Here is a 144,179-nt window from a genome sequence, read left to right as displayed (position 1 = left end):
CGTCCTGCGTTGGGTCGGGCTAACTACAAAGACAAAGATCCCCCGTATAGCTTTGACAGACCATTGGGGCAAGTGCTGTTAACGAGTACCCACGAAGACCGGCACTCCGGCACACGAGGGAGGGGTGTGTGGCCAACACCCCGCCCGGCCGCCTTTGTCTTTTCTGGCAATAAAACAGTTTGTGTTCAGCTGTTAAAACATCAAACTGAAACCTTTTGCAAGGAATCGTGTCTGCATTAGCCACACGTAGTACTTGTGGTGAGCATGCAAACACAAACATGCTCTGGTAGTATATGCATTAAATATTGATTTGAAGCTTTTGTGACTGCAGGAATCTAAACTCTTTGGTTCTTTCGGTAAAGCCACGTAGGTATCAAATAAAATAGATCACGACGTTTCGGGCGCAACACAAGCGTCCGTCATCAGGTGTGAAAGCACCTGATGATGGACGCTTGTGTTTACCGAAAGAACCAAAGAGTAATATATGATGCATTGTCTTTGAAACTGACTGGTCCACACCAGAGACAGGGTAAAACCTATTATATTTTGATACTTGCAAGGGAGGTCCCATGATGAAAAATCACATGTTGCTGTAAGTTCAAACCGAAAGGCCCCAGAATGCCAAGCGGTCAGCAACAAATAGCACTGTTGGAGATGTAATAAATTCAATCGGGCACCGGGGTGGAGAGATGTTTTCTCCCTCGCCTGGTACTCAGGAGGTCCGTGGGTTCAATCCCGGACCCCGACGACTGCTCTAGATCTTCTTGCTTCTTTCGGTAAAGTCATGTAGAAGGGAAATAAAATAATAAAAATAAAACATATTTTATTATTTCCCTTCTACGTGACTTTACCGAAAGAACCAAAAAGATGAATCCATGCAGTCACGAAAGCTTTAAATCTAAAAATTTGACTGCTCTATATATGAAGTTCGCATGGTCTCACTCTCTACGTGGTGGTCACGTGGATTGTTTTATCCCGGTTCCTACACATTTTATAATAGTTTTAATTTATAATGCGCATTCCATCCTAGAATTCCCATTGAGCAACATTTACAATCAACACCCGTTTAGATGACTACTACTGTACTCTAAATTCCCACGCGTGATGATGATAATGACAGCAGTCACTTCCACGAGCTATCACATGTGGCCAGGGTCGCCTCCGACAAAGGGCCAAGAGCTCAGTGGGTTTTACCTGGTCAATAATAATTATCATTACAAATTAGGTACGTTTCTTAAATTGATCACCGTTATAAGTAAAGCAGCACGAGGGAAGACGCAGAAAGAGAAGTGTCTTGATTTGCAGTGTGGGGAGCTGAACACAGCGTAGTAGACCAAGGATTCGCTTCAACATGGGCGAAGGAATCAAGGAGTTGCTGGGATGTTGCCGACCTCGCCTGGTGTGCAGGAGTTCGTGGGTTCAATCCCGACCCGGGCGCCTGCTGCTGTATATTTGGAGTTTGCATTTCTCTCTCCCCGTGGTCGCGTGGATTTTTTTTCGGGCCCTCCGGGTTTTTCCCCTCCACATTTAGAATCAACGTCACGCGTTTAGAATATTTGGCTGCTGTAAATGTCCACTTGGTTGAGCTATCATTTGTGGCCGGGACGCTTCTGAAAAAAAAGCTATAAAACTCAGTGGGGGCCTTAACTGGTAAAAATAAATCAATAAATTCTATTTTAGTTTAGAATAAATGCCACTTATTTGAATAAAAAAAGGTGAAGTGAAAACTTCTGGGTCATATTGTGTGGTTGTTGGAATGAAGTTTGCACATTAATGGAGGTGGCGCAGTTTAGATTTAGAAGAAGCGGACTTGAGGTGGCCTCTGAATTTTGACATTTGCAATATCCTCGAACGCCCAAACATGCCTGCAGACGTTGTGAAGGCAACGTTGTTATGGTAGCTGTGCAATACTGTATCGTAGAATCATAAGAGGAAGCATTGTAACTCAAACGTACATTTATATATTTAACATAACACATTACGCCGCAAAGTGGCAACGGACTGTATATGAATACTGTACAGTTTACGCAAATGTTGCTTCACATGTAAGAATCTAACCAAATAATTTGACTATGAGTGCTGCTGTACCTCGGGTGTTTTGTCAAAAAAATGGCATTGAATGGCATGGTTCCACAGCCCTGGAATTCAGCACTTCGGATATAGCAGTGCAGCGATGGATTCTGGCACCTATCTCTGTGGAACTATGTGAGGTGTTATATTGTTTTCACTTCTTGAACCTGTGGTTTTTAAAAATATATATATTTTTGGTACATTACACCGGTGTCCTCATGCAAGTCAAAACTCTCATCAACGGAAATTGACACAATTTCCCAATGCAAATCTTGAGAGACTTCAGTGGATAAAGGCGTTAATGTATTGTTGTTAATAAATGCACCTGTGACCAAACCACCCACGATGTGAGTGATCTCATCAATTCTTGGAAGCTAAGCTGGGTTGAGTCTGGACAGAGCCTGGCTGGGTTGACCACCGCACGCCACAGCAGTAGGGTTGCCACCTCTGATTTTTTCTTCTTCTTCTTCTAAAAATATCCTATTACAGTATTAAAATCTCCCCGCAATTCTTTCAATAGTCACCGTGCATTCGTTGTCCATCCCCCGCACCTCCGATGAGCACGGTTGGCCGCGTACGGTGCGAAAAAAGTTCAACGTACGTACGTACGCGCATACGGGAGATCGATGCCAATTTCGTTCGAGACTCCCAGACAATCCGGGAGGGATGGCGAACCCTGCACAGCCCACGTTGTTATTCGCCGCTATTGTGGCGTGCTGCGTGCTCTAGGTTTTGTGTTTCTCGCCTTTGAAACATTACCGTACTTGCAACTCACCAGTGTGGTGAAGTAAGGTCAAACGACTCCCACGAGCCCGCGTGGCGTGCGAAGGGCCCCCTCATCCGGCAGCGGGTGCTGTTTACACACTGCCATGCTGCACCTTCAGCACAGGCCACAAGGAAAACATTTGCATGCGTCTATACGGGCTTCAGAATTAGCGGACGAAGTTCTAGCAGTCTTTGCCCTCTGAGTGTCAACAGGTCAGCGTGTGTGTGCGTGGGGAGCCGGTGGTGTAGTGGTTAGCGCGCTGCGCTACGGACCCGGCCACCCCAGTTCGATTCCCGTGCACGGTCAACACCCAGTGACGATTATTTGAACCGGTCCTGGCCCTCCCCTAAGTCGACTCAGCGTCGAATGAGTACCTGGTGTGGTGTGTCAAGAACACCACCACTGAGGAGACAAAGGCTGCCGGGCGTGGTGCTGGTCACCCACCCCCTCGTGTATCGTTCCTGCCTTCATAGGTGCTCGCTAACAGCACTTTCCCCTACAGTCTGTTAAGGCGAAACGGGGGATCTTCGTCTTGTGCGTGGTTGTTTGGAGTGCTATCCGCCTACTTGGCACTATCACGGCATTCGTGTGACACTCCGTGAGACCACACTGTTGACACCGATAATATAATGTATTCCCTGTGAGAATTATATTGTCGTATTTTATTTTATTATTTTATTCTCATTCTACGTGACTTTACCGAAAGAACCAAAGAAGATGTATTCCCTGTGTTACGCACCTGTCACTTAACTAGCTTTCAACTGCAAAAAAACCGACGGTGTTTTACAAGTGAATACACACCAACGGATATTAGAATGAGCACCTTTATTCAGACTGGAGGAATCCGATGAGCTGTGAAGCTCTTTGTCACAGATGTCCAGTAGATATGAGGCCTTCATACACCAGTTAATAGACCATGGCTGCTGCTGCTGTAACCTGAATCTACCTCCGGAGTTGTCTTCTTGTTGATGCTATTGGGACCCGCGCCCACTGTGCCTGGCCCTGATCGTCCTCGAGGGCACAGTGGGGGTGGTCAACAATAATGAACAAATCTTGACCTAAAGCTTTCGTGACTGCAGGATTTCATATTATTTGGGTCTTTCGGTAAAATGACGCAAATAGGTTTCAAAGAAAATAATATATATATATTTTTTTGTATTTTCTTTGAACCTATCTACGTGACTTTACCGAAAGACCCAAAGAATAATAATTAACAAAATGTAAAAAAACGATAGTTCTCCAGGGTGACCTTGTAGCTCTCCACGCACGGACACAAGGGATCACGGAGGAGACTTCCGTTCACACGCGGTGGGTTTAATGATGCAGCCTCTCCAGCAACACGATGTGTGTCGGACCATCTGAAACGACCCCAAAATTGTGCCGTGAACTTCACGCCCCAAGGCCTCACCCCCCCGCCCCCCATCGCAATTCCTGCGGCCGCGCCGAGCCGATGCTAAAATCGATGACGAAACAACGCCAAGTCGATCACGTCGCTTCGAATCGATCGGTGAGTGTGTTCACGTGAAGTCTCTCCGTCACGCTGGTCGTCACCTCGGTTCTCCTTGTGGGGCCGTCCATAAATGACGTCACGCACCTGGGGGGGGTGGGGGGTCAGACATTTGTGACGATGTGTAACGAGGGGGGTGGGGTTTGAGAAATGTGACGTCACATCAAAATGCGCAACTTTAAATAAATATAGACAACACGTTCTACTTAATTAAATAGACTTTTAAGAAATGTTTTCTCCTACAATATCAGAGTGCAGCGCCACATTAAATACGCACTACAATGACAATAGTTTAAAGCGATTTGAAGCATGTTCTATTTGTTTGGGGGGGGGCAGAGCTTTGTGACGTCATATTTGAGGGGGGGCCTGACTTTTTGTGACGTCGTGTGACGGAGGGGGGGCGGGGGTCAAAAATCTCGTGACGTCATTTATGGACGGCCCCTGTAATACTTGACGCGCGAAACAATGCAGCATTTAACAAGTACGTAACCACACAGGTGACATTATACTGAATCGAAGACGTAAATAAGTGGTTCAGCGTGCGAACGTTGCATCAATCAGTTAAAATTAACAATTGTTTAATCATTCGCCATGGGTTTATGACAGTAAAGACCTAGGAACGGTTTGGACATTCCTCGCATCCGATGTTAGCCATGGCTGGGAAATTGGTATCAGGTGGCCGGGTTCATAAAAGCAATGCGCTCACCATTGCATCACCGTCCCACACCGCCAGTTCTACGTATACAGCGTGAGAATAATGAATCGTAACAATCATGAGTGAAGCTTACTGCTGGTCTGCGGACGTTTTACAGTAGGGGGCGATACGCCTACGTGACTTTAACCAAATTAGGTAATTTGCAAGCAATTTAATTTGCAAGCAACTTCCGAAACGGGGGACATGATACGACATACCAATCTGCCGAATAGCATCGTGTTATTCTTTAACGCCCAGTGTAAAGAATACCGCGGGGTATTTGCAGATTTACTACAACCATGGCGACGTCCCACATGGCCAATAAAACACGTGATCGCGCCGCGCTGGTGCCAACGAATGACGCGCAACCATCACGAGTTGGGTGACTTGGGGGGGGGGGGGCGTCCATAAATGACGTCACGCGATTTTGGACGATTTTTGACCCCCTCCCCTCGTCACGCGGCGTCACAAAAAGTCAGACCCCCCCCCCCTCCTTAAATATGACGTCACAAAGCTCTGCCCCCCCCACCCCCCAAATAAAACATGCTTCAAATCGCTTTAACCGATTGTCATTGTAGTTGCGTATTTAATGTGGCGCTGCACCCTGATGTTGTAGGATAAAACATTTATTAAAAAGTTTATTTAATTAAGTAGAACGTGTCGTCTGTATTTATTTAAAGTTGCGCATTTGATGTGACGTCACATTTCTCAACCTCCCCGCCCCCTCGTCACCCATCGTCACAAATGTCTGACCCCCCCCCCCCCTAGGTGCGTGACGTCATTTATGGACGGCCCCAAGGGGGGGGAAAGGCTTTCGGTTAATGTGTACGAAGCCCGCCGGCGTACGAAGGATTCAACCACTCCGTGGACAGTGCCGGACTAAGCTAGTGCGGGGCCTGTAGCATTTGTTATAAAGGGGCCCTAAATATATAAAAACACGTAAATGCTAAAACACACGATTTTTTTTACTTGCATAGTAAAGTCATTGCATTTTTTCATTTGATATATAGCCAGATAATACGACAAATCGCTAACCTTAAACACCCAGCCGTTCAAAAAAAGTTGAAGGCGGTATAGTACTACGGTAATAGAGCAAGTGCAGAATCACTAAAACCGGAATTTGATAGCTTGAAAGCGTTTAGCCCGCGGCCCGTAAAATTTCGGCGCCCGTAGCATTATGCTACCTTTGCTACAAGGATAATCCGGCACTGCGTGTGGGTTGTTGCGGCTTTTTTGACCATACTTCACCAACTTGGATAATTGCGGTGTTGGTGAAACAAACGTGGATACAACTGTACCGTCACAGAATGGTCCAGATGTCTTGTGACCCCTCCCCAAATAATTAATTAGCCCCGAGAATTTTGTTTTACCTTTGCATGTTCATTTCTGTTTTAAATGAAGCCTTACTTAAACATATAAAGTTTTACAGAACTGGGGATCACAGGTAAACCTGGTCGACCCCTGTATGTGCTGCCCGCAATGTAGCCGGACAGCAGCCTATAACACTTTTTATGCATGGCCGTGACCCAAACTCAAAAAAACCTGCTTCGCATTCCGAGACACGACGAGATTTGGCAATATTCAGTGCCATGTGGTCATCGCCAATTAAATACGTACGGTCACCATTAATTAATTGCACACACCGCTGCCCATTACATACGCGTGCGTGCGCGTGTTTGTGAAGATCGGCGTTAATTGACGTGCCATTTGTTGTTTCGAGGCGAACCCGATTTCCTCAGCCCACTTGGGTGGGGGTGGTGGCGTGTGGTGGCATTACCGGCGTGGATACAGTGCAGGCTACAGCAGCAGCAGCAGCAAGCACTGCGGTTTAACAACACGCGCGTTTGGGGCTTTACAACATTCACCGGCGTGCCCCCCCCTCTCTCTCACTGCTCTCTCTCTCAACCGGGCTCCTTCAGGAAGCGGGAAGTGCGTGGGCAGACGTGGGCAGCCCCTCGCTGCCCACGCACTGTTGTGTTTCGCCAGCCACAGCGGCAGCCGATAACAGCCCCATGGTTTTGACGACGCGCCTGTGTGACTAATCGCCCGGAAGTCGCAGTGGCACCAACGCGAATGTGGTTGTGTTGGTGGGGAGCGGTGGCGTAGCGGTTCGCGCTGCGCTACGAATCCCGGCGACCCAGGTTCGATTCCTGCTCACGGACAACTACCGGTGGACAATGATCTGAATCGGTACTGGGCCTCCCCCTAGGTCGACTCGGCCTCAAATAAATACCTGGTGCGGTGCGTAAAAACATCGCTACTAGGGAGACAAAGTCGGCTGGGCGTGGTGCTGGCCACCCACCCCCTCGTGTTCCGTTCTGGCCTTCATAGGTGCTCGCTAACAGCACTTGCCCCTACATTCTGTTAAGGCTATACGGGGGATCTTTGGTAGGGATGCTGGGGGGGGGGGGTGTTTGTCCAGGGCTTCATTTCCCATTGAGTGAGAAGATATTTTCCGGATCTCTGACCTGGCTGACGTTAAGCTTGGCTATGAACTGCGGTGGACGCGTACACCCTTGTACTGGTTACGTATGGATGAGAGAATGTATGCAAGTTAATGACATCATACTAATCTGTGAAGAAAAGTGAGACGATAGCTCGCGATCGAGACGAGTGACCCGATGGCAGATAACGGAGGGAACAAAACAACCCAGCGATGGCCAATCCCTTCGTGCTCGATGCACGTTAGAACTTCTTCTAGACGTCGAGAAATGTCTTGGCCACCGTGACAGATGAGGCCCGAATACAGCAGTGGATAGATGATGGCTGGCGCTGTGGTGTCCGAATTGTCGCAGGGCTGTTGGACCACTCGGTGATTGTCAAACTCAACCAATCATTGGAAAGATGTTCTAAATCAAACCAAACATTAAACTAATTTTCAATGGTACAGTATATTTATTCACGTAGTGGTATCCCAAACTTTCACAGCAGCTTATTTCCCTTCACACTAACATTATGTAAACTCCCCCCCCCACCGTGCCGGTCCAGTACATCATTTTATGCTAATTCCTTTGTCAAGGCGTTTTTTTTTGTTTCCTCCCACACAGCTTAAAGGACACGACCTGGGCTTGCTGTCTTCACTCCAACGCTGTCCTCTGGACTGTCCGGTCCCTTCACCTGATGAAGACCACTTGTGTTGTGGCCGAAACGTCGTGATTTTTGTTATTTTATTTTTACCTACGTGACTTTACCGAATAGAACCAAAGAGTATCAACCAAATCTGCCGCGTTGCATAGTAACCAGAAGGTGGCAGTACGACAAGGATGGCTTTTTGATCAATGTGTGCCGGAGTGTGTTAACCCCTTCCAGGAATGGGGTTTTCTCTGGGTGCTCCGATTTCTTGCCACCTTGCATGCAGACCCTCACTGTATGTGAAGGATTTGGCTAAATATCCCAGTGTACGAACCCTACTAAAAGAGTTTTGAGATTTTATCCAGGCTGTATTGGATAAATAAATTACGTAATACAGTACTGCACATCAATATTACTAAGGGCAGCGTATGATGAAGCGGGAGTTTATGACTTAAAGATGTAAAAATGTCACACGGGCCTAAAATTTCCCTGATTTTTGTTACGATGCTGGTGCAGTGGTTTTAGCGGTGACCTCGGTTTGATTCCTTGCCATGGTTAAAATTTAAACAGGTAAATCAAACTGAGCTATTCGCTCATTTTCACAGGCGAAATACCCACACATGCTAGCTCATCGAAATGGCTTATCATCATCAGCACACGTGGGAATTTATAGTGGCAGCCAAGTAATAGAAACAACACCTGTTTCTAATTGTTCAGGGCAAAACTCTCCGCCACGGGGAGAGAGAACTCCAAATACAGTCAGGGTGGAAAACGAACGAACGTTCAACTTCTTTCGCACCGTACGTAACCCACCGTGCTAATTTGAGATGCGGGAGAAGGACAACAAGCTAAACGCAAAACGCAATTTCATAGAAATGAGTTTTAAATCTAGATTTAAAACGTACGATCTCCTGCATACCAGGCGAGGGAGATAACATCAGGCCAACGCAGCACCCATCAGTGGTCACTTACACGTGAATTTCCCCCCCCCCCCCGCCCTCTTCAGCATCCCACAACGACCAGTGTGGTGAAGTATAGCCAAACGACAATGTGGCCTGGGGATCCCTTGATCTCTGGCAGGGGAATTAACAAGGGCTGTACGCATTTTGACTTTTATTTTACTCTTGAAAGAGTGCAATGCCTCTGCGTGTTGTATAGTATTACATTCCGCTATAGGTAATCTACGACTGAAGGCCTCACATCAAACCGTGACAATTGTGACGGTTGTTTGACTATACTTCATCATGCTGATAAGCATGCTGGTTAAGCATGGTGAAGATCGGCCTCAATGGAGGAGGCTCGTGAAGAACGCTACTGGGCAGTTGGAGTACAGTCGCCCTCCAGCAACAACGGAGGGCAGAGCGACGCTCACAACAACGCGCGGAGCGTCGGGCAGATAAAATACAGCAAGTTGGCACAGTAGGGGGTATACAGCTTGTGGTCCATCTACCGGTCATCTAAGCCAACCCATGTCACCTGCTGGGTCTGTCCCGAGACCCCCTGTCAGCGAGCCTTCAAAACTTCACGTGGCTTCAAAGTGCACCTAGCCTGGCACAGGCGCCGTGGTGACGCCACCGTCACTTCATGTCGAATGGTGGGTATTGGTATGATGGTAAGTGCGGGTTGGTAAAGGGGAACGTTAATTATAGGGGGGGGGGGAAGTATGTCACGTGCATGCATGCTATGAATCACATTAAACCCTTAGCTGCCTCTTGAATATGTAATCATAACGAATGTATTTCTTGTGCAAAAATCACTGATGCACGACTAAAGTAGTGTATTTAGCAAACTCAAGTTAAACATTGGTCATCTGCTTGAGGGATGTGTGAGTGGTTGGCCCAGTTTGACTTTAAGTGGCTGCGCATAACATGTGCCCTAAGGTGCCACCACAAATGAATGCAAGTAGCGTGGCAACGGCGTGTGTAACGTTTTGGAGCGTGCTTATGCATGCACGTTGATCTTCTTTCGCACCGTACGTAGCCAACCGTGCTAATCGGAGGTGCGGGCGAAGGACAACACACTAATCACAAAAAAGCAGTTCTAAGGGAATGAGTTTTCCATTTACATTTAAAAGTGCATAGCTACAGTGGCTTCCCAATATCGGAAGGACGAGCGTTTCAGATTGACACAGAAGCGCATCTGAAAGCGCTCGATCCTGTGACCGTCTTTGTTCCGTGGTCAGCCAAAAGCCATTAGCGAGGCTCACCACCGGAGTTCACGTGATGGTGGTTTCTGCTCCTTGACGAGATCAGCAAGGTATTGTGGTTGAATTTGTGGCAAGCACTTCGTGTGTAATGAGTGTTAACTTATAATAGTTGAATTTTGATTTAAAGCTTTCGTGACTGCAGGGATTCGTATTATTGGTTCTTTCGGTAAAGTCACGTCAATCTGAAAGAACCAAGAATATAATTATAATACTTGCTTAATTTTCAGTGTGCTGTCTGTGCATGTGAGCGCCCATTTTTAAAACAACAAGTCCTGTACTCTTTAATGTTAACATGTAGGCTTTCTCAAGCAATATTTAGCCATTGGCAATGAGATGATATCAGGAATTGAATGTGGTGCCAAGTTATGGTGTTTGACAGTCAGATATCTATTCAAGCGTTGCCGAGTCACTTAAAATTGTAATAAATACGCTGATAATGGCATTTCTTTGTTACGTTTAAACAATTGTGCTGGCACGTTCACTGCCTTTTTAAAGTGAGAGAGCATGATTATGAATATGGTAATTGCTCCCAGCAGGTAATGATGTTCCCCACGGAATTATTTATTTGAAATGGATTCCATTTATCACATGAAGTGCAATGCATTTGTGACGTGTTATCGTTTTTATTTTTTTTACAAATATAAATAATCTGCGAAGTCTATGCAGGAAATGTTCAGAATTTTTTTAAATATATATAATCTGTTAATTCCTCAAAGAAAATAGAACAAAGCTACAGAAAAAAGCACTAAGCCTCTGAACTCTTTGATGGAAAGTTGTGTCGAGGAAAAAACGATATTAACACAAAGGACATTATAATGACTGTTGAAGTTAACTCATTTGGAATGCAGCTGTCTAAATGTCTCATACCTTTAACAGTGTTGGGAAGAAATTCATGCATTCTTTTATGAATCACATATCACGGCTTTGAAATGTTTTTTTTGTCAATTAGGGGTGTTTTACATTCAAAACATGCCATCTCCTTAGCACACGTGAACGCTGCAGACAGTTACAAAGTGATTCATCATCAAGGTTTTTTTTTTAAGTTAGATCGCGTTATTATGAATGTATCGCAATCCTCCACCACCCGACACGGCCAATTAGTAAAAAAATGTGTCACGTGAACAAAACGCCAATTAGTTACTTCTTCAGCCCACCGATGTGTTTAAAGAGTGAATTCACAACATTTATAATTTTAGTACCACGTTTCGCTGGTAATTTACATCCAGCATCTTCGGGCGATTTGCCAGAATATTGAAGCCATCCACCTGCTTCCGGTCTTAAATGGTGCAGGATGACGTCGTCATTGTTGAACTCCATCAGGTTTCAAGATCAGAGGCCGAGGTGGGGGGGGTGGGTATTGTAATTATGTTATAGATTAGTAATCAAATTTTTATTTAAAGCTTTCGTGACTGCAGTAATTCATATTCTTAGCTCTTTCGGTAAAGTCACGTTGAAGGGAAACAATAAAATAATAATATATATAAAACAGGTGCGATGATGACCGTTTGTGTTATGGTCGAAACGTCGTGAGAATTTTTATTGTTTTATATATATTTTATTATTTTATTGTTTCCCTTCAACGTGACTTTACCGAAAGAGCTAAGAATATAGATTAGTAATCAGTTATTTAGTATGTGATTCCTCTTGAAGGAATTGTAATATGTATTGTGTATTACTTAATAATACGCTTCCAGGCTGTGCTGCAATAGCGGTATCTGTATATCTGACTGCCAAACATCCATAAGTAGCACCACATTCAATCCCGGATACTTACTTGCTACCAACGACTAAAATAATGCATCTCGGAAGCTAAGCTGAGTTTTGTTTTTTTACCGGACATCTGTGGAAAAGAGTTTTACAGCTCATCGGATTCCTCCAGTATAAATATTCTGGTGATTCTGACAGGCACCATGAAGTGTGATCAACTAAGACACACGGGCCGCACATTTGGAGGCCTCTCCATTGACAAGGGATTCTTACACGTACATCTACCTACCCATTGCGTTAATATTTACTGTAACTAGTTTTCATTTTACCAGGTAAGGCCCACTGAACTCGATAGTTTTCCTTTCCAGAAGCGACCTGGCTATCGCAAATGGTAGCTCAACGAAGTGGCCTTATTCACGTGGAAATGTATAGCAGCCAAATACTCTTAAACGCATCTTGATTCTAAATGTGGAGGGGAAAAAAAACCAGAGGACCCGGAGAAAAATCCACGCGACCACGGGGAGAGAGAGACACGCAAACTCCAAATATGCAGGCGTCAGGGTCGGGATCGGGATCTGGATCGAACCCACGACCATCCTGTATGCCAGGCGAGGAAGTTAACATCTCGCCATCGTGGCACCCTGTAATAATATTGATTCAATGCAATGTCCAACCTCTCAGTGCAGCTCCTGCCAAGTTAGAAAGAAGAAGGGAATAAGAAAAGGAAGTAGAAAATCCCAATTTGAATTCATAGGAATGTTATTTGGGCAGCATTTGAAATGCAACGCGGCTCGCAATCGCGACATACTCGACGGCATTGCCAGCATTGTTTTGAGTGTTCATCTGTGTGCACTTATTCTAAGCCCCAAAATTCCCATTATTATTGCGTGGGTTCAATTTCTTGGAATTGTCTGCACCTACCGTGTGTTTCTCTTCAGTCACCTTCCTCCCAAGTCACTGCCATGCCCCCTCATATCCCCGTTCCAACCGCATCCTTCCATCTCGCCCTGTCTCCCCCGTCTACTGGCCTGTACCATTTATATTTTTGTCGTTGCTTTACCTCCACCAGACAGCGTTCCTACAGCCCGCTCGTACGTGATTGAGGATAGCCTTGCTCGCAATCGATGATGCGGCTCTTCTCTGCGAAAGGCATTTTACCAGCGGTTTCATAGCCGTTGCAGTTGTTCGGTGGGGGTGTTTCCCCCTCCCCCCCCCCACTCAATGCTCCTAGGTCATACGAAAACTATTTGGCAAGCGACGACTGTGGCAATCGACTCGCGTGGAAAGCGGCCAACGTCTTGTAAGTGTTGTGGCCAACGGCACAGCGTGTGCGATGGGAGAATGCGTAGTTTAATTGGCCACAGCGATGTACTTCGTGCTTATGTAAGATTCCAGTGTGGGGGGGGGGGGGTTCTTTATTTCTGTGACCGGAAAGTTCACCCCTTTTAGTAGCCACAATTGTTGCCCAATGACTTCGTTTCCATCGTTATCAGCAGTGGAGTCGAACAAAAAAAACGAGTGCATTACTCAATATGTCGAGCACTATGTATTCACAATCAGAATCTTTATTAATACTGCAGGAGGAGAAATCCGATTAGCTATAAAGCTATTTTTTCTCACAGATGATGAGTAGGGGCACGGGGTCAGAAACATGGGCGGGGTTTGAGGGGGGGGGTGCACGGGGGGGGGGCAACGTCCCTCCCAAACTGGACACCTTTATTAATTTATTTTCAGTAGTTTACAATTAAGATTACAAATAAATTAATGTGTTATATGCACCCGAGATTCCTAATATGAGCGACAAATCAAACCCCTGCCTGCTCCCCAAATTGTGGAAGTCTTGCGGGGACAAAAAATACCGCAGTTTTTATTGTTGTTGTTGATGTTGTTGTTGTTTTAACCAGTGTTGTTTCTTCGTCGCTTTCCGTCTGGTTCCACCAACAAAATTAGTTTTCTTCCACAAGAATCTTAGAATGCATAACACGCAGCTAGGGTTATGTACAATATAATAGTTTATCACTCACTTACCGAAGCACTTCACGAACGGTACTCTGAGCTAGAGAGTGGTGCGGGGAGGAGGTTACAATAGGAGGAGGTGAGGACACGCAATCTTGATTTGAAGCTTTCGTGACTGCAGGAATCCATACTCTTTGGTTCTTTCGGTAAAGTCACGTCGGTAGAAAAATAAAATAAAATGAAAAATAATATATCACGACGTTTCGATCGCAACACAAGCGGTCGTCCCCAGGCGGAAAAAAAATATCCAGCAGTTCTGAACTGATATATTACTATTTATTTTATTTTAATTTTTCTACCTACGTGACTTTACCGAAAGAATCAACGGGTATGAGTACACGCACTCATCGCTGAGCAACATGTACGAGAAAAAAAAACTCCCGCCTTTGGTCAGAAAGTCCAAAAATGCGATTGAGAATCTTAAGTAGCTGCAAATCGGTAACCCGGGTGAACATTTACTGTGGCAGTGGAATAAATGTGAAGTTATTTTTCCGAAGCATAAATTCGTTCTAAATTCATTTACTGTGAGAAAATAAGGACGCCTTCATATCACGGGGTATACCAGTCACCTAGAAGTAGAATCAACGACTCATTCACGTTCATGTTTATTGCTGAGTTTACAATTAGAACAAGTAGAAAAATGGTGCCACTTATACCTGGATGGACAGATAATAATCAGAATCGGAATCTTTATTTCGACTGGAAGAATCCGACGAGCCATGAAGCTCTTTCACAGGGACGGGTCAAAAAGTTACAACAACAAACAATGCCAAAAAAGACGATAGGAGTGTAAAGTACAGGGAAGGTGAGCAAATCACGTGCAAAAAAATAACATCACGTGTGTGGGATAGAGAAGTGTGCACCGCGCTCTGTGAGTTCTCATTCCTGGCCCAGTTTACATCAATCAATAGCAAGTAATATCCGTACCGGCACGAGGCATCTCACTACTTGCTTTCACCAAGATCGTACCGATCCGGAGCGGGTGAAGTATGGTTAAACACCCCCCCCCCCCACCCCCCCACTGTGAGCGACGTGGGGTGGAGAGGCACTCGGCAAACGGTGGACTAACAAAGGGCCGTGAATTTTATACCCTACGGGTGTAAGTGTACACCCTACACTCTCTACAGGTGTAATTGTATACCCTACAAGTGTGGTAATGTCACGCATTTAGCGTGCAGTTTAATTCATAGATTTACATCACTACCGGGAATACAAATTGTGGAAATCCTGCGGGAGAGGGGGGGGATGCCGTAGTTTTTGTTGTTGTTGTTCTTGTTAACGACTGTTGTTACTTGCTTGTCTTCTGTCTGTTTCCACCAACAATAAAGAAATTCCACAAGAATCTTAAAATGCATAACACGTGCCTAGGGTATATACAATGCAATAGTTAAATTTCGATTTAAAGCTTTCGTGACTGCAATGATTCATCTTCTTTGGTTCTTTCGGTAAAGTCACGTAGAATGAGAATAAAATAATAAATTGATAAAATAAAATAACACAATAATATTCTCACGACGTTTCGGCCACAACACAAGCGGCCTTCATCAGGTGAAGGGAGCGAGACTGTCTGGTAGGACAGCGCTGGAGTGAGAGAGCCACGTTCAGATCACGGCTTTTAAGAACCAAAGAAGATGAATCATTGCAGTCACGAAAGCTTTAAATCGAAATTTAACCGCCTCTACGGGGAGGGATTCCACACATCCTTAAGATCATTCAACAGACTTCGGGATAAGAAGGCTCAACTAATCGAGTCTCTCACCTTTCTGAAGAGATGCCGCGACTCTAAGGCTCTTTGTTCCTCTCACACAGCTTAAAAGCCGTGATCTGAACGTGGCTCTCTCACTCCAGCGCTGTCCTACCAGACAGTCTCGCTCCCTTCACCTGATGAAGGCCGCTTGTGTTGTGGCCGAAACGTCGTGAGAATATTATTGTGTTATTTTATTTTATCAATTTATTATTTTATTCTCATTCTACGTGACTTTACCGAAAGAACCAAAGAAAATGCAATAGTTACTTATTGACTTACCGAAGCACTTCACTGACGGTACTCTGAGCTAGAGAGGGGGGCGGGGAGGGGGTTACGATAGGAGTAGGAGTACACGCACTCGTCGCTTAGCGAAATGTACAAGAAAAAAAATCTGCCAACTGCATACCATTTGCATAGGGTGCTCTGCATTGCCTGCAAGTTATTCAGTAGGCTGGCTTATACTGGTAGGAACCTCCTGGTTACACCACCAGCCCACAGGGGATTATTGTGTCCGTCCATCATGCATCCAAAAATGGGAGGGGTGGGGCTGGGTGGAGAGGGTGGGGAGGTGCTGGGTGGGGAGGGTGGGGAGGGGCTGGGTGGGGAGGGTGGGAGGGGCTGGGTGGGGAGGGTGGGGCTGGGTGGGGGGTGGGAGGGGTGGGGCTGGGTGGGGAGGGGCTGGTCACCCCGTGGTGCCCTTATAAAATGCAATGTTTAACCTACTCACGCCGGCTTGTGCCCACCCTCACAGTCGGACATATTTGCGGAATACACCACGCCGCCGTTGACCCTGGCCATTGACCGGACAACCCAACGTTCCTACCAGCTCCCTCCGCAGGAATGTGTTTACATAAGCCTTTTTTTTTCACTATATACCAGAGTGGAGTATAAATGTGCCGAGACCCTCCACCACCCGACACAGTCAATTAGTAAGGGATTTGTCACGTGAACAAAACGCCAAATAGTGACTATTTCACCCCACCCGTGTGTTGGAGAGTAAATCCACACGGTTTACAATTCGAGTAGTCCGACGTTTCGCTGGTAATTACATCAACCAGCATCATCGGGCGATTTGCCAGAATCGTGAAGCAATCCACCCGCTTCCCGTCTTAACTAGAGCGGCAGGACGATGCCGTCACCTGAACCAGTATTCGGGTTATCGCTCGCCGCTGACGTTTGCCATGGCTGAGAATCGAATTCAGGCCAGCGGCTTCATAAATTCAACGCTTGTATAGGGTGGTGGTCCAGATGTCTCGTGACTCCCCCAATCGGTTGACCCCTTTGAATATTCATTTCTGCTTTAAAGAAACCTTCACTCAAAAATTATTACGTTTTAGAGCTTTATAGCTCATCGGATTCCTCCAGTTTAAATATATATTTTGATTCTGAATACCGCACTAAACACATATACTTTTGAAGACGCTATAACCGGACTGTATGTCCATAGTCTATTACCGGGGCATTCCCTCATCAAATTATTTTCTAGTTTACGTGTGAAAACTATAAATCTAACCCACATACGGTGCGTTACCAGAATTTTAAACTTCTCGTAATGTACACGTAATGAATCGAACGAAAACATTGCATGATGCATTTATTTTTTTGTACCCACAGCTGAGTAAACAAGCTGTTGGGCATAGATTAGCATTATCGTATGTACGTTGATGTCCCCTGTGATTAAGGTGGCACATTTCTAATGTAGAATTAATTTGAGAGGTGGAGCGGTGGGTACAGCGGTTAGCACGGCCCCACTATGACCCGAGTTTGAATTACGATAACAAAAAAAACTCCTCTCATTCGAGACCCAAACACCATAACCTCCTCCCTTTGACATTGCTCGAAGACACTGGACTGGGGCACCACCTACAGCATCAGAACATCGACAGGCTGATGCGCACATATACCTCTTGAGCGGGACTTCAAAGGCACAGGCCACAGTACAATTGCAACCCCAACTTTGGGCCGTAATAGTGAACCACTAGAGTCTGCCACACCAACTCGAGGCCTCTCGTGGCTAGCAGACCTCGAGATTGGAATTTAACCCCTGAACATATTACAATGCGCAAAAATATCATTCTTAGCCGTGGCTGACATCAGTTTAAAGTTATATCAGAACCGACCCTGACCACCATCCCCACTCACTTCCCCAACCTACACCCGCTAGCATGGTGAAGTATGGTTAAATAAATAAAAACATCTGGGCCTGGGAAGGCCTCCATCCATCGGTAGTTTGAGAATAGCTGTAAGTTATGTTTTTGTTGTTGTTTCAATAAAGGCGTTTGTGTTGCGTTCATATGTTTTCGATTTAAAGCTTTCGTGACTGCAAGGATTCATCTTCTTTGGTTCTTTCGGTAAAGTCACGTAGAATGAGAATAAAATAATAAAATAACACAATAAAATTCTCACGACGTTTCGGCCACAACGCAAGCGGCCGTCTTCAGGTGTCGTCCCGACAGGTCTGTACCTTTCACCTGAAGACGGCCGCTTGCGTTGTGGCCGAAACGTCGTGAGAATTTTATTGTGTTATTTTGTTATTTTATTCTCATTCTACGTGACTTTACCGAAAGAACCAAAGAAGATTCATATGTTTTAACCTTGGGGCGATGCGAACAGCGTGCTGCTATTTCCAATGTTTGTCCCTAGTGCCACCGCGTGTTAATCTCTTTCGGAAATGCATTTCGTAGGAATGCACATACCACAACTGTAATCCTTACACTGCTTAGTCAGTCGGGATTTCCGTCTCTGCTGGGCGAGAGAGAGAGAAAAGGCATCGGACACACGGTGGGGGGCGGGCGAGCCGGGGGGGGGGCGGTCGGCAGACAATTCCAATTATCCGCGATAACGCGGTGGAAGGGAGTGGCGCTCAAGTGTGGTGGACTCGTACATTCCACAACGACGTATTGGAGGGGAGGTAAATACGGGCAACGCTACGAAGGAGTTTGGCTTTACTCTTTGGTTCTATTCGGTAAAGTCACGTAGGTAAAAATAAAATAAAAAAATCACGACGTTTTGGCCACAACACAAGTGGCCTTCATCAGGTGAAGGGACCGGACTGTCCAGAGGACAGCGTTGGAGTGAAGACAGCCAAGCCCAGGTCGCGTCCTTTAAGCTTGTTGTCACGGCATCTTTTGAGGAAGGTTAGCGTCTCGATGAGCTTTGACTTCTTGTTCTGTTGTCTGTTGAAAGCTCTAACAGATAGGTGAAAGCCCTCCCCGTAGAGGTTATCAATTCTAGATTTGAAGCTTTCGTGACTGCAAGGATCCATACTCTTTGTATGGATCCATATAAAGAGTATGGATCCTTGCAGTCACGAAAGCTTCAAATCTAGATTTGAGTTTGGCTTTGCGGTATTCTGTTGCAGTGCAAGTGTCGTTTATCCGACCGTCACATATCCGCCCCGAATGATGAACCTGCGTGGCTCACCCAGTGTAATATTTCTCGATGTACAGACAGCAGATTGTCGATTAATTATTATTCTGTTATTTAAAATAGCTTATTTTTGCACATTACTGCATTACATTATGTTTTGGGGTGTTGTGCATATGTTTTTGTTAATGTGTTTAATGTTCACTATATGAAATTGACATACAAAAGCATACATAATGGACAAAAATAAATATTCACATATAAAAAGTGACTATTGTCTGTACCTTACCACTGCAATCTCGAAGACCCCGCATGGAGTGATGTATATACGTGCAGTGTTTTCATTGTTTAAGTTGTATGCAGTGTATAATGTACTAAATATAATATTTAACACTGAAATCAGGCGTAGCTACTATTTTTCTGTAACACACGTGTTGCCGATCGCCGGACTGGTTACAGCCATCGGAGCGGTTTTGGTTTGCCGGAATCGCCGGATCGGCTTGGGACCGCCGGATAATGTCAGCCTGACAATTATCAATCGCGTGCTGCCGGATAATCGATTATCAGCTATATTACCAAACGCGTCTGACTTTGCTTCCAAGATTGGGGAGATCCGAGCGCAATTTCGGTTGATTTTTTTTCTTGTAACTTATTTACTGGCCAAGTTAAAATAAAACGTGAAAACCGCTGAAACATTTTCTCTATCATTAATGGACATTAGTATACTTCAGTTGGCGCACTGCCAAAAAAATTGGAACTAATACATTTTGAATTCACAACGATATCTATATCGTCAGCCATGGCCGGTCCACTGCTGGCTACAACTCCGTGCCTCTGTCCCAGGCCAACAACCCTTCTAGCTGCGTGTCCTGCTCAGACCCACATCACAGTCTATAGATATCCAGGGTGCTACAAAAAATGTTAAAACTTCCGAGAATTTGCAACATGTGCCTCCGGGCTCTGGAGATCACCTGGAGAAGATTCCAGGCACGTGCTGACAACGATGGCGAACAAATGGGAGACTCTTTGACTTTTTGACGCTATTAACATTGCATTTGTTATCATGTTACAGTGTATTATCCTTTCTTTTTACATTAAAAACGATAGTCCCGTATAAGTGCTGAAAACATTTTGAAGCACCCCCTGTATTTCACTTGTGTATGTTCTCTAACCCTTGTGTAACGCTCTCTTTGTGCATGGTGCCACGGTTACATTTCTTTGCTTTTGGCTAACTTTCTGGTTGAAATGTCATAGCAGAGGAAGGCCTGACGGAAAATGGCTTGGCGACGACGACGTGAGAGAGATCGGTGCCAGAACGATGCGGCCACTACTTCAGCATATTGGCACGAAACAGAGGAAAGTGGAAACAAATGATGAAATGTGCATCGGACATATACGGGCTCTCTGCCCCATGGATCGTGATCACGAAGATCTCATAGCAGGTTTCAGTTCTGTTTTCCTAAAGCTCTGCAACTTTTATCCATATAGATACCATCCCACCTTCAATACACACTGATGTATATATTTTAAGTGCGTGTTCTGTATTGATCTTTAGCACGACTATTCATCGTCCTCTGTCGAGTTCTCCAGTCCCCTGTAACATTTACATCGGATGTCATCAGGATTGTTGTCAGCAAAAATATAGATAGGTTAGAGAGTACCTTCTCAATTTTCCGCTTATGCGTTGATTTCGCCAATTCGCTTTTCAGCAAATGCATACTGGGCAGTGTGATTATCAGCCTTCGTGATAACCTACCACCTTGCCTGACTCGACTTGTGTCTCTACATGCAACCCCATGTGTGTACGTATGTACGTCGAACTTCTTTCGCACCGCACGTGGCCAAACCGTGCCTAATCGGAGGCGCGGTAGTCCAACCACGCATGCCGTCTCATCATACAATAACCTCCCACCGGCCTCGAGTGGCCTCTGTCTCAAGCCTGGTGTCTCTCGAGCCAGACGCACGTTGCTTCTCTGTCTCGCAGCTCTGAATTCACCCCCTAGTCCTCTCCAGCTCCGTCTCATCCAATAGGCGCAGTAGGCACCGGTGCCTAGGGGCATACGAAAACGAAATGGCCCATGCAAAAAAAATGTGACCATGTTTTTTGTTGTTTGCCGGATAACGAATACTGTATATACATGTATTTGTAAATATAAATGAAATATATTTATAATCCCATATGATAAATCATCGTAATGATTGGCATTTTTTGCTGATGCCATGTTACGGCTCGCCTTAAATTAAATCTGCGACGCACAGCGCTCCCATCGAATGAGGGTACAGACTGAATAGTGAACGTGTCAGCAGGAACGACATCTGTCCTGCTGTCCAGCGTCTGGACGAAGAACCGCGTGAAACAAACGGAGTGACAGCAGCGGTAGTAACATAAAGTTATCACTGACTACCCTACGAAACCGAAGTGCCTAGGGCCTACAAGAACCTTAAACTGGCCCTGGTCCTCTTACTGCACAACATCGGTGTCATCCTTTTGTCAGGGTCTGAATATTTCCCCCCCTCTCTTTCAGTAAATGAAGCAATTGGTGGGACCCCGGGGTCCCACCACTGCCCCGGGGTGGGAAAAACCGCGTAGCGACACGAGTCTTGCCTTACCGATAACAAAACTAGTGGTCAATCGATTGGCCTCGTCGAGAGCTACTCGAGGCACTAAGTTTCGTAAAAAGTTGAAAAATTATATAAACACGTTAAATTCACTGCCTGGGGGGGGGGACGGGGCTCGCCTTGGCAAAGAAGCTGAGGATCGACGGCTGACCGGAGGGCGACTGCGGCGGACGCCCCCCGGGGCTCGCGTTTGTCCGGTGGGGTGGCGCCCATCGTGTTGATCGCCGCCTGCTGCTGCTGCTGGCGCTTGTTGGTACGAGTCTGAGCGGGCGGCGCGTTGCTGTCGGGATCACGTAGTGGGCGGACTGAAAAATAATAATTATTGACCTGATTTTTGCGGGACCCCGGGGTCCCGCCAAATGATTCAGTTATCTCCCGAACCTTTGAATGTCCCTTTTAAGTTCAAATTATGCGCGTTGCAAATGTTATTCATGAATTAATGCGTGGATCCACGTGTTCCATTTTCACCGTTTTTTTATTCAGGCATTGATTTATGGCAGCCTGGATTATTGCATCAGTTTACACTGAATTAAATTATTTTCCACATAGTAAAATACAAATAGGCCAGCCATAATGGTATCTCTTATTGGTTTTGTTTAGAATCGGATGTAAATATTGTCTGCGTTCAATGGGGGTTTGAACACTGTACGTATTCACTTACTCGGTGATATTCTTGAACAATTTACAGGTGTGATATCAGGGCAATGAGTCTGTAACACTCTAATTCACGTATGCCTCTCACTTTGTGAACAGATGAGTGGTTGATGCATCATCATGCAATTGAGATGCAGTACAGTGTTTAATTTCAGTGAAATATCTAGAGCATAGATCCACTTAGTTTGAAATAACAGCTGCCTCTGTATTCTTAGATGTGACCAAGAGCAGTGTTTACTGCTTCAGGTGTGAAATTAGCAAACTCCTCCGAATCGAAACATTAATTGCATCCTGGAGTATGCTGATTGCTTTGCTCTGGAGAACATTACAATTCCTCTGCCAAATTTTATGTGTTGAACTTTTTTCGCACCTTACGTCGCCAATCGCGCCAATTGCAGGTGTGATTAGTCAATTTTGCTCTCTATGCACCACCATTTGTGATTCATCATCAACTTTTTATTGATTTCATGTTCCCATAGCTTGATATGACTGACGCCTTCAATCATATCCTGTCACGTGCCGTGATTACTTTTCTCGTTCGTTTTCCAACGGTTTTACAGAGTTCTATGTGTTACATATTTTCTTTGCCATTTCCAAACCCGTTCGTATACGCCCTTCAATTTACTAATTGTAGTGTTCATAGAACGTGTTCTTTTATTAATTTTTTTCCTTCGGCCTTCCCACTTTCATTGCACCGTTCATAAGAATGTTAGTTATTCCTTGTTTAAATGAGTTTAAATACAAATCAGATTGTTGTTTTCTACTCTAGACATTTGAATTCGTGTCTTGGAATAAACAGGTTTTATATGTATAAAAAAACGATTTACAACCTACAGTGAGGGAAAAACGTATTTGATCCCCTGCTGATTTTGTACGTTTGCCCACTGACAAATAAATGATCAGTCTATAATTTTAATGGTAGGTTTATTTGACCAGTGAGAGACAGAATAACAACACAAAATCCAGAAAAACGCATGTTAAAAATGTTATAAATTGATTTGCATTTTAATGAGGGAAATAAGTATTTGACCCCCTCTCAATCAAAAAGATTTCTGGCTCCCAGGTGTCTTTTATACAGGTAACGAGCTGAGATTAGGAGCACACTCTTAAAGGGAGTGCTCCAAATCTCAGCTTGTTACCTGTATAAAAGGCACCTGTCCACAGAAGCAATCAATCAATCAGATTCCAAACTCTCCACCATGGCCAAGACCAAAGAGCTCTCCGAGGATGTCAGGGACAAGATTGTAGACTTACACAAGGCTGGAATGGGCTACAAGACCATTGCCAAGCAGCTTGGTGAGAAGGTGACAACAGTTGGTGTGATTATTCGCAAATGGAAGAAACACAAAAGAACTGTCAATCTCCCTCAGCCTGGGGCTCCATGCAAGATCTCACCTCGTGGAGTTGCAATGATCATGAGAACGGTGAGGAATCAGCCCAGAACTACATGGGAGGATCCTGTCAATGATCTCAAGGCAGCTGGGACCATAGTCACAAAGAGAACAATTGGTAACACACTACGCCGTGAAGGACTGAAATCCTTGCAGCGCCCGCAAGGTCCCCCTGCTCAAGAAAGCACATATAAATGCCCGTCTGAAGTTTGCCAATGAACATCTGAATGATTCAGAGGACAACTGGGTGAAAGTGTTGTGGTCAGATGAGACCAAAATGTAACTCTTTGGCATCAACTCAACTCGCCGTGTTTGGAGGAGGAGGAATGCTGCCTATGACCCCAAGAACACCATCCCCACCGTCAAACATGGAGGTGGAAACATTATGCTTTGGGGGTGTTTTTCTGCTAAGTGGACAAGACAACTTCACCGCATCAAAGGGACGATGGACGGGGCCATGTACCGTCAAATCTTGGGTGAGAACCTCCTTCCCTCAGCCAGGACATTGAAAATAGGTCGTGGATGGGTATTCCAGCATGACAATGACCCAAAACACACGGCCAAGGCAACAAAGGAGTGGCTCAAGAAGAAGCACATTAAGGTCCTGGAGTGGCCTAGCCAGTCTCCAGACCTTAATCCCATAGAAAATCTATGGAGGGAGCTGAAGGTTCGAGTTGCCAAACGTCAGCCTCGAAACCTTAATGACTTGGAGAAGATCTGCAAAGAGGAGTGGGACAAAATCCCTCCTGAGATGTGTGCAAACCTGGTGACCAAGTACTAAGTCATGTTTTGCAGAGGGGTCAAATACTTATTTCCCTCATTAAAATGCAAATCAATTTATAACATTTTTTGACATGCGTTTTTCTGAATTTTGTGTTGTTTTTCTGTCTCTCACTGTTCAAATAAACCTACCATTAAAATTATAGACCTACAATTTCTTTGTCAGTGGGCAAACGTACAAAATCAGCAGGGGATCAAATACTTTTTTCCCTCACTGTATGTCAACTCAATGATAGGTGAACACCTTCCCCGCTATGCATAGTGCAATTGTCGTATCGACGTTTAATCCATTGTGCGTTTAGAAAAAATAACAGCAATTAACAACAAGCCAGATGGTATGTGGCAGATACTTTTTCATACGACAAAAGACAAGAAATGGTATGCCTCTGTGCTTTTGACGCTAAATAAAATTCACGTGCATGGTAATGCCATGCACTCTTTGGGCACCTTACGTTGTAATGAGGCCTTCTAGATGGCACACCTCGTGGACGGTCGACACCGCACACCTTTATTGGACGAAAAGTACATTGGTTGTAAGCACATTTAATCGTTCAAAACCCAGACCTTTCATGAGATTCAGGGTAAAGTTGATTGATACGCGTTGTGTACACCCGTTTGAAGGGATTGATTATTCCAGTAAATAACTCGATATCAATAACATTTTTTCAATCATATAGCTTGATTATTATGCAGTACATGCATGTTGCTATGACTGTTAATTTAATTCAAGTTCTGAGCAAGACCAGCTTGGGCTTATTGTCCTTAATTGCTGCAGTTGAAGCAATTTCCTTGGTCAACTAAACACACATCATTAAAGGCTTAATTATATGGGCAGTGTTGAACTTTCTCCATGTAATTAAGAAAAGGGCCCGGATTGCATTGTTTATTGGATGCACCGGCGGTAGCGAGATGTTAACTACCTCGCTTGGTATGCAGGAGGTCGTGAGTTCGGTTGGAGTTTGCGGTGTCTCTCTCCCCGTGGTCGCATAGAGTTTTCTCCGGGTCCTCCGGTTTTTCCCTCCGCATTTAGAATCAACGTCACGCGTTTAGAGTATTTGGCTGCTATCAATTTCCACATCATAAGCCACTTCATTTAGCTATCATTTGTGGCCAGGTCGCTTCTGAAAAAGAGCTACGTAGCCCAGTGAACCTTACCTGGTAAAAAAACAATACACTGTAGTTTAGTTTATAGTTTTAGTTTACTGGTGTTTGACAGGTAAACTGTGCACTCATTGTGTTTACATCTTATCCTAAGATTTCTTGCCTCTTTTTAAATTTCGGAACACTAGCGGGGGGGGGCGCACAGCTGGTGCATCTTCCAGTCATCTCAGTCAGCCAACTCATGGCACCTGGGCCTGTCCCGTGACCTCCTGTCAGCGAGCCTTCGACACTTCACGTGGCCTCAAAGTGCACCCGGCCTGGCATCAGGCACCGTTGGCGAATGGCGACTGTTGTTGTTGTTGATCTCATTGCTCCATCTCCATGGTGGTCACCCTCTTGGATACGTTCTGTCCTTTGTCTCACCTTTTTGTCACCGGTCTCGTCAATCTGCTTTCATCCCTTCGAGCGACACGTAACAGTGTCCTGACTGAGTCCAGGAACCAGAGAGAGCCCAGAGAAAACCTGAGCATGCCACGATGTTTCCGCGGAGGGGAAACGGCCGTGAACACGTGGCTACTGCAAGACGAATTCGTTGCAACTCCAGCACTTCAGCATTCACATTTCCGCCAGCGTGTATTTGTACGCAAAGTGGCAAATGTCCACCGGCAGACTCCACCGTCCTCTTCCGCCTCGTGGAACCTTCGAGCAGGATCCCGGAGTTTCTCGGCTAACCCCACATTTGAACTTTGCCCCAGATGCACCTCCTTCTGTGATTGGTTGTTACTTAACCGTTGATATTGGTCGTGAAAGCCTACGTGTTAAACATCCTACGCTGTGCACCCGGGTCAAGAGTTGACCATGACTGGTGAGCGCGATCTTAACCGGCCCTGTGGCCTCTCTTCACTAACCCGCACCGACCAAGACACACTGACGTATGGTGAAGCAAAACCCCTATAACCGACATCCCATGGCAAAGCCTCGATCCAGCATTGTATTGAAAAGTGGGGGCTGTAAATTATTACGGCATTATTGTCACTGGTCATGTAATGTCAATTGCGACTATTATTATTACTACATCGCCAGTGCTGGCAATATGGCGTGCATGTATATATGAACGTCAGCATTGCGTATGCATGCTTTGTAGTCAATGCAGGCAAATTCGAGTCCCGCAGTGCAGTGCGAGGGAGCGCTTCGTCTCCACGTGCCGATTGCGAGTTTGGCTCCTGGCTCAACGATAATTGTCAACAGGGCTGGCTCGCAAACGTGTCTCGCGTCGAAAATCTCAAAAAGCTTTTGTAACCCCCCCCCCCCCCCCCTGTTCAACGGGGAGGATGCAGAGACGGGGTTTTTTGTGTGTGGAGTGACACCCTTGTTTTTGTCTTCCTCCACAGACGCCTGCTGCGGTCTATTTTGAACATTTTGCGGATTAATCAAAATGCATCGTGGATAAAAGCTTCCCTAAGCTCCTAAGCCACCGCTGGATGGAGGAGGCAACTTCCCAATTCACCAGTCAGCTCGCGTGCAGCTCGCTTGGGGCGGGCTGCTGTTGCATTGCGGGGCCGTGAGGGAATTGACGACCGCTCTGTGGAGGGAGGCCCTGATGCCAGCGGTGGCTGATCACGGCCGAGATGAGGAACAAAAAAGAAACACAACTCGCCAAATGAGGTTAGCCATGGTCAAGGTATCAAGCTCACGCAAAACTCCGGTCATCCTCGCAGCAGCGGCTTTTGGCTCACCATCGCGCGCTTTCAGATGCGCTTCTGTGGCCGTCTGGAACGCTCTTCCTTCCGGTATAAGGAAGCGACTGGAGCGATGTACGTTTAAATCTAGATTGACAAACTCATTCCCTTAGAACTGTTTTTTTGTGGTGCGTTTGTACGGTGCGAAAGAAGTTCAACATACATAAAAACTCGGGTCACCGGCTGCATAGAGCACCGCGCCAATCACTGCTCTCAATACTAGCTGTGCTTACAGCATGTTTAATCAGCGTTCCACTATATAGTGCTTACGTATTATCATCGTAGCCGGCAACAAACATATCAAATGTTGTTTCTATCAGCGTTGTGTCATGAGATGGAGAATCCATTTGAAATGTACGCAATGTAGTACATCTCCCCCCCCCCCACCATGCTCATCTTGAAAGAATGGCTCGCGCAAGAAGATATCACAGAGCTACTACTGGGATTCACTCAAGTGACCTCTGGCGCACACAGCTGAGGACACCACTTGCCCGCTCACCCTGTCTTCTTTATTAAGGCATTATTGCAGCTCTAAACTTGGGTTTTAACCTTGTTTTTTAACGGTGGTATTGCAACTATTATTTGAGGCAAGTCCCCGCTCTTTAAATCCATCTCTTTGAACATGTGTTCAGGCTCCCACGTGTCAATGACACGTGCCCTATTACTGCCAGAAAATCCACAGTAAAAGTGGACACCAAACATTATCGGGATAAAAATAACTGGGAATTCCCCAATCTCTACGAAATCTGCATATAAAAAAAACATTCACAGTAGTAAGAGTAATAATCGGTTCCAGTTAAAAAAAAACCCGGCGTTCCAAAACATCCCAATAAAAAACAAAACGGAATGTGCTAAACGGAGCCAAAGCTTTGTCAAACACGTGCAGTTCTATATTCATCATCACGTGTTTAGCCACAGGGAAACAAATGATATGTTTTTGCCTCTATAAAACACCTCCCAACACAAAGACAAACATCCCCCAACAGACTGTTGGGGCAAGTGCTGTTAGCGAGCACCTATGAAGGCCGGCACGGCACACGAACGGGCTGCGTGGCCAGCACCACGCCCGGCCGCCTTCGTCTCCCCAGTGGCGACGTTAACACACCTCACCAGGTACTCATTAATGGCTGAGTCGAACTTGGGGACGCCCAAGACTGGTTCAGATAATCGTCACTGGTGTTGGCTGGGAACTCGGGTCGCCAGGTTTGTAGCGCAGCGTGCCAACTGCTAAACTACCGCTCCCCATTACCGCTAAACCCCCCAACACACACACACACACAAATCACTGCATCCGATTGGACAAAAACATAAAATAACACTTGAAAAAAATAAACGTCAAAGTTTCCACGTTGTTAAGATAACACATTGCTGACATAGAAGTGATCTTTATCATCAAACCGCCTCTGAAACTTGTTTGGTTAACTGCAGACTGCCCTTATCAAACTAGCAAACCCAACCCACCCCAATTCCACCAGGCAGACATTGCCCGTCCGGTTGACTGAATATCTCCAGCCAGCGTCATCCTCTTCACTGAGAGTTCATGCCCGAGGCAGATTCTTTCCGTCGTCTTTCGTCACCTTCAGCGTCTTTCGCGGAAAAGTCCTGCCCAACTAACAACGTCCCACCAAACTGATCCATTTTCGTCATCCAATCCCTTCTCCCCTTACATTTTCAATGGCTACTGCTCCATGAGTCGCTATATCTGGAGGCTAAGTGGCATGCTTGTGGAAATATCCACATGGCCACGACACGGACAAAGATCCCCCGCGTAGCCTTCACATACTGTTGGGGATGTACTGTTAGCGAGCACCTATAAAGGCCGGCACGGCACACGAGGCGGTGGGTGGCTAACACCCCTCCTGGCCGCCTTTGTCTCCCCAGTGGCGATGTTTACACACCGCACTGGGTATTAATTTGAGGCTGAGTCAACCTAGGGGAGGCCCACAACCAGTGGCGTTGGCCACAAGCGGGAATTGAACTCGGGTGGCCGGGTTCGAAGCGCAGCGTAGCGTTAACCACTACACTACCGCTCCCAACATACCTACACATAGACATACATACATACACATTCTTCACACGAGTCAGTGCGCGTTGGTGAAGCAAGGGAGAATAGTTACAGGATTTCCCTCGCTATTCGTGAGGAATACGTTCCGGGGATTCTCGTGAAGAGCAAATTTCGCGGGAAATGATATTGGCCAACGAGAACCTACCTTATTTTAGTGCATGTGTAGTGACATAGAACGAGTCACTGGAGCGCGTAGCGCTGGGGACTGGTAGAGAATGGGAGTGGGAGTAGCAGCCCGTTCTACCAGTGGGACGCGTGGGCGAAGCCCGGAGCCTTCTGGGGGATCCAGAAGGGGGCGTGGCCGAGGGCGGAGCCTGACCACGCTTGGCAGGATAAAAGGCGAGCTCCGACTCACAGTCGTGACTGCTGCCATCAGGAGTGGGACTCGTCGTGCTGCTGCTGCTGCTGTCGTCGTGGTGGTCTTCGCCTCTTCGAAGCTGTGGGTCTGGAAGCATGTTGGCTGTCCTGACCCGGTATGGAGTTATCCCCGATGGCTGTAAAGACCGGAATTAAAGAGAGTGCCTCCTATTAGTGTCTCTGAATTAGTACACTACGCATGGATGTTGAAGTTCTTTCGTACCGTACATAGCCAACCGTGCTAAACGGAGGTGCGGGGAAAGGACAATATATTTAATTACCTTAAATTTACCTTAAATACAAAAATACGCTATTCATTACATTAACTTTATAACACAAACAAAGAAAACATGGTTGTAAGAAACAAAAAGTCAACAAAAACAAAAAATTAAGTATTCAATCGTGCAGAGTTCCAGATGCGATTCACGGATGGCCAAAATCGCTGTTAGCAAGTTCGCGAATAATGAGGGAATAGTGTACTGTATCTGATAATGCAGCGTTCTTCATTGCAAGGCCACGGGCCACTGGCGGCCCCCTGATGGCCTTTAGTGTGGCCCCTGACGTGCGGTCCCCCGACACAAAACACAAATGGTGACAACACCCCCCGTCATCACCATCATCGTCATCGTGCTGCTGTCAAACCCAACAATGGTTTCAAAATGTTTGGCGGCCCTCACTGCTGATGCGTGAAGGCCGCCACACATAAGACATCAGTGGTGTTTGGGGCACTGCCCTCTGCTGACAACGTGAACCAGCAGTGCGGCTACAGCATCCGCGAATGCAGGCTCAAGCCGACTTAGCTTCCGAAAGCTGGTGAGGTCAGGGCGGAATTGTGTGATTTTTATTCAAGAGGCAGTACGTACACAGCATTATACAAACTGAACAATACATACTTGAGTGGTAAAAGTGAAATGTGAATTGGCAGGTGTGGATTTTGTCAACGGGTGAATTGCTGCGCGAATTGCTGCTTGGCACGCACGTGACTTAACACGCACGTGACTTGACAAGCACGTGACTTGACACGCAGGCGACTTGACACGCAGGTGACTTGACACGCACGTGACTTGGCACGCACGTGACTTGACACGCAGGCGACTTGACACGCAGGTGACTTGGCACGCAGGTGACTTGGCACGCACGTGACTTGACACGCATGCGACTTGACACACAGGTGACTTGGCACACACGTGACTTGGCACACGCGCGCGCACGTGAAATGAGCCAACAGGCTGGCTAATTGACGCCTGATGAACAGGATGGGGCACACGATGCCTCGACGATTCTGATTGGGCGCATTGAGACGCCACAAACCGCGTTGCTGTCACCCTTGCGCCACAATTGTTTGCCAATTTGCCACAAAAACGCACGCACGCACGCGCGCGGGCTGACCTTCAAGAATGCAAGCCAAGTGAATAATATTACCCAGAAGCAGAAGGATGAGAGTGCATTGCTCCTCTTACAAAAAAAAGATAATATAAGACTTACATAATAGTGGCTTTTGGGTTAGATCGCGTATATTATTATTATATTGATAAACCCTCGATTATGGAAAATATTGGTCACGAAAAGTCTACTACGTGTTAAACTCACATGATAAGACTTGGTCTCTTTTAACGCGCATGCTTTCGCGACCAATATTATCCATAACAGAGGTTTTTGCTGGGTTAGATCGCGTGAACATAAATATATACTTTTATTTATAAAACATTTATAAACACACTTTCAAATAATATATAATATACACATGTATATTATGTGTATATTATATATACATATTTATATAAATATATTTACATCTAACTTTCAAATTTATAAATATATAACCCCAAAAAACAAACCAGGATATATATTTATAATAATATTAATATAGTTAGAAATATAACACAAAAACCTCTGTAGTATTATGACTATCAGCTCTTGAAACACAAAATATGTTAACCCCACCCCCACCGCACGCCCCCCTCCTCTTTACGATCGTAGCCCCGCCCCACGTACGACCACGCCCACTCCACCTCATTGGGGTGAACGCCGCGCAGGCCACGCCCTTCGATCCGGCCTCTCTCCGTCCAATGGGGGCGCGCGTGGGCGTCGACACACAGAGAGTGAAAGAGAAAACGCGCACACGCTGCGAGCGTAAAAGGGGGCGGAGCAAACTTTCGCGGGAGATGGGCGGAGCGCGGGAAAAGAGGGCGGAACAAAAAAAAACCGCGCGCTCGCTCGCTCTCGCGCACTCGCGCTCGCCTCACACTTTTGGTTGTGGTTCCGCAGTCGGTGGCAGCAAGCGCCCGTGCGTTCGTCTCCTCGCTGTCCCGTACATATATAGACACACACATACACACGAACGTACGTACGCACGCACGCGCGCCGCCGCCGCACGTTACCGTATATGTGCGAGTGTAAATGGCCATGGCGGGCGCTGCGGGACAGGGCGACGCGGCCGAGGTGATGTACAGCAAAGTGGTGCCGAAGAGCCGGCGGGCGACGCGGCAGACGATCAAGAATGCCTCTTCGCTCGACATTCTGCTGTCCATGGGGTTTCCCAGGGCCCGCGCGTGAGTGCTGGACCGTCGTAGCCGCCGCCGCCGCTGCTGCTGCTCCTTTTTGTGTTGTTGCTGCTGTTGTTGTTGTTGCTGCTGCTGCTGCTTTGATGGCTGTTATTTATTAATTTGTTTAACTGCTGTGTCTTTACGCTCTCGTCTCTCTGACACACTATTCGTGACCTCTCCCCCCTTCCGCACCTTCTCCAGTAGCACACTTCGTTAATACTCACTCATCTTTCTTGGTCCAGCACTATCTCTTTAAATGTTTGACTTTCCATCTGTTGTTGGTGCGGTGTGCAATCTACAATGTCCCCTATCGCCGCGTGCCATCACCTCCCCTCTTGTCTATCTGTCGCCCCCCATCTCTCTGGCATTACGTGCCAAAGTGGAATTTAAACGTGCGTGCAAATGCTGCTGCTGCTGCGGCCGTGCTTGCAGACTGTGTGTGAGCAAACCACCCGAAATAAGCATTACAGAAACCTATTTTAACCTTACGGTCGCGTATGGTGAACTTCTTTCGCACCGTACGCGAGACCAAAACCGTGCTAAATCATCGGCCGGTAGATTCCGTGCGAAATTGTTTCAATTTCTTTTTGGCCGCCGCTGTTTACAAATTGCATCTTCATCCCCGCGCTCGTTCCAAGTCACAACGCCGACGGCTATTTAAATACATTTGCATACTAGAATGGGATACCGGTTCATTCATTAAAAATGTTCCGTCTCCCATTGCGTTCATTCAAGCAGCTTTTATAGCGTGGCAATTGCCCTCTGTGCAAGTGCAGGGGCTTTATCCTTGTTTTTTAACAGCGCACACGCACTTCTTTAAATCGTAGATCACAGGCGAATAAGGCAAATGGCCTGTTAGAAGATGCCATCAGAAAGCCCATATAGGGACAGTTTTTTGTTGGAAAGCACGCACATAACCAAGATTTGCTTAATACACTTTTAAAAAAATGTAACAGCACTTTATACATACCATACATACGTTTTGTTGACTCGCGCAAACCTTGCTCGGTAATTGTATTTTGCCAAGCAAACATGCTTCTGCTTGGTCTGTGTGTGTGCGTGTGCCGGCATGCATTAAGTCAATGAGTATGTACGGTACATATTCGATATGTTGGAACTGTACTGCGTGTGTAATTGTGGGGGCCGTGGTGGCAGTGAGTGGAACACCGAGTCATTAGTGTGCTGTGCGACGTACCCGGTATAATATCAGAGTTTGATTTACCGGCCACGGCTAACATCCGTGTCAAAGTGATATGAGAGAAGAGATCCCTACCACGCTTAGCCTCTGCACCAACTGGCGACTAACTAGATTGTTGAAGTATGTCTGAATTGTCAAAAACGCACGTGACCGACATGGCATGGGGAAGGCCTTCATGGCATGGGGAATGCATGCCTTGGTGGATTGAGAATGGCTGCAGTAAAATTTGTTTAACGTAAATTCATCTCTCTCCTCCAGTCTTCCAGGGGCGGATGTCATTCCCATCAGCAAGCTTGAGCTTAATCCAGTTGGTGGTCTCTCAGTGGCACTTTAAATTAAGTTCCAAAGTGATATCAGTAATATCAGTCTGTATTTAATCTTCTTCCCGTAATGTTTCCCAATTCATGTGGCATGGGCCAATCTCCACGTCCACACTCTCAACAGTCCTTCACATTAATTATCCGCTTGTCTCTTTCCTCCTTGAATTTGTTTCCACTGGTGTAGGATTTTGGGCTTCGTTGGTACACTTTCTCTGGTCATTCCTGCCCTGGGCCACATCCACTTCACACAAGTCTTCATAATCTGGATCATCACCACGAAACCGCCTCTTTCTAGGTCTAACTCTTGATCTCTCTACCCTGGTGCCTCCATGTGCATCACTTGTCTTCTGATCGTTGTGTATTTAATGCACACAACAACAGCAACACCTGCCATTGTCCACTAAGTGGCGGTGACGTAATTACGTCGCCTGTGCCAGGCCAGGTGCACTTTGAGGCCATGTTATAGTGTCGGAAGCTCGCTGACAGGAGGTCACGGGACAGACTTCGGTGCCATGAGTTGACTGACTGAGATGACTGGCAGATGCACCAGCTGTGCCCCCACTGTGCCAACTTTTTTCATTTTAGCTGCCCGGCGCGCTGTTCCTTGTGAGCGTCGCTTCTCTGCCCTCCGTTGTTGCTGGAGGGCGACTGCCTCCAACTGACCAGTAGCGTCCTTCACGAGCCTCCTCCATTTAGGCCGATCTTGACACCACTGGTACCAGTCTTCGGCAATTCCACTCACCTCCCCATCCTCCCGTAGTGTGTCAGTCCATTTCTTCTCTAGACCGTGTCGTGCCCGTTTAGCCCCCTCTATCCGACCAAACAGAAACTGCTTGGGCATGCAATGGCTGGGCATGTGGGCTACATGACCCAGCCAATGCACACACCCAAACCAATATACCACCATCGTGGAAAAAATGCCACATAAATGTGCAAAGACATCTCTTTACATTTCATAACAATATTTCCTTTCTGTCTATTATCTGCTGAAATCGTTGATGAAAATTCCATTAAAAAACATGCAATTTGTCGAATTTTGGCAATCCCCACTGCTGGATGAAGGCTTCCTCATACTGTGTTGGTTGTGATGCTTATTTGACCGTACTTTACTATGCTCGTTGGTGCTGGGTGATGAAGGGTGGAGGGGGGGATGAGGAGTCCCAGGATCGGTTTAGACAGATATCACTTGCCACCGATGTTACGAAATTGTAAGTCTCCGACGACGTATTTTAATGCAGAGTGAAATTCCACTCAGCCACCTCTCTGCTGTCGGACAAAATTGGTGTTAACGTTGAGGCAATTACATAATGGCCTGCTCGGTAAATTAAGCAGGGACATCTCAGTGGCACTGCACGCGAGTGTGCGTGTGTGTACACGCGCGCAGGGATTTTTCCTGTGCAGGTTTTGCAAATGTTTGCTCAAAGTCCTCCTAAACGTCCGCTTTTGGCAACAGGCGAAAGTGGTGTTGACAGGCAGGATTATAGTGCCGGGTGGTCTGCGCTTCTTCCAGATCTCAGAAGCTCTGCATGGTGGGGGATGGTTCGTACTTGGATGGGAGACTTGCTTGGGAATACCAGGTGTTGTAGGCTTGCTTGAGGTTACCAAGTGGCTGGCAGTACAGTGAATAGGTTTGTTAACTCATCCTTGTGAACTTTGTTGTCTCCTCACGTGTCGGTGTTTTCCAGCTACTTAAGTTTCCTCCCAAATGATTGCAATTGGCCAAAACATCCCCAATGCGGGACTTTCTTGAAATGGAGTCGTGATACTTCAGTGAGGCTTCCTTGGGTAAATGGAAGGCACGGTTACAGGAACCGCCTTTTAGGAATGGGGAAGAAAAAAAACCTGACCAAACGTTAAACGTTTAATGGTTGCGATCGCGACGCGAGTATCACAGCCGTAACTGAATGTTCGTATGAAACGGTAAGCCCATGTTTCCCAGGATTTTTCACCCTCGCCGAAATTTCATCAAAGGACCCTCTTGAATGAGGGTGGGAAGGCTGTAATCCGAATTTGGTTTATTTACTGGCTCGTAATAAATGAAGGACCCGTCTGATTGATTTATTGTGTCCGCACGTTTAACAGGCCCCACAATTCGCGACTTGACAAGCGTGGGCGACATTCGCATTAACAGAAATATAGCCTGCTGCCGGATAAATTACGGTAATTTACATCACAGCGATATCCGCCGGGGCCCTCGTGCGTGGATTTTTTTTTTCAGGCAATGCGTAGCCCGCGATGACATGCCTTCTTGTTGGTTTCAACAGGCAGAGAGAGAGTCTCTTGGAGTCGAAGGCCGCGATGCAGGCCAGTTGCACGGGTATACTGTACACGGGTGGTCCAGATGTCATGTGACCGCCATTTAAGTCTTTAAAACTATGTATTTTTTAAGTAAGCTTTATTTTAAACGGAGATTAATATTTAAAAATAGAACAAAAGGTTATGGGTTAATCAATTGGCGGGCGGGGAGGATGGGGTCACAAGTCATCGGCCTGTACAATCGGAGCGATGTTCACGATGATGCATTCGTAAATACTGCCTTAGCAGGAACAAACACTTTAGCTCCCAATGCCATATATAGCAGCCGAACTTCGTGAGCATGGAGATCCTTGTTTTATGCGGCCCTGGGTAGGATACATGCGAACATTGCCCATGCTCACATCCCTTTGAAAATCAAACTGTTAGGGGTTTTTTTTGTAGGTGAGGATTACTTCCCCGTTTATTGAAAGGTTGCAGATCCCGATTAACATCTGGGGGGGGGGTGCTACCCTTTACCAAGCTTAGTGACGGGGGGGGGGGACAAATGTAGGAAAATGGCACGCGAAGAAAAACCTAAATTAACAGCCATACTGTAACAATAAACCGTTGCTTAAATCTGTTATTCCTACATTTAGTTGAAAGATAAAAATCAAACATGAAAAACACAAACGCGTTATTTCGACGCTACCGTGGGCCTTTCGTGTCTCGAGGGTTGACTTATCTGGTGAATATACAGCTCGCGTGTGCTCGTTTTAATTGTGGATCGTGTGTTGTACTCGCTCCTCTGATATCGCATCTTTCCAGGGGTTTGGGTCTGATGATTTTCGTGGTGTACAATGCTCCTTCACACTACACACTTTAATTCGTCTTGGGATGCTGTGAAGGATTGTGGTTGGGTGTTATCGTGCACACAAGATAAAAAGGGGAAAAGTCATCCCCGACACACACCCATTGCATGGTGTGTGTTGATTAACAACTTTTCACGTGTGGCTCATGCACGATTTAATGTTTTTTTTAAATTTTCTCTTGCGCATGGAGCAGAGCTTGCCGTGGGTGCATAATTAATTTGTGGAAATCTCCCTTTCTACTTAAGTTTATTCTGGCGTAACACAAGGCAGTACAGCAAGTGGACCTATCCCTCCATCTGTTTCCATCTGTACGGGGATAGAGTGTTTCCTCCTCGCACAGTCCCTGGGCTTTCTCCCGAGTGCTCTGGTTTCCTCCTACTTGTATGAATTCTCATCGATTGGCCAAAATAATATTATAATTAAAAAAACAGGACCCTACCGAAAAAGTAGTGGCTTTCCTAGATACTTAAGTAAAAAAACTAAAGTCGTGGGCGCACCGATTTTAACGTCACCTCTAAGTCATCCGAGCGGTTTGCCCTTGGCAAAATTGCACACGCTTGCAAAGGCTTACACCTACCTCGCACAACCAAATTAACGTGTGTCAGGGCATTCAATTTTTTTTGCATCCATTCATCTTTCACACTCGGAAGATAATGCAACGGATTGACAGATGGAAATGTGTTTGCCGATTGAGCGTCTAGGAATGATTTTTGGGGGTGGGCAGGGGCGGGGGGGAATATGGGAGGAAGGAAATGGGATAACAACAAAAATACTTGAGTTTGTAACGGTGGCTGGATTGGTTTGCTTTGACATTTCCAAATGTATCACTCGACTGGCCAAGCATTTGGGGAACGCGGGGATGGGACGGGGCTGTTTTGGTAAAAGCTTTTGATTGCGCGAGCGCCGGAGCAGAGCGGTGTTGCCTTGTTTCTCCGAGAGGCCATCGCTCATTGTCCGGCGCGTTGCACGTTTCTGCGAGGGGGGGGGGGCGTGTTAGGAAATGTACAGACAAATCGCGCATTTGTGAGAAAAAAAAACGCACGAGTATTTTACGTACGCGTGCATCGAATATGAGGCGCGGAGTGCCGTCGTGGTGGTTAATTCGCATGCACGGCAATCCCCTGGCAAGCCGGGTTTGATTTCTGGCAATGCACAACACCACAGTGGCGATTCGGAATGCGAGCCCAGCTTCGGGTCTCCCTAAGGTCAACTCAGACTAAATGCAAGAAATCGGGCAAAGTGTGACGATAGCGGTAACTAATGAGACAAAGGCGGTCGGGTGGGCTCCTTCCCCTTGCAATCTTCGTGGTCTAAGTAGGTGCTCGCTAGCGCAGCACTTGCCAGAGCAGTCTCAGAGGTGAAATGAGCGGTGCTTTCAATGTGTATACAGTGACGTTGATAGGTTTGTACCATCCATAATAGAGGTTTTTGGGTGAGATCGCGAAAGCCTACGTGTTAAACTGAGGTTCATATCGGTGTCAAGTGTAAATATTACAATAATTATTTTGACAAATGCCATGTCTGAATATAAATTCTGCGATATATATGCATTTGTGTGGTGTACACTTGTTACGCGTGTTATTTCCTTGTATCTGTGTTCACTTTTATATATTCCAGGTCTCCCTTAAAACACAGGCTTGTCTCAACGTGCTCTCACCTGGTCACCAATGATGATTGCACGCTTGTGGCTGTAAGCAATTTCGCTCGGATCTGTGTGGGAACCCCATGCGCTTGCTGCCATTCGTATCTCTCGAAGCTAAGCAGGGTGTCGCCTGAATTGCGCTCGATTGCGTGACTACCCACGCACAACCGGTTGCTGTAGGTTGCTGCGGAACCGCGTGGTGGGCAGCACGAGAGGCATTTGCAGCGAAATCCATTGTTGTGCTGTGCTCTATGCTCCCACATCTTACCGTGCCCCCCTTCACCAGCCACCATTGACCAGCACGGTTAAGCATGGTCAAACAACTGCCACGACCCACATGGTCTGAGGAGAAGTGGTCGTGAGTTGATAAATAACTGTAAATTATAATAATCTTGTTATGATACGCAGTGGTAGACACCGGTTGATGGGGTTTGTGCCTGCAGTACTTAACGCCTATTGTGGAGGGGGACATTCAGACTGGTGATGACCGCAATATCTCCTTGCTGTAGGTCCAAACCTTTCACTTGTTGACGGGCTGGTGTGTCCCAACTTGTTGTGTAACCTATTGAGGATAGGGTGGTGCGTGTGACAAAGATGCCCCATAGAGCCCTTAATAAACTTTTTGGGCAAGTGCTGTTAGCAAGCACCTGTCAAGATCGGCATGGCACACGGGGGGGGGGGGCGGGGGGGGGGGGGGGGGTGGCCAGCACCATGCCCGGCCGGCGTCTCCCCAAGTAATGATGTTTACACACCGCACCCAGGTACTCATTTGAAGCGGAGTTGACTTAGGGGATGCCCAGGACCGGTTCAGATAATCGTCACTGGTGTTGGCCGTCAGCTGGAATTGAACTCGGGTCGCGGGGTTCGTAGGGGCAGCGTGTTAACCGCTACACTACCGCACGCACATGCACAAACACATGCGTGTGGGAAAGCAGCGGGGGCGGCAACGATGCAGGGAGCGTGACATTTTTTTAAGAAGAGTGGCTGTTACGGAAGGGTGGCCGTGGCGTTTGGGTCAACGCTCACTAGCTGCGCGTGGTTAAGCGTGGTGGGGGAGTGGGTGGGGGGGGGGAGTAGGTGGGGGGGGGCCATCGTCGCCGTTTTGCTTGCCGCAGCATTTGAAGCCGCGCGGCGTTAAAATGCCGCTCGAACCGAATGGTTGGAGAAGTAGCTACCAGGAGGCAGTCGCCTATTTTTTTTGGGGGGGGGGGGGTATTATTCGCTTTAAGACCGCAGTGTTGGCGATGAACGTGTTTTGACATTTTTTTTGTCATGTGTGCGTTGTGTATCAATCTAGCAGCAGGAATAATTTGTTTACTTATGGAAAGCGGCGATGGTGGTTTTAGTGCTCGCCGATGTGTTTTCGGGGTGTCATACATTACGTACGAGGTTTGGCTCCACGTGCCGGCGGGGGATGTCTTCAGGAACTGAATTTCAGGAACTGCAGGAATTCGCTTCCTGCAGCAATTCACTTCCTGCAATTCAGGAACTTTAGGAATTTAGTTTGATGCATCGTGCCGAAACGACACGTGGCAAAAGCCGAAAATGCATCCGATTGCCGCACAGCGCAGCCGCGGAAAACTGGGATGATCATTCCCATCAAAAGCCGTGTATGCTGCTTGAGCATACAGATGGTGGCTGCAACAACAAAAAACAAAAGAATACCAAAAATTTCCCGTTTTTTGCCTGGGAAAGCCTCACCAATTACTCTTTCAGGAGGGGGTCCTACTTACATTGGAACGTATGTTTGCCTGATTCCACTGATGAATGATTTGGCCTCATGTGTAAGGAAACGGGAGAATGCAGGGAAAACCCATCACGTATGACACTCAAAGCTTCGCGCAGAGGTAGATTCAGCCATCAATTTCCTGTACTGCCACATCACTCTGGGGCTGTGCAGTGGCTGCCCATATACTGGCCACTTTACAGACCAACCTCCAACACCTATAGTATTTCCCGGGCAGTCTCTATTCCAAGCACTAACCAGGACTCAACTGTGCTTGGCTTCCGGTATCTGATAAGACTGGCTGCATTCACGCTGATTTGGTTTGTATGGAAATTGAAATTGTAAAACCCCACGATTTTTTTGTTGACGCGTATGCAAATTGTGCGAAAATCCACAAGGGGTGTTTTTTAAAATGTATTTTCCATTTGCGAGATTCCTGAGTGTGCTGTTAATGCTGTGGTGGTGTTGATAAGGGGGGGGGGGAGTCACTTGGTCTCCCCAAACCACGGGTTTGGGGTAGCCAAAGTGTGTTCCCTCCTGGGTTACGTCGGCGTTACCAGTGGCTCGATTCAACATTTCCCCACAGAAAACCCGATGTGGAAAATATTGATGAAACTGTGACGGTACAATCCGGCGCATAACCGCCGCTATCATATCTGTTATCTGTACATTTGTTTCCTTCCCCCTGTGACAAACTTAATTTTGTCACGTGGAAAATTTCGGCTTGAGAGGGGTACTATGTACACACGTGTATGGCTGGTGATCCGTTTAAAGATACTCCGCTAAAATAATATAAATAAAATAATAAAGAAAACCGATTTTTTTTTTTTTTATCCTCATAATATTTCCCACCAATCTCAATACTGTACACGCAATTAATAGTATTTATAACAACTTTGTTGGTTCAGTCAGCATAGATGCTAGACATAATACATTGGTTCGCAAGGCCTCATGCGTACAAGGTTTAGAGTATTTAGGTGCTGTGAATTTGCACGTGATAAGCCGCTTCGTTCAGCTATAACTTGTGGTCAGTTCACTTGTGAAACAGAGCTATATAGCTCAGTGGGCCTTACCTGGTAAAATAAAATAGTTTAGTTTATAGCTTATTATAATGCTATGACTATGCCGGGTGGTGGAGGGTCTTACGACACACATTTATCCAGACAATTTCATGGCCCCAACCCAAACAATTCAATAGTCAATCACAAAACCGTATGAGCCGTGATAATCTACGTGTTTTAATGTCCGTTGTTGACTTTAGCGATTTATTCAATTACCCAGGTCGTGCTTGCAAATAAGACTCACCCCGGACTCTGCGTGAGGAATGGACAGCGCTCGGTTGTGCGACGGGCAGCTTGCAAGCTGTTGTGCGGCTTGGCGCATCGCGATGTGTATGCTCACTGACGCCCGCTTACAAATGTAAGCGATCCCATGGCGCTTTGCAAGTACAGACCTGCTGTGTGTGTGAGAGTGTGCGTGCCGGTGGGGAGCGGTGGTGTAGCGATTAGCGCGCTGCGCTGCGAACCCGGATATGACCCGAGTTCGATTCATGCTCACGGCCACCAACACCAGTGGCAATTATCTGAACCCATCCTGGGCCTCCGCTAGGTCGACTCAGCCTCAAATGAGCACCTGATGCGGTGTGTGAACATCGCCGCTGGGGAGACAAAGGCGGCCGTGCGTGGGGCTGGCCACCTACCCGTCATGCGCCGTTGGGCCTTCATAGGTGCTCGCGAACAGCACTCGCCCCAACAGTCTGTTTAAGTCTTTGTGCCAGTGTAATGTCAGAATTAGCCAGTGCCCCCTATTGGTAAATATTCCAACATTTAGCAATAGGGGTGGGGGGTGGGGAGGTGGTGGGGAGGGGAGTGGGGGGATTTAGGAAACCTGTCCAATGATTCAAATGCTGCTCCGGGAGATTGAATTGAACTCGCGACCACCCCTGGATTCCAAGCACCGATGAATTGGCACTCAATTTATTTTAGCGGTTTTTTTTTTTTGCGTGAAAGGCATTAAAAGATAAGCGTTCATGTCCATTCTTAAGATGGTGACCCTGGGTGGCTGGGGTTCAGAGCAACCGAGCCAACGGCGAATGAGGTGCCGGGTTCACATTGAGATTTAACTTTTTTCCCGAGATGACAGCAGACTCTCAAGCGTGCCGCGGTGGTGGCCTCTGTTTTGGTTTGTCAACGGGACGGCGCACGCACGCGACATGCAAAACAAAATCCCCTGAATTGGGCCAAAATCAAGTTCTTTATGTTAAAGTAAAATATCGGGTTTGACTGACATGCTCGGAACATTTACTTTGTAGCAGCGTCATCATCATCATCACCAACAGCAGGAGCAGCCATGATATATCCACTGCTGGATGAAGGCCTCCACAAGCCGTCGCTATTTCTCTTCAGTCTTAAGCGATGAAACGATCCGTCTTGTTCAGATGCACGCAAGCTGATAAAATGTTTCTCCGTCTCCATTTGAAAGGATTTTTCATCAACGCTTCTACGAGGTCCTCTTCCGTGGGCCATCCTTTGACATACTGCGTGTGCCTGCCCTCTGGGAGTTGTGAGTGGATATTTTTTGCATCACGATGTGATGGCTCAATTAGAGTAAAATTGGTGGAAAGGCAAAAGAAAATGTCGTGGAAAGTTTGGCGCCCAGTTTCCATCCATGACGAATGTCTCATTAATGTTCCATGGTGACTTGTCTACTCTCTGCCCTGTAAATGTCAAAGTTGACCCATATCGTTGATGCTGTGGCTGCAATGCTCCATTCGCTGCACTTTAACCGAAAATATTTATTAGCCGTAATGATACGGATTTAGTAATAATGTCTTTGTTTACCGGTCCATTGCTTGCCGTATGGGCAGCACTGGGGTAATGTGCCCCATCCATTTGCCTCAATTATTTTTTTATCGGCTGTTTAAAGCGTGTTATTTTAAATAATGAACAGAGTAATTAAGCTGTCTTAAGAACAAACAGAGACCTTATTTTGGAATCGGTTGAAAGGACATAGAGCAGAAGTCTCCAAATAATATAGACTCAGAAATTAAATGATACAGAATCAATAACAAACTAAATTAACAGTAACCATTAAGCAACATGCTTATGAATGTTAACAAAGCATTTCACAAATGCCTGTCCCATAATGCATCTCGGCCCATCCCTGTAACCTGCCAGTATTTCCCCACTTCATTTAGATACTGGTCGGTCTATGCCATTTAGATTGGCCAACCAGTAAAACATCTGTCCACTGAGAATCGCAGTTGTGTGTGTGTGTGATACCCTGATACGATTCAAACACCTAAGTCTAACACCATTGCCATAGGCGGAGAGATGGATCATAAAGCCGTTGTAGAGTATTGCAGTTAAAATGCGAAACTTCACTGCTAGATGAAGGCCTCCCTAAGCCACCGCCGCCAGCTCTTGGGGTCCGACGATGTAACATTCCACTTAGCACCTGCGACACGAGATGATTTGATGGCTCTGTCTCCTCGGCGGTGGCCGTGTTTTTGCGGAGCGATGTTCACAATCGAAAATGCAGAATAAAATAAGAGTAAAATTACATTAAAATTATGCAACGGCTCAAGGTTTAGTTACATAAAAAAGCATTAAAAGTGCATTCATTGCATTTTGTCTGAATTTTAAAACCATCCAGTAGCCAATCAGAAACTGGCTAAAACAGGACGTTAAGCAGGTGGAATATTGTTCCGTAAAAATACTGTCCTGTATTTGGTATTTTGTTCCAGGAACTTGGAAGAAGAATTCACCTTGAATTGAAAGCTTCTAGATTGGTGGTCTGAAGTTGGGTAATTCCACAAATGAGACAAGTTTGGTCGCAATTTCGTTATATCATCCTAACAATACGGTGTATATTGGGTGCCATTTTTTACAGAATTATCCGTTGGTTTTACATTTTTTTAAAAGTTTATGCGTTTGGCACACGCCCCACCACCATCTCAGCGTGCACGTCCAACACACCACGGTATTTCGCGAGCAAATCTCCATTACCACAGACGGGCGGACAAATTATTTCCGCCAGAATCGCAGCACCAAATGGTTGGAATAACTTCCCCTGCATCTTTTAAATCGTCTGAAATGCACGTCCGGAATCACTTTGACACGAGCCAACGGGAGGAGCGCCTGCGCTCTCTCTCTCGGTGTTGAACGAAACGATCTGCAGGGCCCTCTTTACAACGTCCTGCTCTTTAGTCCACGAGAGGGTTGAAACGTGGCGGTTTCGATGGGGGGGGGGGGGTTTGGGGGACGGGCGGTGTTTAAAGTGCACTTGAGAACGCCAGTGTTGTTGTGTCGTGCGTGGGCGATGCGCTTTTATTTCTACGGGAACTCTTTTTTTTTGGCCGGCATGTTTTGCCACAAGTACTGCGTGTGGTTAATGCAGACTTAGATTCCATGCAAAAGGTATCTATTTGGTGTTTGAACATTTTAACACATCCTGTTTTATTGGAAGAATGGGGTAAAGCCTATTCTTATTTTTCATACTTTGATACTGGCAAAAAAGGTCCCATAAATATACATGCATTGTCTTTGTACTGTTCGCCTTTTAGCATTCTCTAGTCTAACACTTTTGAGATAAGGCCATAAAGACTGCTCTCTGGTGTAGGCCAATCAGTTTCAAATACGATGCATGCATTATTAGAACATGTTTGTTTGCATGTTTTACCACAAGTACTGTGTTTGGTTAATGCAGACTTAGATTCTTGCAAAAGGTTTCTATTTGGTGTTTCAATGTCTTCACACAACTCATGTTTTATTTCCAGAAAGGGCAAAACCTATTCTTATCTTTCTTCCTGATTTGCTTGTAAAACGACATGTGCGTGCGTTGGATTTAAAGAGTAGTTTTGTTTGCGCCAGTCAATTTGCCCGCGGATTTCTTCACAGTGGCTTCATTTGTTAGGTGAATTCATGCCCGTCAGCCTCAGATCAAGCGCATTTAAAGTTTCGCCGTTTTTGTTGTTGTTGTAAACTATCGTTTTTTTCCCAGGTGTGGCACGCCTCATACTAATTTAGTTATCGAGTGTAACTAATTATCATGTTCTAATTAGGGGCGACGATTGCTTGTGGCTTTCAGAGAGCTGTGTTTGGGAGAAAAAAAGTACCCCTCTAGTTAATTTCTCATCCCTCGGCACACCGTTGCCATATACCGTATCTGAGGATGTCAACCCTACCATTGAGCCTTGCCCTATTCAACAAGTCTTAAGGTTAAAAAACCCTTGTCCACTAACCCTGCAACAGACTGCACCATATTGTCCAGCAAACTCAAAACCGAGCAATCAATAAAAAAACGCACGCTGGCATCGAAAACCCGTTTTGGTTACCCCCCCCCCCCTCGTATGCAGTTATCCTTTGGCCAGACTCCGGCGCGTTTTCTTCTTATCAACCGAATTCAGTGGGTGCCTTTTATATCACCGGGTAAGAGCTCCAGTTACGTGCACCGTCCAGACGGGCCTGCGGTTGTGCACGCCATCTTGAACGATGGCCTCCCTCTTTTTCCGCCTCCGGTTTTTCCTTCATATTTTTTTAATATTCCGCTCCCTCACCGCAATTCAACGTCGTCCCTCCCTCCCGCTCGGTCGCCGTGCAAACGTTAATTCAGCGGTTTTAGTTATTTTTTTTAAAAATTAATTATCCGTCTCCCAAATTTGCTGGCACAGCTCTCGCTCGGTTTTTAACTGCCCCTGCCAAATGCGTCGATGGGGCCCCCATTCCCAGGGGTCTTTGTTGACAACACGGTTGGTCGTCTGCATTTTATAATTACAAGCTTTCTGCAGCGTTCGTTAACGCACACCCGGCCGGATGACAGGAGCGCAGATTGCACTTTTCATTTCCATCTGGTACATTGCTGCGACTATTCAATTATTTACCTTACGCCAGGCTGAGTATTTTTTTCTGCCTGCGGATGAAACACTTTTAACAAATGGGTTAAATATGTGTTGGGAAAAAAGCGTTGCCATGCATCCATCAAAATGATTTGGTTTATGCAGAATGCTACTCTTTGATCATTGTGGGGCGCGCGGCAGATGCCACGGAAGCTTTTTAAGATAAACCGTGAACATCATTAAACAAATAATCTGGCATGCAGAATATATTTAGACGTTGGGTGAAATTTAATTTGAGGCATTGATGTTTCTTCGATGGCGTTTTCAGATATGACTGATATCCACACGTGTTACATTCGTGGGATGGGAAAATGTGTTTTTTTTTTATTGCTCTCCAATGTGTTTTGTGGGTTCCTCCACTCTGTTTTTTTGTGATGTCCGACGTTTCGCTCCACGTGCCAAGCCTTTTCAGGAACTGGGAAAGCTCGTGCTTCCAGGAGCTGAGATGCTGCTGCCCAAGGAGGTGAAGCGAACCATCGGACATCAGTTGTCAAACTACATGCGGTGCAACCAAATATCACATTGGAGAGCTGTGCAGCACAACTTTGAAAACCTACTCGGTAAAATATTTTTTTATTTAAAAGAGAAATAAAAACTCATTATGCACTGTCACAAAGCTTTCTAGGAAATTACATGTGAATAATAGCTTGACCTCTGATCCTTAAATCCACAAATTACTGTTATGACATTTTTACTTTTTAGACTTCTGTTAACGAGCCAACAGGCTTTGTTTAATAATCAAGCAAACAAACAGTTGGACCGGGTTTTGACTTACTGGGTCTCATCAGCAGAAATTGGCTTGAAAACCAAATGCTGTCAGTTTCCAGGATGGTCTATTGGCCAGAGAATGTCCTTTAAACAACAGGGCCTTGTGTCAGTGCAAAAACAATATCGTCAGGGCTTGCTTTAAGTCGGGTGTGTCCTGGTCGGCAAGCAGGAATATATTTTCACAACCGGCACGCCATATCGGGTATATATCTAGCTACAACAAATTTAGTAGAATTGTGCGCCGAATTTTTAGAAACGAATGAAGTACTGCAATCCCATTGAACAATGCAACAATCGTACCTTTTGATTTAAAGCTTTCGTGGCTGCAGGGATTCATATTCTTGGTTCTTTCGGTAAAGTCACATAGAAGGGAAACAATAAAATAATAAAAAAAAATAACAATAAAATTCTTACGACGTTTCAACTGCAACACAAGCAATCATCATCAGGTGTGAAAACCACGGCAATAAAATTTGAAAAAGTGGCGGGTTTTTTTACGTTAGCACCACGGAGAGTGATTTGGCAGTTATTCAGATGGACAAGTCCATCTATGTTCGGAAAAGAGGAGGGGGGAGACGAAAATAATGGATGCGGTCTGAAAGCCACCGTAAGCGTGAACAATCAATTAAGACCCGAAATGGTTTATCAAATCCTTCCAATGATTGCTAAGCCAGAATCAATCTTCTCGGTTGAAATTGTCTGTGTTTGTATATGTGGATAGCCTCATGACAGAATCTCTCATGGTAGCCAGATGGCTTGCAGAGAACCTTTGTCTTGGAGAAGTCAATGTCATGTGAGCCTACTGAATTATAACAGTGATCTGACACGGCCGAGGTGTTGGTCCTACCGTGTTTTAGGTCTGCTTTGTGTTCACGAATGCGGTCCGAGACATGTCGTTTGGTTTCTCCAATGTAACTACTACCACAGAGGCAACTTAGTTTGTAGACGCCAAGGTACTGTATGTCCAGAATCACATCTTTTACAGACGGAACCAGATCACGGATTTTATGTAATGTGTTCAATCGGACCTGGATCTTATGTTTATTCAAGATTTTGGAGCTCTTTTTTGTGATCCCCGCAATGTAGGGTAAAGTGATGGTTTTGAAAGGCTCCTCAAGAGGGTCCTTCTTCATGGTTGGAGTGATAGCTTTGCGGATTGTGAACTCAAGCACGTACACCAAGCTCTTAAGGCTAATGGTTACTCCGACTACACAATCCGCAAAGCTATCACTCCAGCCATGAAGAAGGACCCTCTTGAGAAGCCTTTCAAAACCATCACTTTACCATACATTGTGGGGATCACAAAAAAGATCTCCAAAATCTTGAATAAACACAAGATCCAGGTCCGATTGAACACATTACATAAAATCCGTGATCTGCTTCCGTCTGTAAAAGATGTGATTCCGGACATACAGGCGTCTACAAACTAAGTTGCCTCTGTGGTAGTAGTTACATTGGAGAAACCAAACGACATGTCTCGGACCGCATTCGTGAACACAAAGCAGACCTAAAACACGGTAGGACCAACACCTCGGCTGTGGCAGATCACTGTTATAATTCAGTAGGCTCACATGACATTGACTTTTCCAAGACAAAGGTTCTCTGCAAGCCTTCTGGCTACCATGAGAGATTCGGTCATGAGGCTATCCACATATACAAACAGAGACAATTTCAACCGAGAAGATTGATTCTGGCTTAGCAATCATTGGAAGGATTTGATAAACCATTTCGGGTCTTAATTGATTGTTCACGCTTACGGTGGCTTTCAGACCGCATCCATTATTTTTGTCTCCCCCCTCCTCTTTTCCGAACATAGATGGACTTGTCCCTCTGAATAACTGCCATATCGCTCTCCGTGGTGCTAACGTTAAAAAACCCGCCACTTTTTTCAAAATTTCTTGCTGTGGTTTTCACACCTGATGATGATTGCTTGTATTGCAATCGAAACGTCGTGAGAATTTTATTGTTTTATATTTTTATTATTTCATTGTTTCCCTTCTACGTGACTTTACCGAAAGAACCAAGAATATAATCGTACCTTTGTTCAAAAAGGTCGATATAAAGCAACAACAACAACAAAAAAACAAGTTTAATAGAGATATTCTTGGTTCTTTTGGTAAAGTCACGTAGAAGGGAAACAATAAAATAATATTATTTTATTGTTTCCCTTCTACGTGACAAGAATATGAATTCCTGCAGTCACGAAAGCTTTAAATCAAAATGTATAATAGAGATTTTGGGTTAGATCGCGTAAATATATAAATGTGTCGTTAAACCCGCCACCACCCGACACAGCCAACTCGTTGTTTGTCATGTAAACAGAACGTGCCAATTCGTCACTAGTACAGCACACCGGTGTGTTGGAGAGCCAAGCCACAACATTTACAATCTGAGTACGACGTTTCACCAGTAATTGCAACTAGCTTCATCAGGCGACAGCCAGATTTGTGGAGAAGTCCACCTGTTGCGTTCCTTATTTAGAGGCATGGATGTGGTGACCACACTTCTGTGCTCTTGTGCAAAGATGATATTGGTCGCGAAAGCCTACATGTTAAACCAAAAAAACACTGTTATTGAGATGAGCGGTGGCTTTGGGGAGGCCTTCATACATCATCGGATTAACGATAGCCGATGATGATGGTAGCTGCAGCTACCAAGTCACGCGCCTCCCCCAGTCCACCGGTGACCCGGAAAATTATTCCGTGGGAAATGAAGCCCTGAATATTGCATTATGGACTGTATACGGTGGTGCACTTTGCGTAATGAACCCCAGTAAATACTGCTAAGTACGTTTACAAGACCAGCAAACTGATGGTAAAGGTGCAGCCCTGCAAGTGGTCTGCTCACGCCACTGCTGGCAGGATGAGCCTCCACGAGAGGGCAGCTCTTGGGAGCCCCTCGATGCCTTCTGTCTGTGACGCACCGACCAGATGTCTTGCAAGAGGCGGGAGTTCCCACGCTTTACCCCACGACATCGCGACATACCGATTGAACGTGCCGGTTGAGCCCATTCATACAGGCCGGATGGGTGGCGGCGAGCGGGGGACTTCAAGAGACGAGCACCAATCGTGTTTTGGTTGCTGCTCTGGGAGGTTGTGTTGAACCGGTCGGCCCTCACATTGCAAGTCCAGTGAGCCAACTGTTACATCACTGCGGAGGCTTCCAGTCTGATAGACTATAGCACGTAATGTTTTTACGCAGAGGTACTTTTTTCTATTACGTTTCATAAAGCATTACAGCATCTGTAAGCTCCCAGATGCGTGTATAATGTACGATCTAAAAAGTGTCTGGGACCACATTAGGAGGGTTAAAGCACCCTTAAAAATAATGAAGCTTCGTCATCCTAAACTCCCACGGTCTGCAAAAGGAAACATCAGCATGAGCCACAAATTATGGCTAAGCATGATCTCTTTTGTGTATATATACTACGAGGTTTCTAATACTTCTTTCGCACCGTACGTATCCAACCGTGCTCATCGGAGATGCGGAGTAAAGTCACAAATGTTTGATAAACTATTTCGAGGTACAGTACCGATACATGAAAAGTAAAATTATTCTCAGCTCTGTCAATCCGCCGATGGATGCAGCCCTTCCAACACCGCGTCAGTCATGGGGGTTGTTTGACCGTACTTCACCACGCTGGTTCCATGCTGGGTTTGTGAATGTGGTGGGTGCCTTATATTTGGTTCAGATTTTGCTCGTAACAATTGCATGTTCTCGTGGGTTATCAGGATGGTTATCAGGTGGTGGTTATCGGTCTTGAATTGGAATTCTCCATGCGCACCCAAGGCTCCAGCGATCTGAAATAAGGCACAGCGATAACACACGGATTCAAGAACACATTGAACAAATGCTCACTTTCGGTGCGTGTCGTTTTAACCCGCGTAGGACTTTGCGTGATTCGAATGTGGAGCCACGTTTCCCCGCTTTCGTATTTCTCGCCTGTGAAAGCACTGGCGACGGGGCAGTGTTACCACCATGATCCATTTGAGCACGTCACACCGTGGTCGTGTGCACACATGCGCACCGGTCCGCGAAGCTGGCAATCCAAGTTTGATCTCCACTGGGGAGACAAAGGTGGCCGGGCGTGATTTTTTTTCAGCGCCAACACCACCACCCCTTTGCGCGCCGTGTTGGCCTTCACGTGTGCGCGCAAAAAGCACTTGCCCCGAAGAGCCCGCGTAGGCTACACGACAGATCTTTGTCGCACGTGAAGGATGTGTGTGTGGTATGAATTAGGGGAAGCAGTAGGGCAATGGTATAGCGCAGCCGCGCTATGAACCCGGTGACCCGAGCTCGATTCCCGCTCACGGCCAATACTCGCGTGACGATTTTCTGAACCTGTCTTGGCCCCTCTTCTAGGTCGACTCGGCTTCAAATGAGTACCTGACGTGGTGTATAAACATCACCACTGGGGAGACACAGGCGGCCGGGCGTGGTGCTGGTCACCCCACCCCCTCGTGTGTAGTGCCGGTCTTTATAGGTGCTACTCGCTAACAGCACTTGCCCCAACAGTCTGTTAAGGCTACACGGGTGATCTTTGTCCTTGTGGTATGACTTGGTTTAAAAAAAAATGCTACAAAGCGAGCCGTGGCTTCATAAAACCAATGAATATACGGGCGTAAAAATGTAAAAAGCTTGGAAAGATCAGTGGTTTTCTTGAGCCAAACAACAGTGTGCATATGGGGCAATTTGTTATTGTTAACTCACCGCAGGGAAAACTGTCCAGAGAAGGAGGCATGTGCGTCGTCGCTATCGTGCCGCCCCCCCCCCCCCCCCTTCGTGTCCCTCGCGTGTTTCCTCTTTACCGAATTGCTTTCACCGTTTTTTTTCTCCCTCGTACTGAGCCAGCGAGCGATCGAGCTAGCGAGCAGCTGGAGCGAGTAAATGAATTTGGAAAGTTGAAGGCCAAATTGAGCCAAAGGTATAAAAATAAACGGCGATGGATGTGCCCCCTGCCCCCCCACTCAACGTCAAGTCTTTACAAAATGCTTCATTCGCCTATAAGCAGTTTGATGAATTGTCACGACTCTGGATGACGATTTCATTCAGCTTAATCTTTTTGTCTCTCCGACGTGTGGCTGCAGGGGGTCACGTGAACGCATTGCGTAAAACGTACGGATTGGAAAACGCTTCCTGACACGTACGGACCGATGCGTGTGCCGCATTGAGTGTAATATTCGATCAGAATGGATGACTTGAAGCATCGTTATACTCCGAGCCTACATGCGTGCAATATGCTACTCTTAGTTATATTTCATCAGAAGAGAAAATGGAACGAAAGCTGTAAAGGGGCACAAAAAATCGTGCTTGTAATTACACTGAGAGGAGCACGTTGAAGAGTCTGGGCGAGGTTACAGACATCGCATAGGCCGTTGAGAAGAGTTACTGTGCTTGAGCGGGGACCCATCACTCGCAGCAGGGATGATGGCCGATGGTTGAAGCTCACGACGGAAGTTGGCAGAGCCGGAGGAGAGGGCGGACGCCCGAGAGGAGGACATCCGCTGCGGAGATGGAGCGACGAAATCGTCTCGTGCACCCGAGCCAAGACGCGTGCACCGTTGCATCGCAAGGGCCAGAGACGTGGTGACAGCTTGGGAAAAGCCTTCATCCAGCAGCAGATAGATCAGGGCTGCTGCTGGTTACGATGAAGTCACATTTTACGTGCTGCGCGTGCATTGCCATTTGAGGTTATTTTGCCCGACGCTCGCCTAGTTTGGCCGGATCACGGTTAAGTTCCTGCAGCCGCCCATTAATTTCTGCAGGGAATTACCAAAGCGTGGCGTTCTGCTGCGAATTGAATACTAAAAAACCCTGCCGTGTGCCGTTCACCCGCAGAGGCATCGCTGTGTGTGTAGCGGCCGTCAAAAGCCAAACCCCCCACCCCTCCCGTCCCCCCCTCCGAATTTTTGAATTTCGCTTAGGAGAAGAAACAAAAAAAAATATATAACTGGTGCTTGGGCAGGAACGCGCCACTTAATCACAATTAGAATCTGCAGGAGGAACTTGAAATTGAGTGATTTACAAATGCACAGTCAATTATGGGGGCGGTTAAACACATTGATGAAAGAATGTGTCCATGAGTATTTACGTGGATGAAAAGCGCTGACTCGGAACGAACTGCTGACGATTATACCAAGATGCACGGGAGAGGTGCATTGGAATCAGAATTTGTATTCTGATTCCGATGAGCTATGAAGCTCTTTTTTTCACAGATGTCCAAGTATGGAGTGGGTCAGCAAGTTACAGCAGCAAACAATAGAAAAATATTACTATATAGGAGTGCAAAATATAGAAAAAGGTAAGCAAGTTACTTCAATCTAAATACATAAATTTATTATATAAATCCGATTTATCAAGCTTGGGCAAGGCAGCAAAAACAACAACAACGACAAACAAAGCAGTCCCAGACCACACCAAGATAACAACCGGAAGGGTTGATGCACGGCGGGTCAAGGATGACAATGGAGTGGCAGCCAAGGATTTGGAACGCGTCGGAGTGGGACGGCACCAGTGGTGAGACGGATCGGCGAAGCAATCAATTCACGCGAGACCTTGTTTGGTGGGCTAGGTAGGAAGGCCTTCATCCAGCCGTGGATTGGTCATGGCTGATGGATGAAGAATTGAAGCATATACACATACACATTAAATCTTGACTTAAATATGTCGTGACTGCAGGAATTCATAATCTTTGGGTCTTTCGGTAAAGTCACGTAGATAGAAAGAAAAAAAATCACAACGTTTCGATCGCAACACAAGCAATCATCTTCAGGTGAAAACAAATACAGCAGGCGAATTGCTGAGGCAGGAGAAATATAGCTGTATTTATCCTGACTCAGCAGGTCACCTGCTGTGTTTTTTCACCTGAAGACGATTGCTTGTGTTGCGATCGAAACGTCGTGATTTTTTTTATTATTTTTCTATCTACGTGACTTTGCCGAAAGACCCAAATAATACATCCACATTATATAGTGTGTAACGTACGAGTGTGGTGGCATGACCCTGGCCGTCCCTTGCAAGAAAATGCCACGGTGAATTTCAGCGACGCTGTTTGTTGAGGTTCTGTTCCTCTGCTTTATGCACCCAGAAAACGCCCGGATCTCGGAAGCTAAACAAGGTGGAGCCTGGATAATGCTCGGTATGAGTGATCAACATGCATGGCAGCTGTTCTGTGGCCATGGGCTGCACGGCAGACAGCAGAGAGAGTGGATAGTGCGGCAAACTGCATTTGTCGTCCTGCACTTAAACGCTACCAAATCTCTGCTCCCCAAAGACAAAGATCCCCCGTGTAGCCTGAACAGACTTGGGGCAAGTGCTGTTGACGAGCACCTATTGAAGGCCGGCACTGTGGCACACGAGGGGGGTGGGTGGCCAAAACCACGCCCGGGGCCGCCTTCGTCTTCCCAGTGGAGATCTAATGGAGGCGTTCCATTTCCCCTGGCCATGTCCAATGTCAGCGCCCCCCCCCCCCCCCCCCATTTTCTGCCTTCTTTACCAACCCGGACTCACCGAGTGCGGTGAAATATGGTCAAACAACCGTTGTGACTGACACAAAATTGGGGTGGGGGAGTGGGAATGGGGGGGGGGGGGGTGTCGGGTGCGGGGGGAGACCTTCATCGACCATGTGTGTTGGCCATCCCAGTCGGCCCTCGCCGGCTACCACGGCACGTGCAAGTCACCGACAGCTCTTGAACGTGGAGAGCGCGGTTGGGAGTGGGGAGGGGTCGTGCATGTTGCCTTGGCGCAGGCCTTCGGCTTCTTGGAGCCAATTCACCGATTCGGCCTCCACTGCGTGGGGGGGAGGGGCGGCGCGGGCTGAGCGGGCGGGCAGGCGGGTGGCTCCCTCGGCCGTGCTACAGTGTAACGGGGACACACGTGCCCAGATGTCCTTCCCCCACCAGCCACTCTCCTCCCCGCACTTCACCAAACATCCCGCCCCTGCCCCCCCCCCAGCCTCGACCCATGGCTTTTCATAACGACGGCCGCCCTTCTGCTGCTGCCGCCGCTGTGTTGTGGCAGGAAGTGGCCCAACAGGGGCCGCCGCTCGCTGTGCTCACAGGGGGTCGCTCCGATCTTCCCACCCCCCACCATCCTCCCTACCCACCCACCCCCACCGTCTCCCACCACCCCCCAAGTACCCCGGCCTTTCTGGAGCTGATTAGAGTGGATGTCTTGCAGAGTGTATTTTGGGAATATGCATTGCTGTTTACTCGAGCGCAGCGCTCCCCAAAGCGGCTGCATATAAATTAGCCTGAAGGATGTTGTGCCTGGTACAGCGGGTGGGGGGGGGGGGTAAGTGAGTTTGGTGAGCTGTGGGTCGCGTTGGATGTGAGTGAGTTTGGTGAGCGGGGTAGCGTTGGGGATGTGAGTGAATTTGAGCTGTGGGTAGCGTTGGATGTGAGCGAGTTCGGTGAGCATGTGCGTAGCTTTGGGGATGCGAGTGAGTTTGGTAGCGATCGATGTGAGTGACTTTGGTGAGCTGAACCAATGCTGAAATTATACGCTCCCAGAAGGCTGTGACATGTGTAATAGGTGCGCTGCCTTGATTATTTTGCTGGCATTGTGGACGTGAGCGAGTTGGTGAGCTGGGTATATGTCGACGGGGAGTGGGTGGCTGGGTAGGGTTGGTTGGGGTGACCGGGGCGGGAGTTGCAACCTGCGAGTTGAGATTGCGACACGAAGACTTCGCGTTTTTTGCCGCCGAGAACAGAGAGCGGCGCATCTGCGTCGTCAGATGCTCGTTCCTTCCGCCGACTTTTCCGCCGCGCCGCTTGCCGTGCGCGCGCGGCGAGTTCCGTCGCGTCGGGGAGTTTCCTGCGAGCGCCTCTCGGTTGTGGTTGGTGAGCCGCCAGCTAGAGACACGTTCAGTTTTGGTTGCAACCGAGTAGCGCTGGCTGGTGGCTGCCATGTAGCTGCAAGCAAATTAATCACTTTGCTGCAATGGGACCCCCTCGGTGGCGTTTCGTGTTGGCTTCGATGACGTGCGGTGTGGTAATTAATTGTAGTGACCACCTGCAGCCCTTCATCAATCCACTGCTGGTCGAAGGCCTTCCCCGATGCCGTATGACCGTGCTTGAATATGCGGGATGGTGCAGGTTGGTAGAGGAGGAGGTTGAGGGTGGGGGGACGAAGGGGGCGTTGTCCAGGACAGCTTTGTACATTACTTGCCACTGATGCTAGCCGTGCCCAGGAATTGAACTCAGATTGTTGACTCATTGTTCCCCAGGTTCTATGGTGTGTACCAAATTCCCATCAAAGTTTCCCCATGCTCGTATCTCATCATCGCCAATGGGGTCCATGAACCAACAAAATGAGGAAATTATTTTTTATATGTATATATATCTGGGAGTAGTTTTAGATTTTAAAACGTCAACATTTAAAAATTTTGAGGACAATATTGGAGTTGTTTTAAAAAAACACTTTCGTATTGTTGTTTACCATTTGGCGTGCATTCCTGTTCACAAAAAGTGACGTCCGATGTATCAGAATCAGAATGTTTATTTAACACTGGATGAATGCGATGAACTATAATGCTCTTTTTCACAGATGTCCAGTAGGTTGCAGGTCAGAACGTTACAACAACAAGCAATACAAAAAGACGACAGAAGGGCAAAGTATAGGAAAGGTAAACAAATAACTTAAAATATATATACAAATAAAACTGAACTCTTTTTTATCTTGCTGTGTGCGTAGGCAACCGTGGCTAATCAGAGATGCTGGGGGTAGGACAATAAACTAACCAAACTGATGCCAAGTAAACTGATGCCACGTGGACACCGCTTTTTACAGGAAGAGGGAGGAAGGGATGTCAGATGCGCGGTGGTGGCCCCACATCCACGTCAATCCTGAACACGCAGAAAATTCAATCGTCTGGAATTTGAAATCCGTGCGGGTTTCGGTAATTTTAAGATTAATTTGGAAAATTTGGGAACGCGTCACTGAGCGTGTGTAAGGGAAAGCCACTGTTAATTTGCCACCAAAGCGGCGTTCGCTCGTTGATCGAGGTCAGGATTTGAACTGGTGTTCTGAAAACCGGGAGGCTATTGCTATAATAACAATTGAGCCTCTAAGGCATGCAATGATGTATCAATTAATCAATTTAAATGGAGTCTCATGCTTCCGACTCCATGTGGCGAATTGTGCGATGCCATCGTTGTCGTGTGTGGGATTCAGTTATTTAAAATGCATGTAAATTATATGATACATGGGTGCCGCAGTGACAAGATATTATCTCCCTCGCCCGGTATGCAAGAGGTCGTGGGTTCGATCCCAACCCTCAAGCCTGTATATTTGGAGTTGGCATGTTCTCCCCGTGGTTGCGTAGATTTTTCCCTGGGTCATGAGGTTATTCCCTCCACATTTAGAATCAACATACTTTTAGAGTACTTGGCTGCTATAAATTTGCACTTGATAAGCCACTTTGTTGAGCTATCATTTGTGGCCAGGTCACTTCTCAAAAATTGCTAACAGCTCAGTGGGCCTTACCTGGTAAAATGAAATAGTTTAATAGGAAAATAACATAGCTTTAGTTTTTATTACATATTTAAAATTGGTTATTTAAGCTGATAGAACACAAAATACGAGCAAAAACGCAAACGATACAAAAATAATGAAATCTTCAATCAAATCGCGATCTCAATTCATGACGCTTGATCGAATCGGCGAGGAAGGGGTGGATCATCAACAAAGCCTACCGGGCACTGTAAGTTCCTGGACATTTATTTCGTGGTTAAATGCATCAGAAACATGGACAAAGAACATGTAAGAAAAGCTGAAAAGAGTGCAGAGAAATCTGGGAGAGGTGCGTTCTTGGATTCCACTGAGACTTTGAGGCACACGTGGAAGAGAGTTTGAACAGTTTGTTGAACAGTTTATTTAGAATTGCCCTGTGAGCTAAGAAGCTCTTGAATCGGGTTTCCTCAACCAAAAAAAACTGTGAAATTTAAAACAAAACGTTTGCAATAAGTCGCATAAATTATAAATGCAATAAATACAGCAATGAAAAAAGTCAACAAATTAAAAAAATATATTATATTACTTTGTTATAAATTAAATATTTAACTAAAGTGAACATTAAGATTACTGAAAACATATTGCAAAATAGTGCATCTAGAGTGAGGAATACGATTCTATAAAATATTGCAAAACCAGGAATATAAACGCCTTTTGTAAAGTAAAGAACATATGAATACGCAAGTTAAAGACATCGCATTGACTGTTAGGTAAAGTAGGTTTGGGCAGGACGCGTCTTCAGAAACTGAACTAAAACAAAACAATTCACCAGGTATGAGGTCCACTGAGCTATACAGCTCTTTTTCAGAAGCGTTGGCAATCACAAATTATAGCTTAACGAAGTGGATTATCCATCACGTGGAAATTTATAGCAGCCAAATACTCTAAACGCATGTTCATTCTGAATGTGGAGAGAAAACCCAGAGGACCCGGAGAAAAATCCACGCGACCACGGGAAGAGAGACACGCAAACTCGAAATGTACAGGTGTCCGGGTCAGGACCGAACCCACGACCTGCAGAAGGAATGACGGCCGGTGGTTGAGTCTTCACATTGGAGTGATATCCGAAGGAGGGAACGCATCTGAGAGGAGGACATCGACCATGTAGATAGCTCATGTGCAGGAGCTTAGGTTTGTTTCACCCCAAGACCTTTAGAAGGTGATGGCTTGAGGAGCCCATTATAATCCTGTGGTGGATAGATCACGGCTGATAAAGGTCAGTTCCACACGCATTGCACCGGTGCAGGGGAAAACTGGAGCACCTGGAGAAAATCCACGCAAATGTGGGCAGCAATTTCTCTCTCTCTCCCACTGCTTCCACCGTTCCAGATTACAGGCAATCATAAAACCGAGGTAGTTGGGCCCTACCCAAGCCCATTTACATTTTCTTGGGTGGGTGCTTGTGTGTGCGCGCGCGCGCTTGACAGAACGTTTGCACACGGACAGTGGTGACTGAGTGAAGCTTGGTGTTGAATGCACACTAATGGCCTAAAGCCAGTGTCGCGATGGCATTTACAGTCTTGCTATTGCTGGCGTTAAGCATGCAGTTATTTGTGGGTGTAATAGACCATGGAGTCATCCGTGCAGATACCAACTGATGCCGCGTTTCCTCGGCCTTGCTGCACTTTGTTGATGTGCGTGCGTGTGCATGCGCGCATGCACAGAACCTTTAAATGTGGCAGAGGTGGTGAAGATTTTTTTCGTTTTCCTTTTAACAATTTTTTTCTAATTTCTTTCACAAAAATAAGTGCTGTCATTGAACAAGTCGTTTTATTCTTTGTTTGTGAGTCCGTCGTTTGCAGCATTAAACTTGGTGACGAAAAAAAACTTCATCCGTGCGAGTGAATTCCGTGGCATTTGTCGAAAGTTTGTGGTAAATTTGCCCATGACGTTGGCGCTAAAAAGCCACGACTGTTCGCCACGAAGAGTGGGCCATTGTGCTCCGTGGTAGAGGCCATATTTATCCTACATTTACACCGCGTGCCCGACAAGAGGGGTGTGTACATGGACACGCGTGGGCCCTTGTGGCAGTCCGCTGCTGGATTAGAATGTCCCGCACGTCGGCCGTGGCTCGTGGAGTTATATGACCGTACTTTACGACACCGGCTGTCCCGTGTTTGTTCTAGGCGGGGGAGAAGAGAAATGCAGTGCCGACTGGATTTTATTTATTTTGCACTGCCCTCTGCTGTATCATCAAATATATCTCCACAGCCTACACAACCTGTTGTTAATCGTGGTGTTGTTTCGTATAAGCCCCTCCGATTAGTGTGGTTGGCTACGTACGGTGTAAAGCAAGTTCAACAAACACACATGCAAGCACTGTCCAAGCTTAAACCTGCTTAGCTTCTGAGATTGGGCACATTCCGGGTGATAAGGTCACATGCGAGTATTCGTGAATTATTGTTTTGAGTTAATCATATACCGTGCATAGTGGAAAGTGTTGTGTTTTTATATGCAGGATTTTAACAGTTCAATCTTATCAGATGCCGCAACATAAGAATTCCCGTCCGAGCAAAGATCAATTCAACATTTGCAACTTGGCATTTCTTATAAAATGCACGCATTACCAATCATACTGTGGGGATATTATGGTGCATTTAACCTCATGTGTTAGCAGGAATGTATATTTGTGTGCGGTAAAGTGGGCAAATTATTCCATGCGTGGTGCAAAATGATTCCTTAATCTCAGCATTAATCTGTCACCAAATAATAATAATAATTTACAGGCCTTTGTCAATCGGCTTCTGGATGAAATTCAAAGGTTATTTTGTTTCGCATGGTGAACTCGAGGAGAGACCAAGGATAGTCTCATTTTCCAGAGTTGATGGCTCCCTCAAGATGTCAGTCAAGGGGGGGAGAGGTCGTTTGATCATACTTCACCGTTCTGGTCAAACGCGAGTTGATGGTGTGTGGGTGGTGCAGGCTAGGATCGGTTCAGATGTCGCTTGCCACCGATGTGAGCCCTGGCCGATTATTTTGAGCTCGGTTCGTCGGGTTCCTCGTCATATTTACAGTGAGGGAAAAAAGTATTTGATAAACCTGCTGATTTTGTACGTTTTCCCACTGACAAAGAAATGATCAGTCTATAATTTTAATGGTAGGTTTATTTGAACAGCGAGAGACAGAATAACAACAACAAAATCCAGAAAAACGCATGTCAAAAATGTTATAAATTGATTTGCATTTTAATGAGGGAAATAAGTATTTGACCCCCTCTCAATCAGAAAGATTTCTGGCTTCCAGGTGTCTTTTATACAGGTAACGAGCTGAGATTAGGAGCACACTCTTAAAGGGAGTGCTCCTAATCTCAGCTTGTTACCTGTATGAAAGACACCTGTCCACAGAAGCAATCAATCAATCAGATTCCAAAATCTCCACCATGGCCAAGACCAAAGAGCTTTCCAAAGATGTCAGGGACAAGATTGTAGACCTACACAAGGCTCGAATGGGCTACAAGACCATTGCCAAGCAGCTTGGTGAGAAGGTGACAACAGTTGGTCCGATTATTCGCAAATGGAAGAAACACAAAAGAACTGTCAATCTCCCTCAGCCTGGGGCTCCATGCAAGATCTCACCTCGTGAAGTTGCAATGACCATGAAAACGGTGAGGAAACAGCCTAGAACTACACGGGAGGATCTTGTCAATGATCTCAAGGCAGCTGGGACCATAGTCACCAATAAAACAATTGGTAACACACTACGCCGTGAAGGACTGAAATCCTGCAGCGCCCGCAAGGTCCCCCTGCTCAAGAAAGCACATATACATGCAAGTCTGAAGTTTGCCAATGAACATCTGAATGATTCAGAGGACAACTAGGTGAAAGTGTTGTGGTCAGATGAGACCAAAATGGAGCTCTTTGGCATCAACTCAACTCGCCGTGTTTGGAGGAGGAATGCTGCCTATGACCCCAAGAACACCATCCCCACCATCAAACATGGAGGTGGAAACATGCTTTGGGGGTGTTTTTCTGCTAAGTGGACAGGACAACTTCACCGCATCAAAGGGACGATGGACGGGGCCATGTACCGTCAAATCTTGGGTGAGAACTTCCTTCCTTCAGCCAGGGCATTGAAAATGGGTCGTGGATGGGTATTCCAGCATGACAGTGACCCAAAACACGGCCAAGGCAACAAAGGAGTGGCTCAAGAAGAAGCACATTAAGGTCCTGGAGTGGCCTAGCCAGTCTCCAGACCTTAATCCCATAGAAAATCTGTGGAGGGAGCTGAAGGTTCGAGTTGCCAAACGTCAGCCTCGAAACCTTAATGACTTGGAGAAGATCTGCAAAGAGGAGTGGCACAAAATCCCTCCTGAGATGTGTGAAAACGTGGTGGCCAACTACAAGAAACGTCTGACCTCTGATTGCCAACAAGGGTTTTGCCACCAAGTACTAAGTCATGTTTTGCAGAGGGGTCAAATACTTATTTCCCTCATTAAAATGCAAATCAATTTATAACATTTTGACATGCGTTTTTCTGGATTTTTGTTGTTATTCTGTCTCTCACTATTCAAATAAACCTACCATTAAAATTATAGACTGATCATTTCTTTGTCAGTGGGCAAACGTACAAAATCAGCAGGGGATCAAATGCTTTTTTCCCTCACTGTATACTGGAGAATTCCGATGAGATTATGAAGCACTTTTTCACAGATGTCCAACAGGTGGCCACGGGGTCAGAAGGTTACAACAACAAACAATGCAAAAAACGATTAGAGTACAAAATAAGTATATATAAAAGTATCTAAGTTAAAATTGCATGAGGACATCATTTACCCAGCTTGGGCAAGACAGCAAAACAACAGCAGCAACAGTCCCAGACCACACCAACACACAGCCCCTCAATAAAATATCAAATTCCTAGTGCAGTGTGTTAACCACTGCGCCACCGTTCCACCCATATTGAAAAATTAATGATCCATATTTAAAATAATGCAAGCTGTGACCTTATACTGTAGTCTTGGTACTTTCTACATTTCAAAATTTGAATTTCCACGCAATATTACTCCTGTTTTTAAATATAAATGGATATCATATAGAATTATTCATTTGTTTGCTGGATTGAATATAATTCAAGTATTCTTTTGCACTTTAGTGTATTTCGCGAGCGTGTGTGTGTTGTTGTTTTTTGTTTGCCGTGGGCGTGGTGTTGGCCACCCACTCCGTCGTGTGCCGCGCCGGCCTTCATAAAGCTGCTCGCTCACAGCACTTGCCCCAACAGTCTGTCAAGGCCATGCAGGGAGGGGGGAAGGGGGAATCTTTGTGTTTTTATTTGCGTGTGTGGTGGGCAGGAGGGGTGGCGCAGTGGTTAGCACACTGCCCCCCTTCGATTGATTCCCACTCGCAGCTAAAATAAGCGGTGATTAAATTATCCAAACCAGCCTTGAACCCCCCCCCCCCCCTCCAAGGTCAACTTAGCCTTGGACGACTACTCGGTGTGGAATGTAAACATCGGCACTTGGGCAACAAAGGCGGCCGGGCGTGGTGCTGGCCAACTTCACTCGATCGTGCGCCACGCCGGCCTATTTGATAGGCGCTCGCTAACAGCACTTGCCCTAAAATTGGCTAAAGGCGATATGGGGGGCGGGGGGGGGTGATCTTTGTCCGTATCTTTGTTTACTTCTCGTTTGCGATGAACGTTGTGGTCTCCGTGCTACCGTCTTGTTGGGCCGCTCCGCTCACGCGGCCGCTGTGTGCTCGCCCGCCTGCTTCCTTACCTGCGAGCTCCCTTCCTGTTTTGAACGTCGGAGGAGCGGTGGGGGGCCCGGTCCACAGCACAGAAATAAGAAAACACTTTGATACTTATTATCTCTACAATGGTCTATTTTTGTTCTAAACGTAATCCGATTTTTTTCTTCGGGAAGTGGTATTGATGTTCGGTCATGGGATAACTTATTCATTTGGAACTTGGGAAGCGCAATAATAATAATAATGTAAAACATTTTTTTAATTAAAGCTTAGCGGAGTCTCCTTGGGTATTTTCCAGGAAAGTCCTGCATTGTGATGTTTGGCCCGTTTTATTCATGATTGCTTGGATTCACGTGGGAGGAAAACCAGACTTTCTGGAGAAAACTCATGCACATGAGAGGATAACACCAAGAGCTCTGGACAGGTGGATTCAGTCCACTTTGCTGTACTGTTATCGCCTGACCATCTCTCAGCCCATCGGGTTTGGGAGTTTGAAAAATAAAGTGGTGCGATCCACAAACTCTCAAATCAAAGGCCCTGGATCGATCGGTCTTTTTTCTCAATAAATGAACATTGAAACTCATGCCAGGGAGACGAGGGCACAGCCTATGCATGTCTCTTCAAGATAAGTGATGCCGTATTTGTGTTTAGGTTTGCTTATCCCTTTAAATGTTAATCGCAGATACTGTCAAAAGACGGATGCTTGGGGCATAGGTAAAGGCCTTGTGACTGCATCAGTTAGAAAGTTGGATTTTAAAAACGCGTCAAGGAAAATGAACATTTGGCCTTGGCACATTTGTGCAATTCAGAGGATGTTAGGCATGTCGTGCGAAGATAGGCTGAGCAACTTGTGACTTGGTAAGAGACCGTTGTTAGTGCCATGAGGAAGAGGAGGTTACGATGAGCGAGATGCACGTGTAGGGATGGTTGGAGAAGAGAGCATGGAGCAAGCTTGGAAGCTCGTGATTGAAGGCTGCAAGACGGTGTTGTCGATGTGATTAGGAAGGGAGGTGGGGTGGGGAGGTTGTGATGGATGGGACACGTGTGCAGGGTGTTGTCCTTCACCTGCACCTCCGATTAGTACGGTTGGCTACGTACGGTTGCGGAAGAAGTTCAGCATGCATGCGGAGGACAGGCTACTGAGGCTGGCATTGGAGTGGCACCCAGGGATCAGCGACCAAGTGGGAGACCTTGGCTATGAGGATCAGACCTCGAAGCTATGTGTGCCTGTGTCTTGCTATCTGTGTTTGTGTAGACACGTACAAAGATCCCCCATATAGCCTTAACATACTGTTGGGGCAAGTGCTGTTAGCGAGTAACTATGAAGGCCGGCACGGCACACAATGGCGACGTCTACACATCACACCAGGTACTCATTTGAGGCTGAGTCGACTTAGGGGAGGCCCAGAGGACCGGTTCAAATTTTGGTCACCGGTGTTGGCCGTGAGCAGGAATCGAACTCGGGTCGCCGGGATCGTAGCGCAGCGCCGCCCCCCACCAAGAACAAAGATCCCCCGTACAGCATTAACAGACTGCTGGGGCACATGCGTACACACCCACCCCCATTCAGCACTGCAGCGGCCTTAATAGGTGCTCGCTTAAGTGCACTTTCCTCAACAGGCTACGTGGTAGGCCAGGGGATGGGGAGGGGAGGGGGAGATCGCTATCTTTGTTGCACTATCACCAAGCAGAAAAGTGCCATCGCCGTTCAAACCGTGGATGAGCAGTTATTCCAATCCGCGAGGAACCAGGCGTGATACATTTACGGGAACGGACCCCCGCATGCTACATAAATTATGCGGCACGCGGCCGCCCCACTGCAATCCTTTCGCCTTATGCCCTGTGCACGCTTTGCGGCAGCATTAACATAACACTGAGCGCATATGCCGTTCGCTAAGTGCAGTAGTCTCTCTTGGAGTCCTCCTCTTGACAGCGGACTTCCTATTGCGGTTATGTGATTTCTCTGGCATGCGCTGGCTGCCGTTGCCTGCTTCCCCCTACCCTGTTTGACCCAGAAAGCGTTCGGCTCGCTCTCTCTCTCTGCTCTCTCGTGTGTGCTCTTCTCTTCTCCCTCTCCCTCCCGTGTGCGTGTACGTGTGTGTGTGTGCTGTCCTCTCACAGTGGGGAGCGGTGGCGTAGCGGTTAGCGCCACGCTGCCCAGCGACCCGGGTTCGATTCCCGCTCACGGCCAACACCCAGTGACGATTTTCTGAACCGGTCTTGGGCCTCCCTTAGGTCAACTCAGCCTGAAATGAGTACCTGGTGTGGTGTGTAAACATCGCCACTGGGGAGACAAAGGCGGCCGGGGTGGTGCTGGCCATCCACCCCCTCGTGTGCCGTGCCGGCCTTCATAGGTGCTCGTTAACAGCACTTGGCCCAACAGTCTGTTAAAGGCTATACGGATGGGGTGGTCTTTGTCTTTGCTGTCTCTCCCTCCCGTGTGTGTGCGAGCGAGCGCCAGCCCCATTCATGGGGCGTCTTTCGCTCTCCCTCCTTTGGCAGCAGCGAACGTGCCCGGGGCCCCTCTCTCTGTCGAGCGCCCGTGCACACATTGTGGGTGACGAATAGCTGAACCAGTCCTGGGCCTCCCCCAGGTCGACTCAGCCTCAAATGAGTAACTGGCGCGTCGTGGCAAATATCGCCACGCTTGGCGTGGTGCTGGCCGCCCACCGCTATCATGTGCCGTGGCCGACCTTCAAAGGTGCTCGCTAACAGCACTTGCCCCAAAAGTCTATTGAGGCTATACAGAGGGGGGGGAGATAATCTTTGTATTTGCCTGCAGGCCTGCGTTTTCCAGCGAGCGCACCACGATAACAATTTAAGCAGATGTGCCTCGATAGCCGGGGTTAACTGCTTTCGGAAAGCGGGGAGGCTGGGAAGTGGAAGGAAGGTCGCCGAGGGCACGATGGTGGCCAGGGGGATGGTGGAGGAGAAAGGAGGAGAGCGGGGAGACCGGGGAGGGTCAGGAGCGATTGGGGCGGTGGGGTGGGGAGTTGCGCCAGAATAATATAATTGGTGCAGCTTGAGGTCACTCACGGTTTTTTTCCGCGTGCGGTGCTGGTCACGCTTGCGCTCACACACACAGAGTTGCACATCTCCTCTGCAGTCGACTTCCGATCTGCAAAATCACTATGAGGCGGTGGTGGAAGATGGGGGCGGGGGGGGGATGTTGTAAATCATTGCCAGAAACTGGGTTGTTTTTTCTGCACGTTTAAAAGTCGGATAACATTTTGGCAAACAGACTTTCTTTTGTGAGAGCAAAAAACATTTTTTTTTCTTTTTAGCCTTTTGCTTGAGCGCGCACCGTTTATTTGCGTGGTCGCTGTTTTTATTCTTCTTCGCGCTTTCCAACTTAAGGTTTGGAAGCGTTCGTCGCGTTCCTGCTTTGGCTCAGCCCGTCTGTAACGGGGGGGGGGGGGGGGCGGGGAACGTCATCTCTCGTGGAAGATGGTCAAAGATGCACAAACGTTCGGAGAGCCACGTTCAGATCACGACCACACAGCTTAAAGGTCGTGATCTGAACGTGGCTTTTTCACTCCAGCGCTGTCCTACCAGACAGTCTCGTCCCTTCACCTGATGAAGGCCGCTTGTGTTGTGGCCGAAACGTCGTGATAATATTATTGTGTTATTTTATTTTATCAATTTATTATTTTATTCTCATTCTACGTGACTTTACCGAAAGAACCAAAGAAGATACCTCCGTTATTATTCGGCGACGTATCCTTCAGAAAGCCGGCCACATTGATCAAAGGGGTTCTTGCCTATTACCTGCAGAAATACGCCAGAGAGAAAAACAAGGGGATGTTTGCAACTATGCAGACTTGCTCTGCCCTATCAGCTGCCTGTCGACTTTAACACCGCTAAGGACCGTACACATCCTCCTCATGAAGACAAAGGCACGCTTTCCAAGCGTCACAGAATCAAAGCGGTTCTTTTCCTCTCGCTTGTTTACATACATACACCTGCACGTCCCTTGTGTGACGTGTTTAAAAAGTGCCGTGCTCGCCTTCATAGGTGCCGCTCGCTAACGCCACTTGCCCCAACAGTCTGTTAAGGCTATTCGGGGGATCTTTGATTTGTGTATTGGGCATTTGTAAGTGGGGAGTGGTGGCGCGATGATTAACACACTGCTCTACGAACCTGGCAACCTGGTTTTCGATTTTCACTCATGACCAATTAGAGTGGCGAATATTTGAACAGGTCCTGGCGCCTCCCCTAGGTCGACTCAGCCTCAAAACTGTGTGCCGTGCTGGCCTTCATAGGTGCTCACTAACAGCACTTACCCCAACAGACTGTTAAGGCTATATGGGGGGGGGGGGGGGGGAATCTGTGTATGTGTACACATACACAGATAGCCAGACACAAGCACACATATTTTGCAAGGTCTGATCTTCGTAGCCTCCCGTCATTTGGCACAAGGCCAAATGTTTACACACCGCACCAGGTACCCCTTGAATGCGTACCTGGCGCGCGGCGTGTTACACATCAGCACGGGGAGACAAAGGGCGCGGTGTCGAGCAACTGCACCTCCTCGTTCGCCGTGCAGGCCTGCGATCATTCTAGGTGCTCTCACTTTTGACAACCGTCCGTTGAAGGCTATGTTGGGGGGGCGGGGTGGAATCTTTGTCTTTGTGGGCACGCTGGATTTTAAGATTGCATTATGCGGGTGGCAACGCTTAAGCAGTTCACTTACATGCATGCATGCGTGTGCATTTTGCATTTCAGGCTCAAGGCTCTTGCTTCAACAGGCGACCATGGTGTTCAAGAGGCATGCGACTGGTCAGTGCGCCCCGCACAACATGCACGTACGGTTGTACCCGTTGATCCACTGCCGGATGAGTGTCTCCCCAATGCCCATTGCTGGTGGTCGAGTTGGATTCCCGCTCACGGCCAAAACCAGCGACGATTATCTGAAGTGGTCCTGGGCCTTCCCTAGGTCGACTCGGCCTCAAACGAGTACCTCGCGATCATGTGTTGTCCTTCCCCCGCACCTCCAATGTAGCACGGTTGGTTACGGTATGGTGCGAAGGAAGTTCAACGTACGTACATACATGAGAGTTATTTGATAATACCTCTTCGTGCTGGCACACTTTTGTTGGTAAATGCCGGGAGCACAGACTCGGGAACATATAAGTACAGTCCAGCAATGGATACTGCTGTACTTGTCTCTGCTGATAACTGCAGCAGACTCCTGTGACATCCCCCGGCATTTCACGCCCAGCCAAATTATGTCACCAATGTCCTGCCCATCACCTCTCGTCCAGCGACACACGTGGTAGCAGATGTGCAGCTTAATTCCCTTACTGTTATCATGTTATCCTGATTAATCGAGTAATGGAACCGATAGGCACGTTGAGTAATCGATTCCTTTACACAGCGGATAGCGAATCTCTTAATGCATCACAACATGTCTAGAGACACTTTATAGCACTTGTTTCTGTATTGAATAGCCATTCGAGTGGAATTGGTTGATTCGTAAATACAGAATTTCTCAGCCTTTTTGTCAAACAACTGCCAAACGAAAGTGCTCCCCATTCTTTACCACGCTGCTCATTGTGAGCTGGTGAAGGAATGGCACCTGTTCAGATATCACTCGCCACTGATGTTCGCTGTGTTTGCGAATCGAACTCTCGTTCGCCCGGTTCTTAACTCCGGTGTGCTAACCACCGTGACACCACTCCACCACTTGGATTTATAATGATGCTATTGTTTCATGTATGTTGAACTTCTTTTGCGCCGTACGTAGCCAACCATGCTATTCTTAGGTGCGGGGTGAGCACGGTTGTAACTCGTAGCCTACAGTATTGGGCTACATCCACTTCGTATTTTTTGCGTTAAATCCCACAGGAGGTGACTTACCTGGTTCTCCCGGATTGGTGAGATCCTATATTTGGAAGTGTTTAGCTCGAGACTGAAAGCAATTGAGAACTTGGAGGGCTGACTCTTTTTTATCTTGGGGGGCTGACTTTTTTACGTCCCAAACAAAAAACAAATCGGAGGTTCGTATACCGCAAGCATAGATTCAGCTAAACATTCTAAACTTCAACTTTCTATCCCTTCCAGAGCGATCGCTAAACTTCAGTCACTCGCGCAGTCAATCAATGAGTCAGTCGGTTTATATTTTCTAACATGTATTTTTTTTAAATATATATTTTGTGTACGTTATCCGTCAGCTTAGCACGTGCACAATAACATTTCTTTCGGCGTTTACGTCTCTGATGTTAGCTCCGTTGACCGTTGCCGTGCCACCCCGCTAATTCCAATTGTACCGATGCGCACGCGGCGATTTGTTTGACAATTTGCGTTGTCTTTCCCACCCTGGGAAGACGACGCCTCCATGAAAATTATATTCTCAACCAGCAGTAGTTGGAGCAAAAGGGCTCGCCGCAGACGTCATCTGTTTCTCGTTGAAGGGCCAGAAAGTAAAGCAAATCGGCGAAGCGCCTTTGTGGAAGTCTGCGTTTAAATAGCTTGCAGCTGGTGGGGCCAAGGGGTTAGGAAAAGCAAAAATTAGGTGAAACCCTGGTGGTGTAGCCGGCCACCCCACTCGAAATTACTGTCCAAACCACTTCCTAATTCGGCGCCAGTTTTTTCACTCACAACATTAAATTTTAAGCACGTGCTTTAAAAAAGTTGACCGTATTCTCAGGATCCTTGGGACACTGCGGGAAGTAAGACGGACGCGCCCCACGAACGTGTGCCCGGCGTCGATAAAGTTGTACAAATTTGTACAAATTTCTGGTCACGCACTCAAAAAACAAAAATTCCTCCCCCCCCCCCCCCCCCCCGTAAATAACCCTAACAAACTTTTTGGGGGCAAGTGCTGCTAAGCAAGCACCCATGAAGGCCGCAACGGCACGCGAAGGAGCTGTGTGGCCAGCCCCACGCCCGACCGCCTTTGTCTCCCCCAGTGGTGGTGTTTAGACACCGCTCCCGGTACTCATTTGAAGCTTAGTCGACCTAGGGGGAGGCCCAGGACTGGTTCAAATATTCACCATTATTATTCGTCGTGAGCGGGAATTTAACTCTGATCGACGGGTTAGTAACGCAGTGCGCTCACCATTGCACCACCGTTCCCCACGCACAAAGACAAAGACCCCCTGTATATCCTTAACAGACTGTTGGGGTAAGTGCTGTTAGCGAGCACCTATGAAAGCTGGCACGGCACATGAGGGGGTGGGTGGGCAACACCACGCCCGGCCGCCTTTGCCTCCCCAGTGGCGATATTTACACATTGCAACAGGTATTCATTTGAAGCTGAGTCGACCTAGACGATGCCCAGGACCGGTTCAGATAATCGTCACTGGTATTGGCCGTGAGCGGGAATCGAACTCGGGTCACCGGGTTCATAGCGTAGCACGCGAACCGCGACACCACCGCTCCCCCACACACACAAACATACACACACCTACTGGATTCTAAGACGCACGACCAACTTTTGCTTTAACATTCTGGGGGGAAGTGGGGGGGAAGTACTCCTTATAATCTGGAGATTACAGTTGTACCAAATTCAGAAATGAACTTGGGGATGGCAACTGTTTTTGGTGACTATATCACAAAAGCAAATTTTCAGGTTTGTTCGAAGTCCTGCACAAATATTTTCGAGCAACAGACATGCCAGACTGCTATTGCCACCAGGGGCCCCATGGGCTAAAAAAAAAATCTGCACTCTGAAACATTTCGTCAAGTCACAGGTGCAATATTCCTTACAAGTGTAGTGTAATAGCGCCAGCTGGTGGACAGCAACGGCAACTGTGGTGGACAGACAATACACACGCCAGTGAGGGCACGGTGTGTTGGCAGAGCGGAGGAACTAGGGCAAGGGTCACGGAGGACCCCATCTGGAGGCCCCTGGAACCTGCTAGCGAGTTCGAGAAGGGAGGCGCGGTCAGGGCAGAGCTAGGCCGCGCTGGGAGCATAAAAATAGCTGAGAGCGGGGGGCTCGAGGCTGCCGGTTCTGGGAGTGGACTTGTCTCGTCGCACTGTCGCTGTCGTCGCTAAACGTCTCCGCTAGATATTGCGCTACGAAGGATAGTAGTTGGCTATCTCAGTCAGCGCCGTCAGTGTTAGACGGCTAGTGTTGTGTACAGGCTAGGCTAAGCTATTGTGGAGAGTGTACGGACGAGACCGTGAACGTTGATAATAAAGTAAGTACCTCCTAGAAACTCTGTCTCTGAATCAGTGACACTACACAGGTATAAATTGCATAATGTCCATATAAAATTTGCAGTCTGTAGAGATAAGCAGCAATGTATTTCCGATGTTTTTCCGATGTTTTAAATGTCAGTTTTTGTTTTAAAACAACAAGTTCTCCAAATGCATCGGCATTTGTTTAGGATATTGCAAGCGAAATGGAAACAACGCAAGGATGCATCGCAGATGGGAATGCGAAAGTGGAGAACATGCGTGGGTGTGTAAATATATATAAACATTTCCCTCAAATCTATGGATGAAGTATCAACCTTTAAATTTTCATAAGTGTTAAGCTCCTTCTGCTCAGTGCTGTAAAATATATATTTTTTATTTTATATTACCAAGTAAGGCCCACTGAGCTATATAGTTATTTTTCAGAAGCAACCTGGACACAAATGATAGTTCAACGAAGTGGCTTATCATGTGAAAATGTATAGCAGCCAATTACTCTAAACGCGTGTTTCTAACTGAGGAGGGAAATACGGAGGATCCAGAGAAAAATCCACTCGACCACGGGGAGAACATGCAAACTCCAAATATGCAGGTGTCAGGGTCGTGATTGATCCCTTGATCTCTTGTACACCAGGCGAGGTAGTCAACATCTTGCCACTGCGGAACCCAGCATTATATCCATGGCTGCCCTTGTGTACGAGCCGAGCGGTGTGGCTGCGCGCACGCCTGTGATCCGGCACTGTGGAGGCGGCGAGGCTTGGTGGATCGCACAAACGATGACGCGAAGCTCCCCTTTCCATGGGCTTCGAAGTCGCCGTACTGCCGTCCAATAGACGTCCAATAGACGGCAGTACGGCAAGTGGGTTACCGGGGGAGAAAGTGTTGCACCCACCACCCATCGCACGCGTGACTTTTTCCCCGAGTCCTCCGGTTTCCTCCAGCGTGTATAAACACTCGGTAAAATTGACCGGAAACACCCTGATATAGAGAGGACCGCAGAGTTTGGGGAGGAAATTTGGTGCCGGCTCATCGCGTGGCCGCTGCCTCCTCGCACCTCTGAGTCGTTCTCCATCTTCGAGAGCAGATACTGCGCTACGGGTTGAAATTATTATTGCGTAAACTCTGTTGGCAAATAATTTAACGTTGTATTCATTTTAACCGAAAATCACTTTCGGGTTTAGGTCGAAGGCAAAGCTATCGATGCCGAGGTAAATGGCGCCAGTCAATGTGCGGCCCAAATAAAATCGCAATTGTTATTAGGACACCTCCAAATTATTATTTTGCCTTCGTTCAAAAAATTACACGTTTACATTTTGTACGAGAGTTGAGTTCAACGCAGGCATCAATTATTAACCATCAAATTTGGAGCCGATCAATTATTCATTTACAAGTAGTCTGTAAACCGAACAAAAATGCTAATTTGAAGCAACTTCACAAGCACGTATTTAAAAAAAACAATAACAATAGTGTGAAAAGGTTTCCGTGGGCGAGCAGACGAGCACCGGACTATCTTCATCTGTTCGGGCAGCAACCCTCTATAGATTCCACGTTCGTATGGCAAGGATCTGATTTCCCGCCAAACCCATGGGACCAGACTCGCATTTCGACAAAACATTTGGAACGCGTGGCCTTGTCGATATAGCCGCCCGGGGGTCACTGCTCGTGAAGACAATGGTATACGTTTCACCAACCCGTTGACGCACGTGCGCGCACGCACACACGCGCGCGCCGAGTCGTTTGTCAGAACGTCTGCTGGACTTGTGCGCGTCGCCGTGCCGTTCTCGTTTTACCCACTCTGGAGGAGCGACGGAGCCGAGTCAAGCCAGGCTGGCATGTAGAGCTGCGACCTCGTCGTAATGGAGAGTCGGAGAAAATGGAACAAAAGCTGGAAAGCGCGTAACGAAGCACGCGAGAAGCGAGCGCTCGGGAGCTACATTGAGGGACGGGAAGAAGAGGCACGCGTGGCTAGAGAACTACACAAATGAACCCTTTCCCATTCCGATGACGTACGTGGGTGTACGTCATCAGTCTTTCTTCCGATTACGCGCGTTCACGTCATCAGAACGAAATTGCTTCCGAACGAAGTAAAAGGCAAATGCGGTATGGCGTGTGGCACAGCTACCATAGGATGTGGTCGTGTCGCTAAAGTTATCTGCGGTGAGTACAGTACACTGTCTTTAAAATAAAAAAAAACGCACAGCGGAGGTCGTGCTTGCGTCGTCAGTTCGTGACATTTCGTCGCTATTCACCGCATCAATTTTACACGACGGTTTTTTTTTTTCTAACGCTTTCTCACTGTGGAAGAATTTAAATGTGTTAATCTCCGTGCTCATGCTGACACGCTGCACCTTCAATGCTGAGTTGACCGTGGGGTGGGCCCACAACCGGTTCATGTATTATACATCACTTTTGGCCTTGGCCGGAAAATGAACCCAGGGCACTGGGTTGTTGTAGCTAAATGCTCTAACCACTTGACGCCACCGCTACCCCCCCCCCACCCCCCTTATAATATCAAAGAAACGCCCGCGTGCCCACGCGTGTTCGTACACGAGCGGTGAAGTACACCGTGCGCAGCCTTTCCGACTGATGCATTTTTGTGCGCAGTCTGTTGTCCTTGCCGCGCACCTCCGATGAGCACGGTTGGCTACGCACGAACGAACATGCCTGAGCACACGACGAGATTGTTTGCAAATTGTCGCAAAGCGATTATGCTATGCACAGCTTTGCTCCAATACCCCTCCCCGCCTCCCCTTTGATATATCGAAGTGGATACTTTTGTTTTTTTTTATCCATTTGCAGGAAAATAAGATCCCGTGCGTTGTAATGTACACCAGTGGGAAACGTAACCTCCCCCTCCCCCCCCCCGCCGTGTTTTCTTTGTTCGGAAATGCGTCCCATATTCTGCAACGACGACATTTGCTCGTGCTCTCTTGGATAAAAAAATGATAGCGGTAGTAAATAACGAACCGTGAACAAAATTACAATTCACAGGCTTCACTTTGTCCTTGACTTAACTTGACATTGCTATTGATTGGGTGAAAATCATTAGCCGAGCATGTGAGCAGGTAGTATCAGATGCATTTACATCGCTTTGTATTTTTTTTTTTACACGCTCATCAAAATTGCAACAACAAAAAAACGTTACGTTGTTTTCAAGTGTTTAAACTAATTTTCCGGCGTTTTTTTAGCAATAACCTGAAGCGAAAATCTACCACCCATGTTTGAGACTCCCGAGTCTTCCACAACACGGGGCCAGGATGTGATGTAATATAACCCGTTCTGGACCTCCCCTACATCACCTCAGCCTAAATTGAGTGCCTGTTGCAAGTGTGTCAACATGAAGAAGGCAGATTAAAAGTGGTCAGGTATGACTGGTACTGGCCACATCCCCCCCCCCCACCCATCCGAAATTTCCTCCAGAGGATTTGAAACTCCGCTGCTAAGATCTCCTCACCCGCACCCCGATAACGAGATGACGTCACCCCCCTCCACCCCCCCCCCCCCACTCGGATCGCTCCACTGGTTCCCAATCCAATCCCAGATCAATTTCGAGATTGCTCTCAGCATCTTCAAAATCCTCCAGGGACTCGCACGGCTGCCTACCTCTCGCTCCCCACCTCTCTTGTAACTCATCTAACTCCAAGTCCGTATGGAAAATAAGAACATGTTTTATCTTTCTGGCAATAAAATAGGTCTGTTGCAATCCCCAAAAATGCCATACGAAAGAAGAAGAATAAATTTGGTGTCAAGATGCTCAAACGCCAAATAGATACATATTGCAAGGCATCAAGTCTGCGTTAAACACACGTGCTTGTGATTAAACGTGCAAACAAAAATATGCGCTCATAATGTATGCATTATCTTTGAAACTGATTCGGCCTACACCATAGACATCCTTCTGCATGGCCTTGTCTCAGTGGGCCTTACCTGGTAGTAAAAAAAAATGGTTTAGTTTTCACCTCTTTTTACTGACTTCCTTAATCTACGCATTTAAATACAAATTGGCCCCTGTTTCTGCGGAGCATCTTGAGAGAGATGCAGCCACACCTATTCGCGACGTAAATCCACATCGCGTTATGATTGTGCTGTGATGGCTTTAATATGTGCTTCGTGTCAGCACTTTCCCCAATGGCCCATATAGCTCTATGAGAATGGGGGGGGTTCTTTGTCTTCCTTTGTGTGTGTGGGCGCGTGCACAAAGACAAAGATCCCCAGTATAGCCATAACAGACTTGGGGCAAGTGCTGTTAGCTAGTACCTCCTGAAGGCCGTGTACGCACGCACACACACACACGCGCGCACGCAAGCCTCCACACATGGTTGTGCACACAGCACGTTGCTCGCTCCTGCACACGCATCACGCGCTTCTGTGGATAAAACTTTAATGAGTGCTCCGACAGAGGTCCGTTCTCTGCCAGTCAGTGTTTGAGGGCTTCCGCTCGACAGTGGGGGGTGGGGGGGGGGATGCGAGGCAGAATGGGAGATGGGGGGGGGGGGTCGCAGGGTGTATGTGGGGCGGGGTGAGGGTGCAAAGAAATCGAATCGTGGCACGGCCAGCATCCCGCTTGCATTTCTAGCGCTGCGCCCTGCGGGACGGTGTGACATCACTGACAGGTTGCCTGGGCTCGCGTGACCTGCGGTTGGGGGCGGGGGGGTAGGTGGTGATTTGCCGCCGATGTTGCGAGAGGTGCCGGCAAATTAATGCGGCACGCGCATGCGCTCGCAATGCCCCATGGCTCGAGCGGGAGCCTCTCCCGGCGATGCTGTTTATATTGAACCGGACAGCGCCTATTTAAACGAGCTGTGTTCGGGGTGCGGTGTGAGTATTTTTATTATTTTTTTCTTCGCTTAACGCTCCCTGTGACGGAGCTCTTTGGGGCCCGCGCTGCCCAATGTTTATGTTGGAGAAACGGTGCCACTTTGGCTTTGATAAAATATAAATCAATCTACTTGACAAAAAAACATTTGTTTCTGAAATAATATTTTAACAAATTGCGTTTTTCCCTTACACCCCCAACCAACCCTTTCCCCTGCCCCTTAAAATGCTGGGTTTTTTTTGTCCCAGTCGCAGAAGGCGCAGTCCCAGATGTTGGAGCGTAATTTTAAACCGAACGACCTTGGAACTTTCCGACGTTTGTGGGAGCGCGAACGCCGCTATTGGGGATTATATTTAATGACAATATCAGGATATTTAGAATGAGAATTTTTATTTGGACTGGCGGGAATCCGATGAGTTACGAAGCTCTTTCTCACAGATGTCCTGCATGGGGGGGGGGTGAGGGGGGTTGGGCCCCTGCTCCACAACTTACGCAGAGAGAAGTCTCAAGTCTCGTTTTTCAGGAGTGGTCGCACGTTTGGGGGAGGGGGTGTGGAGAGTTCTACATGGGGGAGGAAGACTGCAATCTGCCCGGAGAAACCCTACGTAACCCTGGGGGTGACGGAGAGGTCTCCTCGCGACGTGGACTCGCGGACTCCGTTTTGCCGTCTTCGCGTTTTCCTGGTCACCTCTTACAGCCCGGCGGGTTTGAGATTTCGCGAACCTTGTGCATCGTGATGCGTCGGTTCGTCAGTTAACCCTGTGCCGTTCCAAGACGACTGGACGTTGAAGGGTGGGCTGTCCTGTTCACCGCCAAATATGGAACGCACAAAGCGGTTCCGTGTTAGTTTTATTTGGAGAGGCATAGCGCCGTTATTTTTAAAGTCATTGTACTCGCTGCGGAGAACTTAGCGACACGACCGCACTCTACGATAGCTGGCGCCAAACTGTGCCACACGCCCTCCCGCATGGCTTTGTGGGAGCCTTGGTACCGATAACGGAATTGGAAGAAAAAACAGTGACGTACACGCATGCCGTCAGTACACGTGCGTCATCTGAACGGGAACGGGTTAACAACAATTATTTTCTTGCTTTCAACATGAGCCAGTACAGAGCGCAAACCGCGACGTGGGGAGGGGGCACAGAAACTCCACGGGCAGAAGTCCCAAACTCTGCTCCTGGGTTTAGAGGAGAATTAACATCAACTCTTAAACTCACAATAAGTTCCACCAAAGCACTTGCAACTTTTTAAAATCGCTATATGCTGTGGGTAACGGGTTGACGTCACCCTGGCAGCCACTTGAGGAGTTGCAAATATTCCCGGAATGTTTAGAAAACTGGAACAGATTCTTGAACCGAATCGTCGATTCATTGAATAAACCAATGGGGGGGAGGAAATGCTTCCGAAGGGCTGAATCGCAAGCGAGCCCCACCACGCCTGGGTTTTGTCTGTGGTGCAAGGATCGTCCTGGATCGCACGTTCACACCCACAACAGCTTCAACACGGTGTATCATCATCATCAGGCTGTCTCGCCATAGAGGCCTAACAAAGGAGGCCAAGAGAGCAATGAGTGCCCTGTCGTGTTCTCAAGGTGAAGGTGTACTCAAGAGTGTGCGTTCAACAAGGAATATAATTGCAGGCGAATATCACCCAGCTAGCCGTAAGAGACTGTTGGGAGAAGTGCTCTTCGCGAGCGTCCATGGAGGCCTACCGGTTCGGTGCACTAGGTGGAGTTTCGGTCCGCCCCACTGCTGGCTGCTTTGGTCTCCCCAGTGCTGATGTTTAGATGGAGTGCCAAGTACTCGTTTATGGCTGAGTTGACCTAAGGGAGGCCCAGGACCGGTTTAGATATTTGCAACCGAAATTGGCTGCAAGCGGCAGTTGAAGTCTGGCCACCATTTTACTACCGCCTCCACCTGGTTTTAAATGAAGGATACGTGGGTCTTTACGTAATTAAACATAAACAGGGTAGGAAAAGCCATGCCTATGCAAGTGTTTATGAAGGTATGTTGAACTTATTTTTTTTGCACCGTATGTAGCCAACCGTGCTAATCGGAGGTGGAAGTAATTCGCGTCATGGAAGTTCTTGGGGAAAAACTCATTCGCAAGCTGCGAATATCGTCGGTCTTTTTTTTGCTGCCCCATTACGAGTCTCCAAAGTTGGTTTCCGCGCCGCGCTCACCGCTGGCACGCTGCCGCCGCCGCTCCCTGACCACCGAAGTGGCGCCACGGTAACGATGAGATGTTAACGCTCTCGCCTGGTGTACAGGAGGTCGTGTGTTCCATCCCGACCCTGACGCCTGCTGTATATTTGTAGTTTGCATGTCTCTCTCTCTCCCCTGGTCGCGTAGATTTTTCTCTGGGTCCTCCGGTTTTTCCCTCCCACATTTATAAACGTGCGTTTTTTAAGTATTTGGCTGCTGTAAATTTTCACGTGATGAGCCACAAAATTTGTGGCGGCCAGGTCGCTTCTGAAAAAGAGCTATATTGCTCAGAGGGGCCTTACCTGGTAAAATAAAAAAAATAGCCGAGTTTTAGTTTAGAGGGTAAACTAGTCGGTCAAACGCGTACTCCTCGTCAATGGCCGCTTCTGAGCCGTGCATATTGTCCAGACCTATTGATGACGACCTTCAATTTCATGACATCCATTTTGTGGCCATGCAACCCAAACAATGTACCACATCGTGAACCACATTAGTCTGGGCTCCATCAACAGAGGAAGAGCAAAATAACACAAACTCTCTGTCAAAAGTCCTCTCTTCGTGGCCAGCAGACCTCGACATTGAGATTTAGCGGCGGTGGTGGCGGTGGTGGCGGTGGTGGTGGCGGTAGCGGCGTTCCGTTTCACCCATTGCCAATGCCCCCCTCCCCCCCCCCCAAGCTGGCTGCTCCGCGACCGTCTCCCGTGACCGCGTGCACTGCTTTCTGCTCACGAGGGAATAAAAAACGGTACTTGAGAGAGTGGGATTTTTCCGAAATCGCACCCCGTCTCGTGCTTCTTTTTACGTCGAAAGTTCAAAAGAGTGGTTCCCCAAATACGCGCGGGGTATTTCGCGGTTACGTATGGTGCTTCTTTGTGTGCCAACCCCCCCCCTACCCGACCCCCCCCCGCACCCCCCGCGTGCACCCACGGCTTTGGGTGACAATGCGGCAACTGGCGGGCGAGCTGTCGGTTGTAGCGTCACTCTGAGTAGTGCATGGCCACTCCTTCCGCATCGATTACCGTCAATTACCTTGCTTTGAGAGTGGAAACCTCGGAGGAACCTGCGCACGGGGTGTGTTCCATCATCGTAGGAAGTTGGCAGGGCTCCCATTAGCGCGATTTACGATACGTGACCTACATACTGGTGGCATCTAAACGTGTATTAGAATGGGGAACTAATTGTATGCAAAAGTGATGGACAGTAAGGATTCGTGCATTCGTTCATTATTCTATACCTGTAAGGGGGCACTTGCTGGAAGATTGTGAATGATTCGTTTGCTGGGTGATTGAATGATTCGCCCATTTGTCAAACTGCACGTTTGTTCAAAATTAATAAGCGTTTGGACAATCAACGGGATGGATACATATTTATACATTGTACTTGAAAAAAAATGGATATCCTGACCAAGGACCAGAACCATCTTTAAGTCATTATGGGGATTTTTCGTAGAGCGGAGACACCTACTAATACCGACCTATGATATACTCCTTCTTACTTTTAAGTCCACGCTATTGACGATCGGGTAAGCTTTTTTGTCTTATTTCTGCTTGTGCACCACTGGCATATTACAGTGTGACCGAATAATAATAAAATTATTATAAAATAATTACTTCCACTTGTTGTGACGGTGTTCGCGCACTCTTGAAGAGCGAGAGGCTAATCCCCAAGCTCTGCCGTCCTCTATATATTCAGGTGTTGTCAGCCAATTAAAGAGCGTTCACAGATTATTTGTGTACGGTCTTAGACTCATCCTGGTCTTTTGTCCTCCTACCCGGTGAAACTAAGTAAACTGAAAACTGATCCCTTGCCTCAAAAAGTGTTTGATTCGCAGGTGTGCATGAAAGTGCCTGACTTATACAGTTGCAAGTGAACATATCTCAGTGAAAGGCTTAACCAAGTTTTAATTTGGCTCTTTTAAGTAATTTCTAATTCGAGGTCTCGTGAAGTGTTTATTTTTCAAACAGAAAAAAAGTTTTGTTATCAGTGGAACAACATTTTGCAGCATTAGTGTCTGAAACTTCGCCCCGTGCGGCTCTTTTGGGCCCTTGTATTGATGGGAAACGTGGGGCCCCGGGCCTCCTCGCCTCGGTCGACTCAGCTTCAAATGAGTACCTGGTGCGGTATGTAAAGCATCGCCACTCGGGCAACAAAGGCGGCCGGGCGTGGTGCTGGCCACCCACCCCCTCGTGTGCCGTGCCGGCCTTCATAGGGGCTTGCTAACAGCACTTGCCCCAACACTTTGTTAAGGCTATATGGGGGTTCTTTGTCTTTGGTCGTAAACCCCAGTGTTGAATTATAAATGTACGGGGCTAAATTCCGAGAAAATTCACCGTTGATCCTTATACCTCCTTACCCTTTCATTATTATTTTATCGCTTCCTGCCATGCAAAATAAAGGTAGCTTGGTATCGCCATCTAATCTTATTAAGAAAACCACACACTGGGGTTTTTGTTGTTGCCCTTTTGAAGTCTAATTCCCACGTATAATTATCACTTGGTCCACATGATTAATTTCGGCTACTCTTACTGGAGCACAATGGCCTGCTCACGTGAAAGGGGAAATGGGATCCGTTGGCTTCCTCCAGCAAATGTATTTCTCTGAACGATTCCCACGCAGCACGTTCCTCGGAAGGAACTGGAAATTGAATGATTTACAAATGCACATCTAATGATGTTTGGGGGGGGGAGGGGGGGCGACGGTTAAACGCGCGGTGAGAGAGAGTGTCCATTAGTACGTACGTGGATGATGAAAAGCACTCGCTCGAAAAAAAAATGCCGACGATTGTACCAAGATGCACGGGAGAGGTGAATCGGAACCTTTATTTATACTGGAGAGGAATCTGATGAGCTCCAAAGATAATTTTCGCAGATGTCCAGTAAGGGGCGTGTAAGAAAGTTACATTTACATAACTTTTGCAGGGAAGCCTCGCTGAATTCTCAAACAAGGCAAAAACTCGATAGGAGTGGGAGGTATAAGAAAAGTTAACAAATCACAAAAAAATAAGAATATTTCACCAGGTAAAGCCCACTAGCTATTAGCTTATTTTGTCAGAAAGCGACCTGACCACAAATGACGGCTCAACGAGAAGTGGCTTATCACGTGGATTATGCATAGCAAGCTAAAAGTCTAAATAACGCTTGGTATGCCACTAAGAGGCCATAGAGAGCAACACGTGGATTTGGAGTACACGCTGCACGTTACCGACGTCGTATTGACTCGACAGCCGAGTGGGTGTCGGCTTGCACATGGCCCAATGGCCACAGTGGAGACTAAATAACGGAGTGCCATCTAAAGGTGGTGGTTGCCCGAGTATATTTCCGCGTGTATTTTTAACTTCTTTCGCACCGTACGTAGCCAACCGTGCTAATCGGAGGTACGGGGGAAGCTAAATGCAAAAAGCAGTTTAAATAAATAAGTTTTCAATCTAGATGATTTAAAAGTGCATAGCTCCAGTGGCTTCCTAATATTGGAAGGAAAAGGGTTCCAGACGGCCGCAGAAGCGCATCTGACAGCGCGCGATAAGGTCACCATCTTTGGTTAGCCAAAAGCTGCTGCTGTGAGGATGACCGGAGTTCTCGTGAAGGTCTATGTTCCTGGAAGACATCAGCAAGATATTGTGGTTCATTTGTGGTTCATTTGTGGTAAGCACTCTGTGTGTCATGAGTGCGACCTTATGATGTGCGGTGCGTCCTCTGCGGAGATGGAGTGATGAGATCGGCTCGTGTGTAGGGCGCCAGCTGGATTTTTTTTGCATTGCGAGCCTATGAGGGCATGGACATCTTGTGGAAAAAAGGAACTCATCAGATTTCTCCAGTCTTCTGACCGCTTAGCAAGTCCTTCGTCCAGTGGTGGATAGAGCAATGGCTGGTGGTGATGAAGAAGAAGAAAGGTATTGTGCTGGTTAAGAGTAGAGGTGCACGCACAATACTGAGGAGGTCACGGCACTGGCAGCTTGGCTCGCATGAATCTGGGGTGGGTGACACGAATTTCACTTTGAGTGGGCTAGGTCAGAATAAAACCAGATTGCCTGCCCGTTTAATCTGTCTCGCTCGCCTCGATTGCATCGTTCGCCCTGCCAAAACAACGAGGCAAGGGCAGATTTATGCTTGGCATTCCCACAAATTACGCAGCCTCAAAGTAAAAAAAAGCGAAATAATTCTAACTGTACATGTCGGTTGCCATTTTTATATTCGCGAGCTACATACCAATTTCCAGGTATGATAGCCACGATGAGAGGGCTTCAGGAGAGAGTGTTTGCGTAGTTTTGCTATTCTTCCGCCGTTGAAGGAGCGTAGACTACAGTGGGTTTACTATGCGGTCCATACACTAACATTTTCCACTAGCCTTTTGCCCGTCCAAGGACAGGTGTATTTCAGTAAATCTGAAACTTGCAAGTGAAAAGCAGACCACGACATAATATTTATTGTGTAGTGAGTCCAACTGAGTCGCAGACGTTGTTCCTTTTAGAGGCAACACATATTTATGTAACACGTAACACAATGGGTAACTGCCCCTTCATCAGATACAGCCTAGGGTGGTGACCACCCAGCTAACTACTCCATACAGAGGAGTTACTGCTACGAAGGGTCGGGGCCCTCACTTGGTTCCGCGACCACGTGTTTGCCCCCTAGGACTTAGAGCTTCCAGCTTGAGATGTAGAGCTTCAGCTGGTGGACGTGGAGCTTCAGCTTGTAGAATGCAGTGACCCCGATCCCTCTCAGGGACCCTCCTTATATCCCCCCCACGGGTCGGGGCCGCTCCGCCTCTGGCCCCGCCCACCTTCTGGAGCCTTCTAGCTCCCCCTCGATCCCTCTCGAGAGCTCTCCCTGGACACGTGATCACCCCCTAGTCTCCCCACCTGGCGGCCTCTGTGTGGACACTCTAGATCACGTGTCTGCACATTCTAGATCACGTGTCTGCAGGGTCAACCAGAGTGCCATGGCCCGGGGCAACCCTGCCCTTGGGCTGACACTATTCCGCTGCCCCTCATGGGAGCCCGCACTGCACGCCACGCGTGGTGCCTGCAATATCCCAGCGCTCCCCAAGCCCTGCTAGGGCTGGTACTACACCCACCTACGGGGTGTACGCGATGACGGTGCATCGCACGCCACGGCCCTTTCGGGCCGGCACCATACAGTGACATCCCTGATGTCACTACAATTGCATCAATTTGTGTGCAATTTGTAAGGTCGCGTTGACAGACTTTTTTCATTTGAAGGTTATAATCCCTTGTTCATCATGACGTCCTTTTTACTTCGATGTCTCAACAGCGTTACGGAGATTGCATGACGCGAGGGTTCTGCCTTTGTAGTGAGGGTTGTAAATTGACGCTGAGGAGGGGGGAGGAGGCGCCTCGCCCCCCCCATGTGGAGTGACGTCACCTTTTCAAGATTATTAATGAAGGGATGTGCTACATGTGGAGTGACGTCACCGCTCATGATTATTAATGAGGGGGGGGGGATCCATGTGGAGGACGTCACCTATTCTTTGGGTCTTTCGGTAAAGTCACGTAGATAGGTACAAAGAAAATAACATAAAACGTCGACATTTCGATCGCAACACAAGCGACCGCTTAAATTCCTGCAGTCACGAAAGCTTTCAGTCAGGATGTCACCTGTTCATGATTTTATTAATGAGGGGGGCTGGCCGACGTGGAGTGACGTCACGCACGGGACACAGACATTCTTGGCTCATTATAGCAGTAAATATGCTATTCTCTGATTGCCACATGATGGCAGCACCTCTGATTAGCACAGTTGGCTGCCTACGATGTGAAAGAAGTTCAACGTATGATATTTTCGGGAGCTAAATGTCAATGTTGAGGTCTACTGGCCACGATGAGAGGGCTTTTGACAGAGTTTGTGTTGTTTTGCTCTTCCTCTGTTGAGGGACCCCAAACTAATGTGGTTCACAATGCGGTACATTGTTTGGGTTGCATGGGCACGAAATGGATGTCATTGATTTGACGGTCGTCATCCATAGGTTTGGAAAATTTGCACGTATGCTTGCTGAACTTCTTTCGCACCGTACGTAGCCAACCGTGCTCTAATCGGAATGAGACACGATGGTTTGTGAGGCGTACACTAAACTGAGCGCGCCATTGCCACCATTCCAGCATGGATGGAAATCGCCAGTCCCCTCCAACACCACCGAGGTGTTTTACGATAATTCCTCCCTTGATCGAGAAATGGGAATGGGTTAGTGAGTGTTGAACGTTTGTGAGGAGAGCAGAGGACCCACGGAAAGCTCGCACAGAGTTTTACGTGGGTCCTCACAGATGGATTAGACACAGCCTCTGTCCTGCCAACTGCCCTCTGGATTTGGAAATTTCACACACCTGTGTCATCCAACATCCCAGGTCGCTCTTGCAAATAACAAAAAAAATTCCACACATTCGTCAATAGCGCTTCCTTAACCAGAGGCGCCTCTGTGCGCTGCGAACTTAGTCCTAATTGGCTGGTCTATATACAACGCCCAGGTGGGAAAAGAAGCCATGACTTCTTCCCACGTATTCCCACGAGTGTCTGAAACGTACCTCGGAAATCATCGAAATGGTCTGCAGGGAAAAAAGGTAAATGTTGTAAGACGAGATTTTTGCAGGTAAAAAAAATCTTAGTGAATTAAACATTTTTTTTCTCTTGTGGATTATTTTGTATGATATAATAAATTGCATTCCGTTTTTTTTAATCTCCACAGCAATATAAAATAATATCAATTCAGCGCGTTCATTGGCCTTCCAGAGTTGTTGTTAGCCACTTTAAGCACGCAGATGCTGGACTCGTTTTGACCATCTGAGGCGTGTCAGCAGAGTCGGGCGTGCTTGAACAGTGCGCATGGTTTACCAGATGTTATTTGGGAAGAACGCTCTTTCCAAATGAAATTTAATATATGACTGGAAAACCTAAAAGAGTATGGGGATACAGGATGGGAAGGTATTAAATGTATTTCACAGAAGAAATCCGCAACACTTTATTTGTATATAAAAAAAGAAAACTGATTTATATCAGATGTTCTGAGCAATAACATCTGGTAAACCCATCAGTATTTATTTAGCAAAGCTTGACCGCTGTCTGCTTGCTTAAATTAAATTGACTGGCGGCTGAAATCAGTTTGGGGAGGCCGATAGACTGAAAAGTTTTTTTTTTATTTTTACATCAGAATTCTGGAACGGAGGGAAACTTATTTATTATACATAGAATATAGGGGGGGGGGGGGGTTGCAATTTGCAGACATGAAACAAACGGAAGCGCTGGCAAATGACATCAGCGTCTGCAATGCTGCCGGTATGAGATCAGCAGGGGACCGGGGATAGATTAATGCCGGGCCGTCGTCATCAGCAAAACAATGCGGGCTCAGAATTTTCAGAGCTTAAATAAAGCATGGGGGGGGGGAGGGGGGTGTCATTAACACGTGAAGTGACTCAGTCTGGTGAACGTCATTCATCTCTCGCCAATTCTCGTTCACTAACCCGTTAATCCGTTTTCCTGTGGATGCACTGTCCCCGTGAATCCGCTCCACGTCCGTGCCAGCGTTGCATGCACGAACTTCTTTCGTGCCGTACATAGCCAACCGTGCTAATCGGAGGTGCGGGGTGAGCATGGTTGTAACTCGTCACCTACATTGGGCTACATCCACCTCGTATTTTTTGTGTTAAATGCCACGGGAGGTGACTTACCCGGTTCACCGATTGTCAAGATCTTATATTTGGAAGTGTTTAGCTCGAGACTGAAAGCAATTGAGAGCTTGGGGGGGGGGGGTCTGACTCTTTTACATCCCAAACAAAAATAAATCAGAACTTCATCGCAGCAAGCCCTAGACTCGACTAAACTTATTCTAAATTTATACTTTCTCTCCCTTCCAGACCGATCGCTGAACTTCACGCCAGTCACTCGCTCAATCAATTATCGAGTCAAGTCCGTTTATATTTTATAACGTGTACGAGTCCAACCGTGGCAATTGAGCCTCCCACGCCTTCTGTTTGTGGATCTCGCACGTCACGGACTCTGGCTCGCCAGTTTTAAACGAACGGAGAATATTTCGCACGAAGAAAGAAGCCGGCATTTTATCTTTTACTGTTTTTGACCTCGTATAAATTGTATTTCACGATCTATAAATGGTATACAGGGACTCCTCTACTTAAGAACGAGTTAGGTCCCAGAGGTCTGTGCGTAAATCGATTTGTTCGTAAAATTAAACTTTACTCCTGTCGATTCCAAACATGTTGTATGGCATGTACACTACTACTATACATTATACACTACTATACTACATTATACACTACTACACAACATGATATACTACATTATTTACTACTACAGTACTGGGACTCCTCTACTTACGACCGAGTTAGGTTGCAGCGGTCTGTTCGTAAGACGATTTGTTCCTAAGTCCCACTTTACTCCTGTCGATTCCAAACACGTTGTACGGCATGTACAGTAAACACGGGGAATGGCTTTAAAAGTTGTATAATCTCTTATAGATGTAGATGCCACTGGTTCTTCACGTGGCATCTACATGACATACGGACAGGTTTGTTCGTATCTCTGAAAGTTCTTCAGTTGAATATTTGTGAGGCGTCCCTTTATGTTGCACACTGGTATAATTTGTTTGGAATTTAAAAACAAAAATGTAGTGTGTCGTGTGCTTCCCGTGTACATGTCACTAGACACGGTGAACATATCTCGCGAATGATACGTTCCATGTCAAGGGATTATCCAAGGTCAAATATTTGAATTAATAAACGAAAAAAACCGCGCCGTATACGCAGTTTTCAAGAGGGAAACAAAAAAAACCCAACAGCCCATTAGGAATGTTACGGCGCCAATTGCCACTTAAATCACATCATTTGGCCATCGGTAACAATTACTATGCATAGAAAATCACTACGGTTGATCATCAATGTATTGTTACTCATACACAAGCCAAGTCGTGTGTGTTTTTGTACAGGGTGATGTTACTTAAAGTATTGTTCTCTATCAAAGGGTCTGTGTTTGTTTTATTGCATCTCTATACCCCCCCCCCAACCTCCCCTCTTCCACCCATCTCCCTGTATCTCTATGACCCCCTCTCCTACCACCCCCCATCTCTCCATAATAATAACTCGACAACTTTTATAGGCCATAACCTGGCTGAACAAACAACGGAAACATGAAACGCAACTATTCCCTGTGTGTCTATCCGCACTGGGTAGACCGATTGTGTGATGTTGATGAAAGTGCCAGGCGCATACTGAATAAAAGATGGAGATGATGATAATTCAGTTTTGCTTCCTCAATTAGCATTTTGTAAACCCTGCAATAGGCAGAGGAGAAGATGGCAGTCTCGAGCCTGGACTTGCACAGGGGAACATTGTTCCATATCTAATTGCTGCAAGGCAGTGATGGGTTACAGTTCTGGCTGTTATGAGTGCAGTATTATTATCACCTCTGCCAAGGGCAGCGGATTAACCCTTTCCCATTCCGAGACATCTGCAAGTTGCAGAGTGGGTGGTCCCGTTCACCACTGAATCTCAGAATGCCCGAGCGGTTTTCGTACATTTTATTTAGAGAGGCGTAGCGCCGCTGTTTCTAAAGACATTGTACTCACCGCAGAGAAATGGAGAGACACGACCGCACTCTAGAATAGCAGGCGCCAAACTGCCACACACCCTCCCGCGTGGCATTTACTTCATTCCGCTGACGTTCCGATGATGTACGTACGAGTACATAATGGGAATGGAATTGGAAGAAATGCTGATGATATACACGTGTAGTGAGCGACTTCCGAGAATCGCCGAGTAGACGGCTTCTTGTTTATTAAGAGCACACTGGGCGAGACATTGTGTAACGCAGCTACACATAGGTGATCCTAACACGTAGCCCCATCTTCGGCTCCGCTACGCGAGCTGTTCGACCAGCACAGCGACAGAGAGAGTCTTCCGGAAAATCAGCCACGTGGTCGGAGACAAATAGATGGCAAAGAGCAGCGACGCAGCCAGGACCTAGGACCCGTAACAGCCCCGAACCTCTGGTCCGGTCCCCCTTTATATCCGCCCTGGCGCAGCCAAGCTCCACCTCTGGCCACGCCCACTTTCCAGAACCTTCGAGCTGGTTCCCGGAGCTTCTCGACTGACTCCGCCTTTTACCTTTACCCCAGATACGCCCCCTTTACATTAAGGCATTATGTAATGCAGCCATGACCCTAATTACCACTCCCGGCCGACAGGTGCCACCCTGTCATTACACACGTACGTCATCGAAATGGGAAAGGGTTGAGCTGCCGAGCCTTTGGGTTTCGGTGAAGTTCTGCTGAATGTGCTCACCTGTGCTCCTTAGCCAGTGACTGACTTTTTTGTTCTTTTTTTTCTTAACCGCAGTTTGTCGAGTTACACGCCCAAAAAGCTCCACAAAAAAACGCACAATCGGCTGCCAACAGACGGCCCCGTTAATGTCCCGAAGGGGTAAAGAGTGTCTGTGTTCCTTGAATTGAGGAAAGTTGTAAGGCTTCGGGATCGATGACAATGGGAGTGATTTCCAAAATGGAGGAGTACAAAAGGGCGAAAAGCAGCAAAAGAAGTGTGGTGACCTGCAGTGTTGGTTATGGCGGTTGAAATCTGTACGGATGAGATTAAACCATTAACGTGGGTGGATATTACAAATGGGTGAAGTTCACAGGAACATTAAACCCTGCTAGTAACAAAATAAGAGTGCTAAGGAAGTAACTGACTGCCGGCGTGCGAGCGACTGCAGAAAATCGGCGAGTGCTGGATCATCAATAGACCTGACAGCTTACTAAACTAAGCGACCTGGCCATCACAAATGTGGAGGGAAAATCTGGAGGACTCGGTGAAAAATCCATGGGGAGAACATGCAAACTCCAAAATATACTCGCTTCACGGTCAGAATCGAACCCACGACTTCCTGTATACCAGGCGAGGTAGTTAACATCTCGCCACCGTGGCGCCCTCAAGTTCGTTCAAGTCTGTTAAGCAGAAGTCGGAAGTTTATTTCGGAAAGTCAGTAGTGAGATCGAACCTGGGGTGTTCCACTCCTGATGTGACTGGCTGTGGGAAGTCTAGCGGTAAGTGCGCTGCGTTACAAACCCGGCGACAACTCGGCCTCAAATGAGTACCTGACGCAGCGTGTAATCATCGCCACTGGGGAGACAAAGGTGGCCGGGCGTGGCGCTGGCCACCCACCCACCCCTTCTTCCACGCACCGTCCAGCAGCGCTACTCGCTTGACAGCGCTTGCCCCAAAGGGTCTGTCGAAGGCTGTGCGGGTGATCTTGTGTCTTTGTGTGTGCGCGTCCACTGCACAGGCTCTTTTCGCACCTGTCGGACCCCTTCCTGGACGACCCGCTCCCACGAGAGTACGTGCTCTACCTGTGCCCCACGGGGCGGTTGGCGCAGCGCCTCTCCGACTTCTGGGACGCGTCTCGCGCCCAGTGCGGGAAGAACAAGGCGCACAACGTCTTCCCGCACGTCACGCTCTGCCAGTTCTTCACGGTGAGCACGGGCCCCCGAAAAACCGGCCGCCACCGTCAAAATTATATTTTAAAAAAACCCAAACAAGTCGTTTTTATTTTACCAGGTAAGGCCCCGCTGAGTTAAGTAGCTCGTTTTCAGGAGCGACCTGGCTATCGCAAATGATAGCTCAACAAAGTGGCTCATCGTGTGGAAATTTCTTCCAGCCCAATACTCTAAACGCATGTTGATGCTGAAATGGAGGTGAAAACCGGAGGACCCGGGCAAAAATTCTCACAAACACGGGGAGGGAGAACATGCACACTCCAAATATACAGCATCAGGGTCGGGATCGAGCCCACGGCCACCTGTATACCAGGCGAGGTAGTCAACATCTCGCCCAATCGGTCGTTGCGTTGGGAGTGATTCGCCTTGGCTGCCTGCGTCTCATCTTCGCAAAATAAAAAAAACCCATACAAACCTGGAGCCTTGTCGGGTCATAGGGCAACAGAAGCAATCGTGGGTTTGGCTAAAGCGCATCCATCTGAGCGCGAAGAATGTGAGGCGGGGGATTATCAGGTGAATCGCTCCCCGACTGTGACTCAAGTGCTTTCCTGTTCATGAAACCACCTTGTCGTGTTTTTTTTTTTTACAAAGGTCACGCGTCATTTCATAGTTCATCACTGTTACCTGACGCCTGTGAAAGCATCTATACTCAGTTCTGTGTTATAATCATCATGGTTAGAGGCGGTGGTGGTGCTCAGAGATGGTGGTGATACTGAGAAGGCAGTGGTGGTGAAAGGAGATGGTAAGACGCAGTGGTGGTGAGAGGTATTGGTGGTGCTGAGAGGTGGTGGTGCTGTGCTTTGTAGAATGACTAACGGACAGAGAATTGAAGATTAAATGGTGATAGAGGCCTGCATGCTGGTGCACACTCAGGAGAGCAGGGTTTAATTTCAGCCGGGTCTGTCTGGGCCAGTGAGCCAGAAAATATTTCCGCACCCGGCACACCACATCCACAATATCTTCTCGCTATGGCTGCAGCTGCTAGTCACGTGCCCGGGGCCCGTGTCTTACTGGCGACGCAGAAAATATTCCGTGAGAAATCAAGCGGTGGGTGCGAGACACCCTTCTGCACTGTGCGTCTTTGGGAGGTAGCGTACCCCCTCTTGCTACGTGCCGGCCTTCACAGGAGCTCGCTGACAGCACTTGCCCCAACAGTCTGTTACAGGCTATACAGGTGGTGGGGGTGGAATCTTTGTCCGTGTCTTTGCAGTAAATATGTATGGGATCAGTCTGTACAGTGAGTGTTTCTATTTGGCGCCACCCAGAGGAGTGGTGAGAAAATGGGGAAATGTGGCCCAGGATTCACATACAGAGTATTTTTGTTGTCTATAATACAAAGGGGGGGGGGGGCAAATGGAATTTAGCTCTGGTCCGCCAGGAACCTCTCCGGGGGGTGGGGTGGGCTGGGGGGCGGCCTGCTTCTCTTGAATAGTTTGGGCCTTCTCCAGGCACTCACATTTACCTCTCACACAAAAAAAAGACTGAATTGAAAAAAAATACGGACTGTTTTGGCAGTGGGCACATAAGCACACATGGGGAGAGAGAGAAAAAAATTACCCCATTCATCACCGTCACGCAGCAAGAGACTAAAGAAAGGCCATTTCCCAAAATGTCAGCCTATTATGGGTTTCTGTAATAAGGCAGCGCTAATGATGAACGCGGTGAGATTCTTGTTGTTAATATGTTGAAAGAAACTGCACCAAACATCCATTGTAGGACCTCGCCGTTAAAGTGAGTAATGGATACTCCGTTAGGCCTTTCTGGGAAAACAACATTGTTGTGATCACTGTTATCCTGAAGAACAAAAAACATTTCTCTTGATAGGAAGTTAATCGACAAATGATCCTTATGGCGGTACCACGGGGTACCAAATAATACAAATTGGCCGAGGCAATTAAATATTTTATTTTTGGGACACTATTTTTTCCAGGGGTGTACTTAACTCCACGACTGGGGTTCCAATCAGTCCGAAATCAGTGCTACTCCGCAATGTCGAAAAGCAGCGAAGACGATTGCGCCGAAACCCTGAACGCTCGCGGTACGCACCGTGGTGGTGGTGCATCGTGGGTACAGCTCGTCGAGATGAGTCGATTGCCACATCGCCGACCATCAACAGACTAAAAATGACTGCATCATGGACATTATGCGAGAGCCGGGGTACTATGGTACCCCAGGGTACCGCCGTAAGGTTCAAATTTCCAACAAATGGAAACGGATCTTCGTTTATGTAGATCAAGGCCAAGGATGGTAAACGGACTCACTGACCTAACCAAACGTGGCTATTTTGGAGCCAGCGTATAAATAAGTCAACGGAAATGTCTCACTACTCGTTGCTACAAAAATTGAAACTTGTTACCTGTGGCTCTTCTGATAATTCCATCCCGCTCCTTGTTCTTTCTCACCATCCTCTCAGATGCCCCCTGTGCCTCTGCACCACACCCTGCCCTCCCCCCCACCCACCGGTCCTCGAGCCGTTTGCCTGGAAACCCGGAGATCGTTGAGCGGTGTTCAACCGTCGGGTTGATGACGCCGCTCAATCAGTTGTGATTTCCCACTTAACAGAGCGGGCCGCGTGAAGGCTGCCAATCCCCCGGGACGATTATGGTATTTCCGCCACTCCTGATGCAATTTTCTGGCTCAACCACCTCCAAGTAAAATTAATAGTTGTTGCTCTACATTTGTTTCCTTTCGTTAAGGAGCATAAACCATCATCACGTAAAACTCCGGTCATCCTCGCAGCAGCGTATTTTGGCTAATCATCGAACAAAGACGGTTACTTGCATCGCGCGCTTTCAGATGCGGTTCTGCGGCTGTCTGGAATGCTCTTCCTTCCGACATTAGGAAGCCACTACGCACTTTTAAATCTAGATTGAAAACTCACCTCTTTAGAACTGCTTTTTGTGCGTAGACGGTTGTCTTTCCCCAGCACCTCCTATTAGTACAGTTTGCTACGTACGGTGCAAAAGAAGTTCAGCGTGCATGCTTACATCAACATCGGCCAAACGAAGAAGAAAACTGATTCTGACCGGATGAACCCACTCTTGCCATGACCACTTCCTCACTCCTCCTCCCACCACCTCCCCCCCCACCCAACCTCTTTGCACCGCACTCAGCCACCCCTGACACTTGACCTCTTGTCCCCGTGTGTATTTTTCTCCGTGCTCTCTTCCCTACCCCCCCCCCCCACCCCCGTCTTGGCGCGTCACGGTGGTGGCGGTCGACAGTGCGAGGACGAGAACGCCGAGGGCCTGTACCGGGGCCTCAAAGGCGTGGTGGAGACGTGGCGGCCCCGCTTTCCGACGCCCCTGCGGCTGGAGCATTTCTCGACCCCCAACTTCCTGGGTCTCTTCGTGCAGGATGGCGACGCCGAAATCCTGCGGGAGTTCGCTGCCGAATTCGCCGCGGAAGTCGCTAAAACCGCCGGTAGCCGCGAAGCGTCACGGATCCCGCTGTTGTTGTTGTCATTGTCGTCGTCATCTCATTCATCTCATTGCTCATTGCGTCGCTCGTTTGTACGTCGCTAGGGGGTGTAACAATGCATCGACTTGATGATTATAAATATCGATTCTTTGCTGCCGAAGTCGCCAAAACCGCCGGTATCTGCGGCGCATCACCGATCCCGCCAATGCTGCTGTTGCTTTTGTCGCTCGTTTATCTCGCCACTTATTCCGTCGCTCATTCGTATGTCGCTAGGGGGTGGAACGATGCATCGACTTGATGATTATAAATGTCGATTCTTTGCCACCGAAGTCGCCACAAAACCACTGGTATCTGCCACACTTTCACAGATTTTTGACATTTTTATTGTTCTTGTTGCTGCTGCTGCTCGTTGCACGAGGAGCATCGAGTTGACAAAAGACAGGCGGTCACCCACGTCGTGTACGTGCGGTGGGTGGGTAGTGTAGCGGTTAGCGCACTGCGCTATGAACCCAGCGACGCGAGTTCGATTCCCGCTCACGGCCGACACCGGTGACGATTATCTGAACTGGTGCTGGCCCTCCCTTAGGTCGACTCAGCCTCATGAATACCTGGTGCGGTGTGTAAAAACCATCGCCACTGGGGAGACAAAGGCGGCCGGGCGTGGTGTTGGCCACCGACTCCCTCGTGTACTTTACCGGCCTTCAAAGGTGCTACTCGCGAACAGCACTTGCCCCAACAGTCTGTTAACGCCACACGGGGGGGATCTTTGTCTTTCGTGGATGGGTTGGTGAGCCGCAGATGTGAAAGTGGAGCCACACAAGAGGCAGCTGCACCTGACGCTGGCGTACCAGTTCCAGGCGCAGCACCTGGCCAAGCTGGAGCGGCTGGTGCGCGCCGTGGACCCCGAGCTGCCGTGCGAGTGGTGCGCCGTGCTCTACTCGCGTGACATCCGCTACGCGGGCCATGAGGTGAGGCCGCTTCGCGGGCGATGGCGTCGCGACGACCAGCATCGCACCGGCGGCGTCGCACCTGCAAAGTCACAACAACAGCCTTGCTGCAATGGCGCCGCAATGGCGTCGCGACAGCGGCGTTGCGCCAACGGTCACGACGGTAGCGTCACAGCAACGGCATCGCGACCATTACATCACACCGGCAGTGTAACACCGGCAGCGTCGCAACGGCGTCGCGCCAACGGTCTTGCACCGACGGTCGCAACGGTAGCATCACAGGCAATGGTGTCGCACTGGTCGCGTCACACAAGCAGCGTCACACCTGCACAGTCACAACAACGGTCTCGCCACAATGGCGTCACGACAGCGGCGTGGCACCGGCGGTCACAGCGGTGGCATCGCAGGCAATGGTGTCGCACCGTTCGCGTCACACCAGCAGCGTCACACCTGCAAAGTCACAACAACGGTCTCGACGCAGCGGCGTGGCACCGGCGGTCGCACCGGCGGTCACAGCAGTAGCATCACACCTTACCGCATTTTAACAACAGCATCACAATGACAGCATGGCACCAACAGCCTACAGTACAATTATGAGGCGATATCGCAGCAACCCCACTTCACACAGGCCCGTGGTGCCTGGGTTTCGACTGATGGTTGCTGTTGAACGATCGGTGGAAACTTTGCGCATGTATCAGCAGGGGGCGCAAGAGTCTCAGGCCAGTCATGCGCGCGTGTGTTTGTGTATGGGGAGCGGTGGAGCAGCGGTAAGCGCGCTGCCCTATGCTACGAACCCGGCCTCCCGAGTTCGATTCTCGCTCATGTCCAACACCGGTGACGATTGTCTGAATCGATCCTGGGCCTCCCCTAGGTAGACTCAGCCTCAATTTAGTACCCGGTGCGGTGTGTAAACATTGGCACTCGGGAGACAAAGGCTGTCGGGCGTGGTGCTGGCCACCCAAACCCCCCCTCGTGTGCTTTGCCGGCCTTCATAGGTGCTCGCTAACAGCACTTGCCCCAACAGTCTGTTAAAGGCGATACTTTCTCTTGTGTAGGGACGTGCTTCCGACTTACACAAAATCTTGTTTTGTGCGACAGTTTTTTTTGCATCTTTTCGCCGAGAGCGACAATTTCATTCCTTCATGGAAATTTACACTCGAACCTCTTCACCGCTTTCATCCGCGACCTTCCGCGGAATCGATAACGAATTTCCCACGAGCATCAGAATCTTTATTTAGACTAAGTAAAGCCCTGCGCCCACCGCGTGACGTTACACGATCAAACTTAGGCAGCATGCCGGGCAACAAAGAAATGTTTTACTTGCTTAGAGCTGACCGTTGGGGAATTTTTTTTTTTTACAAGGGTACACACTGGCTTGATGCGCTTGAAATAACGATACTGTGGCGCAAACGCATCCGCGTGTCTGTACGTTAAACTTATTTCTCACCGTACGTAGCCGACCGCGCCAATCGGAGGTGCGGGGGAAGGGACAACAAACTGAACACAAAAAAGCAGTTCTAAAGAAATGTGTTTTCGATCTCGATGATTTAAAAGTGCATTGCGCCTGTGGCTTCCTAATATCGGAAGGGAGAGCGTTCCAGACGGCCACAGAAGCGCATCTGAACGCGCGCGATGCAGTGACCGTCTTTGTTCGATGGTGAGCCGAAAGCCGCCGGAGTGAGGATGACCGGAGATGTGTGATGGTTGATGCTCTTTTACGAGATCAGCAAGTTTTTGCGGTTTAACAACAAAAAAATTGCTTCATTTGTGGCAACCAGCACTTTGTGTGTAATGAGTGTCTGTGGTGCCACACGGTGCCGGCCACGCGCTGCCGGCCACGCGGTGCCGGTCACGCGGTGCCGGCCACACGGTGCACTTCTCGCTTTGCTGTATGAATGGCACCGGATGCACCAACTGCCTCCTCCAGCGTCCTGCGATAAAAAAAAACATTACCCACCGTGGTGCTCAATGAGTTCAGACCCCACTATACAATTCCCTTTCAAGTTCCTTGTTTGCATCTTTCCCTGCCCCGCAAAGGTGGCCATACAAGTCACTTTCAGTGTACTTCATTACGCCTACTCTGCCAGCTCTCAACATAAGCATACCTTTTAGTCGGCTAAAATATAATTTCTTTAAGAGCTGCTTTTTGTGTTTAGTTTGTTGTCCTTCCTCCCGCACCTCCGATTAGCACCGTTGCCTAGGTACCGTGCGAAAGAAGTTCAACGTACATACGTACAACATATATACTTTCTCGGCAACACATTTCCACGTGATATGAAATTTATTTATTTATATTTTTCTGATCATTCCTCAATTGCCATAATTCTGGTTCACGAGTCGGTGATTGTAATCTTTATCCCAAGTATTTGTCTGATTTTGTCCCATTGTAGTAAAAAAAACACAACACAGAATGTAACAAGTGTTGACCAGCGCATCCCAATGCGGTAAAGATTACCTATAAATGATTCAATTTGGATTACACTTCACAAAATCGCCTCATTTTGTCCGCAAGCTTTGGCATAACCCTCCTGAAAAAAAAAGAGTCTGGAGACTTTCCTGAGTAAACAAAGCGTAATGACATCGATATTTAAAATGATTTGCTCGTTACTATGCCTAATTAACGTGCCACGTGGACAGGAAGCAATTAACCAAATGAAAATCCGGCTGAATATCTTTATTTTTTAATCAAGTGTCAGGCCCTCTCTCGTTACACCTCGCGCAAGTGACGACTGTTGCCAACGTGTACCTACTGCCATGAATCACTGTGAGTCACGTTAGATCGTGCGCATTCGCTCCACGTGAAAGGTTAACAGTCATCTCCTTGCCCCTCTCCTCTCTTACTCTCTCCGCTCGTCGCATTGCGTGTCGAGGATGCTTTTGTTGTCAGGGTGCGTCGGCTTCTTTTGGCTTTTTGGCTTTGCCCTCGCCCAAGAAATCCCCTTTGCCCAAACCCAAACCGGTGGGGGTTTTCGATGCCGCGAGAGACCGTGTAGATACCCCGGGTGGACATTCTTGGTAGAAGTAAACGGGCGACGAAATATTTTTTGCGGCGGGAATGCGACCTGGAGAGAAAGCAACGGTTTACCTTGGGCAATTTAACAACGGTGTATCGGAATGAGAGCGGCGTTTATAATGACGCGAGAGGTCTTTTGGAAAGATAAATTTCTCACGTGAAAAAAAAAATTGATACCAATTTGCTTTCGCTCTCTCTCTCCTCGCCCCTATTCACTGGAACAAACTTCCCCCTCCACATTAAGCAGTCACCTTTGCTCATTAGTTTCCGCACCTCACTCAAAACTCACACTCATTGTTCCCTAGCTCACCCCACGACCCCCCCTTAATCTCTCCCCCTCATAAGCGCCACCACTGCTGTTCCCTCTTCATAGTCTCATTATATTGTTATCACCCATTAACCCCATTTATTCCATTAATCTTCGTTTACCGTCATAAATTTAGCTTTTACCGAATTCAAGCATCACCTCCACCGTCACATTTATACATACCGTTGTTAATTCTTTGTAAATTGCCTTGGTTATCTTAATTCCTTTTAAGATAAGAGGTTTGGGTCGGTGCATGCAGCCAACCGTGACAGCGATGAGATGCGCCTAAAATAAAAAACAAACAAAAGCCAAAAATTTAGATTTAAAGCTTTCGTGACTGCAAGGATTCATCTTCTTTGGTTCTTTCGGTAAAGTCACGTAGAATGAGAATAAAATAATAAATTGATAAAATAAAATAACACAATAAAATTCTCACTGTGAGAATTATAACACAATAAAATTCTCACAGTGAGAATTTTATTGTGTTACTTTATTTTATCAATTTATTATTTTGTTCTCATTCTACGTGACTTTACCGAAAGAACCAAAGAAGTAAAAAGCCGAAAACTTCACTGGGAAAGTATGCAGAGATTCTCACTTCGAATGTGCACAATGAGAGAGACGGGGAAGAGTAGCGCTGTAATTTGGGGAACAAATTCAAATGGGAGATGGACAGTCTGTTCTCCTGTAATGCTGCATGTGTTTTCACAACGCGAGTTGCATATATAACGTGATGAATGTGTTAGGAAACACATTTTTGATAACGCGGATGTGAATTGGACATAACGCGATCGAGCGAACGGCTCTAGGTCGCACGAGTAGGAACAAGCGCTTGAACGGCTGCCTCGGCGTAGCGTCACACAAGGCGGGATGCTGCTGGATGCTTCTAGATGCTACCCACGCGCCTCAGACTTTATTCAGCCTGCGTACGCAACTCACGTGTTATCGCGGACTGCGCTTTACCCCTATGTTATATATTATTTATGATAATGCGGTGTTCTTCAGGAACGCGACTTACCGCGCTATAGGAGAACTCGCAGTGCTGACAAATGCGGAAAGGTGAGTGACTTGAACAGGGACACGTCAGAAGCAGAAGCGATGACCCATGGACGGGGACCATTCGTGGAATAGCAACCCCGTGGTGAGAACGGGCGCCCCAAAAGGCGTAACTCACCGCGGAGATGGGAACATTGAAACTGGACCATGCATAGGAGTTGATGCCGATTGCTGCATCGCGATGGTGGTAACATGTGGAGGCCTTCATTAAACAGTGGGTGGATCGTGGCTGATGTCGATGATAGTGGTGCTTTATTCTCGCATGTGTGGGTGTTCTTAAGGCATCCTTGGTTTCCTGTCGGGCTTGCCACCAGTACTGATTTCCCCAGGATCATCTGTGGGTCTTCCCGTGACACCAAAAACACCCCCCCCCCCCCCGTTTTGGTCATTTGTGTAATGATGCACATTTCATTGTGAGATATTCTCCTTCCGATGATATGTCCTGCTTTTATTTGCACCCCCGCGGTGGCAACCTTGCTTTCATGCCACGTCTTAAAACGCTCAAAATCAAATTTTCCAAAATATCCCCTCAGTAGAACCGTCTCGTTTGGGAGCTAACCGGAAGCTCAGTGGGCAGTTTGTGTGTATTTAAAATGTAGTTTATAGAGTGTGTTCTCGGGCGACTCTTCGTCATCGTCGTCTTGACATGGAGCTGCCGTCACAGGGTGGGGCGTTGGGCGTGTACGAAGTACGTCAGTCGAGCGGAAAAGGTGGGCGGCACCACGGGTCTCCCAGTGTGCACTTGGTTGTCGTCGTTTGCAGAACAGTTGTTAACTGGAGGTTTATTATTGGCGGGTTAGTGATCGCGCGAACAAGTAACGTGTAATTGGAAAGGGTTAAAAACTCGTGCTCGGGAAGTATTTTATTATCGTCGGCTTGGTAACGGATGAACAAGGGTGGCTAGGATTGTAACGCAGTAATAATGAGACGACTAACGTTCACAGTAATGATTCATTTTGCGTCATTCGTCTTAAGTTGCGTCTTCGCCACAAAATCAGCAGGGGATCGATTACTTTTTTCCCTCACTGTATGTAAACAAACACAAATGTACGAATGGAAAAGACTGGTACATGTATATTTAAACCCTTTGATATTAGACACACGGCGGAGTGTGTACATTTTAGAACGTTTCATGCTGCTGTTGAATAACGGATGTAACAATCACACGGCAGGCTGCGGCCAATCTCCAGTAGGTCAGATTGCATGGTAAATATGCGGCCTGACATTCCTCATACATGAAATAACCTTTTTTAACGTAGTTTTTTTTGTATCGTGACTCAACGCTAGCCCGGTACAAAGCCACCGGTCACAGTTCAAAGGGGGTGGGGGTGCGGGGGGCGGGGACAGAAACTCCGCTAGCGAAAACCCCGAGAGGTCGTCCTCGCCAGGGCCTCACGAGGTGGGATGAAATTCGGGCTTGCCGCCCCACCCAAATGGGGACCGCGAGCGGGAACATAAAACAAACTCATGGGGAAGGGGGGTGATGAGGGCAAAGGTAACTCACATAGCGGGGGGTAGAGAGGGGGCTGGGAAAGAACTAAACTTAAACTATATCTATTCTTGGTTCTTTCGGTAAAGTCACGTAGAAGAGAAACAATGAAATAATAAATATATAAAGCAATAAAATTCTCACGACGTTTTATATTTTTATTGTTTCCCTTCTACGTGACTTTACTGAAAGAACCAAGAATATGAATCCCTGCAGTCACGAAAGCTTTAAATCAAAATTTAAGCTTAAACTGTTTACTTTTTATTTTTCCAGGTAAGGCCCTCTGAGCCACGGGGCTCTTTATCAGAAGTGAGCTGTCCATCAAAAGTGATAGCTCAACAAAGTGGCTGATCATCATCATCATCATCATCCTGTGGAAATTCATAGCAGTAGCCAAATACTCTAAACGCATGATCTTGATTCTAAATGTGGAGGGAAAAACCGAAGGACCCGGAGAAAAATCCACGCGGGTGGGGAGTGAGGGGGGAAAAGGAGGGGGGGGGGGTGCGAAGGGGAATGGGGGTGGGGAAGCATGAAACAAAACACTGAAAATTAAACAACTCTCGATAATGTGCTTATCGGATTAAAGTCCCACAGGGCAGTGATCCACTCCTGGGAGAGGGCAAAGGCCGCAGAGCAGTGGTTCTTAAGCTGGGGTGCATCACGCACCCCCGGGGGTGCGAGAGGCCCTTTCTGGGGGTGTGAGACCATGGCCACATCTTTTTGTCGAAGGTACATCATCGAAACACAAGCTAAGCACTAAGTACAACTACTTATATTCTTGTATGTATTACCATTCTGCATGTTTTAACGATTGAGAAGCAAAGACGGTGCAAGGCTGCAGTAAAGGTTAAGAAGCGCCGCCCTAAATCATCCCATCCCTTCCATGCATCGGTTACCTTCAAATGTGGTGCTGACTCACAACAACGAGCCACCAGACATGATTGTGTCACATACATTCGCAAATATAGTGAAGGCTTTCGTAATATTGCCATGCTTGTACACGGGGGCGGAGCCAGGGGGGGTGACAGGGGTGACATTCTGCGTGTAAGTGTACGACACTCGGTCTGGCGGACTCCGTGCAACTGCATTGTCAGAGTGTGTCGCCAACCGATGGCGTCTAGTTCAACAGCCTGACTCTCTTAATCATTCTTGAAATTAACATTTGTTGAATGTCACCCCGGCCTGAAATCCTGGCATCCGCCCCTGCTTGTACAATGCTTTTGTTTCCGCGAAAAAAAAAACGTTCCATGACATATGGATGTTATGACATTTGTGTTAAGTTCATTATTATTAAATGTAAAACTGATCATCTTGGGGTTTTGCAAAACAATACGGCATTTACGGACTGCAGAAGGGCAGCACACCTGGTATACAGGAGGTCATGGGTTCGATCTATATATTTGGGGTTTGCATGTCTCTCTCCCAATGGTTGCGTGGATTTTTCTCCGGGTCCTTCGGTTTTTCCCTCAATATTTAGAAATATGCATTCCAAGTATTTGGCTGCTATAAATTTCCACATGATAAGCCACTCCGTTGAACTATCGTTTGTGGCCAGGTCGCTTCTTAAAAAAAACGACATTTCTGACCGCATGCCACACGCCTTCTGCTGCACGGTGAATTTTTAAGGATCCTGTGATCCTGTGACATCACGTTTGAATAAATAAAAACGGCACTGCGGATTAAATTGCGCCTCCTACTAAAACCGCTGACTGCGAAACGTAGCGCCTTCACGATCGGAAATCGTGAAAAATACAATATCCTACATTTTTTTTATAACAATCGTTGCAATTCAAATAAATAGTGACGTAACACTGCTTTTAGATTTAGATTGACACGTAATTAACACCTAAACCAGTCAAAACGTAACAGCTTTTTGTTATTTTCTTTGAACCTATTTTTTGCTGCTTCAGCAGCTCTCACCTGATGACGATTGCTTGTGTTGCGATAGAAACGCCGTGATGTTGTGATTATTTGTATATCTACGCGACTTTACCGAAAGACCCAAGAATATAGCTTAATATCAGTTGATAACATTTTTTTTACAATTAAATATGAACGCTTTAATAACGACAGACGATTTAATCGCCACTGGTTGAGGTGTCCATAGGCCATGGGCTCGCCAGGTCCCATGCAACAGATATGTATTTTCTCGTCAAGGAGCATTGAACCATCATGCGAACTCCGGTCATCCTCGCTGCGGCCTTTGGCTAATCATCGAAAAAAGGTGGTCACCGCATCGCGCACGCGTTCAGGTGGGCTTCTGCGGCTGTCTGGAACGCTCTTCTTTCTGTTTTTAGGAAGCCATTGGGAGCTGTGTACTTGCAAATCGAGATTGGAAGCGAATTTCTTTCTAACTGCTTTTTTTGTGTTTAGTTCGTTGTCCTTCCCCCGCACCTCCTCGCACACCAGAGCCGTTTTAATTTTTCATTTGTGCATCATCATCTCATCATCGTCAAGTACCTGCATCTGCTGCCACGGTATGTGTGTGTGGGGATGCGATTTAGGGGTTGTGGGCCCTCGAAGCTTGGCGGAAGTTCTGCGTGCTTGTCGGGTCCTTTACGAGGAGGCGTCTGTTCGTGAGCCCCCTTTAATCTCACCGAAGGTCGTCGTAAATACGGTGCATTGATGCAAACGTGTATCTGCGCCCTCTCCCTCTGAACCCCTGACCTATTTTTCCCCTTATACCTCCCTAACCCTTCCATCTTCGATGACCCCCTGCAACGTTGTAAACCGCCCCCCCCCCCCGTCGCCTTGCCAACGCTTCCTCCGCCGCAGACCCTGCGGGTGCTTTACCCGTACATCCCTCAGAACGACGACGAGCTGGAGCTAATACCGGGAGATTCCATATTTGTGTCGCCTTCGGAGCACGGTGCACAGGTGAACGCGACAGCATGTATGCACACACGCACGCACGTGCGTGCGCGACACGACTCTGATGCCCCCACGGCGTGTTGTGTTTTTATTGTGTTTGATCAATATAAACCTGATAGTCATTCTACAGGAATGTTTATGATAACGCAGGGCCGAGTATAGATGCTTTCTTCGTGACAGAAACCACAGACCACAGGTATTGGTGATTATGAGCTATGGGTGACGTCAAAAAATCCACGGCAAGGCGGTTCCATGAACAGGAAAATGCTCTTGAGTCACAGTCGGAGAGTGATTCAGCTGAGAATCCCTCGCCTCACATTCTTCGTGCTCGGATGGACGTGGTTTAGCCAAACCCACGATTGCTTCTGTTGCCCTATGGCTGGACAAGGCTCCAGGTTTATATGGGGTTTTTTTTTTTGAAGAGGAGAACGCAGCCAGCCACGGCGAAGCACTCCCATCGCAATGACTGATTGGGCGACATGGTAGCGAGATGTTAACTACCTTGCCTGGTATACAGATGGTCGTGGGTTCGATCCCGACCCCAACACAATGGCCGATTTTAAATGGGACGCTTCCAGCGTTACTTTTATTTGACGTTTTTTTTACAGCCCTTTGTAAAATCCACTGCTGGATGAAGGCCTTTCCTGTACTGTGTTTTGCTATAGGTGGCGGTTTGACAACACTTGCGGAGGTTCATATCTCAGATGGCCTTTGTTAGCTTTCGGTTTTCTTTTGTGGTATGTGGTACCCATTTCCTCGTGAACCATCATTGTCTTTGAAAATGTGTACGGTCCTTAGGTGTGGCTGGTACACACACCAACATCCAACTGTCTGACTGAAGCACAAACAGGTTACCTTTTGTTAGGCTCTCATTCCGTTGTGTGAAGGCAAACCGAATAGATAAAAAAATGGCAACTCTTAGAGTATGTTAAAAAAGCTTGCATATTGTACATCCTGAGATAAAATGCAATACCCCCCCCCCCCCCCTCAAAACTCCACTGGACAGAGTCAATTGCAGATACATTTCAACTCGCACGTTGTCATTGTAATCTACAATTAGGCCTGCTGCTCATCGTCAGCCAACCGTTTTAGGTGCCACTCCGTTAATCCCAAGTTTGGACGGGTATTTATTGTCAGGTGGCGGAAGCAGTAATGTAGTGGTTAGCGCGCTGCATTTTTAACCGGACAACCCGAGTTCGCGCACCAGCTAAGGTTGACGTCGGTAACAAATGATGTCCGGAACCGGTCCTAGGCCTCACTTTACCCTACCCACGCTGGCCAGCGTGGTGAAGTATTGTCAAACAATCCCCATGGATGGCATGGCACGGGGAAGCCTTCAAAGTTGTTATCACAGCTGCTCCTTAAATCCCTTCAAAAGCGCCGCTTTATCGACACGAAGGGCACACCGTCTATGTGCCGTGATAGGGGTGTTCGTTATGTGCCGGTAAAACCAAATCTGTTCTTTTCACACCTGCTATAATTTAAGTGTGAAAAACCAAACTAATTTAATATGACCGCACAAATTCGCGTGCGTTTTTTTTGTGACCCGATTTGAGAATGAACCCTCACGACAGTTTGGGGGATGCAGTTAAATTATGGTTGGCCATCCAGAATCGGAGCGCAAGATCTTTCCATAACCAGCCCATGCTTTCGGCATGGCATTAGCCCTCCCGAGTCCGAGCTACCCGGCAGAGCTTGGTGCGGTCTGGGTCTGTTTTTGTTTGTTGTTCTTTTTGTTGCCTTGCCAGGACTTAAACAACGAATTTATTTTTACTCGGTGACTTGCTTGCCAGCTTCTCTATTTTTCACTTCCTGTCGTGTTTTTGTACCGTTTGCTGTTGTAACTTGCTGCCCCGCCCGTACTGGACATCTTGTTAAAAAAAAAGCTTCATAGCTCATCGGATTCTGATGGCTCCGTGTTTGCAGGGTGGCAGCGAGGGCTGGGTGCAGGGGACGTCGTGGATCTCGGGCCTGGCCGGGCTGCTGCCGGAAAACTACACGCAGAAAGCGGACGAGTCGGACACCTGGGTGCTGCACAGGTGAGCGAGAGCGCCGTGACGGGACGGCGTCGGAGCGCTTCGAGAGCACTGCGCCGAAAAATCGTCGCCTTTACGCCCCCCTTGATACGGAGAGAGCCGCTCCCCTCGTCCTGCGTTCATTCTCAGTGGCACCCTGCCGCCGCCAAGACTCGCATGTTCCGCTAAGAATAGGTTCTAAAACTAAACGATGTACTTTTTTTTTTACCAGGTAAGGCCCGTATGAGCTACAGAGCTCTTTGTCTTAAAAGCGACCCGGCCACGAATGATAGCTCGACGAAGTGAGTGGCTTATCGTGCGGAAAATGTACAGCAGCAGCCAAATACTCTTGACCCCCATGAAGTCGTGAGTTTGGTCTGAGGGGAGCCTGGGTAAAAGCTGGTGGCACTCTTGGCAAGGTTGCCGGAAAGTTCCGGGCTATTACAGTGAGGGAAAAAATTATTTGATCCCCTGCTGATTTTGTACGTTTGCCCACTGACAAAGAAATGATCAGTCTATAATCTTAATGGTAGGTTTATTTGAACAGTGAGAGACAGAATAACAACAACAAAATCCAGAAAAACGCATGTCAAAAATGTTATAAATTGATTTGCATTTTAATGAGGGAAATAAGTATTTGACCTCTCTGCAAAACATGACTTAGTACTTGGTGGTAAAACCCTTGTTGGCAATCACAGAGGTCAGACGTTTCTTGTAGTTGGCCACCAGGTTTGCACACACCTCAGGAGGGATTTTGTCCCACTCCTCTTTGCAGATCTTCTCCAAGTCATTAAGGTTTCGAGGCTGACGTTTGACAACTCGAACCTTCAGCTCCCTCCACAGATTTTCTATGGGATTAAGGTCTGGAGACTGACTAGGCCACTCCAGGACCTTAATGTGCTTCTTCTTGAGCCACTCCTTTGTTGCCTTGGCTGTGTGTTTTGGGTCATTGCCATGCTGGAATACCCATCCACGACCCATATTTAATGCCCTGGCTGAGGGAAGGAGGTTCTCAAGATTTGACGGTACATGGCCCCGTCCATCGTCCCTTTAATGCGGTGAAGTTGTCCTGTCCCCTTAGCAGAAAAACACCCCCAAAGCATAATGTTTTCACCTCCATGTTTGACGGTGGGGATGGTGTTCTTGGGGTCATAGGCAGTATTCCTCCTCCTCCAAACACGGCGAGTTGAGTTGATGCCAAAGAGCTCCATTTTTGTCTCATCTGACCACAACACTTTCACCCAGTTGTCCTCTGAATCATTCAGATGTTCATTGGCAAACTTCAGACGGGCATGTATATGTGCTTTCTTGAGCAGGGGGACTTTGCGGGCGCTGTAGGATTTCAGTCCTTGACGGCGTAGTGTGTTACCAATTGTTTTCTTGGTGACTATGGTCCCAGCTGCCTTGAGATCATTGACAGGATACTCCCGTGTAGTTCTGGGCTGATTCTTCACCGTTCTCATGATCATTGCAACTCCACGAGGTGAGATCTTGCATGGAGCCCCAGGCTGAGGGAGATTGACAGTTCTTTTGTGTTTCTTCCATTTGCGAATAATCGCACCAACTGTTGTCACCTTCTCACCAAGCTGCTTGGCAATGGTCTTATAGCCCATTCCAGTCTTCTGTAGGTCTACAATCTTGTCCCTGACATCCTTGGAGAGCTCTTTGGTCTTGGCCATGGTGGAGAGTTTGGAATCTAATTGATTGATTGCTTCTGTGGACAGGTGTCTTTTATACAGGTAACAAGCTGAGATTAGGAGCACTCCCTTTAAGAGTGTGCTCCTAATCTCAGCTCGTTACCTGTATAAAAGACACCTGGGAGCCAGAAATCTTTCTGATTGAGAGGGGGACAAATGCTTTTTTCCCTCTTTAAAATGCAAATCAATTTTTAGCATTTTTGACATGCGTTTTTCTGCATTTTTTTGTTATTATTCTGTCTCTCACTGTTCAAATAAACCTACCATTAAAATTATAAACTGATAATTTCTTTGTCAGTGGGCAAACGTACAAAATCAGCAGGGGATCAAATACTTTTTTCCCCTCGCTGTACGTGCTGCCGTGGGAACACAGCAACAACAGTGTTTAGCCATCAAAACGCGCCTTACTTCCGGCATATGAACTCGTAGAACCTTGTGGCCGTGTCAGGGGCTACGTTTGATTTTCAAGTTGCGTCTACAATGTGCTTCACATGATGTGTTTGCAGTGACACGTGCACACGTAAAACACGCTTGGTCTTTTTTTTGTTAGTGGTGGCGTCGCGTGCATTTTCACAAACACCTGTGGCGCGTTCACGACTAAGCAGCCGGCCACCATTGTTATTTGGCTCTTTTTTTGCGCTGCAGGGATTATTGCTAAAATATTAAATATGCTGAAGATGCCTTCGTCTGGACATTTGGGCTACTGGGACATGAATGTGGTACCCTGAGAAATCCCGTGCCTTGAAGAGGCTGTCAAAGATTCGTTGCCATCAAACATGAATTATCCACAGACTGGCTTTCAGTGTGGGCTATTGCATCATTTGGTACGCACAGACTGTATGTACGAATGAAAATATGGCTATTGCCTTTGACACAAAGCTGCGGAAACCCAACATCTTGCGTGCCGCTGGACATATGCGACTCGTCAATACGCAGTCGATGTGTGCCGCACACTCAAATTTTGCATAAAGGGCTCACAGACGACTAATTTACAAATGTTCCAAACAAAATTCACAAGTCCTCTACAAGCCTTGCACTGCAATGAGAAGAACAAAAACATCCCATGCTACGTTTGCACGGTGACAATAAAAGTGGGCCCACTGAGTGACCTGGCTAAGAGCAGGTTGCCCGCTTGACAAAGTGGGTCGTGCGGCCTAGCCTAAGTGGACCGAGGCTCCCTCCCCCCCCCCCCCACCCCCTGATTACCATTTGTTTTTGGCCAGGTAGAGGCTGCAGTGGCAATCTGAAGGGGCCAGGCCCCACTTGCCCATTACACGATACGGGCCAGCCCACCATCAAATGGTCGTGGGGAACACAGAGTTGTTTGGCAGCAGTTCGTGGGATCTTGGCCAACGTGCTGGATGATAAACACCTTTCCCCCCCCCCCCCCGCTGTCTCTTCGACCCCCACCTGCAGATTCTTTGGCTCTTTTGAGGCTTTCCAGTTTGACCACAACTAGTTTGACCACAGTGCTCAAGAGACAAGAGAACCTTGAGATGCGGAAACTGTAATTTCCGATGAAAGCAACTTTGGTGACCATCAGGCGTTTGGCGATGCATGGATTCATCGACTAAAATCGATTCCCAGGCTCATCGGATTGCAAGTAGAAGACCAAATGATGTTGGATTTGCATTTGTGGTGTACGACTGGTTCACGTGGCCCCTGCGACCAAGGGTCTGCGAGCCTTCATCCGGCAGTGGCTCGGCCGTGGCTGACCCTCGCAACCACCGGGGAAAAGCGTGGAATTTCGCGAGAGTGCTCTAACGATAATCGATTCCTTAAACGAGTTTTAAGCCTGAATCACAACAATTCATAGACACAAGACAATTGATTTCAGCCGGAACACCCCCCCCCCCCACCCGATAAGCTATGAAGCTCTTTCTCGCAGGTGTCCGGCAATGGCGGAACATTACAGAGGCACCGGTAGATAAATTAAACTATCGCGCGTAACCTCGAACAATGCAACAGAACGACACGGGAGAAAAAAAAATATCAGCTGTAGCAAAACATCGTAGAGACTTAGGATTAAGTCGCACTTACTGGATTAACGGTTGCCAAATTAAAGTTGCAAACATGGCTGTGGTTGATGTCATGCGTCCGTTTCGGAGCGTCAACTCGCGGGGGAGTCCGATTGTTTCACGTCTGCTCACGAAAAAAAGATAAAGATCTCCTGTATAGCCTTAACAGACTGTTGGGGCAAGTGCTGTTAGCGAGTAGCACCTGTGACGGCCGACACGGCACACGAAGACGGTGGGTGGCCAAGACCACGCCCGGCCGCCTTTGTCTCCCCAGCGGCGATGTTTACACACCACACCAGGTACTCATGTGAGGCTGAGTCGACCTAGGGGAGGCCCAGGACCGGTTCAGATAATCGTCACTGGTGTTGGCCGTGAGCATAAATCGAACTTGAGTCACCAAGTTCGAAGCGCAGCGCGCCTAGCACTACGCTACCGCTCCCCACGTCTGCTCACCACACACGTGCACGCACAATCCTGCACAGCGCGAAGGCACAGACAGGTATCCAGTGTGTTTGCCTGCGTGCGTTTGTATGTCTATGTTGCAACGATGGAGCTTACAGTGAGGGAAAAAAGTATTTGATCTCCTGCTGATTTTGTACGTTTGCCCACTGACAAAGAAATGTTCAGTCTATAATTTTAATGGTAGGTTTATTTAAACAGTGAGAGACAGAATAACAACAAAAATCCAGAAAAACGCATGTCAAAAATGTTATGAATTGATTTGCATTTTAATGAGGGAAATAAGTATTTGACCCCCTCTCAATCAGAGATTTCTGGCTCCCAGGTGTCTTTTATACAGGTAACGAGCTGAGATTAGGAGCACACTCTTAAAGGGAGTGCTCCTAATCTCAGCTTGTTACCTGTATAAAAGACACCTGTCCACAGAAGCAATCAATCAATAAATCAGATTCCAAACTCTCCACCATGGCCAAGACCAAAGAGCTTCCAAGGATGTCAGGGACAAGATTATAGACCTACACAAGGCTGGAATGGGCTACAAGATCATTGCCAAGCAGCTTGGTGAGAAGGTGACAACAGTTGGTGCGATTATTCGCAAATGGAAGAAACACAAAAGAACTGTCAATCTCCCTCGGCCTGGGGCTCCATGCAAGATCTCACCTCATGGAGGTGCAATGATCATGAGAACGGTGAGGAATCAGCCGAGAACTACACGGGAGGATCTTGTCAAAGATCTCAAGGCAGCTGGGACCATAGTCACCATGAAAACAATTGGTAACACACTACCACGTGAAGGACTGAAATCCTGCAGCGCCCGCAAGGCCCCCCTGCTCAAGAAAGAACATATACATGCCCGTCTGAAGTTTGCCAATGAACATCTGAATGATTCAGAGGACAACTGGGTGAAAGTGTTGTGGTCAGATGAGACCAAAATGGAGCTCTTTAGCATCAACTCATCTCGCTGTGTTTGGAGGAGGAGGAATGCTACCTATGACCCCAAGAACACCATCCCCACCGTCAAACATGGAGGTGGAAACATGCTTTGGGGGTGTTTTTCTGCTAAGGGGACAGGACAACTTCACCGCATCAAAGGGACGATGGACGGGGCCATGTACCGTCAAATCTTGGGTGAGAACCTCCTTCCCTCAGCCAGGGCATTGAAAATGGGTCGTGGATGGGTATTCCAGCATGACAATGACCCAAAACACACGGCCAAGGCAACAAAGGAGTGGCTCAAGAAGAAGCACATTAAGGTCCTGGAGTGGCCTAGCCAGTCTCCAGACCTTAATCCCATAGAAAATCTGTGGAGGGAACTGAAGGTTCGAGTTGCCAAACATCAGCCTCGAAACATTAATGACTTGGAGAAGATCTGCAAAGAGGAGTGGGACAAAATCCCTCCTGAGAAGTGTGCTAACCTGGTGGCCAACTACAAGAAACGTCTGACCTCTGTGATTGCCAACAAGGGTTTTGCCACCAAGTACTAAGTCATGTTTTGCAGGGGGGTCAAATACTTATTTCCCTCATTAAAATGCAAATCAATTCATAGCATTTTTGACATCCGTTTTTCTGAATTTTGTTGTTGTTATTCTGTCTCTCACTGTTCAAATAAACCTAACAATAAAATTACATACTGATCATTTCTTTGTCAGTGGGCAAACGTGCAAAATCAGCAGGGGATCAAATACTTTTTTCCCTCACTGTATATGAATGCGTCGAGTTTATTAAAAAAAAAAACGTCGTGGAACCTACATCATACTATTTTCACTGCGCTTGCAAAATAATCGTGCGATCGATTGCTGCACGTCTACGTGTGCAAGAACGTTCTTTAATTATTCCCGTTTCAGAAGCCAGAGTCGGGTTAATTTAATTTTTGAACATGGGAGACGAGCAGAGTGGCTTGGCACGTTTCTGCTGCTCCGCTTAGGATCTTTCAATAAGTTGCTTTAGTTTTGCCTATCGAAGCCTTAAAAATCCACTAACCTTTTAAAATTATTTTTCTTAAATGATCCACTGACTTAAGAATCCTACACATGGGCATGTTGTGACTCGGGGAAACTTACAGCAAGCTACAGTTCTTTAATCCGCCGGTTAAACACGTACACAGCAATAAAACATGTTAATGCAGTTATTATTTTTTCCTTAGCTTTAGTTTCAAGCCCTTTTGCCAAATCCTCTGTTGGACGATGAATCGTCCTCTCAATGTCACGTCGGCCTTGAGGGGTTGTGTGGCCGTACTTCACCACGCCAGTCACAGCGCGCGAGGTGGTGAAGAAGGGAGGGGGGGAGGCGTGTGCGGGGTGGTGCACGACCCAAACCTGTTCAGACGTCGCTCGCAACCAACGTTGGCATTGCCATGCGCGTGCATGCTAAAACCATCGCATCCCACGCAGCTACTGAAAAACACAACGAATGTAATTAAAATATTACAGGAAAGGCAGGTAATGCGATATTTTTATTATGTACATTTTTCTGTAGCTGCTGGGGTGCGGGTGCGGGCGGGGCAGGGAGGGCAGTGGTTTAGCACACACGCACTACACCTTTAAATTCCTAGCCCACGGCTGGCCAAAGGATGTGTCTAGATTATTATTTTGCCGATTGCAAAAAGCTGTGCCCGAAGATAACATCGTCTGCCCTTCGAGTTGGTTGCGCACACTCTCTCATGGCGCTGAACCACGTGCTTTGTCCGGACGTGCACGTTTCTCTACTGCCTTTGCACCAACACATTTTTTTAACTGCACATTGTGTCCCAACCTCTTTGACCATCTTGAGTTGAATGAAGCCCTTCCCGCTTTGCCGCTGTCAGTCTACGGGGAGTTGATTGGCCATACTTCACCCGGCTGGTCGGCGTGGGTTGGTGAAGGGAGAGGCCCATTATATAACTCGCCACCCACTGGCGATGTCAGTCGGGGCTGGGAATTGCACTCAGGTTGCCTGCTGGCTTGCATACCACCATGTGTGATAATCACTGCTCCTCTGCTCCAACCCTGATATTAACGTATTATCGGAAAAGCTCTGCGAATGTCCTCACTGGCTGCCCCACAATAGGCCTGTTTTTTTTATACATTATTGTGCTTGTTTAAGCGAAGGAAAGCCTAACCGAGTCTCTTATGACTCTTCTTCGCCATGGTCCTACCAAGTGTTTTTTTTTCGCAGGTGGCGGTGATTGCTAACGTAGACTCCTATTGAGTAATTTGTTGACCTCTGACCCTTGTGCCTCGCTAACCTGCCCCAAACCTGGCTCGGCAGGTCCTACGCGCTGTCGTGCCCCGTGCTGACCACGGAGGCCGCCGCCGCCGCCGCGACGTCGGTGCCCCGTGAGCTGCTCCTGAGACACGCGGCCCACGGCAACGGAGAATCGTCGTCCGCTTCCTCCTCCGCGCTCCTCGCCGTCAACGGACCGGCCTCCGCGACGAACAGCCAGGCAAGCGCGGCGCACCGCCAGCTGCGGGAAGCGGCTGCAGGAGCAACTGATGCTGCAGCTGCAGCTGCAGCAGCTGCAGCACAGAAAAACAGCAGCAGCAATGGATGATGCACAGCAGCAACTCCACACAGTTTTTCAGTTTCATTTATTCGATATAACCCTGTGAGCCATGCGGCTCTTGACTCGTGTGCAACCGCAACGAAACAAAACATGAGCAAGAAAACATCTTAAAGTGACTACACGCAATAGAAAAATCCTGGAAAAAACCGCATTTCCAACGGCTGTGTGCAAAAATCCCAGTGGGATGCAAGTTAAACAATAACAACCATAAGACAATGTAGATTAAAGTTATCAGGCTAACTCTGTGCTACAACGAACATGGCTTAGCCAAAACGTTTTCAGAATCACCAAAATAAAGCTAATAAAGCAGCCCAGGCACTCAACAGAAGAGATAGACGCCAAGGAGAAGGGCGTAGATGCGCATCGGTGGCACTAGCAGCAACAGTAAGGATAATGGCGGTGTCGGGAGTTACACAGCACCTGTCTTGGAAAGTCATCACAAAGCTTTTCATCGAAGTACATTCTTAACGTTAGCAGTGATATATCCATTGCCGGTTGTCAGCGTGTTGCGGCCCTCTAGCTCTCTGCACACGAGCTGATTTCATTGCCCCACGTCTGTGGTGGATGTCACTTCACAGGTTCCCTCCCTTGACTGCCATTTCCAGCAGCATATTTGTATCAGTTTGCCATTGTGATTGTCCTCGGCAAATCTGTGATGACCCAATGTTTTCTTCACCTGTATTTCACATTCCTCAAATGTATTTTTTTTGCTTGCTTTTGCTTGCCAGTGCCATGGGCTGTATCGTTGTAATTCCCCCGCACCTCCGATTAGCACAGTTGGCTACGTACGGTGTAATAGAAGTTGAACATATAATGGGACTGGGACCTCCCTTGCCAGTATCAAAATATAAGACGGGGTGTGTTTCTCTTTCTGGAGGTCCCATGATGTAGCTGCTCACCCCGAGCTCTGAATGTCCTGATAGTGGCATAGTCCTTGTGCTGTTTGCCTTTCGGCGTCCTCTGGTCTAACACTGTTTGAGACTAGGCTCTAAATAAAGCTGTCTCTGGTGTGGACCAATCAATTGCAAAGACAATGTATATACTACCAGAGAATGTTTTTTTGTTTGCATGTACATGTGCTTAATGCAGACGATTCCTTGCAAAAGTGTTCTGTGTCGTGTTTTAACATCTTAACACAGCTGTTTTATTGCCAGAAAGGGTAAAGCCTATTCTTATAAGTTCAACATACATACACAGACTCACACAGAGACCCATAGTTTGTTGTCCTTCCCGCGCACCTCCGATTAGCACGGTTGGCTACGCATGGAGCGAAAGAAGTAAAAAATACACGCACACATACCATAGCCTATATTCAGATGTCGGCGCGAATTACTCTTGGAAACGTTGTGAGCTGGTGATGGGGCGGGGGGTTTAGAGGCTCGAATCCGGCAGGCCACCCCGGTCGATTCCGGCGGGTGTATCGGATGTAAAGAGTTGCGCGCCGGCAAAATATGAAATGGTCAACGACCCCTGCAAATTTGCTCGATTGGGTACATGCAGAACAATTATTTCCCTTCCACATCCCACAATGAAAACTTGGCACGACCCTCTTGGTAAAGAGTCATGAGACTCAGGCTTTTCCAGGTAAACAAGTGTAATGACAGTACGAATAAAAAATATAACAAATGTCTAAAAGGCATGCACACACACACGTTCAGTGACGGTGCACTCACGTGCATTTAGATTTGACTATAATGGATGTGCGTTCGTTACTGTATCACACAGATTATGGTTACAGGGGAAAGTGTTAACGCTGGTGAGAACACTTTGAAGCATCAGCAAAATCACCATATTATGACAGAAGGACAGACTAAGGCATTGCCGATGATGATTGCTTGTGTTGCAATCGAAACGTCGTGAGAATTTTATTGTTTTATTTGTATTACTTTATTATTTCCCTTCTACGTGACTTTACCGAAAGAACCAATTATATAAGGCATTGCTATTTTTTATAACATGATGACAGATGTAGGCTTGTGTTCCAACTTCTTCAAAGGTTTTAGAGTGTATCTTACTCGGGTCATCCCTGTAGGGACAGTGTAGACAAAAGCTGGTGTGATACGATCATAAAACCCAACTTTGTGTACCATTTCAACCTTATCTTTAATCAGGCATGCGGGGAGGTTGATAACCGTGACACGTTGTTACCTGTCACATACCTGTTGGCGATTGAGATGACATCTGGCCATGGCTAAAGTTACTGGCGTGTGCAGCTTGCTCAGGTATTCGCTGCACTTACCAGTAGACTCGGTGTTTGTTATCCCGCGTAGACATTCCGTTCAAGCTGGAGGAACTAGTTGAACTGCTAAGGTCTCTGGGTTTTTTTTTCCACTTGTCAGAATCGGAATATTTATTTCTCTTGCAGCAGGCACTTATGTCCAGCCCAAGCTGGGGGCTGGCAATGGTGGAACATTACATAAGAAAGTTACATGGCCAGATAAATCAACAAGTCGTACATAAACTCCAACAACAAACAACGGTTGAATATCGCGGAGAGAAACGTATAGCAGCAATAGTTACAACATTATACGAAGGTCTACATTACACTTGCAGATGCACAGTCTGTCAAAGCAGGGTTGCAAGTCACAGTTGCAAGCGTTGCTTTGGTTGACACCAGCCTCATTTCCAACGTCGATCTACATGCTATGAAGAAGGCCCCATTGCCTGAAACGATGGTGGTAGTGTCTTTCCAGAACTAATTGTGTCTGTGACAGGGATTGTGGCCATAGCACCTGTGGTTGTGGAAGTGATTGCATTCACAGGAGCGATTGTGTCCGTGGCAGTGATCATATTCGTGACTCTGCCCACGGTGAGCGATTTGCGCCCACGCGGTAGTGATTCTACCCGTGTCCCCGTCCACGCTCGTGGCCGTTTTTCTGCCGTTGTGATGTGGTAACTGTGCCATCGTGCTGTTCCCTGTGGCTGTGTCGGCGGTGGCGGCGGCGGCGGCGCGGCACAAACACAGCGGTCCCTGCGTGGGGGCGCGCGTTCCGGCACGGAGCTGGCCCGCCGGAGTCTGTTTGTGCTGCGGCACGGCGAGCGCATGGACGTGGTGTTCGGACGGCAGTGGGTGGCGCAGTGCTTCGACGAGCGGGGTAAAGTCCCGCGTGAGAGAAAAACTCCAACGGACAAATTCGACGACCCACGGCAACAACGGCAGCTCTCTGCTTTGTGTCCCTCCGTGCGGACGTGCGGGCGTGCGATCGACGCAACATAATTTGGATTCTTGTCACAGCGTGTATGTTCTCGGCCGCAGAGGGCATTGCAGCAATATGTATTGTTGTACACTACTTCCATGATGACTTCACAAAACTACTACTTAAGTCACTTCAAACAGGCCTCTAGCCACGCTAAGGGACACACGTTTTATGTGGGCTTCAAATTGTGTTTGCAACATGCCAATCAAAACCGTACATTCCGGCATTCTTCAAGCTGGAGTAACCAAAACAATTTAAATCAAGAAACATTATTTTGCAGACATTTGTGACCGGGTTGAGACTGTCAACCAGCTACGCTTAGGAAATAATTTTAATAACGCCTGAGACGTGGATTTGAACCCAGGTGCTTGGCGATCTCGCCTCATTGCTCTGACACCAGAGCCTGACCCTGACCACCCTCCGGCTACGAGTTCCGCGCATTACAGAGCACCGAGTTAACATTTAAAATGTAACAAATGATCGACTCACGACTAATCAATTTAAACGCCTTGATCCGCGATTCTAGGAGTGTACTTTCGATCGAACATGAACATGCCGGCCAGTCTGCCGCAACGGAGCGGAGGGCATCGCCAGTTCGAGAATGACCCCCCGCTCACCGTCCTGGGGGTCACCCAGGCCCGGCTCACAGGTGAGCATCGCTGCAACGACATGACGACCGCCGATGATATCATCATCATCATGCTTCTCTAACGACAGCCACGCTCGACTCGACGCAATCGTGACCGCGCTGCTTGTAAGCTCTTCGCGATGACATCATAAGATTTCTGAGAATAGGTTTTAACCTTTCTGGCAAAAAAACAGGCGTTAAGATATTAAAACACCAAACAGGAACCTTTTGCAAGGAATCATGTCTGCATTAACCACATATACTTGTGGTGAACATGCAAACGAAAACATGCCCTGACAGTAATATGCATTGTCTTTGAAACTGATTGGTCCTCACTAGAGACAGCCTTCTTTTTGCCAGCATCCAAAATGCTGGCAAGAAATGATGAAAAATCGAAAAAGCTCCATAGATATGAGAGCTCACACCCACGTGCTAAAGGAATTTTTAGCTTTAAATAATGCATCCCCGCTGTCGCGTACGACGGCAGGTGAAGCGCTCTTTGATGTTGCTGCGGCGGTGGACGTGGTCTACTGCTCCCCTTCCCTCCGCTGCGTTCAGACGGCGCAGCATCTCCTTAAAGGTGAGCAGGTGTCGCCCGTTTTTTTCCGTCGCCACTCGTACCATAACCCCCCCCCCCTCCCCCCGAAAGGTGCGGCGGCGATGAAATGTCGAAACGACGTCAATCGAAGCGGTTTAACAGGGTAGCAGTGGATGGGTGGGTGGGCGGAGGCAAAGGCTGAGAGGCGGCGGATAACAAGGATGACGCTGTCGGCGACGTGAGCGTGAGGGGTTGAGGCGACGCTCATTTCGAGTCAGTTTAACACGTCGGCTTTCGTGATCGATGTTATCCATAATTGAGTTTTTTTTGGTAAATATCAATGTGTCGTTAAACCCGCCACCACCCGACACATCTTGCTAATTGGCTGTGTCGGGTGGTGACGGGTTTAACACTCCGCTGACTCCTAACGCGGTTATCTGGCTTGACCACCTGATTGTGATATTGCGGTTGTTGCTCTGCATCTACATCAGCAGCCATATGAAAGAAGGCCAATGGCTCTCGCTTGCCAGCATACAGAGAGAAGCCAGAGAGGTTGAGACGGCTGTAGCTGTACACGGCGCCAGTGGCAATTGTTGGAAGAGTAACAATGAATTTATTTTTCTTGAAATTTGTGACGTTAACTCAACAACGTACTGGAGTTGATTTTAACTTGCGCGGATGCATTTTTATTTGAGCGACCCAGAGTTATTTTTTGTAACTCGTTTATCGGAAATCGAGTGAGTTTGCCCTTCGTTACATTTCAGGTCTGCAGATCGAGGGCCGGCTTAGGATTAAGATCGAGCCAGGGTTGTTTGAGTGGACCAAGTGGACACCTGGGAACTGTCTGCCATCCTGGATGTCAAACCAAGAGTTCACGGCAGCTGGAATCCACATAGATACCACCTACAGGTGCGACGTCACCCAAACACAAAGATAAAGGTCCCGTATAGCCTTAACAGACTTTTGGGGCAAGTGCTGTTAACGAGTAGCACCTGTGAAGGCTGGAACGGTACACGAGGGGGTGGGTGGCCAACACCACGCCCGACCGCCTTTGTCTTCCCAGTGGCGATGTTTACACACCGCACCAGGTATTCATTTGAGGCTGAGTCGACCTAGGGGAGGCCCAGGACCGGTTCAGATATTCGTCACCGGTGTTGGCCGTGAGTGGGAATCGAACTCGGGTAGCCGGGTTCATAGCGCAGCGTAGCGCTAAGCGCTACACCACCGTTCCCCACCCAAACACAAACACGCGTGGAGGAGATTCCTCGTGTAGCCTTCACAGACTGTTGAGAAGGAGATTCCCCGTGAAGCTTTAAACAGACTGGAGGAAAGTACTGTTGACGAGCACCTACGAAGGCCCACATGTCGTCTGAGGGGGTGCAAAGCACCACTCGTTACTGCCTTTGTCTCCCCAATGCTGATGTTTACACTTTATGCCAGGTAATACATTCAGGCTGGGTCGGCCTAGGGAAGTCTCGGGACCAATTTGGATATATGTCGCTGATGTTGGCCTTGAGCGGGAATCAAACTCGTGTTGCTGGTTTCATAGCGCAGTGCGGTTAGCACGACGCTACCGCCCCCAACCCCCACACACACCTACCTCCCCTTATAGTGTGATGTAGTTAATCTACTACTCGCGAATAACTCTCGAATATGATCCAAATTGCCCTCAATGCACCGGATCTAATGAATTGTGGAAGCTTAGCAGGGATGAGTCTGGGTGGTGTTTGAATGGGGAGGAGACTGCCTTATAAAGCTGACCAGGAAATGACAGTACAGCAGTTGCATTAATCTGTGTAGAGCTTTACTTCATCCCCCCTCTTATACGAAGGGAATGGGGGCGTTTCTGAGTATAGTTCAACATTCTGAGGTGGAGTGGTGGTAGTGAGATGGCGACCTGAGTTTGATTTCCAACCATGGCTAGCGTTGAACTTCTTTCGCACCGTACGTAGCCAACGGTGCTAATCGGAGGTGGGAGTGGTCCTGCTCTATCCAGAGTGATGATGTACGATCAACCAACCCAAATGACCAAAATTGTGTAGGGAGGCCTTCATTTTATCAGTGAATTGACAAAGGCCGATAAATTATCCTAATATTTGTGTGATTATTATAGTGCTTCCGCTTCCTCCCGACATGCCAAACACTCAATTAATGGAAAATTAGCCAGACATCCCAATGCAAGAGCCTTCTGAAAAAGGGGTATTGAGAATCAAGTGAGGCTTTCCTGGGTAAATCAAAGTCATCATCATTATTAAAACAGTCTGTTCTCCAATAAGAGGGTAGTAGCGTTTCTGAAGAACACCGCATTAAAAGAAATAATATAGGGTAAAGCAAAGTCCACGATAACGCGTGAGATGTATACGCAGGTCGAGCAAAGTCTGAGGTGCATGGGTAGCATCTAGACGCATCCAGCAGCATCCCGCCTTGTGTGATGGCGCTAAGCCGAAGCAGCCGTACGACCACTCGTTCCTACTCGCGCGACGTAGTTCCGTTCGCTCGATTGCGTTATATCCAAATTCGCATCCAGCGTTATTAAAAAAAAAAACGTGTTCCCCTCATACATTCATCGCATTATATCCAATTAGCATTGTGAAAACAACACACGGCGTTATTGCAAAACAGAATGTATCATCAGACCTCTGGCCACACGGTCAAGAGCGCTTCTCTCCATCTGCAGTTGTGCCACCGTTGCACGACGATCTACGGCCTTCAAGTGGCTCCCCCTTTGTTGTTTTTCCTTCTCCGCCCTCTTCCGCTGTCCTCTGCCCTCTTGCGGATCCACAATAGCGCTGGGGTTTGTTCTTGTTGTTGTCTCTTGTTGTGTGCGTGCTGGGTCCGTCTCCAGGCCCCTGATTCCGGTGGCGCAGTTGAACCCGAGCGAATCGTACGACGTGTACGTCACACGGAGCTTCCACGTGTGCAGGGAGATCCTGGCCGATTGCAAGCAGAAGGGTGAGAGTCCCCCCGCTGTCGCCACCGGCGAGACCTCCATACACACGGCGGTTGAAGGCGAACACAACAGTGGCATGGCTGCAGGTGGAGAGAAGCTCCGTCGGGATGCGCTCCTGCGGCCGTCTGGAACGCTCTTGCTTCCGTTATTAGGAAGCCACTGGGAGCTGTGCACTTTTAAATCATCATCTAAATTGACAACTCGTTTCTTTTAGAAATGCTTTTGGTGTTAAGTTTGTTGGCCTTGCCCCCGCACCTCCGATTTAACGCGGTTGGCTACGCAAGGTGCGAAAGAAGTTCAACAACGCCAACGGCGGAAGCCGACGATTGCCAATAAAGCGACGGTGATGTCACGACCGCCCCCACCCCACCCTGTGCAGAGCTTTGTGACGGGATCGGTGAAATCGGTGGCGCTCAAACATGCAGAAGATTCTTCGACAAATCTAGTCCACCAACTCGGCCTTCCAAACCGCTGATTTGCACAGATATAATGCGGCATGCATGTCCAAGTAGGGAGGCATGCGTGTGCAAGTAGGGAGTGTGTGGCCCATGGCTTTTGACATCATAATTGTGATGCATCGCTGGACGCCCGAGACTTGTCTATTATGAACGGGGCTGGTCACCTAGTTCACAATAACACTACACCGACCGCTTGAAATAAACATTAACGTTCTCATGTTTACATCATTAGACCTCTTTTGCCAGTACCAAAATATAATAATAGAGTTTTTCCCCTTTTTTGCCAACAAAACTTAAACCTTTTTACAAGGATTCATGTCTGCATTAACCACAATACCTGCAGTCAAAATGCAAACAAAAAACATACTATGATAATATATGCCTTTTGGCGTCATCTGGTCGAGCACCAATTGGGTTGAGGCTCAAAAGAAAGCCGTCCTTTGGTGTGGACCAATCAGTTTCAAGGACAATGCATATATTATCATAATCTGTTTTTTGTTTGCATTTTGACTGCAGGTATTGTGGTTAATGCATACATGAATCCTTGTAAAAAAGGTTTAACTTTTGTTGCCAGAAAAAAGGGGAAAAACCGAATTATGTTCTCATGTGTGTTATGGTCGGCCCCATTGACTTGACCGCATAGAGAATATTCTGTAGACTTGGTCGCACGTTTTGTAAGAACACGATGCTGTTATAGCTTTCCAATGTGTTGTTAGGTTGTTACTGTCAGACGTTTCGCTGCAAATGCCAGGAGCTTCTTCGGTCCCTCGATTTTCTTGATTCGTCCATAAGCTGCTGCGGGGATGGGATTGTGCCGAACATCGCGCGGTAAAGCCAAAAAAAATGTCGCAGAGCTGGTATGGGCACAGCTGCGGCACGCTGTGCAATGCCAACACAATTGGATTCTTTTGGGTGTGCTTTAGGGTTTAGCATTTGCGCGCCCCAGCGGATGCTCGGGGTCAGATTTTTGGAATTGTTCAGCAGGGCTGGACCTTTGAGCGCTCTTCTGAGGGTAATCTATACGAGCATTCACCTAAGCCGCATTGTCATTAGTTTTACGGTTGTGGTATATGTAAAAATATACCTTGTGTGATATTTAATATCATTAATTCCATAAACATTAGGGGAGTGGTCGCGTAGTTCTTAGCGCACTGCATCTTGAACCCAGTATCCCGAGTTTTATATTCGAGATCGTGTCTATAACATCACCGGTGAGTGATATTCAGACCAGTCTTCCGTGTGCCCCCTTTCCATCAACTTGCACTGACCCATCTGGTACACGGTCAAGCAATGCTTGCGATCGACGTGCCCGTTGGGAGGCCTTCAAGGATTCGACGGAGGGCTGTGTAATTAAATTTTGATTTAAAGCTTTCGTGACTGCAGTAATTCATATTCTTAGTTTTTTTTCGGTAAAGTCACGTTGAAGGGAAACAACAAAATAATAAAATATATATAAAACAATAAAAAAATTCTCACGACGTTTCGACCATAACTCAAACGGTCGTCTTCAGGTGTGTTGGTTTGCATAAATGTATTTTTAAACGGCGCTAAAGGTCTAAACTTTGCAGTCACACCTAAACACATACCAGTTAATGATATAATTGCCCAAGTAGACGTTGCTCTCAGGGGCCTGGGTCACATCGCTGCAGACGTAGCAAGATCTGAAATCGCTGCAACCCTCAAAAACGCTAAGATGCCAGCTAGCAACCTCAGCAAAGATGAGCGTTTTGAATTATATAAATTAAAAAAAGGAATGATATTGTAGTTCTCTCAGCTGACAAAGGCAATGCTACTGTCATCATGGATAAAATAGAATACAACAACAAAATTAAAGAATTACTCGACGATGGTAGTTATACAAAAATAAAAAGAGATCCCACCAACAGCCTCGTCACACAAACCAACAAAATAATTTCTGATTCAACCGCATTAATTGATCAATCTAAACAGTTTTTGTTGAAACCTTCTGCTGCCAGGCCACCAAGATTATACGGCTTACCAAAAATACATAAAGTAGATACACCCCTTCGTCCCATAGTCTCTACTATCGGCTCCCCCACCTACAAACTAGCTCGTTTTTTGTCTGAAATCCTGCGTCCTTTCACTGGAAAGACCACCTCTGCGGTACAAAATTCTACTCACCTGGTATCAACAATCAAGGGTATTTCCCTGTCCCCAGACGACTTGCTTGTCAGTTTTGATGTAGTTTCCTTATTTACCAAGGTTCTTGTACCTGACACCATTGCAATCATTGAAGACTTGGTTCATCAAGGACTAAACACTGAGGTACCCCCCCTGGTGAGACACTGTTTAACCAATACATACTTCACTTGGAATGGAACTTTCTACAAACAAACTGAGGGCACCCCAATGGGCTCCCCCCTTTCTCCAGTTATAGCTAACATTTTCATGGAGAAATTTGAGACTGACGCCATCCAGACTGCCACTCTGCGCCCAACCTTATGGAAGAGGTACGTGGATGACACTTTTGTCATCTGGCCACATGGCCGGCCTGCTCTAGACCAATTCTTCGACCACATCAATTCCATACACCCAGCCATCAGATTTACCATGGAAGTCGAAATAGATGGCAAGATACCTTTTTTGGATGTCCTAATTAAAAAGAGACCTGATGGTTCAATGAGCCACTCTGTCTACAGGAAAGCTACCCATACGGATGCTTATCTGAAACCGGATTCCCACCATCATCCATCACAGAAGAATTCTCTCATCAAGACTCTGTATCATAGAGCCCAATGCATATCCGACCAGGAACACATAAGCAGTGAACTCAAGCACATACACCAAGCTCTTAGGGCTAATGGTTACTCCGACTATACAATCCGCAAAGCTATCACTCAAACCATGAAGAAGAACCCTCTTGAGGAGCCTTTCAAAACCATCACTTTACCCTACATTGCGGGGATCACAAAAAATATCTCCAAAATCTTGAATAAACACAAGATCCAGGTCCGTTTCAACACATTACATAAAATCCGTGATCTGGTTCCGTCTGTAAAAGATGTGATTCCGGACATACAATACCCTGGTGTCTACAAACTAAGTTGCCTCTGTGGTAGTAGTTACATTGGAGAAACCAAACGCCATGTCTCGGACCGCATTCGTGAACACAAAGCAGACCTTAAACACGGTAGGACCAACACCTCGGCCGTGGCAGATCATTGTTCTAATTCAGTAGGCTCACATGCCATTGACTTTTCCAAGACAGAGGTTCTTTGTAAGCCATCTGGCTTCCATGAGAGATTCGTTCATGAGGCTATCCACATATACAAGCACAGAGACAATTTCAACCGAGAAGATGGATTCTATCTTAGCAATCATTGGAAAGATTTGATAAACCATTTCAGGTCTTAATTGATTGTTCACGCTTACAGTGGCTTTCAGACAGCATACATTATAAAAAGTTTCGTCTCCCCCCTCCTCTTTTCAGAATATAGATGGACTAGTCCTAAATAAACTGCCAAATCGTTGCGCATGGCGCTAACGTTTTTATAAATAAATAAATGCGCCGTTTAAAAATAAATTTATGCAAACCAACACACCTGAAGACGACCGTTTGAGTTATGGTCGCAACGTCGTGAGAATTTTTTTATTGTTTTATATATATTTTATTATTTTGTTGTTTCCCTTCAACGTGACTTTACCGAAAAAAGCTGTGTAATTAGTTTACAAATAGTTTTTTCGTTCTCTTTGGTGACCACGGGATGGGACTGTCCGGTCAAAATAGCCTTTTTGCTTCACCGCGGAGAACATTGGCAACAAAGTTAATGGGCGGACGAAGACGCCTCTCTCTCCGTATTTGTTTTCTCCATAACGACGCTGATGTTTATTTCGTGGTGCGTGCATTATACAACAACCATGTCAGTCGGCAAACACATCAGTCGGCAAATAGCGACATAAATTGTGAGGATTGTGTGTTTTTTTCTGACGTGTTTACTGGGGGTCGTGTACTTAGAGAGATGATGTTGGGGTGGGGGGGGTTAGGGATTGTGCCTTATCGGTGCGAGTATATGCATGTTGAACTTCTTTCGCACCGCACGTAGCCAACCGTGCTTATCGGAGGTGCGGTTTATATGTATGTATGTATGTTGAACTTCTTTTGCACCATATGTAGCCAACCGTGCTTTTTTGTCGGAGGTGCAGGGGTAGGACAACAAACTGAGTGACGATGAGCGCTGTTGTGTTCTGTGCGGCGGCGCCAGCAGGCTTATCGCGAGTGCTCATGGTGGGCCACGCCTCGTCCCTCGACGCCTGCACTCGACAGCTCCGTGGGCTCAGCAAGCTCCCGGCTAAAGACTTCATCCAGATCGTGCGCAAGGTCAGGCTGCCCCACCAGCGACCGTAACTCTCAACCCAACCCTCAAGCCATACCCCGTCCTCAACATCTTGAAGTCGTGAAGCTGTCATTGCTGCTGTTGTCGTTCTTTTTTTTGGACTGACGACGTCGGCAAACGTTGATGCGGTCTTTTTTTCCCCCCACGGGCTGCTTTTGTCCACGCGTGTTGATGCGGTGGGTTGTGCGGTTTTATCGTGCAGGTGGTAACTTGCTCTGTGTGTGTTGTTGTTCATCAGACTGGAAATTGCCCGCCCACTAAAATGGCCGAGTGCACAAATGGAATAGGCCTGTATTAAACGAAAACCAGGTTGTTGGGTATTTCAATTTATCATGAAGTCACTGTGATTTACAGACAATTCTTTGAAGACTCTGGCATAATTCTGTGCTCTCATGCCTATGCTCCCCCACTTTCACAAATCTACGCCTCTCCAAGTGGTGAGGAATGGTCAAATAATTCCAGTGACCCCAGTGATGTGAAGAGGCCATCGTTATCCAGTAATGAATTTACAAAGGGCTCATTTAATTGAAGTACATAAATGTGTACAAAATCAGCCCTGCGATTGCTTGCATATGTCACGGCTGGCAGAAAACGCCCCGGATTGTAAATACACTTGATAGGCATGCAGCGATTCACCTCCTCAGCAATTAAATGAGTTGTTAAAATTCAGGGTCGTGATAAAACCATGAAACAAAATATCGAACCTCAACTATCACATCTGGGCATGACTAATTTACGAGTGGGTGTGTGGAGTGTCCGCACGTTGGGGGGGACACTGCAGGAGGATCGATTGAGTGATGAAATAGGAATAAATTTTGATTTAAAGCTTTCGTGACTGCAGTAATTCATATTCTTAGTTCTTTCGGTATACTATACAATCCGCAAAGCTATCACTCAAACCATGAAGAAGGACCCTCTTGAGGAGCCTTTCAAAACCATCACTTAGTTCTTTCGGTATACTATACAATCCGCAAAGCTATCACTCAAACCATGAAGAAGGACCCTCTTGAGGAGCCTTTCAAAACCATCACTTTACCCTACATTGCGGGGATCACAAAAAATATCTCCAAAATCTTGAATAAACACAAGATCCAGGTCCGTTTCAACACATTACATAAAATCCGTGATCTGGTTCTGTCTGTAAAAGATGTGATTCCGGACATACAATACCCTGGTGTCTACAAACTAAGTTGCCTCTGTGGTAGTAGTTACATTGGAGAAACCAAACGCCATGTCTCGGACCGCATTCGTGAACACAAAGCAGACCTTGAACACGGTAGGACCAACACCTCGGCCGTGGCAGATCATTGTTATAATTCAGTAGGCTCACATGACATTGACTTTTCCAAGACAGAGGTTCTTTGTAAGCCATCTGGCTACCATGAGAGATTCGTTCATGAGGCTATCCACATATACAAGCACAGAGACAATTTCAACCGAGAAAATGGATTCTGGCTTAGCAATCATTGGAAAGATTTGATAAACCATTTCAGGTATTAATTGATTGTTCACGCTTACAGTGGCTTTCAGACAGCATACATAAAAAAAAAATCGTCTCCCCCCTCCTCTTTTCAGAACATAGATGGACTAGTCCGTCTAAATAAACTGCCAAATCGCTGCGCGTGGCGCTAACGTTTTTTTATAAATAAATAAATGCACCGTTTAAAAATAAATAAATTTATGCAAAACCGACACACCTGAAGACGACCGTTTGTGTTATGGTCGAAACGTCGTGAGAATTTTTATTGTTTTATATATATTTTATTATTTTGTTGTTTCCCTTAAACGTGACTTTACCGAAAGAACTAAGAATAGAAATAGGAATAGTTTGTGAAAACACAGCAAATGTATACATAATGTGGGTGACACGGTGACTACACTAAAGGTGTGCGCAGCCCGGGCGTCTCATACTTGTACACGCAGATGCTAAGCACGGTGTCATAGCTAGTTAATCAGCCCGGAGAATATTACTGCCATAGTTTTATATTGTGTTATTTTATTTTATCAATTTATTATTTTATTCTCATTCTACGTGACTTTACCGAAAGAACCAAAGAAGATGAATCCTTGCAGTCATGAAAGCTTCAAATCGAAATTTAGTACCACCAAAGTTTATTTGTTGGAGGAGTGTACTACCAAACAGCAAGTATCCATACTCGCTTCACACGCTACAGAATAGGGGAAAAGCAAAAAAAGGAGCATGGCTACATTATTTTACGAATATTCTTTTACAAACTATGGTTAAAACATCAGGCCATGAGTGACACGGCGTGAGGAGGTTTTCATCCAGCAGTGGATTGACAAAGGGCTGTTAATGATTATTCTGATTAGATTTTTTAATACGTGCATTTTTGGAGCCAGTATTATGATTCATGTGGTAATCGTAATATTGCACACTTTTGCCCATGTGACAGTCAGATATTGTTTTGACGATGTCGGGTGGCGGAGGGTTTTATGACCCTTGGGCTACACCCATTTTAAACCTTTAAAACAGGCTGCTTCAGCAGCATTCTCTTTTCTCCTCCTGATGACGACTACTTGTATTGTGATAGAAACGTAATTTTTTGTTCTTTTCTTTGAACCTATCTACGTGACAATTACCGAAAGACCCAAATAATATGAATTCCTGCAGTCACGAAAGCTTTAAGTCAAGAAATAACTACTTTTCTCCCAATGTATCTCTAATATATATTCTTGGTTCTTATTTTTATTATTTTATTGTTTCCCTTCTACGTGACTTTACCGAAAGAACCAAGAATATGAATCCTTGCAGTCACGAAAGCTTTAAATCAAAATTTATCTCTAATATGTTTTAAGTAACTGTCAAAGTCTAGGAGGGGCTACCCAACTGCTTCCTAATATATGCTTAAATGCATGTTCTTTGTTTCTTGAAACGTTAACTTGTGTTCATCTTAACCACACGGGAACCAAATACATTTATACAATAGTTACTGTGCATGCCTAGAATTGACAAATACACCAAAAGAACTTGGGTACAGTGAGGAATACCTTTCCTCTGTATGTTAATTAGGTATTTATTCAAGAGGACCAGTTGATCATTACAAATTCTTGTAAATCCTATCATTTATGTTTGCCCCTCACGTTAATGAAGTGTGTAGGTTATTATACAGCCAGTTTATCACGCACGTAAATTGAAGATCAATGCGTTTTATACACCACAAGTTCGTCACTAATAACTCATAATCCATGTGAAATTTACAAAGTAGGTTCAGCTCACTCGAGGGTGTAATAAAATAAATATCTTGACTTGCACAGACAATGGAGTTGTGTAACCCCTTTGCAACTTTTACAGTTTATTAATACCATATTATAGCTACTTAAGCCAAAAAAACGTGGAAATGTTTATTCACTCATTCTGAGATGCTTCAGCATTTAAACACTAATGAATGCAAATCCATATCGGTCACTCGCATGTCACTAAACAAGAAGATAGGTACATTTTAGCCATTTTTCCACATGACCATTTTTAACGCATTTATTTTTAGAAAATATAATTTATAGGACAAGCTTATGAATGGTCATTTAAAAATGGCAACTAGTTGCGAATTGTATTATTGAGGTCATGGGTCCAATTTTTTTAAGGCCTTATCTCGGTCAAAACCTATCACAGGGACCTGTAACTTTGGTCGTCTTACTATTGCATAGATATATGTATCTCTGGTTTTTATATTTTTGTTAAAAGATAACCTGGGATGACCCTGCCCCAGCAGAAATGTTGGTCTCCTTTACATTGGATTTAAAAGGCATACCTTTATAAGCAGTGTTTTCGTCATCACTATTTAACCCCCATCTGCCCACTAATTATTTACCTTGAAGCCAAAACTCACAGTGTACACAGAAAGGACCATCATGATAATAAAAAATGTATAGCTCATGAATTTGCAAGCAGTTTTACTATTTAAGCCACGACTGCTACATTAACAATACCCCCATGAACACACTGTTGGTTAGTCATACTACTGCTATCCTTACGTTCGTGACTGCTATGCTTACGTTCGTGTGCCTTTTACACAATCACTTTATAAAGGTAAAGGTGCAGCTCAGAAAGGTTTGGCTCACGCCACCACTGGTGGAAGAGCCTCTGCTGGAGAGTGCCCTAGAGAGGCCCTCGAGATATTATTTTGTCCTATTTTTCCACACAAATCAGTTTCTTGCCTTAAGTCAGTGGTTCTTTTTTTGTGTAAAGCTTTCGTGACTGCAGGGATTCATATTCTTGGTTCTTTCGGTAAAGTCACGTAGAAGGGAAACAACAAAATAATAAAAATATAAAACAACAAAATTCTCACGACGTTTCGACTGCAACACAAGCAATCATCATCAGGTGGTTTTCAACACATGCAATCATCATCAGGTGGTTTTCACACCTGATGATGATTGCTTGTGTTGCAATCGAAACGTCGTGAGAATTTTGTTGTTTTATATTTTTATTATTTTGTTGTTTCCCTTCTACGTGACTTTACCGAAAGAACCAAGAATATCAGTGGTTCTTAACCTGTGGTGCGAGATGCCATTTCTGGGGGTGCGAGACGTAACAAATCTTTTTTTAGAAACGCAAAATTTAAGCACGGGCATGTAAATACAGCAACTTTGTTTTGTAAAACCCTCTTTATTTATTATTAAACATTTTAACGTTTGAGAAACAATGGGGTGCAAGGCTGCAGTTAAGGTTAAGAACCACTGGTTTAAGTGGAAACCCTGAATCCTCTTCACACACTGCAAGTCCATTGTGGTGACGTTACAAAATATTCACAATAAAGGTTTTTTGGGTTAGATTGCGTTATTTATAAATGTGTCGTAACCCTCCACCACCCGACACGGCCAAACAGTAAAAAAAATGTGTCACGTTTACAAAGGACAAATAGTTCACTACTTTAGCCCCATACCGGTGTGTTGAAGAGTGAATAAACATCATTTAAAATTTGAGTACGACGTTTCGCTGGTAATTACATCCAGCTTCATCGGGCAATTCGCCAGAATGGTAAAGCCCTCACTTGCTCCCGGTCTTAAATAGAGCAGCAGGTTGACGTCATCATTTAACTCATTTCAGGTGCAGTGATTTTAGGCAGAGGGGGGGTATTGTAATTATATAATCTATTGGTAATCAGTCAATGGTTATGATTAGTAATGAGTTGTAGATTAGTAATAAGTTGTAATGTGTATTATTGTGATTATATGCTACGGTAGTAATCCATTGAAATTGAGAGAAATAGAAATAACTTTAATCGCTTCTGACAGCTACAGGCTTAGTGCGGCTTGGAAGCGTAAAATAATACATACTACATTTCCTTATAGGGGAAACGCATACTAATTAACGGCTTACTCACGTAGCATATAATCACAATAACACACATTACAACTGATTACTAATCTACAACTCATTACTAATCATAACCATTGACTGATTACCAATCGATTATATAATTACAATACCCCCCCACCTAAAATCGCTGCACCTGAATACATTAAATGATGACGTCACCCTGCTGCTCTATTTAAGACCGGGAGCAAGTGAGGGCTTTACCATTCTGGAGAATTGCCCGATGAAGCTGGATGTAATTACCAGCGAAACGTCGTACTCAAATTTTAAATGATGTTGATTCACTCTTCAACACACCAGTGGGCTAAAGTAGTGAACTATTTGTCCTTTGTAAACATGACACATTTTTTACTATTTGGCCGTGTCGGGTGGTGGAGGGTTACGACACATTTATAAATAACGTGATCTAACCCAAAAACCTTTATTATGAATAATATTGGTCGCGAAAGCCTACATGTTAAACTGACGTTACAAAATAACTGAGCGTAGGCATGTTGGCCATTATTATTATAAATAATTTTAGAGGAAATACATGTATCTTTTTTTTGTGTTTACATTTCAACATTGGCATTCATATGATTTATGATGCCACTGGATGCCTTGACTGTTCCCATCACTTTTTCAACAGCTTAAGCACCCCCACGCAGCGCTACAGATTATTGGCTTTAGTAGGCTATTTTCTTGGCGTGTGGATCTGTTTTTTTTATTTATCTCATCAAGTAGCATGAGTCGTATCATAAATTTGATTCAGAACAAAGCCGCTCTGTTGATCCGCAAATCCACGAAATAGGATCCGAATTGGCCAGTCGGAATGATCTAGCACACTTGTGGCCGGATTTGAGACCAGTCATGGACCAATGCAACTCTTTTTTGCTGCAATCAGATTTCCTTTCAATCATATCCAAATGTAGCAATGTCAAGCCAGTCTCCCAAACCCAAAGATGGGATGAATAATAGATTATGCAATTTCCAACTATGGCTCAATCTGATGGTCCAGCCCTCGTGTTTGTTTTTGTAGCTTTATTTTGGTCTGGTTGTGGTGTAATAGTTTTCTGCAATGTAGATTTCTCGTGGTGCCGGACGAGCAATGCTGTTGTGGGCAGTGCTGTGAGGGGAGGGCCAATTCCGATTGGCCTTTCCCCTCATGGCGTTTGTGACCACCGCAGCGGCCAAAAGGGGGCTCTGGACGGGGAGTGAACAGTCCTCTTCTCGGGGCAGGAGATTGCCAAACAACAGGGAGTGGCTCGTCTTCTGAACAAAATAATGAAGGGGGCGTGGGAACATGGTGGTTAGATGTGGGAAGCTGTAAGCCCCAGGCTACTTTGGGCTCACCTTCCCATCAACCAGAGGTGAGGAGTGGTGGTCGTGGTTACTTATGCCCCCACTGAAGACGAACATCCATGGAGGGATGCAGGCAAAGCCAATGAGTCAGATGCCTTCTATGACCTCCTGTCACAGGTGCTGGCTAAAGTGGCCCTTCGGGATAGAGTCATCTTGTTGGGTGACTTCAATACCCGAGTTGGTCATGATGCTGGCACCTGGTCTGGAGTGATTGGAAGGCATGGGCCAGATTAGCTCAATAACAACGGCAGGAGGCTGCTAGATTTTTGTGCAGCCCATGGACTTGTAATTACCAACACGCTGTTCCGGCATCGGCGCATCCACACAACATCATGGATGCATGCCGGGTCCAAGCAAGAACATCTGCTGGACTACATAGTGACGGAACAGCGGATGCGGGCCCATGTCCTTGACACCAGGACCTAACGTGGAGCTGATCTGCCCACTGACCATCGACTTGTCATCTGTAAGATGCGCCTGCCATTCTTCCACTCCAGTGGTGGGTCTACACCCAGGACCCCATTCAAACCCTTAGTGGCATGGTCTCAGCTAGCTGATGAAAGTTGCAAGCGAGAAGTTAAACATCGCTGGGGTTGGCATTGTCCCCCACTCCTCCTGATGTCGAGGGGAAATAGGCGAGGTTTAGGACTGTGGCTCATGCAGCTGCAATGGCTGCTTTGGGTACACGGTCCAGACCTCCCCAGAGACCCTGGCTGACAGAGGAGATGCTCAAGCTGGCTGAGAAAAAGCGACAGGCCCACTCTTATCGGCTACAGCATCCCACGTCGGAGGAGGCAGCCTTCGCTCGGAAGTTCGGAGAGCTGTGAGGCGCTGCAAGGATGAGTGGTGGTCGCGGGTTGCTGAGGAGATGGAGTCTGCCTCAATAGCCGGCGATCACAAATCACTCTTTAATTCCATCAAAATAGTAACCTGCAGCGCCACACTTATTACCATCATTCGGGGAAAGAACGGTGATTGAATCTCCGACCCCCAGGAACAGGTTTGCAGATTTGCGGGTATTTCTTTGAGGTCCTGGGGGAGGGGACATCCCTCAGCCTGGATAATAACGTGGGACAAAGTGGGGATGACCCTGCCGAGGCTGCGGTGCCTCATATATTGGAAGAAGTCACCCCATGTGAGTGGCTGGCTGAGGTTCCATCTGTCGAGGAAGTAATGAAGGCGATCCAGAGTCTGAGACCAGGAAAGGCACCGGGCAGAGATTATCTCCCAAGGAAAATGCTCAGGGAGGGTGGTGTTTGTGCACAGACTGCCCTACATGACATCATAACAACAGTCTGGACCACTGGACAGGTTCCGCAGGACTGGAAGGATGCCCTAGTGGTCCCTCTCTTTAAGAAGGGGGACCGCACAGAATGTAATAACTACAGGGGCATCTCACTCCTCAGTGTGCCGGGAAAGGTCCTTGCAAGGATTATTCAACATCGCCTTGCTAGGCACGCTGAGGAGAGACTTGCGGAGCCCCAATGCGGTTTCAGGAAAGGGCTGTCCTGCACAGATGCCATTTTTTTTCTGTCCGTCTGGTACAGCAGAGGAGTAGGGAATTCCAACAAGACCTACATCTCTGCTTTATTGACCTGGTCAAGGCCTATGATACCATCAGCAGGCCTAGGCTCTGGGTAGTTCTTCGTGCTTTCGGAGTCGCTGACCCTCTGCTCACGATCATTTAGGACCTTCATGATGGTGAGCGGGTCCTGGTAAAACTACGGGGCCGGGAGTCGGAACCATTCCCTGTACACCTTGGGGTGCGACAGGGATGTCCTCTGGCTCCCACATTATTTAACATCTATTTCGACCACGTAGTTCGTGAAGCCTTCAATAGCTGTACTGGAGGAATTTCCATCTGGTACAGATGCAATGGGAGGCTGATTGATGCCCGGGTGCGGTCAAGGGATGGCTCCCTATTGCTCAACTATGTTATGTATGTCGATGATCTGGTAATTGTTGCTCATTCAGAGGAGGAGTTTGAGGCGCTACTGTTGAACCTGGAGCTTGCCACTAAGAGGTGGGGCATTACCATCAGCCCCACCAAAACTAAGCACCTGCCTGGGTATTTTGTACCATTGGACACTCCACCCCTACAACTCCCAATTGGTGATAGGGCAGTTTTGGAGAGAGTGGAGAGTTTCCCATACCTGGGCAGTGTTCTCAAGACCGGCTCCGGTTTAACAGCAGAGGTCTCACTCCGAATCAGCGGCATTATCTTTTCATCGGTTGCGTAACGCTGTGTGGAAGCTACCTGGTCTGTCGCTCCGCACGAAGCTTCAGGTTTTCTCGGCCACGGTCATTCCCTCCCTTCTCTACGCTTGCGAAACGTGGACCCCCCTAATGGAACATCTTCGCCAGTTAGAAACATTTAGGCTGGCCTGCCTACGATCCATCCTGGGTTTAACCAGGCTTGATTGTGTGAGGAGCTCACAAATCCTTGAAAGATCTGGACAAAGTACCATCGGTGTGCTCGTCCGGCAGGCAAGGCTGCGTTGGCTGGGCCATGTAGCCCGCATGCCCAGCCACCGCATGCCTAAACAGCTTTTGTTCGGCCGGATCGAGGGGGCAAAACGGGCGCGGCACAGGCTAGAGAAGAGATGGAGTGATGTGGTACAGGAGGATGTAGAGCTGAGTGGACTTGCCGATGACTGGTACCAGCGGTGTCAAGATCGGCCTCTGTGGAGGAGGCTCGTCGAAGGACACTACTGGGCGGTTGAAGGCAGTCGCCCTCCAGCAACAACGGACGGCGGAGGAGCGACGCTCACAACAACGAGCGGAACGCTGGGTGGCTAAAGCACAGCAAATTGACCCAGTAGGGGGCACAGGTGGTGCATCAGCCAGTCATTTCAGTCAGTCGACCCGTGGCATCTTGGTCGGCCCCGTGACCTGACAGCGGGCGTTCGACACTTCACGTGACCTCAAGGTGCACATTGCCTGGCACAAGTGTGGTGGTGACGTCACCGTGACTTAGTAGTGAATGGCGGTTGTTGGTTGTTGCAGTCGCACAACGCCTTGGAAGCATTGCGAGGTGGCCGGGAGATAGCAGTGATTGACGGATCTACGTACGTGGCCAAGCTTTGAGGAGTTTACTCACTCGTATATGTGGGGTCTGTCAGGGTCACTCGATTTTGGCAAAATATTACCCAACGAAATTGACCAATCATTCCAGTGCATGAGCCTTTTGGATAAAAAAAGCATTGTTTTGTAAGTGGGTGTGAGTGTGCTGTTGTGATCTGCAAGTGCGGTGGTTTGGTTAAAAGAGTCTGGTAAAAGCGAGTAGTCAGCGTGGCAGAACTAGATGCTGCAGTGTTGTCAAGCATCACATCGTATGGCTCCTGCCCATTGCTTTTGTGTGCAGGTACCGTACCTGGGCTTCTGTGCCTGTCAAGAGCTGGAGGAGGCGGGAATCTGGCAGATGGTGGACCCACCCATACTGCCCCTCACGCACGGCCCAAACCCAGCCTTCTGTTGGCGCGAGGCCCTCTGTGAGGACTGAAATCATCCGGGAAAACACAATTCATTTATATTTATTATTGTTATTATTTTATATTAAACGAAGAAAGGAATAGTATAATAATGTATATTTCCCCGCATTTCTCTGCTATCACCGAACATATGTGTGTAAAACACAAATCACCCCCCCCTACAATAAAGGTTGTGGCCGGTCGAGAGGGGATTTTTTTTAAATGTAACATTCTCATGGGAAATAAAGCAGCGTGTACTAAATGCATTGCGCCACACTTGCGCCACTATTAGATTGCTATGTCACACTCGTTTATAGATGGGGGGGGGGGGTGGTCCTTACAAGTTTTGTAAATTAATTTATTATTTTTTAACACATATACACATATGTATATATGTATACATATATACGCGTGAGGTTGCTTGGTATCGAAATTCTCTCTCGATCGGGCACGGAAAGGCCTCCCTGTCCATGGTACTAAAATACCAACAAATGTGATGATGTTTCTTCCAAAAGAAAGTGGAAGAAATAGCCGGGGGATAGCCTTCTCCATCGTTGGGAGAACTAAACGTTAGTGTCACCTCACTTTTGTTGGAGGGGAACACATTAATGATGCTCGCAATTCCTTAAAAAAAGCATTGAATGTTACTACGCTCTATTTATCTTCCCAATGTTAGAGGAGAGAGAGAGATTGTACGGTTTAAGGCAGGTACTGGTGTTAGTGTGTCGTGTGGGAGGTATGTTTCGTCTTGGGAACTTAATCAACATTGAGTTACCTCATTGTTAATCACAGGCAGGTACTTTTTTTGTTGTCACGGTTTACTTTACTCGATCGGTAACAGGCGTACAGCGGCCCACAGCGGTCCCTTCTCGTGGTGTCTTCTATATACTTGCATGGTGGTCTTTGTAGATGTTGTCTGTGTGCTTGTTCCTACCACATACATTTACGATGGCAATCACAATTGAGTTACCAAAATTGAATATTTAAATCTAATATAGTATTCACATTATATGAACATTTACATCCAAAAAGTTAAAGGCACTCCTTTTTTTTACTTTTGTTATTGATTACATTATATTTTTATAGCACTTAACGAAGCTGCAGCATACATGTGTTTCGGTGTCGCGAGAGCTAAGTGACATTTGAGGTTTCTATAGCGCAGGCGTCTGCAACCTGCGTTTGTCAATTCGGATATTGATGTACGTCACATTACAGTGTACTCTGCACAGGCAGATGTGAGCGGCACATACGCCGCTGTGGTTACGTGCGTTCCCGTATCCGTCAATGCCCGGCATATATCCGGGGATATATTTGAGCGGTGGACGAGCGGGTCCATGTTTTCAGGCGCCACAGGCCCTCCGAACAACTCGACCGCGTTCGTTCAGCGTTGATCCACTTCTCGTGCAGTCGTTACCGCGTGTTCATCGTTGTACAGGGGAGAGACCCTCTGCTACCAACTCGGCTTACACAGGGCTAGGGTTGCAGTGTCTCCATTATGCATGACAGCAGAGGCCAAACACGATACATGCGGATTCCTTCCCCTTTGCGATGTTCTGTCACCGCGCCCTGGCGTAATCGATGCTCGCTGCTTTATCCACAAAATTGCACACGTGAGCATCGCGCTCCACACCCGAGTCACCAATGCAAACCGTCGTATGTCGCATTGTCTGAAAGTATTTCCGTGCTTGGCGGTTAGGAACGGCGAGCCGATTGTAACTTTGTGAGCTGCACAGGCAATTCTATGTTACCCATGAGCTCCTGCCAGACACCTTCTCTTCGGTACGCGAAGACTTCAGTTGACCTGCCGCGTGTCACCTACCCGGTTAATCCTTCCTTTTGATTATGACACTGAATGCGCAGCTCTACACACACAAGGGTGCTCTCCCATCATTCCAGCATCGAGGATCAAATCACACTGCTGTGGCTCACGAAATGAAGCAGTCAAAGCTGAGTGCTTGCGGAAGGGTGTGGCTAAATTAAATAATGTGATAATCATGGGAATTTTGTTTACTTATTGGGCTTCATAATGGTTCAGTAATAACATAAATAATGTACAGTCCTTTAGCAATCCACTGCCAAATGATGGGCTCCCATGCCTTCAGTTGGGGTTGGTTGACCATATTTCACCCGTGCTGGTCAGTATATAAATTGGTAATTGCTTTAGGGGGCCAAGACCGGTTCAAATATCACTCTCCACTGACGTTAGCTGGAATCGAACTCAGGTTACCGAGCTCACGGTGCAGTGCGCTTACCACCGCACTCGCCCCATATTGGAATTTGGAATAGACACCCCCCGAGCACTGAAAGTCTGCCATGTACAATTAACCAGTCAGGCAGGTTGTCAAAATAGTCAGGTGGAGATGTGGTTAACCCTGATTACTGGAAATGCTCGTACGCGCTTTTGTTTCAGGCGCACAAAATTGCCATTCGTGTGAAGGGTGTGCCACTGGGTGGGGCTTTGGAGCAGTGTGCTTCCAGGATGGAATGTTTCAGCAGATTTGACTCCGCGTTCAGTGCTTGTCCGTAGCATTGTCCTGACCCGATGCAATATAGGAATTAAAGTGCAGGCTGAATGCAATTACCAGGTCACGCTGCTAGCCGTGCAGAATTTGCGTTACTTTAACACGTTGCCTTTAATTATCGGGGTTTTGATGCCGCCTTTAATGAATGGCGAGAGAGGCTGAAGCAAGTTCTTTGGGGACGGCGGCAAACAAATGTGGTACGAAATGACCGAGCAGATTAGACAGGCGGTGGGGGGGGGGCGACCCCCTTGAATTTAACCCTCTGATGTACAGGGTGGTGGTCCAGATGTCTTGTGACCCCCCCCCCCCCAATTTAATTGACGCGCTAATAAAACATTTCCCGTTGCATACTAATTCATGTTTTATATACAGCTTATACTTTTTTCTTCTTGGTTCTTTCGGCAAAGTCATGTGATTTTACCGAAAGAACCAAGAAGATGAATCCTTGCAGTCACGAAAGCTTTAAATCGAAGCTTATACTTTCTTGGAAGTAATTGGAGGGGGGGGGTCACAATACATCTCGACCACCCTGTAAGAATACTATAGGTGGCAGATGTAACACTTGGGGAATGCGGTGCCGTGACACCATTCAGCGCCCCCTCTAAAAAGTAAAAAAAAACCTTTTCCGTGGGGAAACAACAAAAATGCATTCGGAAGATTTTAATCTTCGTGAGCGACACGTAACTCGATTGACCAACTTCCGATTGATATTAAAGGGTAAAAAAAATTAAGGAGCACGAAACAAAGTTCAACCATTGACAATGGTTAATTGTGCTAATTTTTCGGTCACGTTTACATGCCAATGCGAATTCAAGTGTGGAAAAAAATTTCATCCACTCGTCTCAAATTTTTAAACTTGGACTGAGCAAATGGCCGTCGTGTTTGCTTGGAATCTCAAGCTCGTTACTGTTTGAAAAATGCATTCTGGGATTGCATTGTCGCACAGATATTTTGTCGTTTCACAAGTCCCAATACGTGATATTTCCATAACGCCCTTCAATATTGGCATGCGTTTTCTCGTTCGCGCATCTTTGGTATCGTGTTCAAATGTCCGGCCCCATCTGTGGTTTTGTTACGAAGATAAAAGAAACAAAAAACACCGTTCCCCCCCTGTGTACTAAACTTGCTTTGCCAAAATATCGTTACAGACCATCGCGGTGCTGTGAGCTATATACATATTCCACTAATCTACGCTGTGATCGTGTCTTGTTTGTGGTCATCCGAAAACTGCTCGCGGATTCGTGAAGCAGCATTGTAATCTAGCGCACTGTGTGCTTTATGCAAAAAAATAATCCTTCAAAGCAATTTATCAATACAGGTATATATTTAAAAAAAGAAGTATAAGTTTGTGTACAAGTTAAACAATTATATATGTGTACTTTGCACCAATGAATTAAAGTATATTAACATGTGGACGAGCATTTATACGATTACTTTCGTTTTCGGAGATTTTTTTTTTTACGTATAATGTACGCACATAATATGCACAACGAGCCCCATATTTTGTTGTTATGATTTTAAAATGTTCTGTTTGTTTGAAATCTTTACTTGCACTGGGGATTGTGTTGAATGACGTGTGTTCATCATAAATACTTTTTTTGTTTGCTCAGGGCGCAAGGGAGGCAAAGCCAAGCCTGTGCGCGCCCCTTGTCCCAGGATTGCGGTGTCGTTCATTCCGACACATTTGTTCAAACGGGGGGAATGTACGAGTTACCTTTTCCGCGAAAATTCGTGCAATCCGTGAATTCAAAGCAGGTATAAGTGTTTCAGGAAATAAAAAAATTATACGAGACAAAAAAAGGTATTCACGTGTTTAACGATTTGACGACGACATTAAAAGCATGATTCTGCGCCAAGGGCCTTCTCTTGTTTTCTTCATTAGTTGGTGCAACATCAAAGACGTTTCCACGTGCAAATATTTGTTTTAGCAAATATATGGGGGGGGGGGCATAATGTTGGGCATGCCTGGGTGAGTAAATTGATCGGTCATGATCATCGATCGGCAACCAAAATAACAAGAGACATTTTTGTTCGAATTCGGTAAAAAAAACCTCAATATTTCAAGAGCTGCAATGCACTTCGTGGTGAATGCGAGAGACGGTGGTTTCCTTATTAAATAACGGGTCACGAAGCGGTCCTTAAAGAGACAGCCGCACGTGGCTGCGGAGCCGCAGGTTGCCGACTTCCCTGATCACTCAGCTATTTCAATGCTAAATTATCCTGTTTGATTTGTACTAGGTGCCTCTGTGGATGTGTAAGCTTTAACTTTAACATAGCTATTTCTATGACCAGTCACAAGCTAATCACTCAGCTATTTCAATGCTAAATTCTCCTGTTTTATATGTAAACCCCTTTGGCAAGGTGCCTCACCTCTCTAAACCAGCTTAAAAGACGCTACGAATCTTAACGTTCATTGAAGAAGGCCACTTGTGTTGTGGCTGAAACGTCGTGAGAATTTAATTGTGTTATTTTATTTTATACATTTATTATTTTATTCTCATTCTACGTGACTTTACCAAAAGAACCAAAGAAGATGATTCCCTGGTCACGTTGAAGGCATTTGTTGTGTTGCCCCCCGCCCCCCCCCCCCTCATCTGTGGAACTCCCCTATACCTTGGAGACCAGGCTCTCGCATAGTCTAAAATCCTATCCGTTTAAAACTGTTTCCAGATGAGTTTTGTACCTCTTCCGTTGTTACCTTTCTTCTCCATATTCGTGGCGTCCAGAGACTCCTTTTGCGAAAGGTGCCGTATAAGTGTACTTTATTCAACACATTACATAAAATCCGTGATCTGGTTCCGTCTGTAAAAGATGTGATTCTGGACATACAATACCCTGGCGTCTACAAACTAAGTAGCCTCTGTGGTGGTAGTTACATTGGAGAAACCAAACGACATGTCTCGGACCGCATCCGTGAACACAAAGCAGACCTGAAATACGGTAGGACCAACACCTCGGCCGTGGCATATCACTGTTATAATTCAGAAGGCTCACTTGACATTGACTTCTACAAGACAGAGGTTCTCTGCAAACCATCTGGCTACCATGAGAGATTCGTTCATGAGGCTATCCACATATACAAACACAGACAATTTCAACCGAGAAGATTGATTCTGGCTTAGCAATCATTGGAAGGATTTGATAAACCATTTCGGGTCTTAATTGTTTGTTCACGCTTACGGTGGCTTTCAGACCGCATCCATTATTTTCGTCTCCCCCTCTTTTCCGAACATAGATGGACTCGTCCATCTGAATAACTGCCAAATCGCTCTCGAGCAGAAATATTTTTTTTCGCAAATTCGCTTTAAGATTCAAGTTTATTGAAAGTGAGTCTTAATAAATAATTCTACGCAGCAACAAAGTGGATTTGGTGCCTATTTCTTCAGCACTTGAGACAAAAGGTAAGTCTAATTTATGCGTCTTCATTACGGTAAAATAGACATTTCTCGGTGATTTTCCAGATATTCTATCGAATTCCAATTTCTTTCAACCCCAGCGACCGACAGCAGAAGAATAACGTAACAGAGCAGTGAATTTGAACAAATTGAAGGTCAATTATATAGAGTAATACAGTGACATGAAGTGAGGTGTTTTATGATAACGTTTTGTGCAAGAATCACTGCCATTAATAAAGTGCTACAGTGAAATGCAGTGAAGTGTTTGATGACATACTTTAGTGCAAGTTTCACTGCCATTAAATTTACACAATTTTTTTGCTCAATTTTTTCCGTGAATATTACAGCTGACGACCTAGGATGGGCAAAGAAGCTCGTATGGTGTACTAGCTGTACTACCCGGCTTCGCCCGGGACTTGGATTCACCACACCCGGCCGCCTTTGTCTTCCCAGTGGCGATGTTCACACCACAACAGTTACTCGTTTGAGGCTGAGTCAACCTAGGGGAGGCCCAGGACCGGTTCAAATAATCGTCACCGGTGGTGGCCGTGAGCGGGGAATCGAACTCGGGTCGCCGGGTTCGCAGCACGGCGCGCTAACCACTACACTACAATGCGTTACGCTTCCACATGCGAGGGTCACGTGACAGATTTGACGTCACAGCTCACTTGCCGTGCAAAAAATAAATGCATTATTGAGCTCCCCCCCCCTAAAAATAAACAGAAGTGTATTTTTATAATTTTTGCATGGTGTAGAGTCTGGAAAGTACCCGCATGGCAAATTCAAGTTTGTTGCATGTCGGGAAGTACGCTAAACATTTTGAACAGACACATTCACAACTTTGCCTTTTAGATATATATCGAGATAGCTACGCTGGTCTTTATCTCTCTATCTCTGGCTGGGTGGTGCTGTGGCAAGTGTTTAACGTGAATGGGAGACAGCCTGGGAACACCTGGTGTGGGCATGGCCTGCTCGATGGCCAAGCCATGGTGACACAGCAATTGGATTTTCTAATCGATCTGTGCGGAGTTATGAGAGTTTCCTCTTCATGTGTTTTGTTTTCTCCCGCTACTCCGGTCTCAACCTGTGTGCCACTCATATAGTTAATAGAATTGCTCCAATATAAATATATATTGTATTTTCTTCAATGAATTGAATTGGCCAAACATCCCGATGTACGTATGGATGTTGAACTTCTTTCGCACCGTACGTAGCCAACCGTGTTAATCCGAGATTGAGGGGGAAGGGTTATAGTTAAATGTGTTTATGTGTGTTGAATTTATTTCGCATCGTACGTAGCCAACCGTGCTAATCGGAGGTGCGGGGGGTGGGGGTACAACAAACTAAACACAGAAAACACTTCTAAAGAAATGGTATTTCATCTCTAGAAAATGCAGGATCTCTCTTTATTCAAGTTTTTTTCTAGTTAATTACAGGGAATTGGTATTAAAACTTGCAGGTCATGTTCTGAATTGCATTGCAATTCATAAATGGGCACGGATTAAAAAAAATGAGTTGAGTTGTATTTGTTGTTCGTGCTTTGCCAACGCAGCCACAACACAATGACAGTAAATGTCTTTTGTTAGCCCCCTTTGTCAATCCACTGCTGGATGAAGTCCTCCCCAGGGTGTCGGGGTTATGTGACCAACATCGCCATGCTGGTCAGGGCAGGTTTTGTGAGCCAGGGCCACGAATGGTTTCGCTCGCCGCTGACCGTTAGTGACGGTTGGTAACGTATGGTGTGAACGAAGTTCAACATACATATCGGGTTGCCGAGTAACAGTTATATCAACACAGTGCCGTGATTATGGTTTGAATAAGTAACGTTCAATGTTCTGCGTACATTTCTGTTTTGTTAACGATGAGTATGTTTGCATTGCTCTGGCTAAAATAACAGAGATAAGGGAACGGTAATATAATTACTCTTCTGTATTTTTTATTTTCAATCGACTCATTTTGAACACAAATGTGTTGTCCAACTTGTTTTGCCGTTTAAATAATTATCTTGTATTTTTTTTAAACCTATAAGGAGACGAAAAAAATCTGCATCATATCACTCCCAGGAGAGAGAATGAAGTTTGTATTTGGCAATCTCAAATATGCACGCATTTGGGAGCTTTCTGTAAATGAGCTGCCAGCATACTCCGATTTGTTGATGTTACCGAGGTATTAAGTCAATATTAAGTAAATATTGTATTCATGTCCTTCATGGCATTGTGTGAAATATGAGATTATTCTGACACATGTTTGTATTTATTTGTCATTGTTACCGTGTCCCCAGCTAGCCTTCCGTATGGCTGTTGTAGATGCAGAGCATCAACTACAATGTCACATTTAGAATCCGAATATTTATTTGCACTGGAGGAATCTGATGAGCAATACATTTCTTTTTCACAGATGTCCAGTAGGGGCATATCAGAACGCTACAACAACAAACAATACAACAACACGACAGGAGGGCAACGTTAAGTAAAGGTAAACAAATAACTTTAAAAATATATAACTACGTCGGGAGTAGCGGAGTGTATCGCTGTGATGTCTCCTTCGTATTTGTGGATCGGGCATTGTGGCGTTAAACGTTGTGCGGTCTGTTCTGGGTGGCCACAGTCACGCACTGGAGAGTTTTAAACTCACAAATTTGTGTACTCTTTGGTTCTTTCGGTAAAGTAACGTAGGTAGAAAGATAATAGATCACGACCTTTCTATGGCAACACAAGCAATCGTCATCAGGTGGGACAACTACAGCAAGACAAAACTGCTGAAGTAGGCGTGAGATCTGCCGTGGCACGAGGTTCTAGAGGCCTCGGCAGTGCTGCTGCGGTGGTCCACTTTCTGCCCCGCCTCCTTCCCACCCCCCCCACTTCTCTCCCCCCCTACTGCCGAGGCCTACTATATAACCTCGTGCCACGGCAGATTTCTCGCCTACTTCAGCAGTTTTTTTCTTGCTGTGGTTGCCCCACCTGATGACGATTGCTTGTGTTGCCATCGAAACGTCGTGATCTATTATATTTCATACCTACAGTGAGCTTCGTGGAAGATCAAATCCCCCAGGGATCTTTCTGCATCGCATCTTTCACGACAATGTGTTTGCTTGCGACTTCTTTTGAACTCCATTCAGCTTCTGGGTTCTTTCGGTAAAGTCACGTAGAATGGAGATCAAATTATAAAAAAATTATAATAACAGAATAAAATTCTCACGACGTTTCGGCCACAACACAAGTAGCC

General features: G+C 46.9%; 1 protein-coding gene across 2 annotated transcripts; it reads left to right on the top strand.

Moving 5' to 3' along the window:
* The first annotated feature begins 32,032 nt into the window (after positions 1-32,032).
* UBASH3B (ubiquitin associated and SH3 domain containing B) lies at positions 32,033-139,415 on the top strand. 2 transcript variants are annotated; one of them, XM_032964554.2, is made up of 15 exons: positions 32,033-32,409; positions 67,979-68,032; positions 89,716-89,902; positions 93,151-93,349; positions 94,145-94,314; positions 102,937-103,038; positions 104,959-105,071; positions 112,468-112,642; positions 115,728-115,857; positions 116,486-116,608; positions 117,075-117,167; positions 117,890-118,034; positions 119,971-120,077; positions 124,757-124,872; positions 134,932-139,415. In XM_032964554.2, the coding sequence occupies exons 1-15, from the start codon at positions 32,258-32,260 to the stop codon at positions 135,067-135,069; spliced, it is 2,004 nt and encodes a 667-aa protein (XP_032820445.2). In that variant the 5' UTR covers positions 32,033-32,257; the 3' UTR covers positions 135,070-139,415. The 2 variants fall into 2 exon arrangements, with proteins under 2 accessions (XP_032820445.2, XP_032820446.2); XM_032964555.2 differs by having other exon boundaries at positions 32,034-32,409; positions 124,760-124,872.
* Positions 139,416-144,179: the final 4,764 nt, after the last annotated feature.

Source organism: Petromyzon marinus, chromosome 32, assembly GCF_048934315.1.
Source record: "Petromyzon marinus isolate PM22_M1 ecotype Great Lakes invasive population chromosome 32, UKy_Petmar_22M1.pri1.0, whole genome shotgun sequence".
Lineage (NCBI taxonomy): Eukaryota > Metazoa > Chordata > Hyperoartia > Petromyzontiformes > Petromyzontidae > Petromyzon > Petromyzon marinus.
This window is presented reverse-complemented; position numbering and strand designations above follow the sequence as displayed.

Bases quoted from the DNA above. Each gene is read 5' to 3' on its own strand.
- UBASH3B (XM_032964554.2), top strand. From the start codon at position 32,258: ATGGCCATGGCGGGCGCTGCGGGACAGGGCGACGCGGCCGAGGTGATG. The intron at 115,858-116,485 runs GTAAAGTCCCGC...CCGCGATTCTAG, and splicing joins GCAGTGCTTCGACGAGCGGG to GAGTGTACTTTCGATCGAAC. The intron at 116,609-117,074 runs GTGAGCATCGCT...GTACGACGGCAG, and splicing joins CACCCAGGCCCGGCTCACAG to GTGAAGCGCTCTTTGATGTT.